Consider the following 144,179-nt stretch of genomic DNA (forward strand, 5'->3'; position numbering starts at 1 on the left):
TTCCTCTTGGTACATGGAGTATTTAATATCTTTTTCTTGAAAGTGTAGTCCCAATGTTTGTGATGATACTGCAGCCATCAATTTTAATTTTTAAAAGTTTCTATCCCATGAAACTTTTAATAAACATTTAAAAACTAAACTCCATGCAATCAGAGGAAAACAAACAAACAAAAACAAAAACAACCTAAACAATTTAAACAAAAACCCAGAGGTAATATTTCTTTTTTTTTTGTTTGTTTGTTTTTTTATCTTCACTTTTAAACTTTCTCCCAGATTCTGTACATTTGGAAAGGGATTCAAACATCAGCTTAAGATCCTGCTCACTGTAGACACCAGTTACCCACAGTAGCCCTTGCAGACAAAAGAAAGACAGGCATCTGCCAGGGATAAGGGACTGCCATACATTTGCTAAAATAGGAGTGAGCAGGTCTCCTTCACTTCTCATCAGCTATTTAGGGGGACTTTAGGGTTGACCCCTAAAGTTAGATGAGAATTCTTTCACTCCAAGTTCTAAACTAAGCTATGCATTGATTAACTAATATTAAAAAAGAGATCAAAGTTCAGAAATATTTGAATTCTTAGGGACATATTTAGTTCTATTAAATGTAGGGTACAAGGATACTCATGTAGGATATAAGCATTACAATATATCCCAATAAAACAAACCCAAATAATTAATCTTTGACACTAAATCAGGGCTATGAAATCAATATAATTTTCTCTTACTATAAAACCAAAATGATTTCAGGAAAAATGCTACATTATCTTTTCACCACCAGTGGTCCAAGGGTAGCTACAACAACCAAACCACAGAAAGGTTTAATTTCTTGTGCAGATTATCATATGGCAATAAACATCTCTGATATGTCAGCCTCAGAAACAACAAATTCCCTAAACTGAGATGACTGCCAAGAACCAAGTTCTGTGTAACGAGCTTGCCCGTTCTCTGATGTATCATATGTTCTTCTTTTTACTTCATATCAGGAGAAATCAGCATGACTTTAATACAGGCTTTTTAAAAAGTTATATGCTTTATGTTATGATTGTTTTTAAAGGAGATCAGTGCATAAAATATTTAATATCTCCAGTCACATTGTATTATACTAAGTTTTGTTTTTACAAACGAGGGAGTCATTTTACTGGAATAATTCTTTTCCACTAGGGTTTGCCGGTTCAGAGATAACTACTGTAAGGTTACCCAAGAAGATCTTAAATCCCTGTGGCTTGACACAAGTAACACAGTCAGAAAGTCTCACCCCTCACAGAGCTCTATTATTATACATGTTTGTAGTCCAGCAGGGAAGGATGACAGTGAGTCAGCCACAGCGAGTGCCCCAGGGAGATGATCCCTTCTTGATGTCAATCACAGTGAAGATTCTCTCCCTCTTTCACTTGCAGAAAGGCTGTGATGGCCAAGAGAGGGTTCAGGAATGCAGTTAGGAATTCAGGTTAGCACTGAGCCACAAGAGGTTCTGCTCAAACGTGCTCATTTAGGGCTTAAATGCTATTAGAATGATGCTACTGAGACAATGTATTACTAACCCAAACATTTCACTTAAAGGAAAATTTTACTAAGCTTTATAGAAGACCAAGGACAAGTAGGACAAGTAGATTCCCCTTCTGCTGCTACACAAAACATATTCTTTGAGTCTGTATTAGTGAAAGCAGCCTCTGCCTTTCCTAAACCCAAGACAGTTGGCTTCATTTTTTACTATGGTAGCTTAAACTAATTACATACACAAGAACAAAAAGGGTGGTTGGAGGAACATAAGAGGAAACATTGATGCCTTCAGCCATGGAATAACACAGATTTTCATCTGCAACATCTTCCCCAGAACTGTCAGGATTACTCAGTCTGAGGCCTTATTTTGAACTCTTCATAATGATGATGATTCTAATAGTAATAATGTGTTTGGAACAGGCAAATGCATCCAAAGAAGTAATGCTGGAGTCAAAATTAAACTTACTGTGTGTTCCTGACATTAGACCACAGCAGGATTACCAGGGATTGCTGGTACACTTTGGTTTCTCCAAAAATCTGCTCAGTAGGGGCATACAAAATGCTGCTCCCATAGGTATTTGTACCAGTAGAGCTTATTAACATCAGCTAAAAAGACAGGCACACAGCAAAGCATCTTACATGGCTTTTTCAGACCCATCCTTTGTTGAAGTTCCCCAATTTCACAAGGATTCAGGTGCATTAAAAACACATATATAAAACAGAGTATCATTCTTCATTTGTTCACTGAATACACTTGCTTTCCCAAGTTTTTGGTTAGTGAGACATCGTATTTTATTAAGATCCATTATTACTTTCATTGTCATTGCTGTTACCATTATCACTCATTAGTAAAATGAAGCACAGAAATTGGATGAGCAAAGAAAACACTCTGATCAGAGACAAAGTGCCAATTTTAAATATGCAGTTGCATTTACAGACTTACTTGATGTTACAAATGCACTTTGTTTCTATAAATTGAAAACTAATTTTAACCAGTGATGAAGTTATTTCTTCATCAAGGAAGTTAATATGCTTTTCAGAGAATTGTGGATTATATTGTGTGGACAATGAAGGGAAAAGAACTTACTGCTGTGAATTGTAAACTTGCTGGTGGTTCTGCTCTAACATTAATGCTCTGCAGGTATTGCTTACAAGGAGGTTTATGGTACAAAGAACATATATTGAAATATATAACATATATTGAAAACTTTGCTTTTAATGAAAAATTCATTTTTAACTAATTAAACTTACAGGAATACAGTAAGGCACCTGAAGCCATAAAAACATTTATGATCTCCTATAGAACTTAATAATGGACAAATTGATTTGTCTCCCAAAAATAACTGGACTGAGAAGTTACATGCCAGGTTTCCACTTTAAAAAAATAAATAGTGATTCCTGCTACTACAAAATATTGAAAATGAAGTTTCATAATGGAAATGCTGACCAACTATTTACTTCACCCATGCTAGCTAGACATATAAATGCTCTCAGACATTGTAAAAATCTGAAGCTTTCTTTGATAAAATTCTGCTTCCATAAGCAAAAATGTAAAACCACCTTTCCCAGCTTTTCAGATCAGTACAGATATAAGCACAGAAATTCCTATCTTGCAAGTTTCCTGACTTCCCAGAATACTCTGGAAGCAGGAATTACTGTAAGACATCAGTGAAGATGTATTATAAGAAGCACTACAAAAAACATTAATTACACCTTTTTTTTTCTTTTTGTTTTGTTTTGTTTTGTTTTGTTTGTTTGTTCAAGACACCATCCTATGAAGAGGTCACCAAAGCCAAAATATAACTGCAAAGTTAATATTCTCTTTTCAGGGCAAATTGAAGGAATTTGTTTCAGATTATCTGTCCCATAAAAGCTGGGGAAATAGCAATCTAATCAAATCAAGCATGGTTTCTATTACAGTTCAGCAAAAGACACTGTATCTGACACTTCCAGAAATGAATCAGATATCTGGGTACAGTAATTTCTGATCAGCAGTAGACCAAGGCCAAACATGAAATGAAACTCATCACTAATGTAAAATCCTTTAGCCTATGCTTCTCTTGAGTCTTTTTCACTAGATCCTTTCAACAGGAAATCAAACAGCTTATTTGTGATTCATGTTTTTGCCTTTTCTGGGAGCAGTTCCCAGTATAATAATCTTTGCCAACGGGACCAAATCACAGACTTCAGGAGCATGTTCCAGATTTAGCCCTGTGATTCAAGCGCCCACCTGCTTTTAAAGGGGAAAACCCTTCTCTGTGGAACTATTAACCTGACAGGTTCTCCAGTCTAGACTAATAATTATGTTAAGAATTGAGTGAGTCCATTATCCACATGGAATGGGTGGAGGTTTTGATAAACCAGTAATAATAGGCGTCAGACTAGTCACCAAGGATTGTTCTTACTTGCCTTCCTATAAAAGGGAACTTTAGGCTCATTCAAGAATTCTGCTTCCATTGGGACTGACAAACACTGTGTTTATTTCCATCAAAGGCAAGGGACTGCCCTGTAGTGCCTATAAAATGGGAAATGGAATATTGTTCAACAAAGGTTGACCTGCTCATGTAGATTTTTGTCAACATTGCTTTTGTTCAAAATGGGAAGCCGTGTTCCTCTAATTGTACCATTCCAATTCTTCCCATTGCACTATTCTAACGGATTAATTAATTTAATATATATGCTTTGGGGAGAAAAAAAAAATAGCACAAGCAAGTGTTGAGAATGGGAAAGAAACTGGTCATCCTCAGTATAAAAAAAAGTAATGTAGAGTTCACAGGGCGACAGTTGTGAAAAACGCAAGTTGCCCAGGCCCCATTTCAGCAGCGGGCCGGGCTGAGTTTTCACCAGGCAAAGCAGGGAAGGAGTTTCAGTTCTGGCAGGAATCGGCGGAGTGGGGGCGGCGCCCTCGGGTGCCCTCTACTGGCAACGGGAGCGCGCACTGCGGGTACCATCGTGCCGTCAGCAACGCGCGCAGCTTGCCCACTGCCCGATACCCACGAGCATCAGCGCAAATCCTTCTGCCAGCCTCCCTCAGTCTATCCGGAGCCCCTAAAATAGTTTTTCCAAATGAAGAGTGTTAACCAAAGTATCTAGCTATACAGAAAACTCTTTATCCCCTTTTGAAACAGGTTAGAAGCACTCTTCAAGACAAAGGAAAATAAACTACATAGAGGACTATTATAAAATATTTTGAATTATTTTCTTGCATTTTCCTTTCAAATATCTCAAAGATTTGCAAGGAGATTGAGACGCGTTGTTAAAAACAAATGAGGAAACTAAAATGCGGCTGTTTTATTTCTTACAAGCAATGCTGTACACTAAAAAGGTAAATAAAATATTTCAGGAATTCTCACTTCTACATGCTGTTTTTCATATCACTCTTAAAAATAGGGTATTTGAACTGATTGCTTTCATATTAATTCAGGAGTTTGACATTTTTAAATAGCTGCACACAAATGTCTAATGAAAGATAAATGTATGACCTCTTTGAAAAAATATTGCTGATATCTAGCTTTGCAGAGTTATGTCAGAAGTTAGAACAGTTACTTTCATTTAGAGTATAAATTCCTTTCATAAATGAGCACCACAGAATGAAGCACAGTCAGTTTCACACACAGACATATACAAAGGTCCCAGCATAATGACCACTCAACAACTATTAGTCTTCAGCTATCATGGTAGTTTCAGGTTTGGCTTTCTTTCAATAAAAAAATATATATTTAACATAAAGCTTCAGCCTACTTTAAAAAAAAAATATATATATATGATTAGAAACAGAAATTTGCATGGTATGTTTCAACCAATCAGGAAAGAAGATCTAGCCACAGGGCTTTGTTTTCCTGCAGATGAGAAGCAGTGTGCTACAGTCCCTATAGAAGTGCAGTTATTGGTGTGTTGGGAACATCCAACCCATCCATTCTCCAGCCCAGAGAACTCAGTATTTGTTACACAATCTAACCCTTCCCAGCAGCATTAGCCTGGACTCTTCTGGAGTAGTGCCTCTCAGTCACTTCCAGCATTGCACTGAGGTTTGAGAAAGGGATACTTGCCATAGCACGTTTTTTTTAATGTAAGCTCTGGTGATCGAGGAACAAACCTTCCCACAAATCACTGCTCATAAAGATAAGATCACTGAGAATGCAGAACAACTGCTTGCAGCTGACAGAGCTAAACTAGATGGTGTCATTCAGCGAGGTTACCTCTGAGGAAGGGCAGAGTAAGAGCTGTAGCCACATTGTCAGGCAGGCTGGGAACATGACCAGAGCACTGCACAGCCTCCTTTTGTCAAGCTCATCATACACCTATCTGTTAACAAATAACAATGGCTGTTACGATTTGGCTTTAACAGGCTTTGCCAGTTTTAACTTCAAATGAAATTGCATTCCTTTTAAACAGAGTCTTGCTGCAATGCAAACAGACATTTCATTATTAACGTATTTTTCAAGGCTATATGGATCTCCTATTGAAATTGCTGAAGTGATGATTTGAGGATTTTTTTAAATTTTCATTTTCAATAGCATGCTTTGTTCATTTAGTTTCTGGTAGGTAAACCTGACTGCTCAAGAAAAACCATTTTGCTTGCCCTCCCAGTACAAATATTCTACTACTGATTCTGTCACCTCAGAAAGTGAGCAAAGAAAGCTACTGGCCTGTGATTTGCAAAGGCCCTTGCCTGCCATGGGCTGTGCAGCTGCAAGCACTGCTCTCCTGCAGGCTCTGTCGCTCATTTGTGAAGCAGAGATAATAGCTACTCCTTGCTTGCTGCACAATAGCTATGAGAAGTCAAACACAATAAAGCCTCGGGAACACTGTGGTCATAAGAGTAAAGCAGCAAAAGTGAAAAGTCAGGACATATTTATTCTCCTGGCAGAGGACTGCTCTCAGAACAGTAAGGCAAACAGGCAAACGACCCTGGTATAAAAACAGGTAGGGTTGGTTGCAAGTAAGATGCATTTGGCCTGTTGCTTTTAACTGGTATTGTTTCTGTTGCTAGCATTGTAGAACACTGTGATCAAATAATTATTGCTTCCTTGGTTGCCAACTATTTTTCTTTTATTAGTAATACCAACCTTTGTTTATTCTTCTTCCTCCCATGGGAAATTTCAACACATCTCCAGAAGGGATGTCGTATGACTCTCAGTTATAATGGGATCCCTCCCTTTCTTCCCAGGCAAGGCTCTCTATTTTTTTCCCCCTCTATATTTGTAGAGAGGAACACCAAGTCAAATCTCTAATGTGTTCACATTCATCTGATCTGAACAAGATGAACAGATCAGCAGTTCTCACACATTTGCCTAGGAGACGTACAGCTGAAGAGAATTCATCTCAGACATCATTCCATTTGAACTGTTTAACATTTATTCTGACATTAGCAACAGACCATAAAGAAAATTAGTGTACATATATGTATGCAGTATATATACATTTTTGTGGGTTTGTTTTCTTCCCTCAATGAGGTAAGTGTTTTCAGGGATTCTGCATCCTTCATTTCTTGCCTCTTTTGTTCTTAATTTCCTATTTGTTCTCCCACCACGTTCTTTCCTGGCTCACCAATGCATGCATTTTACTATCTGTCCCCAATATTGCTTGCTCACAGCCTATATCTTGGTGTTGCTTTGTCTGCTTTAGTTACCCCTCCACCCCCTACCTGATCATCTTCTACGTGGTTGATTTTGCCTTCTTATCATGAACTACTACCCTTTGTCCTAGAAAATTCTTTTCTTTCACTAGGTCATCATGTACTTCTGTCATTCTCATTTGTAGCCCCCAGCTCCACTACTGGCAGCTCCTGCTGATGACAGATGTCTCACAATCAGCTGCAAGCCTGCTCTTGGCTCCAAGCCTGAGGGAAGCTCCAGACTTTTGCTCACAATTTCTCTTTGCAGCAGCACTTTTATACAGATGCAGCAAAGTCACCTTTTCCTGAAGTACAGCTTCTTAGAGAATTCCAGGTCTCTCTGCACCACCAAGACTGAATACCCGTAGAAACAATCTGAGAAAAATTGCAGACAATGCTATCCAGCAGGGTGAGTAAGCATGGATGGCATTTTGCCCTGGAAGTCCTGTTTTGAGCAGTCAGAGCATGTCGGTGCATTATTTCATTGCCTAATATACACAGCAGGACCTCCAGAACTGAGTGTGCAGATGAACCTGCATCATACCAACCCTAGGCTGCATACATCCTCCCCCACCATCTAGTGCAATACTTTCATCTCTTCCCATGACTCCTGTGCCATTCAACCTCAGTATTATTTTCCTCTACTCATTTCTTCTACTTACCTTTGGCAAGCCATAAAGAATACATGATTATCCAACAGGGAGCTAAATGAAGAGAGTCTAGGATGTGCTAAGTCATCAAACAACTAGGAGGAAAGTCTATACACTCAGATTAACTAGATATTCCAATGCTATACACATTTAGATTGGCTTGGTGCCTATCTATCAGGTGCTGGCAGCCAAGTACCACAGTCTTGTAGCCTGTAAAAAAATGTCTTAAGGGGCTACATCTGTACAGATCCAATATATAAAGTAATTGTATCAACTTTTGGCCTTTTTGCCCTATGTGCTCCAAAGCAAAGAAACCAACACCAAAGGACTTGCTAACTCAGCTATACGTGATGTTACCACATTGGCAAGTAGCACTTTGCAATAAAAAGTCTGTGAACTAAGACAGTGGCTGCTGAGAACTGGATGCCCATGTGACCTGCTTTTGGCAAGAGGTTTACTTTCCACTAGTTCCAGACTAGTCCTGCAGACTGCAGCCCCAATAGCAGAGACAGTTCTAGAACACATCATCAGATTTCACAGAAATAGCGGCTGAAAGGGATCTTTGGAGGTCAGCTTGTCCAATCTGCCCTGTTCAAGCAGGGCCACCTAGAGCAGGTTGCCCAGCACCATGCCCAGAATATCTCCAAGTATGAATACTCTAAAACCTTCCATGATAACCTGTGCTGAGTCATCCTCACAGAAAAAAAAGTGTTTATGTTCAAACAGAACATACCATGTTTCAGTTGTTATTTTAGATTTAGTCTTATCCAAAAATAACCCAGTTCACCCAGTTTGAGACCACTCCAAATGAAATTAAATTGATGTGTGAGAGATTTGCTTCAACAGAAAAACTAAGATTTTATTCTAGCTGAAATGTCATTGTATATTTTTTCACTGTTTCATCTATACAACCATGTTCTGCCACTCTTATTCATAACCAGCAGTACCTGCCTTTAAAAAGTGGTGTTTAACACAGTATTTCTTCAAATGTTTTAACATTGTATGGCCAACTTTTTCTTCTTCCCTTAGATGCTTCCTCGTCTCCAAAAAAAGGACACAAAGCAAAATACAGAGACCTGTCCAAATGCAAATATACCACCACACTACACATTGCAATGATTTCAACAATAGAAGCATATGTTTCATCCATTCAAATGTTGGTAATAATGCAGGTAAGAAATACAGAAGAGATGTGCTTTCCATTCCACATTTACTTTGTTTCCCACATTACCAAGATTATATCCTGAGACTTCTTAAAGCCACAATTAGCATCTGTGATAAAAATGTGAAAACAACTTTACCAAACTTGTATGTCAACACAAAACACTGTCAATGACCAGAAACCACACAGACATTGATGCCAGGTATATCTCTGGAATAGTACATCTAGGCAGTAGATACTCCATGCATTTAGAAGCTGGTTTTGTTCTAACACTGCCATCTTAGACCCAAATCAATCAAACCTGTTGTGAAATCAGTGCCCAGCTGGGCTGACAGCTGATGAAAGAGACTGTGCAGAGACACTACAGAGTGTGTAGCTGTGTGCAGTGTGGCAGCACACTATGTAAGCAGTGGGCTGGATGCTACATATGCTGAGGGTGCCCAGTGTTCGGAGCTTTGAAAATCAAGACAGCCCTGTTCCAGTACTGTTGAGGTCACGGTTACGGTTACAGCTCTGTGGCACATCATCAGCAGGGACAAGTCATCCATATCACTCATGAAAAATATTTTTCAGTTTGACCTGCAGAATTGCTATCATTGCAGTTTAAAAATTATCCAATAATCTGCAAACAACTACTAATGATAGAATTTAGGAATAAAACATAAGGAAGAATACTAGAGGAAAATAACACATGCCACAGTATTTTGGTCTTCCAAAAAGAGTGAAGAGACACACAGATGAAAACTCCCAGAAGAGCAGACTTCAAAATTTCTATCTCCTCCTTAGTATTTTATTACTCTTCAGATCATTAAGAAAGACTTCTACAAGTACAAGGTCTCAGCTTTTGTCATTCTAGTGAGATTTTTCTCAAAGAGTTTCAAAAGTAAAATTTCTGTTAAAACAAAACTGTACAATAAAATTGCATAATATCCCAAAACTTTATTCCTTCAACCTTTAACCTAACAAGTCAGGGAAATTAATTAACAAATCAACTTGCAAAACAAAGCACTACTTTCATGAATACAGGAGGCAGAAACTGGCACTCAGAAGACTTCCTGCTAGACTGGCTTGCTCATGTCTTATATTTTTTAACTAAGCAGAACTGTTATTTTCTGCCCACTCTAATATGTACAAGTTTTAAAGTTCATCAATTTGCATGGTGAGTAGAAAAAAAAAAAAAAGGTTTCATCTGACCTTTTTTTGATAAAATTTTAACAGAATAGCCGTAAACATTAAATAATGCTTCAGGGTCAATTCTCATTAATTGTGGTAACACTGATTTAATTTTGAAGTGTAGGTAGGATGCTTTTCCCAAATCTGCAACCCTATTTTTATCATAATATCATAAACAAGTTGCTTCTTGACTACTTAGAGAAAAAAAAAAAAAGTAATCACTCTCAGTCATTTTCATACAAAGAAGTGGTACTACTAGAGATATTAGTGTGTTTAAAGAAATAAGCAGGAAAAAAAAAACCCAGGAAAAATCATAGTTGCAGATAAAATATGCAAAACATTCTGGATATAACATTTCCACAGCCAGTATTTAATCCAAATACTTTTTTCAGAATTAAACATAATTTAGGAACTCATCAAATACACATGCTAACTCGGAGACACAAAGCCAAGAGGAAGTGCTGTACAAGGAGGCGTGGCTGTCGCCGTGTCAAAGCTGAAGTGTCTGAGTCAGCACCACAAAGGTGGCATCTTCATCTATTCAGGAGCCAAAAACTGGGAGTCCTCTCCTTAGGGCAGTGCCTACGGTAGCCTTTGAAGAACAGAACACGCTCAGTCCTTTTGAAACGCAGCTGCCGTGGGAGGGGAAATGTTATACAACACCCGAGCAGTCACAGCACCTGCCAAGTTTTGTGATCCAGCTCTCAGGGTTAGCCCTGTCTCTTTTCTCATGATTATGGAACAAAATTTAAAACTAGTCTGTTGAATAGACTTAAATCCAGAGCAACTCGCTCCCCCACTTCCAGAGTGCCACTGACATTAGGTTACAACATGTTGCCTCTTGCCTCTGAACATTAATTTTCTGTTTTGTGAAATCTGTGAGGACACGGAGGGGAACTTTGCCCCCAGCTCCCTTCTCACCTTCCTCCAGCCTAGACATTGGCCTGGTGATTAACATACGGTCATGGGAAGGAAGAGACATTGATATGAATGAGGACACACCTGAATCCCATTTTCCTGCTTGTCCAACAAGTCTAACCACTATGTTAACCACTGAATCATCAGCAACCTGGTTTTGAATAACAGTGTTCGTTGCTACTCTGGTTTGATTTGTTCATGGTTTTTGGGGTTTTTTTAAAGGCATTATTCCAGTATTCACATTGGATCAGTCCCTCATGAGGCTTAGATGACACCTCAACTCATTGCTGATTGGCTTAAATCCCTAGTCACACATACCAGAACTATAATTGCTATTAAATCCTTCAGATAAAAAAGAGCATGCCTACAGAGTTAAAGTAGCTCTATGATTGTGCAGCTGCTCAGGAAGGTTGGTTGAACTTCTTTTATTGCCAAACTTTGATGGACCAAGTCATAGGTCCATATATAAATAATTATATGTGACCTTAAATGTGCATACTTCACATGGTATCAATGATATTGAAAAAAAATTCTGAGAAAACGGTGCATGACTATGATTTGCAGATCAGTGTCTCAAGTTGAGATCAGAACTTATGTTCACCACTTCCAATAGCATTCAAGAGCTTTTGTTTAGGACATAAATAGACCAGGCACTGCAAACAAAGCATGCAAATGAACATGCCTTTCCCTTTTACCATGTAGACAGAATAAAAGCAGTCCAAATGTTAAAAAAGTGGTTAGTGGGCTTACATAAAGCAAAAAAAATTAAATGCCCTCTAACATTGATAATTAATGTAATTTTAAATTCCCACATTGATAATTAATTTTTAAATTCCCACATTGATCTACATTTGGCAATTTTATTTTTTTTCTAAAACTAAATCCACACAGGAAAGAAACCAGATATTGTTTTAAATTAATTTGAATCTCGTATATACACACACTAGTCCTGATTACTCAAGCTGTGCCTTTTTGCATATTCAAATTACAAAACACTTTCAACAGCATTCTGTACAGTATTGCTCATTTCCAAGGACATGATTATCATCTGAACATATGGAAAAGAGGAAAATAGTTATTTTACCTAATAACTATACTTATGTATACAATCTGCTCAACTTTCCTTTATAGGTACCATGTGAAAATTCTTTCAACTTATTTAATTTCTCATTGTACAGCATTTCCTCTACATTCTTTCTGTTAAAGTGATTTTCCCCTTTCTCACAGTCCCTTGAAGCAGAGTTTTGGTGACTTGTACTCTCAAGTTTTAGAAAGAATATTTCTCTTTCTGCCAACTGTTCCATGCTTCTGCCATGCCTTCCTCACAGCTGTTCTGCCAGTCTCCCGGGTGCTTCATCTCCCTACCTCTGCAGCTTAGCAGCTCAGAACTCCATAGAGCTGCTCAAAGAGAAACAAAGCACCTGACAGAAAATGCATAAGCACAAGCAACTCCAGCATTAGGTATAAAAAAATCATTATAAACTGACTAAGTGATACAACTTCTACTCCTGTACAGCTTCTGTGATCTACATGACATGAATCCCAGTGCTGACTCACGTAAAATAAAAAATAAAAATTAAAACCCCTAACCTGTATTCACAGTTTCTGACCTTGTAATAAACTCTGGCTTGAAACAGCTACTTTGAAAGAACCAATACACATTTAAACCACCTTTTCTTCCTTAGCTCTTCTGTGCTACTTCTGCCTACTATTGTGAGGCAGACTATACCAGATGACAGCAAATTACATACCAAACACCTTATCCTATTATGCTCTTACTTTCTTCCCCTGCTTGCCCTCTAGAGTTCTTCTATTTTAGACCTATTGCAAAGATCTCACATCCAGCTGTGCCACACTAGCACAACCCAAAATAATCCACCTTTAATCTCCCAAGATCCCTCTTGACCCAGCTAATGACAGAAGTGGTGGTGCAAGCAGGAGCAGGTACAATTTGGAGATTATGAGAACACAGTATCACCATGGAGCTACCCCCAAATGCCTATGGGTTGAGAGATTTCATGTGATGACAGTAGCCAAGGTAAAGAAGGGTGAGGTGCTTTAATTATGCCACCATTTGGCTGTCAAATAAGGTATTTTCCAACTCCAAGGCAACCATTTTAAGAAGCAAATTATGCATTTTAATATACTGAGATACATTAAAATGGAAAAAAAATGCAAAAACACAAGAGTGCGTGGAAATTCAGTATGTCTTGCAAACTGGGAATAAAACATGCACTTACATGGGATTAAAAACTTCAAAATTCTAATATTATTTAATAAAAAGAAATTGAATTACTTTAATCAAATATTGAAAATTTTGAATGGAAACTGACAAGGGAAATTACCATCTTTTTTAATTAATTGAAAAGAAGAAATTAAACTATGTAATTAAAGCTTTTATATTAAGTATTTACTAAAAAATTCCTTTTGGTACTGTAATTCCATATCAATTGTAATTATATCCAGAAAAAAAACACCTAAATATTTATATTTTACTAATATTAAATATTTTACTACTAGTAGGCTAGGAAAAATAAGGTGATATAATTAAAAAAAAAAAGGCAGCAATCAAACAACTACCAAACTAAAGAAAAAAGAACTCATAGATAGAAATGTTCTTCTACTAATTTTTCATCTATTAGGAATATTAGGAATCTATTTTTAAGAGGACAAGCAGCTTTTTCCAGAAGAGCTAGAATTTAGTCCTCATAAATAACAAAGTAAATAGACTAATGACCTTAAACTATTACAGGTATTAAAAATCTTGTGTTCTTATTAATCTGGAAACTTTAAAAAAATGAGATGGAACAATGCAATAATGGATTGGAGAAAATTATTGCATTAATCTATATAATTCCTTAATTCTACACAATAGATCATAATGAATTGTTCTCACAAAATATTGCATATTACATTTTCTAGTTCTGATGAGTCAATATCACTAAATAGGAATAAAATAACAATAAATACAGGTCCAGGTTATAGTGACTTACCAAGGAGAAAACTCGGTTTATGAGAAATATTTTTTAAACACATTTATAGTTAGTTATAAGTGACTATAAAACAATTAATTCTGCCCCTTCCTCCCTGCTACATTTCAGGTCAAGTTTAGTACATCCACTATGACATGTAGTACTAAAAACATTATGATCCATTTTACATCCAGAACCTGATGCACTGTGTGAATTTAAAAGCTCCAGTACACGCTTGCAGACAAGTTGCTGCAGGAAAGGTGCCAGCTACAAACTCACCTACCTGGTCAGGGGCTAAAAGGTCTGATTATCAACTTCCTTAGTTACCTGTTGCATAAGCTTCCCCCTGGCTAGGGACAAACAAGAGTGCCCAGGGCCTGTGGCACTGGAATTCCTGCCGTGCAGGTTTCACCGTGTCCATTACTCCGCTGTTACTTGCACAGTGACCCGTCAGAAAGATGCTTCCATTTGATTCATTTCTGGTACTAGATAGACTGACTTTCAAAATAAGAAAGTCTTCCTTCGAGAAAAAGAAGGCAAGGCAATCAAATGATTAGAAGAAAAGACCTTTTAGTGAGACTGGATTATGTCCAGTGGCTACAGGAATGTTTTGCGAGCTTAGTAAAAGTACTTAGAAAAAATGCAGACCTATTAAAAAAAAAAAAAAAGGCATGCAAGTTGTGAAAGATATCAAGGAGCTAAAAGTAAAGAATGAGGTTAACTATCTATAGATTGTACCAGTTTACTGAAATAAAGAATAACACCAGTTCCAAATTTTGTCATCACAGAAACAGCTAACAATTACATGGGAGAACTGGGATAAAAACATCCTACACAGATGCCTATAGAACCTCTGAGCTCATACTCTCTGCCTGACCTGGATACCACTGAGTTCATATTCCCCTATGCCTACACACCTGTAGTTAACAATGGACAATAATGTTTACAGGTAAATACATTTAAATGCGACCAAGACAGCCCTTCCCTGCGCCACACTGAAACCACCATGACACAGACCCCTGGCACCCTGGGCATCTCATCGGCCAGACGGACACAGCTGGACTGACATCCCCTCAGCTGGGTCGATGCTGGAACCAGGACTGACTAACGACCTCTTTTTCATCTTTCTTTCTTTAATTCATTTTCCCCTCTTTAATTCTTCTCTTCTCTTTCACCCTGCTCCTTTATCCAAAACCCACTGCCGTGTGCTTCTACTGTAGGTCAAGGACTAACATACTAATTTTTGTCAAGTGTGTAATTCACTGATAAAACTTTCTGGTTGTTTGCAACCCCTCGGACTTTTGTCGTTCTTTTCTACTAATGACCATTTACGAATCTCAGGCGTGTCTTTCCCTTTAAGGGTGGATTTTCACAGTGGTGCAACCGAGAAGTCAAAAACTCATTTTCACAATTTAGTGGGGGTTCTAAGTGTTTTTCGCAACTTCCTTCACCTGCAGTTATAATTCTCTCTGTTCCCCGTATCAAAACAAAATAAAAAGAAGATAATCAATGTTTGAGAGACCTTCCAAAGGAAACACAGCAACTCTCTCTGAGGCGACTCCTCGGCCGGCGTGCTCTCCGCCACGGCTGCCGAGGGGCCCGCTCTGAGCGGCACTCGCCATTGGCTGCCGAATATTGCCGAGTGCTCTCGTGCTCCTCCGGCGCGGCGCCGGAGGCGGCGGGGAGGGGAGCGAAGGGCTCGAGCACGGCGCGGTGCATTGTGGGGCGGGAGAGGAGAGTCACTGCTCAGCCAGGGCCGCCATCTTGGCTGCGTCCGGACTCGCTCCCGCTCCCGGGGCCTGTTCCTTTTCCTCGCAGCGCAAAGCGGTGGAAAGGGAGAAGACGAAGGGCCCGCCAGGGCGGTGCTGATGCGCGCAGAGCCTCCTCGCACCTCTCCCAGGCGCCGCTAGCAAAGGGGGCGGGGGTGGTCGAGCGGTGACCGGCGCGGCCTCTTCTCTCCTCTGCCGGGATGGGTCGGTCCCGCAGCCGGAGCTCGTCCCGCTCCAAGCACACCAAGAGCTCCAAGCACAACAAGAAGAACCGGAGCCGATCGCGGTCCCGATCCCGAGAAAAGGAGCGGGCAAGGAAGCGCTCCAAGTCCCGGGAGAGCAAGCGGAACCGGCGCCGGGAGTCCCGCTCCCGCTCGCGCTCTAATACGGCCCCTTCCTCTCGGCGCGACCGGGACCGGGACCGCGACCGCGCCTCCTCCCCCCCCGACCGTATCGACATCTTCGGGCGCACGGTGAGCAAGCGCAGCAGCCTGGATGAGAAACAGAAGCGGGAGGAGGAGGAGAAAAAAGCAGAGTTCGAGCGGCAGCGGAAAATGTGAGCCCCGGGCCTGCGCTGGGGACGAGGGGGTGGTGAGGGGATGGGGGAGGAAGGGAAGCGCTCGGTGCCTCTCTCTCCGCGCCTTGTCTCTGTGAGCTAGGGCCGCCTGCGGCTGGCTGCCGTCGTTTGGGCCTCGCTGAGGCCGGAGCAATGCCTGTTTTCCCGCCATCCGCCCCTCTCTCAAAGCCCGGCTCCCTCAGGTGCGTTAGGAGCCGCCCACTCGGGTGCGAGCCCCCCGCACGCCTCCTCCCTGGGGCCGGCTCTGCCCGCTTCCCGTCCGCTGGCGCTGGTCGCTCCTTGCTGCACTGCTCTTAAACTTCCCTGTGCGGCGGAGGCCTCGGCGCCCCTGAGGCTTTGTGCTGCACTGCCGCACGCCCGCCCCTCCCCTTCGTGGCGTGGAGCTTGTTACGCGTCGAGCGGAGGCATCTGGAGGTGCTTGAGTGAGGGTTTCAAGAAACTCTGCAGCTGCTGTATTAGCACTGTGGGATTACTTTCTTGCCAAATGGGACAGTGAGATCCGGTGACTTGTTTCATTTGAAACCTTGCCCTTTTTTCAGTTTATGTTATGTTTATGGGGAGTGTGGTTATTTATTAAGTCTGCAGATGTAAATACTATTTTAATAAACGATGGGGATGCATTAATATGTTTAGCAGCATATAAAGTTATAAAACAGACCTTTATGCAGCAGAGAGAAGAATGGTTTCTAATCAGGTGATTCCGTTTTTTTGAATACTACCCTTGCTCATTGGACCACCTTATCCAGAAAAAGCACTTATTTGTACATATGAAGCCAAGTGGTGCTGTTAATTCTCAGGTGGAGCTTTACTTAACCCATATCGTTCTCAGGAAATACTAGTTGGGCTTGGTGAGCCCAAGCTGTCACTTTCATTTTCCTTTGAAGATAATCACCTTTGCAAACTTCAGAGTTTTGACAATCAAAAACTTCCACAGTAACACAAACATGTGAAAACTGACATATTTTGACATACTGATCCTAGTTTTGTGGTTTAGAATTTCATTCAGTACCCAAATTAAGAAAAACACTGTGTGCATATCTACAGTGAAGAACTGGAATGTGCTTAAAAATTTGAGACTAGAATGAGTAGTTTATTCTAGTACATAGGAGCTGGTTTAGTTCATGTGTAAGTAAATTTTTAACGTAAGTTAGCTTTGAAATAATAAAAAGCTCATAAAGTCTCTATAGATAGCATATGATATTTCAGCAGTATTTGCTACAGAATAGTAGACATTTGAGGAAGAACCAGTATTGGGAAAGATTGGGTATGGATCGAATTTTGATACTTCTACAACACATAAAACTAAACTAAAAAAAAAAAAAACCTAAAAAAAACCCAAAAAACAATAAAACTTAGAGTAGAAAAGTATGGTATTTTAGTAAGCCATCTGTAAATTGTGTTAGGTATGTTAGTATAGATTCATGTTAGATAAGGAAAGAAGTACTTCCTGTCTGACTGAATCCATTAGCGGACATTTCATACATTGGAACTGAGTTTCTTCTTCTCATGTCTTGTTCAAATCTCACTCAGTACACAGCCTAACTTCAGCCCTTTCCTATAGTGCTCATTTCCTTGCCTTGCAAGTACGACTTTTTTCCCCTCAGAAATTTGGTAAAATGTAAGTTGTTTCTTTTCTGCAGATTTCATAGAGTGAGTATTTGAGAAGTAAATGGATCATACGAAAAATAGTTTTTACATTAGTGACTTATCTGTTGCTCTGGTATCATAACTCAGTAGGCCAGGATGATAAAATGATAAAATACTGTAAGTTCGTGTGATTAAAAAAAAAAAAAATAGTTGGTATGCTACAGAATAAATCACTAAGACTTATATCTGTGTTTATAATTTTATTTTCTTAATAAGGTCTAAGCCATTGTAATATCATTGCCTATAAGTCTAAAAATACATTTGATTCATTTAATTAAATTTGAATGGAGTTGGTTGGAGTGAGAAGAATGGAACGTGTGCAGGCACAGTGTTTAATTTTGAGTGCATCATCAATTGCTGAGGATATTTGAAAATCTATTTCAGATATGAATGCAATGGTATTTGTGTAACTATGCACTCTTTATTCAATTAGCTAACTTTTTTCCTAGATTTCCTGATGTTAAATGTAAAGCTATGATAGTTTAATAAAACATGAGAATATGAACTTCATGACAATTTATTTCTCTGGAACTCTAGCCTCCAATGTATACTAAGCAGTATTGGTTCAGATGGTGAGAGTACTCGCTGCTGAATAAGAGGGAAGGGAAACCTTTTAAAATAAAATCATATTTATTTGAGTGGGGTTGATGCATTTTTCTGGTACTGGTCTATGTTTTCTGTTTGCCTTACATTGCTTTGGGGTTTTTTCTGAAAAAAAAAATCACTTCAAGATATTTTGTGTCCATTTTGGAAAAAATTAATGCTGGTCTAATGTGCCCCCAGCTAAATTTGCTATCTCTTGAGGATTGTAAGACTAAAATTGGTGTTCTCTGGCTGAATTATTGAGTTGGGGATTCCAAAACTTTCTACTGAAGGAGATCCACTTAGTTCAGTAAGTGTAGTAGGTCGATGTAGCTCAGTAGTTTAGAAATGATGACACATGACTAGGGGAAACTGGGAGCCTGTCACCTTTATATTTCCCATGGTTATCTAGATAAGTAATCCATACTTCACATCTCTTATTGCATATTTGCAAGTTGTGCCGTGAGTCATCTAAAAGTTGGTAAATTATGTAACTTTTTTTTTAAATTAGTTGTTTTTCAAATAAGATCGCTTAGGAAAGATTTTCCAAATGAGATAAGAAAATGCAGTCATTCTGAAAATGACAGGATATTAAGATACTACAACAGTAGTTGTTCTTCTAAATCTTGGATTTGTGTTGCTGGCAGGCCAGAACAGAAGAAAAGTTTCATAAGATTGTTCTGTACTTAATGGAATATTTGAAATGGAAGTTCAATATCAAGTTTAAAACCAAGAGTCTTCTCCCCAAAACCCATAATAACTCCAGATGAATTGTGCTACATGAAATATAGAGAGTATTCACTGCTGTTCATCCTTGGATATCTAATTGCCATGTTGCACTTGTGATTACTACCTGGAGTTTTTTCTGTGTGGTAATTAACCTGCAAATTTACCTGATTTTTGTATAATTTTTAATGAAAAATTAAAACAGTGATCAGGCTGAGTGATAACACTGCTTCTCAACTGAAATAAAGACAAGACATTTGAAAATATTTCCAAAATTCTGAACATAGAAAGATGCAGTTTGCAAGGATTTATTTAGTGCTTCGTATTGATATAATTTGGTTTTGATAATTATGGTAGAAACAGAGTCCTGCAATTAAAAAAAAAAGTTAAGATCTGAAGTTATTGAAATTTGTTAAGATAAATGATTGGATAACTAGATTACAGGTATAGCACTTGGAATACTAGGTAAAATCATAAATTTGAAATCACAAATTTTATTGCTTCTGTCTTCTGTTTTAAGATACTGGATATAGTTTGGTGCCTTTCAGGTGGTGGCTTTAAGGCAAGATTTTACAGGATATTATTGCTATATGTGGCTTAAAATGGAGACCATATAAACTCCTGAAGGATGAATGATGGTCAAAGTTGGGTGGGGTTTGGATTTTTTGGAGGAGGGCATGGTGTTGTAGTTGTTGGTTTTGGTTGGGTTTTTTCTCCTCCCTCCCCAGCTGTGATGAAGAAATAGTATGAAAAGTTGTCCTCAATTTAGTCTGTTGTTATATAGAAAGATACTAAATATGGAATGGTCTGAGTGGATTCCCTGTTATAGGAACACTTTCTGAATATTCATTTTCTTTAAATGTAGGGCAAAATATTCTTTAAATATATAATCTATGTGTAAAACTTATTCAGTAGCATAGCTGATGCTGCGTGTTGAAGGAGTTTGTTTCAGTGCCAACGTTATTGATTAAAAATGGAATCCTCATGTTTGCATTTTGCAGTCGTCAACAAGAAATTGAAGAGAAACTCATAGAGGAAGAAACTGCTCGAAGGGTGGAAGAACTTGTAGCTAAACGCGTAGAAGAAGAGTTGGAGAAAAGAAAGGATGAGATTGAGCGAGAGGTTCTGCGCAGGGTGGAGGAGGCTAAGCGCATCATGGAAAAACAGTTGCTCGAAGAACTCGAGCGACAGCGACAAGCTGAACTTGCAGCACAAAAAGCCAGAGAGGTAACGCTCGGTCGTTTGGAAAGTAGAGACAGTCCATGGCAAAACTTTCAGTGTCGGTTTGTGCCTCCTGTTCGGTTCACAAAGAGATGGAATACAGCAAATCTAATTCCCTTCTCATATAAACTTGCATTGCTGCGAAACTTAATTTCTAGCCTATTCAGAGGAGCTCACTGATATTTAAACAGTTACTCTCCTAAAACCTGAACAAGGATACTTGATTCTTAATGGAACTGACCTACATATATTTCAGAATTGTTTGAAACTTTTGCCATGGCTGCAGGATTTATCAGCAGTCCTTTCATTTTGGGGAAGGGTATTAAAAAATATGTAATTATGTATCCTTCATTTGTTTCATTTTGTTTACCTAGACTGTAAGAGGCTTTTGCCTTCAGCCAGGCAAAAAGCAGGGTCCAGCAGTGAGCTGCAGTACCTGTCTTTAACAAATAGGTTTCTTATTCTTCATTTAAAATGAACATTTTCCTTGAGCATACATTGGACTAATTCTGGGACTTCAAGCATAAGCCCATCCACGTCTTCACGAAGGATCTCTGTCCAAATCATTATATCCATTTTTAATAACTACTAACAACTCCTTTTTTTCTCCCTAGAAGTTATAAAAGAGCAGGTTGCCCTTGTCTGAAGTCAAGCTGAACGTGTGACTTGGGTTTTTGGGGCCTTTTTTTGTTGTTTTGTTTTGTTTTTTAATCAGCAGCTGGAGCAGAAGCTGAAAATGTCTTTCTGTGAGACAGTAATTTGCTACTAAAGGCTTTGATGCCTGCCTGCACCAATCATTCCAGGATCCAGAAATTTCAAGACAAACTTCAAACCATAGAGGAAATTTGTGCTAAATAGTCATAAGTGTTAAATGCTTTTTTCACTCTGTACATCCTACACAGTTTATTTTAAATTAATATTTTGATTGGCTTGCGAAAGGAGAGACAGTAGCATTGCAGCTTTCCCCTTCATACTAGATGTGACTTGTCAGTCACATAGTATCAAATTAAATGGAAACAAATGGAATGCTGAGTAACCATAAATACTAAAAAGAACGAATTATACTTTTCTTGCAAATTCAGACTTTAATATCAGAGTTTAAGTTGAATTTACATGTTTGTAGTCAGCAAATTCTTCATATGTAGAGGTTTTCATTTGATCAGATGGATGACTTGTTTTTTTAAAAAAAGTATTTTTGGTATTGTCCTCATGTTGAGAAGTCCCACCAGTTCCTTGTAATGCAGAATGAACCTCCATGCCTGGAGTGAAGTGTGCTAGCTAGTAGCTGGTTACTAGTCATAGTAAGAAGTTTTCATATGCTTGCTTTGTTCGTATTAACTTTTTTTTCTTACACAGACACAAACCTCTGGCTAACTTTAAATCCTCCAAATATAAAAATAATTTGGATATATATTATGTGAACTGAAACACTTCAAAATTTTTCACGCAGTCTTCATATTTGAGTTGCATAACAGAGTTCCATAAAATTCACCAAGAAAACAACAATTACAAGGCTTTATTTCCTGATCTTGCCTTCCCTGGACTCCTGAATTCCAAGTTCATACTGCAGACAGTTTCAGCTGTCTTAAAATTGTCAAAATACTGAATGTTAAGTCCATTCTCCCCATGAAAGAAGCCCATAGCTCCATGAAGTATGGATTACCATTTGTATTTTTCACTAACAGTAAATGTATTTTTCTTATTAACTGTTTGCCTTAGGAATGATTTACATATTTTTGTTCCTTCTTACCATAAACATCTGCATTCCTCAGCTCAGCCTTCCTTGTATGTTGTTTCTTTATAAATGGTTGAGCTGCTGATGCAGGTATTGCCAAGCTAACAGTACAAATCATTTTAAAGAGGAAGCTGGCGCGTATGGCAGCCGAGGAGCACACTCTGCAGGACACTGGACAAGACAGTAAATATTCAACTTTTAATGCTGATTAAAGGAGTATAGGTAAAGAATACGTAGGTATACTTAATTGGTGAGACAAACTATTCACTTTATTTATATTTTCTATATTACTTTTTAATTTGGTAAATACTATCCAGTTTTTGTAGTTGTCCTTGTTGATTTGTGTGATATTAAAATTCTAGTAATAAGTTGTCAGGATTCTATGATTAGGGAGGGTTTAGTTGGTTGCTGTTTGGACTGGGCGGGATGATTTAAATTGAGTGCTAGAAACCAGTTTTAGTGGCTGCACAGTTTACCGTTGTGAGGCAAAATAGGTGGCTGTAAAGCTGCCACTTTAAGTCAGTTCACAAAAGAATTCTGAGAAAGATTAGTGAACGTGCAGAAATGAGTATTTTACTTTACTAACATCTTGCCCTGTCCTCCCCTTTAGGAAGAAGAGCGTGCAAAGCGTGAGGAACTAGAGCGAATACTAGAAGAGAATAATCGAAAAATTGCAGAAGCACAAGCTAAACTGGTATGTGAAGGTGTAGTTAACTGTTCTGTAGGGAAATACACGTGTCTCTGCCAGATTTGCAACACAATTAAAATAAACAAATCAACCTTTTCTAGAGTTTAACTTGCCTATTGCTGGTTCCATCAGTAACATTGCTCTCCTTCCCCTGAGCATGAAAGACCAGATCCTTAGCAGTAACACGAGGCTGGTAAAATATTTTGGATACACTTAGAGGGGAAATCGCTGCCTTCAGAATTTAAAAAGTATGTTTTAACTATATCTCATGAGGAGGGTTGAAGTAAGTTTGCCAACATGTTCAGCTTTGTGTGACTGATTCTGTTTTGTTGAGCAGGACAAGTACAAACTAGATTTGATTCTAGTATAATGTTGATGTAGAAGTGCTGAAAGGGACTTTCAGCATAAGCTTAAGATGTGTAAGTTAGAAAAGTCTAACTTACCTTGGTCTTCTTAAGCCCTTTTAAATCAGGTGCTTGCCACATGAAAACATTCAACATGATTTAGCTGATTCTAATCAATTGATGATAAGACAAACTAAGCTGCTTCTAAATCCTGATTGGACTCTGTCAGTTTCAATTGCCCAAGTAATTGCACCTCTTTCATATAAAAATGAGGCTTCTTAAATCTTTTTGCTTGAACTACATCTGCTTTAGATTTCTTTCTGTTTTACCCTTTTTGAAACCTCTAATGGTAGAAACAGGACAAATGGGAAATTTAAAGTATTGACTGATGTAATGAACTAAATAAGCATCTTTAGAAGACCACTGGGAAAGCTGTAAGAACCATAGGCCAATGTAAGGATCGAGTAGTTGCAAATCAAGTGAAGATGGTTTTGGATTAGGAGGGGTTTTTAGATGGGTTTTGGAGCAGGGAGACCTCGGCCTGAAGATATGTGACTTCATTATGTATGTTACTTCAGCTTACATGTGACAAGTGTTTGGGCCAATTTCACGATGTGTCTAATGTCTTCCTTAATTAAAATGTGTTGTTTGCAAAGCAATGCTGAAAAGCTTGGCATTTAAGCACTCCAGATTTCGATACACTAGCCATAGAAAGTTCTCAGTGTTTCTTTTAAACTCAATTCAAATAACTATTTTATAAATGGTTTCACTGAAACCAACTATGGCACCCAGCTCAGGCAGAACTGCTTACATACTTATGCAGGATTCGACCTGTTTGGAAGTTAATATGGACTTGTAAATTGCTTTCATGACTACAAAATATGCTGGCCTAAATTTTACCTTTTTCCTATATAGGCTGAAGAACAATTGAAAATTGTTGAAGAACAAAGAAAGATTCATGAGGAGAGGATGAAACTAGAACAAGAGAGACAGCGTCAGCAAAAGGAAGAGCAAAAAATTATCCTGGGCAAAGGAAAGTCTAGGCCAAAACTGTCCTTCTCCCTAAAAAGCCAGGATTAAATTTCAACTCTGAACTCTTAAAAGAAAAAAAAGAAACAAACAAAAAACAACAAAAAAAGGAAAACAAACAAAAACTTTGTATGGTAGCTTCATGTTGAAGTGTTTTTTGTTTTTTTTTCTTTCTCTCAAATTTTTTTGTCTTTTTTGAAAGTTGGAAAGTTAGCTTGTTCTAATAGGGGCTGTGCTCTGCAATTCTTATTTTTTTTAAACTTCCATTAAGTTAAACCCTTATCAGATCATCGTTGCCTTTTAGAGGATAATCTGTTTTCATCAATTTTGTTTCTGTATTGGTGGTCTGAAGCAACTCATGTCACTTTATGGACTGTGGATGATCTGATAAGGTTTTACTGACCTACTCATCAGAGTTTGACTCTGATAATTGACAGAACTTTTTACTAGGTATTGCTGACTTTTAATGTTTTTATTTTAAAGTCAGTAAATACATGAGTAAATTGCCATAGTATTACTGGACCTCTGTGGTTTATTGTTAAATCAGTGTCCTATGATACTGTCCCGTTGTTGCGCTTGATGTTCCTGATACAGGTAAGGAAATAGTTTGTCATTTCTGCTATGAATACATAGAGAGAGTTCAGTATTGTCTCTGTTAGATTTGTTTTTATTACATTGACAGCATTCAACCAGCGTTCCCCATTGTGTAAATAAACCAATTTGCTGAATAAAGTGAAAGTCTTAAATTCATATGTTTAAGCAAATTTTTTTAGTACACTTCTATAAACAGCTATAAGAATGACAATTCACATTATTAAATTCAAGACTATAGTAATATTTTTTTAAATTTTGCTTTTAACTATTGTGGCTTCTACTTATAATGCAAAATCACACACAGTAAAAAATCCCTGCAGTTGTGAATGTTATTGATGGCTGCTGCTGTTTTTTTGAATGTTGGTTTTTGTTCTGACAGAGACTTCTTTCAGCTGTAGTATCATGTTTAAACGGCTGTTTGGCTTACTGCACCCAGACCGATACTTCCAATATCTAAACCCCTTCAGTTCACCTCATAATATAATATATTGTATAAGTTAAGGTCATTAGTATATAATGAATCTGATGGATCCTAAAGGATTTAAAAATGGAAGTTTCTTCTCCCAAAGGACTGGACTGGCTAGTATATTTGAACTGAAAAACAAAAAGTGAGATTCTGTCTAAGTACATTGCTTTAGCCAGAAAGCAACTGTTATACAGATCTTGAATATTATCCATTTATATATACAGGTTTTATTTTGAAAAATGAAACTACAGATTGAAAACTATATATATAAAGTCCCCGTTTTTTGTATGTAATTCCTCTACCAAAATCTAGATTACTATAGCTTGTCCAGTTCTAAAACTCTTTTTCCTGTCAGCGTGCAACATCTGTAGTAACCATAAAATGACAGTAACCATAAAATTACCAGTAGTTGGCCTGAGCATTTGAATGTCACTGGACAAAGTTGGAAGTAATTCCTGATATTCCCAAAGGGTCTGTTTCTGTAGATTTAGCAAATTAAATGTGGGAGCAAGTTGAATGTGCCACTGAAAGCAGTATTCAACAAGCTTTGTCTGAAACTGGGGCTTGGGGATAGACTGATGTGTATCACTTTATCCAGTATGTCAAAATGTGAAGATGGTGAAATACCTACACTATTACTGTACTTAAATTTGTCTATATATTGTATGACAGAAGAAGGTTGAAAGTTGCTTAATGCATAAAAACAAAAGCTGAAGCCAAATAAATCATGTACATGACCTGTTGGCAGGAGCAGGCTGTATTTAAAGATCAACTGATAACTGTATTTCTAAAGCAGAAAACATCCCCTGTTCCCTTATGAGAAACAAGCTATTAAAAGTCAATACTCAAAACAGACCTATGCAGTTTTGTTTCCTCTTCTAAAAGCAAAAAACTAAGTAATCATACATACAGCTGTGGTATCAAGCATTTTGTTCTGCATCACGTAATTTGCTGCTAAAGAGCAACATTTGTTCTCTGCATGTAACATTGTGTAGGCTTAGATGTTGCCAGGTTATTTTCAGTCCCACCTCTAGGATTATTTTAGGGACAAAATGCCCATCCCTAATGAGATTGCCCTGCTTACCATACCACATTTCACTACCTGTTTCTCTTTCCCCTGCCCTCAAAAAAAAAAAAAAAAAAAAAAAAAAAAGGAAAAGCAGTGAGGTCTTTGCTTTGCTTTGGTTTGATTTCCTCTGTTGGGGTAGAAGTTCAGTTGGTGGAATCTGCTGTCTCTTTGCTAAGGCATTCTCTGTGTCTTAGATCTTTGTAGACCTGGTTTTCTTTTTAAAATTATTTTAGGACTTCAGAGATACTGTTGATTTCTAGGAAAAATATGGATGCATATAGTTTGGAAAGGGGGCAAGTTGACATTTGATGGTAAGAACTCAGCATATTCTTGTATTCCCGTAGGACTTCACACGCTTTTAACACAAAGTATGCAGGAACATAGACTGCATACTTTGTTTAAACCGTGAGCTCCCTGCATGTGTCTGCATAGAGAAAATGCTGTTGGTGATTGTATTCAGTGTTTTATTTTATTACAGTTTGAAGTTTATACTTCAAATTTTGGTTAGACAAGTTCTGGATTGTTCTGGGATTTTGTGTGTCGTTGACCACCCCAGGGAGGCAGGTAGACATTTTTGTTGCCACCTACCTTGAGCAGTATTCATTTCCCTTATATGGTAACAGAAGAGATCTTAGTTTTCCCAAACTTGTTCATAAATGTCCTGGATAATTATTTTAATATGAAACAGTGCATCTGTCTGGCAAAGGTAGGAGCGTGGAAGGCCTTAGAACAGCACGTTAAACATGTGCTCTTACTTTGGTGATTTGCTAAACTGCCCTTTGAACTTTGCATGTTCATTTATCATCATTTTTCCAAGCCCAAGTGGAAAGCTGACTCCTGAGAAATGTATTGGAGGGATGGCATCCGTGCAGCTTAGCAAAGCAGAGACAATTACATTAGTGAGATGTCTAAACTGCCAAGCAACTGCATTCGTATGTATAATCTCACTAAAGTATCAGCAGTTCATCCATTCCTATCTTGTCTTGAAAAAGAAGGACTCACCTTTGATGTCTCCTTTTCTCTTGAGCTACGTGCCACCTCATACACCTCACTCTATTGTCCTTCCTGACCTGAAGCTGATATCTCCCTCTTTGTGATGCTATTAACATATCGGGAAAATGCTCTCAGGATCGTGTTTCTGCTGTTTTTTGCACGTACACCAAATGTGGAGATGTTGGTTATTATTCACTTTTAACTGCATGCAGTATTTCATTAAACATTTTCAGAGCATTTGGGATCTTAGCTCTGTCATTACAAGGTCTCAACTTGGTGCAAGTGCAGGTGAAATTCAAGTCAATAAACACCTTCCAGGTTGTGTTAGAGGGGGAATTTATTTCAGAAGAGAGCTGTGGAGCTGTCTGTGTGCCTAAGGCTCATTGCAAGACAGGAGGATATGGTTGAAGTGCCCAGGGTGGTATGGTTTCAGGCTGACAGGCCAGTCTAGCAGGAGCTGAACAATGACTTCCATGCACCTCTGTTTCATTCTCATGCTGGTATTGCCACATGTGCATTTCAGGGTTATTCCACTCATTCCATCCCACCCTTCTGTTAGCCTGCAGAAGGGTGCTGAGTTTCTGTTGACACTTCCATACTATACAGCCTCATGCGTACAATCATCTTCCATGGACTGACACTTAGAATCAAGGGTTATGCTAGCTCAGCATCAGCTCTGCTTGAAAGGACATAGATCCCCTTTGACAATAAAAGGTCTGTTCTGTAGCAGAAGCTTGATCCCAGGTCATTTTTCCTACCCTTCATATCACAGACCATAGAATAATGTAAATATTTTTGTTTTCAGGGAGTGGTACAGAGAACCAGCATAAGTCAAGTCAAACGCAATTAAAAGACATGGTTTGGATGTATGAATGTCTTCTCTGATTTTTATTACAAGGCTGCTTGAATTCTATTCTGCATCTAGGAGAAGCTAAACTCATTTTCTAAGAAGCTATGTTGACCAAAACTACAGTTCTAAAACAGACCTGGTGAAGACAAATTAACATCTAGACGTGTACTTACTCTACCATAAGTGCAGAAAATGCACTGTTGCAATGTGAATTGTGTATTAAGAACTGTTGCAGGTATCTGGCACACTTGGCCTTTTGTACAAACGATAAACAATCCATTTACGTGAATAAGCATCAGTCATGATCATTTCTCTTTATTGAATTTAGCAGTAATTGTATCCGTTGAGTTATATCTTTTTGACTTTCAAAACTGGTATATTTTCATATAATGATGAATTATGATGAGCTTTTCCACTTCAAAAATTTCATGTTTAGGCTGATGTTTAAAAGAGAATCAGGGATTGTGGGCCCAATCTTGTATCCATTCAGATTATCTGCCCTTCATTGTAGATTTTGTAGGACCATAGCCCGTATTTACCTAATTATTGCTGTCATCACTGTTGGAAAGAATGTGAAAGAGGTTATTCAGTGATGAACAGAATTTTCTTTTTTTTTAAGCTAGTGTGAGGTACAGGAATAAAGGTTTAAGCGGCACAAACAGCAAAGTCCCAGTTTTTCAGTGAAGGCAAGGGATAGGCAGGTCTCACCTGCTCGCTGGCAGCGCTCATCCACCATCCGTCCATTTGTGCGTCCATCCCCGTCCGCCGAGCCGGGCCGCCCGGGCGCCGTGGGACGGCGGCAGGATTTCCCCCCGAAGCCTGTTCCCTGTGCGCTCGTCTGTCAGGAAACCGCGCTCCTTGCGAAACCCGAAATGTCTGCCGGGACCTCCTCCTGAAATAGCCCCCAGAGTAGCGGCGGCTGAAGCCGATTTCTAACTTCCGAGCACTCGTCGGCTTTTCTGCTTTGAAACCCCAGTCCCCAGCCTTTACTCTCACGTTTCTCCCGTGTCCGAGGCGCTTCTCGGAGGCGGGAAGGCTGGAGGCCGATGCAGCGGGCGCAGGGGTCGGGACCGGGGAAGGATTGCGGTCGCAGCGCGGCTGCCCAGGGGCTCCGCGCCGCCGCAGCCCCTCCGAGCGCCGCCTGCCCCCGCCCGGCCCCCTCTTAGCTCGGCCCGGCCCGGCCCTGCCCTGCTCGGAGCCGTCAGTAACTCCGCGGCTCTGGAAGGGCCCTGCGGCCCGACCCAACCGCAGGGACCGGTTCCTCGGCCAAAAAAGGGTGACCTGAGCAGAGTAGCCACTGAGCCCGCGTTTCTGTGGATATCTTAATCTTTGTTGATTAGGTTATCTCGGAAGCAAGCGCCCAGTTTTGTCTTAGTTTTTACTGAAAAAATATTTTATTAACTTGGATTTTTATACTCTTACAGTGTGCATAGGTAGGATGCTGGACAGTAGAGTAAAACAGCTGTATTTGCGTAAAAATGATTAGGCACTGGACAATAGGAGCCGTGTGATATATTTAGCTACAAGAGGATATTTTCAGACAATACCAGGGCTCTTCATTTCCTCTGGTTTACTTTAAGCAAGGATACGAAGAGTTAGAGGTCACAGTTTACTCACCACTTCTACAAAACACCGCTCATAACCTTTTGCTTCTAAACAAACAGAAGCAGCAGCATCACAAAATTGAGGTAGACCTATTTTACACGTCTGTGTTGCTGGAAGCATTTGTCAGGCTCCGTGTTTACATTGCCTCACGACCGGCTAAACACCACACATTTGTTTAAAAGTTTAATAATTAAGTACTTTCCTCCCCTCACTGGTGAAGTTCTCCTTTGATGCCCCTCGGTGTGCGTAGATACCTAAGCTCCCACTTGAGTGCTAAGTTTCCGTCCCGGGAATCAGATCCTTTTCCACCAAATTGCGTCGCCGGATCTGCAATTCCTTCCTCACTGCAAATTAAATTTAATTAAGCAGTTTACTTAAAGCGTATTCGATGTTTTGTGTGAAAAGCAAACTGATTTCCTTGTTTTCTTGAGTGGTAGATTTCATTAGAGAACTAGCGAACACAATTAACACAAAATCTATGGGGCTTCGAGCGCGCTTCCAATTTCTTTCCTCTCCGCTGCGAGCGGGAGGAGCGGGCTCTGCCAGGCTGAAACACCCGTTTAGTTCCAAAGGGGTCGAAAAAGAACACTGGGTTCCAAAATTTATCCTGGAAATAAATTACAGTGCCAGTTTTTTCCTTATAAGAGCTTCTTGGCGCTCGTCTAAAAGTCGGACGAGTACCATCACGAAACCGATTTTTAAGCGAATATACATATTTCTTTAGGAATAAAATTATGCGAAATTGGCTCTTTATTAGGGTTTTTGGTAGGATGTTCTTTGCATGCTTCGACTAATAGGTAGGGAAATGGCAGAAAAGAGCGCGGTAATTTACTGGGATTTAACTTTTAATCCTTTCTGCAGATACTATTTTGGCAGGAAATCCCTACTGGAAGAAATTCGGTAACCCCCTTAATTTCACAGGAGCGACTATGCCATTTACACCATCCCTGTTTAGCCTCGGTACAGCTCTTGTCGCAGACCCCTCGCGTGTGCCGTCTCCCCAGCCCGGTACCACCTCCCGGAGCAGCGGTACCGCCGCCCCGCTTGGCTTTTGCGGTGGAACGGCGTGGGCGCCGGAGCGGCGGAGGGGAGAGCCGCGGGGGAGCGCTCCCCCGGCGGAGGGCAGCCGCTGGCCGCTAGTGGGAGCTGTGGCCCCGTGGAAGTGCCGCGGCTGCCGCGGCGTGTCGGGCTCCGAGCGCGGCGTCGGGAGCGCCCGCGACCCCCCAGCGCCCTCCGCACCTCCCGGGGGACCTGCGAGGCCGCGGGGAAAGCATCTCCAGTGCTGCCCGCAGGTAGCTCCCTCTGGCCAGAAATTAATGATAGAATGAAATAAAACGGCAAGGTGCCGTGACATTGGGATATGCGGCGTCTGGAAACGAATTGTGTCCGAACCCTTTGCCCACGAAAATCTAGAGGGGAAGAAAGAGTCTCTGAGCAATCGCCAGAGAAAGGCGAGGGAATCCGCGGCCAGCCCCGGAGCCCCGCATTGTCCGCCGTTCTGCATCCCTCTGAAGGGCTCCGCATGTCCGACTCTAATTCAGACAGCCCATGGCTAATTGTCGCGCAACCAGAAAAACTTAGAAAACTCACAGAAGCCGTGGGAAGGGCCAGTGGGAAGCTAGCGCGGAAGCACCCCCGAGCCTCCTTCCCAGCAAGGAACCCGCAGAAAGTTGTGCACGGAGCTCCGCGCCAGCGGGAACACGGCCCGGCCCTCTCCCGCACCGCGGCGCGGAGGTGGCCGCTGCCGCGCAGCGCCTGCAGCCGCGCTGCCCGGGGTGCTGCGCTCGCAGCGGCGGGCAGGGTGAGAGGGAGCCCCGCGCCTCCCGGCCCTACTGCTGCTCCCCGCACTTTGAACGGCAGCGTACTTGGGAAACAGTTTTAGCAAAGGCTGGGCTTTAGTGCTTATTCCTTTTTTTGTTCCCTCTGATCTCACTCCATCTGGGCCCGCCGCACTCCCCGCACAGCCCCGCTGTGAGTCAGAACGAGTGGACTCGCCCCGCACGCCGGGCAGCGGCCGCCCGCGGCGCGGTGGGGCCGGGGGGTGTTACCTGCCGGCCCGCTCGGCCGGGCTCGGCGCGGCCCCGCCCGCCGCTCGGCGGTAAGTGACAGGCACGGCGCCCAACCAGCGCGGCGGCCCGCCGGCGGCCCTATGAGCGGCGGCGGCGGGGCAGCGGGGCCGCGCTTATATGGCTACGGCAGCGCGCTGCCGCTGGCCGCGCTCCTGCGCCGGGGACTCGCAGCGGCGGCATCGGAGGTTGGAAGCGCCGCGCTGGGAACGACAGTGGCTGGCGCCGCTTCTCTTCCCTCGCTCTATTCCTTCTCCTCCGCGGTGGGTTGCGCGTCGGCGCAAGTCCCGCGCCCGTCGTGCCTCCTTCTCAGTCAGTCGCCGCGGCGCGCACTGCAGGTCGCTCAACGGGAGAGGGACGATTTGACGCTGCGACCCCCCCGCCCCCCCCGTTTTGGTTTATTTTATTTTTTACTTTTGTAATCATTATTGTCCGCCCCTGTTTCTTTCCTTGCTCCGCTCCGTGGTCTTTGCCGGCGACAAGGACAGCAGTGCCCCTCGGGAAGCCGGAGCCCTGCGGATGCGCCTCCCCGGGACTGGGGGAGCTGACTCGGAGTGGATTTATTGACTCGCGGTTGCTTCCGAGCTGCCCGAAACAGCCCGAGCTGGTGCCTGTGCGGATTGCGAACTGCGGGGAGCAGTGAGAGACATACAGGAGGAGCCGCCTGCTGAAGCTGTGTCCTTTTCCCCCCGACCCTTTTATTTCTCCCGGCACCCTTTATTTTACCTCTTTTTAATTTATTTTTTGTTTTACTCCTTTTCACGCGGGCCTTAGACACTGTGAACGCGTATGGCGCTCTGGATCCAAATGGGAGTTGGCAGTTTGAGTGGCATCTTCCAAGGCAGCCGGGAGACCCCCACTAAGAGGAAGGACTAAGGCGTTTGTTTTTTGTTTTTTGTTTTGTTTTTTTTTGCTGTTGCTGTTACTTCGGAGGTAGCTTGGATCTGACCTCACAGGAGATATTCCTACATGCGAGTGGCATACATGACTCAGTAGATCTGCTTGCAGCTCTCGCCAAGTGCATCGTCGATTCTTACTGATTTTTTTAAATTTTTTTTAATTATTTTTTTTCCTATCAATCATCCCGGCTGTTGGGATACCGGGCACCTACCCTGCTGTTGCCGCTCAGGTGCGTGGGAAGGCGCACGGCGGAGTTGGCGAGGCTCCGGGGAGGGACTCGGTGCCGCCTGCGACCATGGCAGCGCGGAGGCGAGATGCCTCCGCCTGGAAGTACTGCTGGGGAGCCGTGATGGTTTTATGCAGAACTGCACTGGCGCGGTCCATCGTTTTAGACCCCATATATTGGAATTCCTCTAACCCCAAGTAAGTTTCATCCCGCTCCCGCCCGCTGTCTCCCCGCGGACCGGCGCTGTCCTCCGTGCGCGGGGGAGGGACGGGACGGTGCCGCAGGTCGGCCGCGGCCGCCGGCAGCCACGGGGACGGGGCGGAGTGCACTAGCGGTGAGCGGCGGGGGCTCCGGGCCTGGCCGGCAGCGGGATCCGGCTCTTCCCGGGGCGGCTGTTTCGTGTGACGGCGGAGCTGCCCCGTCGCCCCCTGCCCCTGGCGGGAGGGTCTCGGGAGGGAGGAGGGAGGACCGGGGCGGCGGACCGGTAGCGGGCTGGGGAGTGGTGCGGCGGTAGCAGGATAAAATCTGCGGGCAAAGTCCGGGCTCGCCCGGGCTGGAGCAGCGGAGGAACCGGGCTGCGCTGAGCTGCCAGGAAAGGGTGATACTCTCCAACTTCTCCGTCTGCAGATGCAAACTCATCCCATTGACTCCAGCGAAGTTACATCTGCTTATAACAGGGCTAAATTTGGTTGTGGAGTTGATGGTATCAAGGCACATGTCAGTGAGTAATGAACTAAGCATTACCCATCACACAACCATATAGTGTCATTCTTCATTAACAAACCAAAGCGAAAATGTACATGCGTTCCCAGGACCTCACTTTTAAAAGCTCACTCTTTCAAAAGAGATGAGTTATCTTAAAAAAAGAAACAAACCTCTTTATTTAAACTTACAAAATTATTGCTGTTAGAAAGAGGAACTTTTTGAAAAGTGGGCTGTTCTAAAGAAAAGTCTGAGACGGTGATGTAAAGCTACTTACACTTCTCTTTTGTCTCCTTGGATTTTTGACATAAAAAATGGAAGTTGGCTTTGTTCACTTGTGAGAGCCTCTGAACTTCTGTGATTAGAATCACTAGTTTAGAGAACAAAAATCACGATAGGAAGAAGTAGAACTCTAATGAGTTAAGGGAATTTTAAAGCAGAAGTGGGTTAAAATAATATTTATATGCATGCTCCATCTTCAGTTATATATGTTTAAAATGAAATAATATGCAATATGTTAATTGAATTTAGCGTTTCCCATTAACTCCAGTAAGTACATGTTTTGTTTTCCCGGGGGAGTTTGTAAAGGAAATGTTAGGTGGTGATGAGACAAGTATGAATGGAGTATTTCCTGGATCAGGGATTAATCCTGCACAGGTGGCAGAATCTCTAGGAGTTTGGTGAAGATTTCAAAGTTTGAATTAGGAGTAGCATCTCAAGTTTACCAAGTTATCTTGCCTTACAGTCATCATCTACTGTTGCTTTCACTAAATGAAAAAAATCAGTATAGATTTCTGCCTGCATTATTTTTTAATACTTGCTCTGTTTCTCTTTACCGAGAAGTTTCCTAATCTTTCTTAAAGAAAAAGAACTAAAAATAAAAGAAACTGGCAGGAGAGCGCTGGACTGCTCAGTTCAGAGTCTTTATTTGTAATATTGATTGACAAATACTTATTTTGTATATGCATCAGGTGGGAAGCCTGTTAAAATTTACCTCCAGTCCCTGGCTCAGCGCTTGCATGATGTTGCACAGCTGAAGCCTTTCTTTGGCTTAAGAAAGGCACGGCGTCACTTGGGAGGATGAAGCGGCCTGGCCGGTTATAAAGCGGGCTTTATAAGGCTGTTTAGGCTCTCGAAAGGCAAAGGCTGAGAGCCGGGGTTGCATTGCAGGAGTGGGCCTGCTGTGCTGGTGGAAAACAGCCTTGGCTCGGCCTAGGAGGAAGGGGAATGCTTTTGCATCCCAGGCCTCGCTGGGTTTGTGCCTACAGAGGTCACTCTTCCAAAGCAGAAGAGCCGGCTGCTCGGGGCTCTCCTCTGCCAGCCCCAACCTGCTTTCGCTTCTTTTTTAACTTACCTTGATCGCTTTTATTAGCCATCAGTGAAACGAAAGCATCCGAGCAGCTGAATTCAGCCCATCTCACGGAGCCTGGGGATATGCTTCTTTTGTCAAACACGATTTGTGTTTCCATTTAGTTAATTCTAAACTGTTTGATTACAAAAAAGGTTTGAATGTTGTTAATGGTAGATCTAATGATAATATCTAATTACTTTTTCAACTTAAATGCACGCTTAAAAATAGGTTGTGTTGCTGATGTAATTGAATTTTCTTGAGTGATTCATTGAGGCTTAATCACCACAGTGAAGAAGTACACTATTAAAATTAGTCTTTTCAATTGCTGGGGCTAGTGATTTATAGGCCTCTTGGAGGCCTGGAGTTTGAGGAGGCTTGCAAATGCATTCCTGACACTGCTGCTGGTGAGGCAGCTCTACTTCTCCAAGCAGAATTTCTTACTAATTCTTCTCACACTTGTTTGCCTGAAGGATCCTGAATAATTTCTCCTTAGAGAAGGTTGTCCTCACTCTGGATTCAAGCTGATTGTTAGCTTGGGAAGTAAAGCTGTTGAATAGATCTTGGCATGGTATAATAATAAAGCTCCTTTCTCGATTTGAAATAATAACTATCTTTGATGCTGGTTAATTTATTCAGGGAAGCTGTGCATTTAACTCTATTGAAAGTCTCAAGGTAAAAATCTGCTGAACAGGTAGGCAGTTAAAATGGGAGAAGTTGTTAGGTTAATATAAGGTATGAAATAATAAATTTTAGGTTAAGGGGATCGTATAAACTGAATTGGTTTTGCACTGAAGTCTAGGGGTTATAATTTCTAGCAGGTGGCTGGAATGGAGAGCATGCAGTAGCTATTGGAACACAGAGCTCCCCTCCCTGGTCCCCCCTTATCTCTTTAGAGATCTGCTTTATTGCCTTGACCAAATAATGAGATTGAAGTGACCTCCATAAAATAACTATACCTATGACTATATTGCTTGGGAGTTTAAACATCATTGTTTTAGATGGTCTTGGCATACTTTATAGACTTATCATCTGAAGAACTTTTAGATCACCTGATCTTAAAAACACAGAGGAAAAATTACTCTAGGTTTAACTCCTGTTGACACCTTTTAACAGGAGACTTTTTCTGCCTGTGTTGTTTCTGCCAAGACAAGCAATGTATGCAGATAGCATGGATTACCTCAGTTTCACCTCACAAGGGCTCTGCACTGCCTTTGACATGCAGGACCAGAGTAATGTTATGGGGCACCTTTCAGTGAAGCAGTAAAGAAATCTCATTCAAAAAAATGTCTTAAGCGTCACTATTTCCCTGCATGCTATAGGCCAGCGATCAAGGTGGGTCTCCTTAGTGACATGTGGAAGGTTATCCTCATAAGTGGTGCCTTTGACACTGATTAAGTTAGATTATATAGCTGTTTTTCTCTCCCTCTGATAACCAGTTATATATGGGATATTTCACAGCCTGCCTCTGAACAAATGCTAACATGTCAGAAACTGATAAAATAAACTACAATTGATGACCCTGCTAAATGTTCTATTCAGTAGCGTATAGACTAGTCTGCTTCTCATTGTATCTGAAATTCTTATTTTTGTAGGTAAACAAATGCACATTCACTACCGATTGAATAGCCCCTTGAACTATGGTCTGCAGTTTGCATTTGGGTTAATCTTGTCGGTTTTAATACAGAGGGAAAAAAAGGAGAAAGCACCAGGGGTGGAATTGTTAGTGCTTTCACATCCACATTCCTCACATTTTGTCAGGATGATAAACTGTAGGTAATGGACAGCCCTTGTTTCACAGGACAGGCAAGCCAGCCAGAGCACAAAGAGCTTGCTAAAACGATATCACACAACATGTTTGGGAGGCTCTCAGCTAGACAGGAATTTATTTGGGAGTCCTGTGCTGTGGGACTACACTTTCTAACCTATGCAATTACAGCTTCAAGCTGAAGAAACAGGAGTGGAAGGTTAAAATTGTTTAAACACATGCTCCTAAATTGCACCCAAAACATAGCTGTTGACACTTGGTGTGCTAATAGATAGAACAAGTGGTGGCTTCCAGTCAGTCCATTTGATAGTTCTGGCATTTGTAGCCAGGTCTCTGAAGCACAGGTGACTTAGCAAAATGATTTCAGAATAAACTGAAGGCCGATTTCTTGAGCTGGTTATTTTCCCCAGCCTTTTATAGGTAGAGTATAATTGCTATATTATTTATAGTAATTATGTTAAAGCATGTTATCTGTAAGCTGTGCTACGTTATTTCACTTGGTTTAATGAAGTAATTGCCTTTAGAAAGGCTGTGACTAAAATGTGACTAAAAGTCATAAAATCACTTAAGTTCTCCCTCTTCCCACACATGAGAATGCCTTCCTCTTGTTTTTTTTCTTCCCTTTTTTTTTTTTTCCCCCCCCCCCCTCTTACGTGTTTTCTTGTAAGATCACATTGCTTGAGGTGTGACACTCTGGATCCCCTCAAATTCGGCCAAGGTTCCTGGCATGGGAAATCAGGAGCTGAGGTGGCTGCTCTGGCACAGACAGGCCTTTCAGCCCTGCGCAGCAGCCACAGGCAGGCCTCCTTTGGGGACCTTTTTTCCTTTATGATCTGCTCTTCATGCATCGTGCAAACCTGCAGTACTTGAAATTGCTTGTTGCAAATGAGAAGAAAGTGTTCTTCTGAGAAAAAAATAGTGATTAAAATGTTATTCATGTGTGCCTAATGTCTGTCTGCCTTGGCTTCTGACATAAAGAAACCTGTTTTTCTGGTCATTTATCATACATCTACATGGATTTGCTTATGAGCTCATTCTTTGTGAGGCGTTGTGGAAACTTACATAGGAATGTTAAACTGCTTGAAATATTTTGATTAAAATACTGAGTGCCACAGTACGTAGACTTTTAACTGACACACTGTTGTCTTGAAGGAGGGGAAGTTTTTGTGGGGAGGGGTGGAGAAGGGAGCAGCAAGGGATAAGAGTTTTTGGGGGAGTTGCATGAAAAAGCAGAGGAAGGGAGGATGGCAAATGGACAGTGTTAGAAGGGCTTGGAAAAATCTCCCGTGGCTTCATTGTCTCCTTAAAGCCAGAGAGCACAAAGACAAATGCAGTTCAGCCTTTCTCCCATGATGGAAAATGTAAACCGTTGACACAGCTCCCATGTTTAACTTGTTTAATTCTCATTTTAAATTCAGTACTATACCAGCCGTGTGAACTCTGAAGATTTCTTTAGTAATCCATTTTGTAGTTCCGAATCAAAAACAAAGTGAAAAGGTCTGACACAATTTGCTTTTATTTTTAGGCAAATCAACCCTGGTCATAGTTAATAAGGGGATTACAACCCAGACTAGGTCTTTACAGATGTAATGTAAATCAAGGGCAGAGTATAAAGAAACTGATCCCTTTTGATTGAAGTATGGTAAAAAGGCATAGAGAAACTAGCAGCAGTAATCTGATTGTATGGCAATAAAACCACCATTTTCTGTCTTTCAGATAAAAATAATGTGGTAAATCCATGCAGTTCATAAGATGTAAAGGCAGATAAAGGGTGATGCCATGGCAACATATAGATTAGCTTGATGTTAGAAATGACACGTCTCTGAAAGGGGTGTTATAAACTAAGGGCCTTGCTCCGGGCTGTAAGGTATTATGTGAAAACCGCACAAAACTTGGGGGCCGGGATTAGGAACTATGAAAGGCCTACTTGTGGCTTGGGGTGGTTGGAGCGGTGAAGAAAAGCTGCTCAGTTCTTGCTCATTGGTGGTGTATAATATGGTAAAGATAGATTTCATTTACTGCTTTTTGCCGAGATGGGGGCCGATTAAAACTCGAGATGGCTGCAATTGTGAGGTGTGGAAGATTCTCATTTTTAACTCCTGCCCTAGCAGCAGCCTTTCTGAAGAATTGGCTGCACTTGGGATTTGTTGCCTTAATCTATTTGGGCTTTGGGCAGGAGCATGCTGGCAAGGCACAGAGAACAGAGGGGAGAGCTAGTATTGGGGTTATCTGGAAGGAAAACAGAGAGCTTTTGATTTCAGCTGTGTTTTACTTTGTGGTCTCCATCTCACACTCCATGGGAGCAGCAAAGATAAACATGCTGCATTGTCTGTGCCTAGGCCAGGTGATTCTTTAGCATCTCTTGTGTTTCCCATCCTGCAAAAATATAAAAGAAAAAAAAAACCTGAAAAACCAAAAACCGAACAACCACAAACAAACCAGCATCCATTCCTATTTACCAGTCAAGCTACAGATAACCAAATGTTTCTGGCTCAGTCTCTAGGTGGTGTTTATTTCCGAAAGGCTGGCTGAAATCTAGAAATGAATGAGATAAGCATCTGCCTCCCCCCCCCCTCCCCCCCAGCCAATTTACAATCACTGGGATGAGTTTGCCGTCAGGTCCTTGAGTTTAGCCGGCAGACAATATAGCTATTGTTTAATCATTTATTTTAAGTGATCTGCAGCTGTAAAGGTGGTGATATACCTCTCCTAGTGCAGGTTGGATGTGGTTTTTCTTGCTTTTTCTCTTAAAGAGCCTTTAAATAGTTAATACTTGCTTTTCTACCCAACTGACAAACCTTAACGCCCACAACTTAGAGTCAGCATTACATTGCAAATCAGGGGTACGATTCAAATGAGAAATATCTACTTTATTGCCTGTTCATTTGTCTGCGAAGGGGGGAGAAGAAAGCATTCTGCCTTTGTTAAGCACAGTCTAGACACAAGGGGAAAAAACACCGAAGCCTACAATAACAGTTGTGTCTTTCTTTACTGGGAAGGAGCCTGGGATGAGCTCGGCAAAATGGAATTCATGCTGTTTGTTTGGCAGTGGCTTGGACACTTCTAAAGTGGATTGGGTTGGGGGGTTTTTTGTTTGTTTGATTATTCCAGGGTTTTTTATATAAAGATGTTAATTACATGCTTGACTTTATCATTCTTACCCTATCCAATAGTATGCTGGAAATCTTCACGATTGTGACTGAAAAGGGGACTCCAGACCCCAAACTGTCAAGCTGCTGATGTGATTTAACAAATAAAAAATAAACAAGTGCATATAGGGAGCCGAACGGATTGGCAGAATTCACAGGACCTGAAGTGCTCAGATGGGTTTCCTGTGTTGAAACTTAACCTTCACAAATCTATAGCAAAAGATCCAATTCATTTGCTGAAATTCTCCAAAGCATAGGGGCAACCTCATCTAATTTACAGGCCGGTCACATTCAAGCACCTTGCATTCTGCATTTGACAATGATTGCTAATGGGCCATTCAACTAAAGTATTTGCTTGTTAACAGGGAACAGAGCATGATAAATGTCCAGCAAGCTTGCAGCCTCCTTCAGCTTTTCAAATGCAGACTGGTGCATATTTATGGCAGGCAAATGACAAAGGGGGAAGCTGAATTACTCTGGCCTTATGCTTTCTGTTCGAACAAGGGTTAAAGTAATTAAAGAAATAATGCAAAAACCGATGTCTTTTGTTTGCCCACCATTATCCTAAGTTTAGCTTTCGAACCTGCCTGTCATGTCACATTTCAGAAATGTCCCAGATAAGGCAGGACAGGTTTGGCAGGGCACAGAGAGAGATGGAGAATCATCCACGAAGAGCATCCTGGACAGCAGACCTCAGCTCTCCCTGCATCCAGAGTCTTTCCCCTCCAGGTTCCCCTCACTTTGAGGAGTTTTCACTGATAGAAGCTCGAAGGTGTATTTAAAACAGAGATTTTTCAATTTTCGATGCTGTTCCCTAAATGGGGCGAAAAAACCCCTAACACTGAAGTGTGGACAGGCTTTGAGAAAACATGTACATTGAGCTCAGTATGTTTCTGGAAGCCAGGTATGAAAACAAAATGGCAGAACAAAAACCAGTTTTGCATTGCTCCTCCACCCCCAGATAGACTTAAGACACAAAAAGGATAAAACATTCACACAGAAATTTTCTAAACTTGAAGTGTCTTCAGTGTAATTTTGAATTATCTGGATTGGGTTTTTTTTTGTTGTTATCATTTTTGTCCCTGTAAATTCAGGTTTAATCTTAGCATATCTAGTGGTCATTCGTGAAAATACCTCCAGGGATTTCAGTGAGTACTGCAAGGTCCTGCAAGCCTGAAAGGGCTTTACATTATAATTTTTTTTCATATAGGCAAAATTTAAATTTTCTTGTTAGGAAAAAATTCTATAATTTTACTCTAGGAAAGAGAATGTACAGATGATTTCTTTTCTGTTAGCTGTGATGCAGAGAACTTTCCTTTGATGTGATTATATACATGGTCAAAGACAGCAAATAAGGGCAGGACCTCTATCTTTTTTGGCAATCCTGGCCAGCCAACACCCAGTGTTTATTGAGGTATCAGCATGATAATTATAATGCAGCTGATTTAAACTTTGATGTAATAGTCTATGCTTTCTTCTGGTTTTAAACATAAGTTCCAAGCCAAAAAAGATAAAGGTTGGTAGAGGATTGTGTTGCTAGGTGAATCATTCCTGATGTATGACATATACATAACTATAAGATGGGTTTCCTACCTGTAGTGTTCTTTTAAAATGTCTCATGGGTGATGGCTAAAATAGGATTTACAAAACTTTATTTGGTAGGATAAGAGCTTTGTACGCTTTAAAGGAAAGTCAAGTTTTACATGTGTCAACGGAAAACATGAAATTATTTGGCTTGTTTTACACAGCAGGATAGGTTAGATGGTGCAATTATGTTAGGCTGAAAAATTTGTGATGCTGCAAATTGCTTCTCACTGTTTTCTTAGCTTCTGTTTGAATAGGGCTTTTATTTATATACCCAAACCAGAGAACAGCAGTGGGGAAGGTGAACACTGCACTGTAAAGAGAAATATGTTTTAAAGCTAATAAGGGTGATTTGAAATATTATTATTATTATTATTATTGTTAGTTAAAACCCAGTCTCACTTGAATGCTGTTTTGGATTGGGAGTTCTGCCAGACTCCAGCCTGTCAGAGCTAAGAAGACTCAAATCAAGTCCAGGCCTATTTCTGCAGCAAACAGGAATCCTGGCTCCTTGCCTGCAGATTCATTCAGGAAGACCCATCTGGCTTTTGATGTTCTCCAAGTTTGAAGCAGTTTGTTTAAGGAACCTATGCAGTGAGCACTGGTGGAAGCACACATAACTGCGCTTCTTCTGACTCCTCGTCAGTGGTGCATCGTTTCACAGTTTCATTTTTGCTTGGTGCTTGCCATCTGCTTACCTACTGCCTGAGCAGCAGTTGGTTTCTATACCTGACTAGATGAAAGTGTAAATTTGGAGTTGGGAACATCTTGACTCCTTTTGAGGATTTGCAGTCCCATAGCATTCTCTGTCCACACTTCAGTTGCTTTCTTCATGTTTAATTAATTTCAGTTTAGTTCAGAAGCTGGCAGCTTAATCACTGCACAACACTTTACCTTCAGGTTTTTGGGGGAGTTTCTTTTTCCGGGATGTTTTTCTGAGCTGAACAGATTAGCTGAAGGGAAAGTCACATTGGCGTAGAGATTACTTCACTGCCTGAAAAAGATATTAAAAAGGTGTAATCATTCTTTGTATCAGACAGTTTTCAGGCACCTTTTGAAGAAAACCAAAAGCCACGTATTAGATTTGTAACGTATTGTAGTCTTCCATTCTGTGGATCAGTGTGTGGACACCAAGGCAAGCAAGATTGCACTGTGCTCCTACAGCCTGACTTGGGAAACTGTCCTTATTCAGAAAAGCTCATGTCGAACATGTGCTGAATGCTGAATATTTTTGCTGAAGCAGGACGAATTAAGCATGAGCTGTCTTGAACCAAGGCCAGTGTAAGAGGTTTTTGGGGTTGGACAAATACAGATCTCTCCAAAGCTTTGTTGCCTTTTTTTAAATCAGAAAATTATGTCAGAAACTACTTCCCTGTCTGCATTTGGAAAGAGATACATAGCTTGCCAGTAGTCAGTGTGTCCCTTGTGCCAGCTGGGAGCTCAAGCAGGTCTATCACCTGTGCCTCTGGAGTCTGGGTGCGCAGGTAGCCATGCTTCAACTGAACTTTCTGCGCGTTTTTTAGCTCACTGTTTGGTGTAATGCCAAACTGATCTCTGAGAGTGACCTGAGAGCCAAGGTTTCCCCCTACAAGAGAGGGCCTGGTTTGTGAGGGGTGCACTGGCTGAGCCTCCCTGCAGCGGAGGAAGGGCAGTGGGTTAAAACTGACTGGCTGGATCTCCTGTTAGCCCCAGCTTTCTGCTGAACCCCTCCAGTGGACTCTTCCATCTGGGGCCAGGGATGTTGTGTCAAATGCACATTTTTGATGTTTACAGAATTTTTTAAACTACTCTGTTGTCAGTTTAGCTTCATTTCAGAGGCTCAGATGTTGTAGTGGGCCAAAATCTTGTTTCTTCATAGGTCAGATAGTACTAGTGCCTTGAAGGTGGCTGTGGCCACCTGGTTTTATTCTGCTTCTGCACGTCGGTCAAACCTTGGAAAAGTTGGTACTTCATGTAAGAACATAGAATCTTTGTGCTTGCAAGTGGCTGAATCTTGGGTTTAATGTAAGAAGCAAGTGCAGATTGATTATAGGTCTCCCATTTGGATTTATGCTCAAGGCCATTTTCTCCTTGGCATAAAAATGATTTGCCAAAAAAGGTTTGTTTGTTATACAATTCTGCTACTGATTTGGCATAACTTTTCCCGAAAGTTGTGAGTTAACAATTTGTTCTACTTCCAGTGTTTACTTATTCAGGCAAATGGTATGCAATAATACATTTTCTAACAACTGCAAAGTAGATGAAATTCTGTCTTTGAATTGGAGATACAATCACCGATTATTAATGTCTCATCAACTAACAAGACAGTCCCCGCCCTCTTTTATAGACTTTGCTTGGAGCATGTCTTGAAACAAGACTGTACAGGTGTGAGCAAACTGTAGTTAAGAGAAGGAAGATTGCAAACTTTGGTTGGCATCCTTATATTGTGGCTGACATAAGAAGTTTGTTTTTCTAACAGGAATAGTAGAGAAGAGCACAGAATAGCACAGCAATAGAACAATCTGGTTTGCACTTTTCAAAAAGTAGTTCTTTGGCAAATGCCAGCTGCTCTCTGTTAGCTTTCTAAAGGCGAAGGCTTTAGTGACTTGTGTAAGAAACACACATGCTTTGGTTTGACTTTCTGTTCCATGCTAACTACTGCTCTGCATCTTTTCCATAAAGTGCCATCTCTTGGGTTTGGCACACCCCGCCTCTGTGAGCACAAGTCAAGTAGAGCAGTGGTTTTGTGTTGAGCTGAATTCATGGCACAGATTTTTTTTATTTTTTTTTTTTTTGGTTTTTCCCCAAAATTCAAACCATATAAACACCTGATTATCTTTGCCATAAGAGCAAAGAACTACTTTAATATTCCCAATAGCATATTTTGAACAACAGTTCTTTAATTAAAACAACATTGGTCTCTTCCTGTGTTTCATGGCTAGCAAATGAGAGAAAACACCAGTGTTAATATCAAAGGGAGTCAGTTTTCATTACAGTAATGGTTCAATTGTGCAATGCTGTAGGCACTGAAATTTAATATTATTGTGACTTGTATTGTAATTGTAGGATGACAGAGGAAAATGGATTAAGTTTAAATGTAAGTGTACACAGCAGCACATGGACTTTTTCAATTGGAAGCCGAGGGTTGGTACAGGATGGGTCCGGTCCCCCTCTGGCTCTGTCATAACGAATTAGTATTTTGTAAATAACTGGCCACTAGACCATAGATTTATTTCCTTTTGCAGATCTATGTGGACACACAGACGTACATCGATTCTGTAGTGACTGTAATTGCAGTGCAGAGTTGCAGAACGGGTTTATGCCTCTAGGCTTGCAGGGTATTTGAATGTCTAGGCTTCTTGTCTTCACCTTTCATGGAAATATTCTTGCCTGCCAGTTTGTGAAGTTTTGTTCTGAAGGATACACCCATCCTTTTAGTTCAGGCATTGCTAACATATGCATGGCCTCAGACTGGAAAGCCCTTTGTCATCCTGATGAATAAACTGAATTCAAGTTGCAGATGATCTTTGCTTTAGAAAATTATGCTAGAGACAACAAGTGTTAATGAGCAATATCCCCCTCTTTTCCAGTCACCCATAAACATTCAGATTGCAATGGAAGACAGCAATTTAAACCATCCATTACTGATCTCTCCCATGCAAGATTAAGGACAATGAAAGCTAAATGTTTCATTTGTTTGCAATGTAGGCAAGTGGAAGATGTCCCTAAAGCAATGCCTGAGAGTGTATTAGTGACTAAACATGATGCCCTGTAGTTTTACCCCATATCTTCACACTCTTCCTCATATGTATGCTCACACTGAAACCTGTTCTAATGTTAAAGTGCAAAAGGGGGCAGTAAAGTGCTATCCAAAAAAAAATGTTTATTTTTATGGGTACTTTTTGTGGCAAAAGTTGCATTTCTCAATAGGCTTATAATTGCCATATTAAAGTAATGATCACGAGAATATCTTCTGTTTGAAAGGCTTACAAACGTTGCCAAAATGTATCATTAAGTCTTGTGGAAGTAGTGTTTGTCCTGTGTATTTCCATGTACTTCTGTCCTTGAATAGAGCCCTGAAACATGCTACATATTTGGAAGGAATCAAAGGCAGGAAACTTTCTTCAGATATATTTAGACGTAGCTATATGAAGCGCTTCTGAAAGAATTCCAGCTTTGCTAATCATCTCTGATTCTCATGTTGTACATTACTTAGCACCACGTTTCTGGAAAAAGCAAAATGAAAAGAATGCTGAGGCTAGGGGTTTCTGCCTGAAGTACTAAAGTGTGTAGTGGTGGCATGGGTCAAGAGTTGGGCTCTCATCCAGACTCGCATGCATCATTTGTCAAGAGGTAACTAGAAAGAGCAACTAATTACAATGCACCTACTGAGTGTTTTTTCTTTCAGAAATTTCTCAGAGTAAGCCATTTATACAGACTGGCTGCTGCTTTCCACTGCAGCCAGTTGCAGTTTTTAAACTCTACACAGAAAGCACATTTCTGTTGAAATGAAATTAAATAGGAAGGAGAATGTGCCTGTGTGTTTCCTTGCTTTTGTATGAGAGCAAGTGAGCAATGATTCCATTTGCTGAAGCTGAATAAGTCCAGCACTGTTGTGAGGTTCATATTTCTGTAAATGCTGATGAAATATTAATATAATACACTCTTAAAATAGAAAAATAGAACATTGGTCATACTCATCCTTTTTTTTTTTTTTTTTTTGCTCCTTACTTAAAAGAGTGTCGTGAAGCACATTAGTGGTTCTTTTGTGGTAACAGGAATTGATTTAGTAAATGGATCAGAATTCTCTGGTGCTTTAAGTACTTTAAGCAGAGCAGTAATGGCTTTTTGCATATAATACAAAAAGTTAATTGCTATTAATAGTGCCTTATGTGGAGGTCATATATGAAAACGGAATATAAAATCTATAATTTTTTTTTTAAATCCTTAGATTTAGTAAAGGATTGGATTGTGTATCTTTGCAATATTTCAGGCCTTACCCTTGTGGCAAATGTTCTGAGCCAGGTTTCACATTCTTGTGCAAAAAGCCCATTGCACAGGAAAAGACAAATAAGTGTTTGTTCTCATAAGTTTTTTAAGGTAGGGAAAAACATGACTGACTTTTATGTGGGGAAACACAAGTATTCACTTTTGCACTCTGGATTTAGTGGGGATGGAGAGGTAAAACACAAGTTGGTTTGAAGGTTTTAGTTACTTACATAGGTTTTTTTGCTTTTTTCTGTGAGTGAGAGCCAAAGCAGAAAGGGAAAGGGCAGCTTTCCAGCAAAACTGAACCACCTCTCGCACACGGAGATTGACATCCCTTTGGAAAAGATACGCTTCCTAACAGCAAAACCCTTCTGGCAGCTGCACACCAGGTGGCTGAAGGCAGGATGCTGCCTTGGCTCCACGTGGTGGGCTGGGGAAAGGGGGCTCTCGGTGCCTCTGCGTTTGTGGTCACTCCAAGATGCCGTGGTCCCAGCCTGAGGTGACATGATTCCCTGGAGAGGGACTGCACAGTGACCTGCCTCTGCTGCAACCCAGGACTGGGGTAGCCTTGACGGGGAGTCTGCAGCGTTTGCTTTGGCTTGCTTACTTTGTATGAGGAACGAGATCACATCTGTAACCTTGTACATCACAGATTTTAAGGAAACAGATTTTCTCCTTGAGTGTCTCCAATAAGATGTGCTTGGTGCTGGGTTGCAGGTGACCTTCCATATACGTGAAGGGTGAAAGGGGAACACTTTTGCCAAATATCACCTCTTGGCTGCAGGGTTTGTGCTCTCTCAAGTGCAAGGCACCTTTAGACTTGGGACAATTCTAAGCTGAGTGGAATGAAAAAGTGTCTGTATTTCTGCAACAGCACTAGTCATAAGAGTTATTTGTTGAAGGAAGCTCATGACAGATCTAGGAGACCAGCTAGGGCATTTTCTGATGTGTTTGAAGACAAATGGTGTCTGTGGGTATCTCTGTACAGTAGAAGCTCTGTGCCTTTAGAACTGTGATGTGATGGTACAATTTGACTGTCAAATCCAGCAGGTCCATGCAAAAGAATATTTCTTTTGGAGAGAAGCATATGCACTTTAAGCCCATCCTTGGTTTACACGTATTAGAAATCCCTTGTATTTTAAATGCTTTCCTCTATTATTTTGCTAAAGGTAGTGCAATGAATGGATAAATGAAATAGCTAAAATTTCATACATGTTCCTAATTCCCTGTCCACTAAAAATTTTGAGAAAATATAATAATGCTACAGAATCATTCTTGTGTTGGTTATTAAGATTTCACTTGCAAACATACTGCTTCATTTTGCCCTACTGAAGTAAATGGAAGTCCTGAAACTGATGTCAGAATAGGTCCAGAAAAAGGCACCAAGACCAGTGCCCATTTGCATGGCTACTTGTGGCACGTGAAATGGTGGCACCACTGACATACCGTGTCCAGCGTTGTGATTAAACAACGTAAAACCTTTACCATTCCCTTTTTCAGTGCACTGCAAGCATTTGGCCCAGGTAGTCTGAAAAAAGATGGGCTCTTTTAGAGGTGAGGAAGAGTGAGGAGAATAAGGTACCCCGAATCCTGGAATGGAGATCAGCTGTGGTTTCAGGGAACTGTTTCAAGGCACTTGAGTTTACTGCGGGTTTATTTCAGGGGAGCCTGAACATAGGTTTTTCCCTTACAGTAGAAGTGAGAAATACAGGACTCACTGCTTTACCAACTAATGTTTTAATATTTTATAATTTGGCTCTGTATAATGTGGTGCTTGCCATTAAAGATCTTAAGGGATGAGTGTGAATATATTTGTTTATTTATTTGTTTGAATTCCTTTTAGTTTCTAGCCTGCAAGTCCCATTAATGCCAGCAGCTATTCCTTACATAAATTGTTTCATTAACTGTGTGGAAAAATGTTACATATAAATAAAGGTTAGCAGATTAAACTTCTTCAATTTTATTTATATTCAAAAACATCCCTGTTTAGCATATTGTGTAAAACTTTCCTGTAGTATTAAAATGATTTAATAAGACTGCACTGGTAAAGAAAAGTAGCTTCCAAAACTCACTTAAAAGAATTCTAATAATATGAAATGCTATGCTTTTTTTGCTCTCAAAGTTTCATTTGCTAGTCTGTGTATAAAGCCAGTCTGTCATCTTGCTGTGTCACACTATGGTTTTTTTCTTGCAGAGCTTTTGCAGAAGCATAGTGCCTTTTTTCCTCATAAAATTATGTACCCATTTTAAGACAGACTCCACATTAATCTTTTTTGATGAAGCTTGTTTTTCTGTCTGTCCACAGAAGTTACTGATCATGTTCTCATTGAATTCATGATCACTTAATCTATTTAAAGTTGAGAGAGATGAGTCCGATAAAATCACTGCTTATGCACAAAAAGCATTTACAGCCAGGTGTATACCTTATATGCACATGCATATTCTTGTGCATGGTATTGAATATGACAAAAACTAATGTGAAAGTTTTGTGTAGAGCTTTTGCAGAGAGCTCTGGTCTTTGTTTTTGGATTTTATGCAGTGCAGTGTTTTTGGGAAACAGGAAACTGTTTTTCTGCTACTTCACTGAAATCACTAGCTTTTTCCTGAAAATTCAATTTGCTTTGCATCAAGATGGTAGGACTTTTGCCTTGCTTAAATCTCTCTCCTGTGGACTAAGTGATATTTGAAATACCAATGTTGTTTTCTCAAAAGTCAGATGATTAATACATATACTAATTAAAAAAACATTCTTTTTAGACGGTAAGGACTCGATGTGGAATGTAATTCTGTATTCTGTTTCAGTTTGCAGTTTTATAAGTAACGGACTAACATACTGTGTTATTAATATTCATGATATTTCCTTAATAAACTTTTCAATGAATAACTTTAGAGTCAGGCTCGTAGTTAAAACTTCATAAAGTTAAGTGGGTAGGATTCCCCAATAGTAGGTTTCAGACTGCATTTTAAGAAGCGTCTTGATTGTTCACATTTTTAGGATTATTTTTGTGACATTAATTCAAAGCTAACTGCCTACACCAATTAGTTCGGGTAAGTTATTAAAGCACAGAAATTTGGCACTGCCTCTCCAGTTAAATATACAAGCCTTGCATCAAGTACTAACATGCTTTCTAAAATCATATTTATTTTATAATTACTAGAATATAGTTAAAGCTAAGTATGCATATATATTTATAGTATATGTACATATATGTATGTGTCTAGTTTCACAAGTTGGAAAAACCCTGACAAAATATAGGGTTCCATCACTCAATACTGATTAACAAAAACACTTAAGAATTTATTTCTCTAAGATTTTTTTTTCTGTAGATAATTTTACAATTTCAGAATTTTCTGCATACTAAGAAATTATAGAATATTCTCACTGAATGAGACTGTGGGCAGGTTAAGTTCTACCTTTTTTTGAGAGAGAGTTTGCTATTATGAGGTTAGGCAAGTTTGAGTGGTTATCATTAAGCAAAATTTCTTTGTAAATTAATATGGTTGAATGTGTAAGTTTGTTTCTCTAAACAATAAGTAGATTCTTAAGAAATTCTTTGGAAACTAATATAGTTTTTAAAAAAATGTCACAATCAAATTTAACTTCTTGAAGACTTTGACAAGTAAGGTTGCATTATTGCCAGGAGCGGCTGCTGAGACTCAAAATAAGCTGTGGTAAATAAAATCATTGAAGTGTTGGTGTGAGTCGGGAATTAACTACTCTGTTCCCAATTTCTGTTTGTAACTCTGTGACTTTTTGGTCAAGTACGACAATTATTTTAAAAAAGGTTTGGGAACTCTGCAAGGTGTTGTTATTTGATGAGCTGCATGACTAGTTGGACATGTGGGAGGGATTCACATCCATGGGCTTTTGCACAGATGTCAAATGTCGCCCACAATGCACCAGTTTTGGGCTGACAGTAAAAATGCCATCTGTATCTAAAAGTGCCAGACAGAAAGTGCATGAATTTCATCATACAGCTTATATGGTACTTAATATACTTTTCTCTGCTTTCTCACAGCAGGCACCAGGATTATTTATTGTGAGCAGAATTTTTCAAATGCTCCAAGAGTCTCTTTGTATCTGACTGCTGACAGAAATGAGTTGGGAAGCTTGCTAAGCTTTTCTCTTAAGTTTTTGTTGGGATCCAGGGGCCTGTGTTGGTATTTAAGTTTTGCAGTAAATCATACTTAGAGCTGAAATGCAGAAAGTTAGAAGGCTTTTTATAGAAAGCAATGGTTCCAGTGCTCTGGCTACCCTGACTACTTGGAGAGCATGTCACTGTCCCAAGCCACCATTGAAGTAACAGCCTCCACAGGATCAGTCCCAGGATTCTGGAAACACCTTGCTTCATCTTTATTATATCTCTGTTTTGATGTGAAAAAAAAAAGCTTTCTAATTAGTTGAAGGCACATTTTGATCAGACTTTTAAAGCCATTTTGTTAACTTAATTTTTAGAGACACCATCCTGCAAACATTTCGTCAGTCTTGATGCTACTTTGGAATACTTAAGTCAACATCAACACTTGCTGATGTTGAAGAAATGAAGACTCAGGATTAATCCTGATGCTTTTTAACCTCCACCAAGGCTGAATGTACATTGTCCTTTCTTTTTTCTTTTTTCTTTTTTTATCAGATAGAAGGTCTTCAAAAATTGGATCATAAAACAGTAGTCTTAATCCTCCTGACATTTCATAAATAGCTTCAGAAAATGCTTAGTACCCAGCAAATTATTTATTTAAAGTCTTTATAAAAAGTATAGTAGAAAAAGTACTACACAAATGCAGGGATAATAATCATGCCTACGACTCATCAGCCACTGTAAGTTTTGTGGTTGAACTGAAATGCATGAGGTGAAACTTTTTTATTAACTCCATCCATATTTGGGCTTTGTTGTTGTAAGAAAATAAGGAAAGTAAATTGGAAAAATATCTCTCCTAGCAAAGGTTATGATCAAAACTGCAAAGTGTGGAAAAATTTCAATACAATCAAATTCTCAGATTAATCCTTGCATTTTAAGCCTTTTTTCTTCCCTAATCCCATCAGCGTTAGATCCTACAAGTTCAGACACTCAAGTAGAAGGAGATTGAGATTTATTGAGTTTAGTTCTAAAACTGTACAGACTTCAGAGTCATAGCAAGAATACTCCCTGCCATAAAGTCTAACAAGTGCATTCATTTAAAGCTCTTGTAAAATGTAGTTTTGACTGTCTGTTGGGGACAGTTCTGTCCGCTCCCTTTTATGGGACAATTCCTGGCTGAAACTAAGGCTTACAAGTGTGCCCTCTTTCCTGTAGATGTTTCTGAGGATTGCCTGGCATACCATCTCTCAACCCATCCTGTTTGTGCTCAGAGTTTGCATGGAGAACATATACTGTGGCTGTTACATGTATATACACAAAGTCTAAAATTAGAATCAGTGTCTTTTGTTGCTCAGGACAGATTCTAGGTTTTATTATTGATAATGATGGACAGGTACATTTATCTAACCTTAAGAATTTCATATTTGTTATGTATGGGAATCTAACTTGATTAACTTACAAGCAAAGATTCAGTCCTTTGAAATCTCACGTTTCCTATTACACAGTTCTGTTATGTGAAGAAGAATTGCTGTCAAGAAGAAGTATTTGCAGCAATGGGATCACACAGTGACCGGCCTTTGTCCTGGCATGCAGATAGGGGAATAGGAGCGATTGTCATCTTCCTGATACAGCTGTGCTGCACAGGGGCAAAGTTAAAATGGGGCTGTGGTCAGACAAGGTGGAAAGTCAGTCACAGGTGACACAGGTTGGCTTGGAAACTCTGTCCCTTTGCTTTTGCCTGGTCAGAGTTGATCCCTCAGGAGAGCCAAAATCAGAGTGAGTACATGCTGCTCACTTGGGAATATTTGCTGGCTGGGATCCCCCTCAGTCATAGGATCATGGTATGGTTCAGGTTGGAATAGACCTGTAAGACCATCAAGTTGAGCTGTTAACCTAGCACTTCTGTGTACACCACTAAACCACATCTCTAGGTGCCATATCTACACACACTTCTGGTTGTCCTTCAGCAGGCTGGTAACTCCGAGGATGCATTCCCACCTTTCCATTTGTTTGACCATTTCAGCTTTCCGGAGGCGGTAGTTGCTGCATTCCTTTGGCATGTCTGAAAACTGGAGGAGGAGGCGCAGCTTTGCCCTGTCTCCACTTCAATCTCGGTTTGAGCAGCCGTGGCCAAGCCCAGTTTCTGCAGTCTGGAAATTACACTGCAGAGCACAAAAGAGCGCAGTGATTTATACATCAACAGTCGCTTTTCTTGCCATAACATTTCATTGTTCTAGTTCCCTAAATCTGTAATTACACGTCTTTGTCCTGCTATGTGCTGCTTCATAACAAATACAATTCTTACACTGGCTTTGTGAGTGAAAATAATCCTGCTTCAATTAGCACAGATCATAAACTTGAATTGTGTGGAGCAAGCAGTTGTAAATGATGGATTCGAAATTTGGGGCGTTGCATCATGCTTTAATTTAGTGGGTTCTCCCCCACCAGTACTTCATGCTGGTGGCTCCTTTTGCCAAGCCAGAGGTTGGAGGTCACTGACGCCTACAGCTTTGTTCTGCGTGGGCCTTGATACTCTAATTTAAAGTTTCCAGGAAGGCTGCCTGTGAATAAGCTAGATTTACTACGTGTGCTGTTTAAATATTAGCACTTGGAGAAGGGCGTTCATTAGACAGGAATTGTTTCACTTGGTTTTTCAGGCCGATTCTCCATTAAGGAAGATCTTTGGAAAATGCTGGCAGGCAGGAAAAAGAGGAAAGAAAGTCTTTTAGGTCTGTGCATTCGAGTACATTGGTTGTGTTTCTGGCTGTTGTTCTAAAACATGCACTTCTTGGCCTTAATTGAAACAAATATGTCTTAATGGAGAGAGAAACAAACAAACCTGCTGTGGCTTTTGTCCTTGTGAGAACACGACTCCTTATTTTGTGCATGAATCAATACTATAAGTAATTATTTGTATTTTTCTTCCATGAAGAAGTGGTCATGTTTGCCTGTTAATTAATATGAGTAGGAAAGACAAAATACTGTGTCTAACTGCAAATATTAAAGCTCCCTGCCAGTTTGTGTAAGAAGTCTTCCCATAATAAGAAAAAACACACACCTATCTTTAACTACTAGCACAAAAAAAAAAAAATCAAAAAAGAGCTGAAATAATGACAGTAATGGTGGAGTTTCTGAAGAGAAATCATTGTAGTGGAATGGTCACACTGTCCTGGATATAAGTATTTTTCCTAAAAACATGTGTGGTCCATGGATCAGGTAAATCTCTGTCCATCGCAGAGATCTGTAAACATGGTCCTGGTTGAGTGTCTTGATGTTCCTTTGTGTTACACTAGTAATATAACAATATTTATCAGCATGTTGATACATTGTTAAAGTCTTACATTTTTTCTTGTCCCACATGGCTGTTAAAGGGGGTTGAAAGATTATTTTTGTCATCCTTCTATATTCAAAATTAGCAAAATATGTGCAAGAATAGTAGAAACATGAGCAAAACAAAATCATAGCTCACCAGGTATTGTATTAGCCGCTCTGCATGGCTAAATGCAGTGCAAAAAACAGCAGTGCCTGCCAGAGAGAGATGTAAAATCTGCTAGTGTGCCCAAAACTGGGATAAGGACTAAAAGACTCAATCCATCTATAATTTCCAGGATCTAAATAAACATCCTGTTGATATTGAATCAAGCCCAAACTATTAAGATTTGGTTTGCTCAGTCTGTCATTTTGGTTTTGGAAACTGTTTATTCCTGTCTGTTCACTGCAGTTGCTACTTTTCTGCATGCAATTTTATTAAATACCTCAAATTTTATCTTTTCTTCTCTTCCCCCATCCCCCCTTTTTCTTTCCTTCCTTTTAGATTCCTTCCTGGACAAGGATTGGTACTATATCCACAAATTGGAGACAAACTGGATATTATATGCCCGAAGGTGGACTCTAAAACTATTGGCCAATATGAATATTATAAGGTCTACATGGTTGATAAAGACCAAGCAGATAGCTGTGCTATTAAAAAGGACAATACACCTCTACTTAACTGTGCCAAGCCAGATCAAGATGTTAAGTTTACCATCAAGTTTCAAGAGTTCAGTCCTAATCTCTGGGGCCTGGAATTTCAGAAGAACAAAGATTATTACGTCATATGTAAGTTCAAACTTTCAGTTGTTCATTCTTTAAATATAATTGTTCCTTATTTTGCATGCTGTTTTATGTATTATAAGCAAGCTAAGAGGAATATGAACGGGTTTATGTATTTTTATCTGAAAATGATTTCTTGCCAGCGTATTTTCAATATTGTTTATGATTTTCTAAGGGTCTCTGTCTCTTTTTCCTTGGTTTGTATAAACCACGATTGATTGTACTTCTATGCCTGTAAAAGGCTTTTTTTCCTTCTTCTTCTTCTTTTTTTTTTTTTTTTTTGTGCACAGTGTTGTGTCCTGTATTTGCATTAGAAGTTGTGTGCAACTAAACTGTGATGTGTTTCCCGCTCACAGCCCTAGTAATATGCTGTGCTGTTGGCCTTGTCCTTGGCTTCTCTTATGCCAGGAGCAGGAGTACAGTGACCCAGCTGTTCTCAGATGAGGCATCCTGTGTGACAGGGCTAGCCATTGCTCCAGGTGCTCTGGGGACTCTCACAGGAAGCATCTTTTGGCCACTTCAGTGCCAATTTTGTCAGTACAAGGGTTACTGGTAAGGGCCTGTAATTGAACATGCCTTTCCTCAAAACGTACCTACTATGTCCATAAGTAGCTAGGATAGTTCTTGGGTTAAACCTAGACTAGCATGGTCTTGAATTTTATCCTTTTTCATGGTCCTGGCTTGCTAAACAAATACGCATGGCACAGGCCTCTGTGCAGCCATACAAACTTTGTGTGAGTTTCTGATCAGGGATTTATGGCTGAAAGCAAGTCTGGAGGTAGCCACTGTGTTCAGTGATTCAAATTACTTATGATGTGTGAAGTTAATGATGTGAATCAGGAGTTAGCATAAGCTGAGACCGCAGCAGTATAACAACAATTTACATTAGTTTAGGTTTATCATTGTAATATTATGTCCTGTGGATCTCATTTAGCCCCATGGGCACTTTTGAAGTCTTGAACAAGTATCTGCAGTTATTAGGTGATGGAACAAATTCTTCAAATACCTGGCTTTTCTGCAGTTACAAACAAGTTAGATACTTGTTTGTCTTATTTCACAGAATCATAGAATAATTTGGGTTGGAAGGGACCTTTAAAGCTCATCTAGTCCAAACCTCATTCAGTGTGCTGGGACATCTTCAACTAGATCAGGTTGCTCAGAGCTCTGTTCCCAGGTATGGAGCATCTACCACCCCTCTAGGCATCGTGTTCCTGTATTTTGCACACTCACTGTAAAACATTTATTCACCATACCTGTCTAAATCTACCCTCTCTCTGTTAGTTTAAGACCATTAACCCATGTCCTGTCACAACAGGTCCTGCTAAAAGATTAGTCCCTGAACATGTTTCTGCCACCTCTGTGAAAACTGGAGGATTGATAATTATTTTGTGTAATGTCTGCCAGTGTAATTATTTCTCAATTTCTGATTTAAAAATATTGGCACTTTTAAAAAAGTGCTCTGATCAAGTACTTTTGAAATGGAAATGGAAATTAATTCAGTATAAATTAATGCTCACTTCCCTGGTATATCCATAATGGTACATGGTAATGTATAAAACAAGGTTGTATGTCACAGCAGCTAAAGTAAGAATTCACTGCATTATTAATATTAATTACTAGTTTTAGAAATTATTAAGTAAGAGTTACAGGAGATACAAACCACCATTTTTTTTTGTTTTAAAGATTGCTAAATATGGGCACTTTCTCTGTTTAGCTGGGGAGTATATAAAAATGTGATCCCACTTAAACAATATTAACTTTGACAAACTTCCTACTGAAATACAGTGAGATATTTACCAGGGTGAAAGCAAGAAAATTACTTGTTGAGAGATAGTTAGTAGTATAGAGAGATAGTAACTCCTGTGAAAATGTGTGGCATAAAAATGACCATGCTCAAATATTTGGCTTAAATGAGGAAATGTGCTCATTATTTAGTGCTGCTTTTAAAAACATCCACAGAAGACCAACTGTAGTGGAACAAATGGCACTGTTACAATTATTACCTGAAAATTATGGGCACAAATGGAGCTTTCTGATGCACTGTCAGTTCTGTCATATCTATGTCATGGATTTACCCAGAGAATTATTAAGTACGTCTCATTTTCATTAGTTTGGTATAATTATTTCATTATAGCAATAAGACATAATAGACATTGCATTTCCTGGAAGATTACAGCATAACTTGGTTGAAAGAACTTACTCAGCCTTCAGTCTAATGCCTCAAAAATCACACTGGCCTAGCAGTAATACTGGAGTGCCTCAGGGTATTATTTTTCCTACTCATTGTGGCATAAACAAATGGCTAACTTATCACTCTAGCATACTGACTGAGCTTCAGCAAGGGTACCCATACATTTTAATAGGCTGGACAAAAAAGCACCCCACCCTTGAAAACCCAGCCATCCTGAAGCTAAAACCCTCACCTTCCTGTCATTCAAGGAGAAAACAAACTCAGTGATGCTGCTCTCAGAAGCACTAAGAGGCCTAGTAGAAAACTAGGCCAGTGCTCAGCTAGGACACCATTTTATAGAGTACTGGAGCTAGATAGGGTTTTATTAGTTTGTATTCAAAAGGTTATGACACAGCCTTGTCAGTGCAAGTTCTGGTAGTCGGGACAGTTGCTGTCATTTTTATAAGTAATAAAATGTATCTTAGTCATGTATGCAAATCAGGCTTTAAATTGTTTGCATACATTCCTATTCACAGACCTGTAATTCTTTCTTTTCCTTCCTTCCTTCCTTCCTTCCTTCCTTCCTTCCTTCCTTCCTTCCTTCCTTCCTTCCTTCCGTCCGTCCGTCCGTCCGTCCGTCCGTCCATCCGTCCCTCTGTTTTGCCTTGCTTGTTTTGTTGGGTTTTTTCGAGAGGTGGAAAAGCTGTGAAATGAAGGCAATGATACATTTTATGTGCCAGCTTTTGATTTTAAAGTATTTTAGGATCTTGCATTCCCTCAACTAAGTGGCATCAAACAAACCTAACACAAGAGCTCACTGAGCTCAGCATCTTTGCAGCGCCTGCTGTGGCTGCGCCTACAGCCTAATCTCACGCTGTTTATGCTGGCAGGCTGTTGTCAGCCCCTTTAAATGTTTTGTGCGTCGTCATGCACCTTTATTATCTTGCCATTATTTGAAAACAGAGTTTATTTTTCTAAGGTAATAGTATGTGGTTTGTGGAGCTGTATTAAAAATCAAATCGCTATTCATATTAGGGGGTTAGTCATTTTGGGATGAGGAATTGCAACACAGGATGAAGCAGCTTCCTGAGCCCTTTAGAGACATATGATTGCACAGGAGTTTTTCAAGCCATAATTTTTATATCATCCAGATGTATTCATGAAAAGTATAGCAGGAGGAGATCTTTTCTGTTCAGTGCTTCCCTAAACCTAAGCATATAAAATCTTCTCATTTCACAATTCCCAATTTTTTAAAAGTAAAAGTGTGGGTAAGTTTCTCATATCTGTTTTCACATTTAGTGGTACTTTATTAAATAAAAAAAAAAAGGTAACCCATTTCTTGGCGAGATATTCCTCAATATGACTATCAGTGTCCAAAGAGTTAATTCTATGAACAGAAGTAATTGGAAAGATGATACTAAATGGTATTGTGAAAGTGAATAAATGATGTAACAGAGTGTCCTTGCTTTTCTCTTCTTTGCTATCATCAATTTTTCGTTCCTGGGAAATGAATAGATTCATTTTCCTACAGTTACCTGATTTCTTTTCAGCAGAACTGGAGAAGGTCAAATGTACTTGAGATCTCAGAAGTATTAATGTTTGATTGTCCTAAAATATGTCACCATTTAGCTAACATATCATAAGTCTCTAAGGAAGTCCTTTATCACATGCACGAAGGAAGAAGATACATCATGCCCAACAACATAAATATCTACACGAAGGGCAAATTTGAGCAGAAGGGTGTGAAGATTGCAACTCTGATGTTTGCATTAAAAGTCATTTTATGTCTTTGCATGGTTAGGGAATAATTTTCTACTGTTACAAATTGCTCAGAAAAAGCAGTTGAGTATATTCTCACTGCTGAGGGAGATACTCAGTTCTTGATCTGCAAGTGCTTGGGTCATGATGTCACTGCTTCAGTACCCCTCTCAGATGCAGATTCTTCTTGTTTGTGAGAGAGACATATTAGCATAGTTCAAGCGCACTTCATATACCAAAGATGTTTACTCTTGGTGTACAGGAGTCATCCTGAACCCTTCCCAGTAAACTTGGTCTTTAGTCAGAGGGCCTAGAGCACCTGGTGATACCCTGGGTTTGTGCTGAGGGAGCTCTGGGGGAAGGAAGCCTGTGGGAAGCTGTGCTGGAGGGAAGGGAGCAGTGCCGCCTGCCTCCAAGCCACCATCAAGCTCCTTAGGTAGTTTGGCCAAGTGAGCACATATTTCACGCCATCTCTTCTTTTGCATAAGTGAAGTTTATGGGCTGACATCATCAACATTAAAAAATAAGTCACCTGCAATGAAGGCTTCACCTGTTCCAAATTTGTAGTAGAGTGACTTGGGACTTGGGAAGGGGCTACAGAATGGCTCTCTGAAAGATTCCTCTATAAGGCTTGTTCTGCCTGGACCTCATTAGCTGAGCTTGCTGAGCTAATGATGCTCATTGGCTTTGACATTGGCAAAATTGAATATGCAGCTTTCCTTAAATGTTTTTTGTCAACTTTTTTTCAAATGACCCACTTACATAATTGGCTTCTGGCTTAAATTAAAAAACGTGTATTTATATATATTTGATCCCTGACTGATTTAAAGGTTTATACTGGCTAGTAGCACTATATTTTGGATAACTGCTTTAATAGTACTGTGGCTTTTAAAATCAAAACAGTCATTCTGAAACTTTAGCATTAGCTGTGTTTGAAAAAAATCACAAGGCTTTTTATGTTTCACTTTGTCATTCTGTTACAATTAAAGGGCAATAACTGTCTGAGGAAGAACATATTAAAGGACAATATAGATTGTGCCCTGAAATATGGCCCAGCTGGGAAGAATAAATCTCTTTGCATGGCCAAACAGATTTACATTAAAATGTTATTTTAGTATTCTGACCAGTTTAAGTGCTGGCTAATCTGTCTGGCTGGACATTCTGAAAAATTCTGAAATTCTGAGGCAGATTTCAGCCTGCAGCCCCCTGCAACCTCCAAATCACCTAGTGAAAGCTGCCCAAAAGGGTACAGTAAACAGGTTTTCCTTTGTTAATGCCAAACTAGCCAAAACAGGAACAAATACTGTTTCAGAAATTCAATCCCTTTATTTTTGCAGCAAAGACATTTTTCCTGGTTTCTGTTAAAGAATCTGTGGTCCAGAAATCTACTGTTTTTTTGTGGTGGTGGTGATGGTGTTAATGAAAGCCAGTGCAATAATAGTCACTCTGATTCCATTTGCACAAAGATCACTTTTTTCTTTCCTTTCTCCTTCCTCAGAAAATTAGATAAATAATTTCTCCTTGTGTAAAATGATATCCAGAGGTCAGTCTTTGACTTTGCTGAAGAGTCTTTTAAGGGATGTATCAGCAATACCACTTAGCTCTTGTTGAATGAAATATAAATACAGCTTATACAAATAATATTATTAGAGAGAAAAATCACTGTCTGTGCAGCTTCAGATTTCCAACAGAGTCTAAGACCTGCAGGATTAATGGAGTCGTGGTCCTTTGGGGTTTTGTCCCAGACCACACAGGTCTTGTAAGAGAATAAGGCTATTTTATATTGATGGACTTTGTTCATATTCGGTGCCATTACCTAGGCAATACCAATCGTTTATCTCTTTTAAAGTAGACAGAGATAGTTCAGCAGGAAATCTGTTATTATGTCTCTATTCCTAAGGGAGGGAAATGAAAGACAGGAATTCTCAGTTTTTTAATTGATGGCATGTTGTGAAAAAAATACAGTTATCTTCCCCCACACCCCCGCAAGTATTCTGAATAGATATGGAATCAGATGAAAATGAAGAATAATTGTTCAGACTGGAAGAAAAAATTATTCAGGAAATACTCATGAGTTGAACAGATTTTAAAATTTCATAAGAAGCTGTTTAATAGTTTTAGTTGCTGTTTTTATATCTCGCTTTCATAGTTCCTCAGAAGCAGTTTATAAATACGGGAAATATAATAGATTCACAAAGAAGGATACAGTATTCTCCCTTAGAAGTCTTTATGTATGTAGCATTTGGAGTGCTTTGCAAAAAAAAAAAAAAAGCTTAAACTCTGATCTTCTCCAAAATGTGTATATTCTTAGATTTGCATAAACATCCTTAACAGACTACATGCAGAAGAAGAATGTGCTGAGTGTGTATTTTATCCTTTATATTCAGGATATGAGTAACTGTTTAAATCAGGGGGGTGTTGTGGATTGGAAAGATGTGCCACGCTATGAGGAAAGCATGAAGAAAATATCTGTCTAAACTGAAACTTGAGAGTGCACTGTCACACTGAAACACATTTAATTTCTATTTTGTATGTAAGTTTGATGATGATCATTTAGCTCATCAAATGGAATGATTATTTTTTGCTTTATAGAGTTGCTTGTATCATATGTGTTACATATGACAGTATTTGAAGTCCTAAAATTAAAGATGAGGAGCTGCATAAGGATTTATAAGGACTTTAATGAAACTAATTTTAAAGACTTGAAATTGTTTACCTCATTAAAGTCTTTACGTAGCTGGAATGGAGGGAAATGTACTTTTGTCTGAGAACTGCATTAGCTAAAACAAAAGTCTGGAATGGTTGAAAACCAGGGTTAAATGTAGTTTGGATTTTCTTTCCTGACTTCAGTCCATCCTGAAAACCTTGGATGAAGAATTTTTCAGGATTTATTTCTGATAAATCAGACTGAAAAACTAAGTCCTAATGGGCAGTCTTCCAGTATTTTTTTTTCAGTCCCAAGGAAATCATGCAAATTTTTCTGGAAGTAAAAGCAGGATTAAGCTTAAGGTAGTCTTAGCTGTTCTTGGAGAAGACTCCGTATTAAGCTGATAATGTTTGGATCTTTGTTAGCATGATTTATCTGTTTTCTGTTCGGTAGATGAAGACAGCAAAAATCACTAAACTGCAGCAGCAGAGTAGTCCTTATGTGCTCACTGGGCTGCTGTGAGAGAAACAGAGCTATGAATCCAGATCCTGGCAGGAAAACTTAAAATTATCTGTTTTTCAAGTATTTCATCTTAGCACATGAATGCATTAGACCACAACAGCCCAGCTGTTTGTGGAATCCCAGAATGGATTGGTTTGGATGGCATTCTGAAGCTCATCTAATCCCCTGCTCAAACCTTTGCTCAAGCAGGCCCACCTGCAGGCAGTTGCCCAGAACTGTGTCCAGCTGAGTTTTGAGTATCCCCGAGGATGCAGCCCCTCCTTCTATGCAGGTGCTCCATTCCTTCAGCATCTCCATGAGCATTTACTTCACTTGCTCCTGTGAGTCCACATCTGTCTTGTCTTGAGGAGCCTGTGACTGCACCCATCTCTGCAGGTGTGGCCTCACCAGTTCAGAGTGGGGTGGAAGGACCACCTCCCCAAACCGACTGCCACTTACAGATCGAGCCCAAGAGCTGTTTGCTTCCTTTGCCACGAGGGCACGTTGCTGCCTCATGGTCAACTTGGTGTCCACCAGGACCCTCAAGGCTTTTTTGCAGAGTTGCTTTCCATGTCTTTGGTCCCAGCTTTTGCTGAAAGTTGATTCCACATGCCATCCAGAGGCTGCTACAGCAACTTTGGTAGCAGTCAAGACATTAGCAAAATAATTTTCATATTGCAACAGGAAAAAAACCAAACAACTAATAATGTTATACTGCTAAAACCCCAGTGAACATTTAAAAACTATGAACATAAGTATTAAAAGTATCAGTTTGCCAGTCTAGTTGTGACTTTTCAAAATTCCAAACACTGGCAGAATTTGCATATCCCACTGGAATTCGTTAAAATGAACCAAGATGTGCCTATGTGATAATTTCTAAAGAAGCTAAACCTCTTAATTTCTTAATGGCAAGTATTTGAACAGGAGATCCTGGAGAACCGTGGAAATTCAGATTGCTTAATTTCTGCAGTGTTCCCTCATTAAGGTTTACTTTGAGGGTATTTTACAGCTCTAAACACAAACATAAGCATACTGCAGTCAAAACAGTGCTTAACTTCTGATCATCTTTGCCAAGTGTACAGTCATCCAATAGTATCATAATTGATCTCAGTACTAAGGTGCCAAACTCTGTGTTGCTGAAGGATAGTTAGATGATGTAAATAGCTTTTTGTGTTTTGCAATAAAGCACACTTTTGTTGTGCTACATGTAAAAGCAGGAGATGAAGGTATTCTTTTATTGAAGCAAACATGTGGAAAATTGCTCTAGATTGTTATAGTACAGAGCATCTCCCCTGAAAGGAATGAGGTTCATCTACAGGGCAAAGTCTGACTGTGGTACTTTATTGGGGTTACTCCTAGACTCTGTGTGGTCAAAGCAAATAACATCATGTCCATCTAAACTGTTATAACCGTGAGACTGGCACATTTTCTCATCTGTAGTGTTATATTCTAAACTGTCACTAGGCATTAACTCAGTCACTGGTGAAGTCCTACCACCTAGAGATGAACTCTGCCTCAAAATGATGTTTTCCACTTCAGTGCTACTCGTACAGCAATTACTGGGTCATTAATATCATTGCATGCAATTAGTGACAGTAGACTGAGCAAGAGGTTTGTTATTTATTTAATATGAACTTTCACTATAACCCTTTCTTATCCAAGTGCCACAGACAAAAAAAAGAGATTTTCAAGGCAGGTGAACATGCTTGTAGAGTGAGGTTGAATTTGTATGACACAGAAAGTAGGTCCTCATTTAATGTTGAAGCTTCTGCTTTTGTTTCCATCAAGCCCTCTTGTCATTAGCAACAATCAGTGTAACTTGAATGCTAACTAATTCTATTAGTTCTGTTCAGCTGAACTGTAAAGCAAAGCTTGCTGTGGTGGTGGGAGACACTTCTCTCCATCCATGAAAAGCTTTTCTCAGTAGCATGCTGGGAGAGAGGATAAATTTGTGTAATACCTGTCTGTGAATGGTGAAGTCAACTAACTAGTAATCTGTTTTAGATGCATACTTTTGGGTATACACTAAATACATCATAATTAGTGGGCTTACATCTGCCACAGTTACTTCAGCACTCACAAATATATAATTTGTTTATGTAAACTAGAAGCAACCATGTGTGCAGTGGATCATTATCTGACAACATTTCTCAGAGTATGTGAAATATAAAACTGAAATTCTTTTAGAAATGCTTAACTGTAATGAAAGACTCGTCGTTCATAGGGATACAGTATTGAGATGGGTTGGTTTTATATATCTCTAAATCATTCCCAGGGAGTTTTGGAACAGGGTGCACTGCACTTGACAGCAGTAAAGCAATGAGGATTTTGTTGTGGGTGGGTGGAACCTGTGACCTTCAGTAATGGATAATAATTCAGCAAATAGTTTACTGTTCACTACACTTCAGCTGTGGTATTCCTTAACTCAGTGAGAAAGTGGTGGTGTTTTTAAAATGATAGGCAGCAGCAACCAGTCAGAATTCACAGCTTTTATTTATATTTTCCAGCTCTCTCACTGTCTCTTTTTCCCTTTATGGAAAGACTTTGTTGACAGAAGCAGCTTTTTTTTTTTTTACTGCGTATATTTTTCTTGCTTGGTGCCATGCCTCCCTGGAATTAATAAAATAATCCTGATAGGAATTATTTTATTAAAGTTATATAAAGTTTCTGTAGGAAACTTTACAACTCTGTCCCTGTTTTGTGCTGTTGGATGACATGAGATGTGGGAAGGAGAGTCTGTGGATTTCCAGAGATGTCCCTGGAATCATACAGCTGGTATATACCAAAGTATATTACAGTAAAAAACTGATTGGCTCTGTCTTGATTGTGTCCTCCACATTGCACCCTCAAAACAACATTGAAACAGGAATAGAATCTGTTCCTCTCTTAACATATGAATACGAGTGGAGACTTTAATGGGGAATTATATAAATACCCTTGTATCATGAGTCCCATCTAAGTACCTCAGGTCGCGCTATTCACAGTTGGACAAAACACATTTCAGAGCAGTGGTTAGAAAAGTGACTTACAAAGTTTTGCTGCAGAGGCTTTGCTTCTTCCTGGCAAAAAGAGGCTTGTTCTTTATTTTGCTTTATTTTGTTCTGGTTTTAGCTTGACTGGGGAGGGCATTGTTGCTTACTTGCTGTAGAAAATATAATTTGTGGATCCTCTTTATATATAAATCCTGAGACACGCAGCATAGGACTTAATTTAAAAAGCAAGAATGCAAAGTGAAGAAGTAGAGAATTCTTGTCCTTTCCCTCTCATTGAAGCTCTGCCTCACATGTGGATAGACAGGAAAAAAGGCTGGCATCAGGAGTATTTGTAAACACTTCATGAGCCCTAGTTTAAGGGAAAAAATCTATTTGAAACAATTCATGGAGTAAGGTAGAATGAGAGGTTTTTTAATGGTTTTTAGGCTGAGAAACTCCTCAAAATTCTGCCACCTTGCCTTTGCAAATAAAAACCAGACGTTAAGAAAAAGCAATATTATTGGTAAGCTGCTTTTATACATTTTTCATTACAGTCTTGGAGTCCTAAATTATATTGGGCAAATTCAGTAGGTTTTTTATTTGTTGGGCCTTTTGGTTGTTTATTTTTAGGATCATTTCTTTGTCTCTAGAAGATCAGTAGAAAGTTTTGATTTTATTGTCTGCTGATAAAAAACAGTCAACACATAACAGCACTCCATTCAAATGTTCATAATGCATTTACATTTTAGTACTTACGGTCCAGGTTTGGGACTGCTGACAGTTAAATTTCAGAAGACCGTTTAATTTTTAAAAAAAAGTGAAGGTTTCAGTGTCAATCTTTTCATCACTACAAGAGAAGGGAAAGCATTAGTTGCTAGTATTTGAAACTAGTGTATTTCTCTTCTCTCTAAATATTTTTCAGCTCACCCAGAGTAATGTGTGCCAAGTTTACCTGTTCTTTGGTGAGAGGCCTGAACAAATTTTTTTTTGTTGTTTCAGATGACCATGCAGATCTGGCATTGTTACTGGGGGGGCAGAATTAAATTTCATTTAATTAAAACACTTTCTATTCTCTCAGCTATCTTGTTCTTTCATCCATGGGTAGTTTCAAAACAACTTCCCTGTTGTGATCAGTGATTTGTGGTTTTGCAGTGTGTGATTTCTGGTGTTCTTAAACCTCTCCCATAAATTATCTAAATTTATGGAAAAGAAGAATTATTTATTCAGTGCTTTACTAAGAGGATCATTAAAAGGACCAAAAGCAGATGAAAGCAGAGCACAAACAATGATGCCTGGCCAAAATAGTGTTCTATTACTTGATAAAATAAAAAACTCTCAAAAACTTTTCATGTATTAGTAATCCTGAGAGTGCATGTGAGATGGAGTGCAACTTTGCTTTAAGAATAACTTCTTACTGCTGTTGGATCTAAAGCTTGTGTGGATTTTTGTTGTTTTTTTCATTCTTTTTCTAAGCACAGCAGGGGAAAAGTAGAAATGGGTAGTATTAATTGATTTGATTTTATTCTGATTTTGAGAAATTTATTTTCTGATGCAGTATTCAAGCAGTATTTAATGAACAAAAACTGTGAAAATCACTACTACTGGATACTACTCATCTGCCCCTAAAAAACTTGTAATTCTCAATTTGCTATTAAAAGATCCACATCAGCAGTAATTAATTCTTCACGACCTCATCAGAGATGTGTCTTTATTATATTGCCAAATGACTTTTTTTGACCAGCACACTAAGGAGGGACAAAATCAATTTTGCCCTTGCCCATCAGTTGACATCACTCATTTGTTCCTATAGTCTGTGGTTTAAGGTCCATTTAGTTTTCACAGGAAAATTAAATACGATGATCATTTCTCTCATCAGCTATGTAGTCCATTTCATGTTCAAGCTCTAGAAATAGATGTGTTTTAAAGTTGTGTTGGTTCAAAGCATATGTCATTTAATTTGCAAATAGGTAATGTTTTTCATAATCCTAAAACATGAAACTGTGGATAATAAGTGCAGCAGAATTAAAAGACTGAGATTTTTGTCTGCTGCTGTTTTAAGTAATTGTGATAGCATTTTTTCATTTTTTAACTAATGTGTGTTTTTAGGAGTGAAGGAAGTTGAATTTTTGTGACTATGCCTTCATTGCTAATCTCTTTGTGAATGAAAAGCTATATGCAGGCACAAATCCAGCAGCTTAATTCTCTGTCTGATTAGAGCAATGTTACCAACCTGGTAGGTTGAAAACAGCCATGATCCATGCAGTGGCGTGGCCTCCTGGGAGGCAGAGTAATAACAATCAAATGAAGACATATTAAAATGTAATATTACTTCCTCTCCATGGGGACAGTATAAGAATCATAGCCAGGAACTGTTCTTGTCAGCTGACTCTGCTATGCTCACTGACTCCCTTCCTCTGCATTTATGACTAATGCACTTTGTACAATAAACAGCACTTGTGGAGTTTTAAAAGCTAATAAATGTAAAACATTATACATTGATTTACATGAGTTCCAGCCTTTTTTGTTTATTTGTTTGTTTTGTTGGGGGTTTTGTTTGTTTTTATACAATTCATGTATTTCAAAGAGGGGGAGGCAGATCAGAATGAGGTTTTTTGGTCTGAATAATTTAATTTCTCCCGTGTGTATGGAGGAGGAGATGTTAAAGTAGTGTGTTATGAACCTGCAAATGTATACTAGCTTCTCTAAAGTAGGTATGTATCAGCAAGACTCTTAAACCATAATTTCATAACAGATAAGTGTTTTCTGAATGTTGAAAAGCTAAACTTGCATTCCTTATAAAATGGCAGGTGATGTTGTATTGAAGCAATACAGACAAACAGTGTCTGATAAACTGCTGTAAAAATGGCCTATAAGTTATTACAATTTTTGTTAGAAAGTCTTAAAATTAGTAGAGATTTTAGCACAAATACATATGGGTTTTTTTAGGTATAGACAAACTGTTGAATAATTTAATGTGGTTTTGGCTGTAATTATTAGTTTTGCAGTTGACACCAGTGGAGCAGGACAGGTCTCAGAAAATCAGAGGTATTTAACCATCAAAAGATTTAAAAATATTTTGCTACCTGTTTAGCAACATTTTACTTGCTTCTATGTTCATTTGTATTGCTGTATTAATAGAAAGTGAAGTGTGGGATCCTGAGAACATACTAATACTAATGAGAAACTTCATATTAATAATTAGTTATGCTTATTAATGTTAATATTTAAGTATTTAGTCTTCTTAGCAGAGGGCTTTGTATGGTAACTCATCTAAGTAATTGACTTTAAAATATATCCATATTTAGACCAAAATGTAAAAAAACCTTGTTCTTTTACACAGATAGATAGATAGATAGATAGATAGATAGATAGATAGATAGATAGATAGATAGATAGATGCATATAAGAATAAATTGGATAGAAAGTTTAAAATCTGATTATATAAACACACTGGAGGATAACATTTCCATTTTGGTACCAAAACTTGTGTTACATTTGTGTTTAAATCCAAAACTCCTATCGGGGGCACTTTTTTTTTTTTTTGGATATCCTTTCAGTGTGAGCAGAGCTGCAAGTTCTGGGTCACTTTCCCACAGAGGTGTGGATGCAGTGGAGGAGCTAAAATGACAGTGGGTGTAATTTTCATTTGGAAATCAATATAGAAAGGCCGCAGCAAGTGTTTGAGGAATATTTCATACTCACTCCCTTGTTTGACTTCTGCACACTGCACTGTCAAGGGGCATTAGCAGTATGAAACTGTGTTTTCTCTGCTGTCCCAGATTACTTCTTTTTCTCAGTGAAGCTTGTCAAAGCTTAAAACGATGTGTTTAAAGCTACCCACTTTCTTCCTGGTACACTAGGGATACGCAAGGTTGTATTTCGGTAGTCTTAATGAATTTCGAAAAATAATTTCCTCCAGTGGCCTTGGGTAATTGTCAGTTTAATTACAGGAAAAGCTGAGAAGGAGACTTGCTTTGTCACTGAAATGCTTCTCTTTGAAAATTCCCTGTTCCTCAGGACGTAGCAGTCTGTACTCTGAGCTACAACGTAGGCTTTCCTAAAATCCCTTGAAGAACTGTGGAAAAAGTGAATACTTCTGCAAATTCATTCATCTGACATCAAAGCTCTGAAAGCATTCTTTTAGCAAGCAAGCGAGGCGGATTGCGCTGGCGTAGGCACACAACCAGACTCATTGTACATCTGGGTCTTCCCATTTGGAGACTGTATTTGAAGTAATTTTTGCATTCTTTTTTTTCATCTTACTTTCTTATTCTGTTCTGAGGTCAGACTGCATCCTCTGCATCCTGGTGAGGTCTCCTGCTCCATGGGTTAAGTGGATAGGCCTTTAAAGAATAAAAAGGCATTGGTGTTCAGAAGAAGCAGCATTCTAGTCAATTAAAATCAAGTAGAAGGTGTTTAAGGAGATGTGATTCCCTTCGGCTCTATTAAAAAAAGAATCAAATAACAAAACCACAAGACAAAGTCAGTGTTTATTATTTGTACGTTCAGTTGGTGCTCAGCTTTGGTATTTCTATTTACTGCATTTTTTCTCTGTGTCCTTGTGCTGGTACATTGGCAAATAGATCATAAAAAACACTTTCAGCAAAGACACGTTTGATTTATGTCCAGGATGGGTTCTTGGTATTGATTTTTTTTTTCCCCTCTGGAAAAAAAAAAACAAAAGAAAACAAAACTATATGTCTCCATTATTTTCCAAGCCTGGCAATGCAGTGACACATTTCAGATCAGCTTTTATCTTAAATTACTCAATGTGCTCTTTTGTATTTTGAAAAGTCTTTTTGCCATACAGCTATTGTCATGTTTTTACAGGGGGGAGGGAGCAAGAGGAGGAACTGGGAGGGACCACGAATTAGGAGAGGGGAGTTTTAGGAAAAAAAAGCACAGTTTGGGAAGTTTGTATGGTGGCTGTAATTCGAGTTGGTCACAAAAGAGTCAGAAGTGGAACAAAAACAAGACTCAGATCAAAGGCTAGGAAGCAGGGTTCAGCAGTATGGGGTTTATATCTTTACGGCTAGAGAGAAGATTAGAGCAAGAAAAATACTGCCATGGGGGTAGGAAGACATTGTGAAGGAAAAAGGAAATATACATAGACTGCATTTGAAAGAAAATCCCCAAGGAAGGTGAAAGAGAAGGAGCGAGACTTAAAAACAAAGACCTGAAGAGTGTAAAGCCCACAGGCTGAAAGGAGAGGGGCAGAGGGAGGCATGTGCTGCTTAAGCAGTTCACCACCACCACCACCACGCCAAGCCAAGCAGCGAGCTCCCTGACATCCCATTTTCCATTTGTTTTCTCCAGTTGGCGGCCCAGTGTGCCCTCTCATAAGTTTATTTTGGGCCTCAGATAAACAACTCCAAGAAATGACAGTGAAATTTCCATCCCCAGGACAACCAGGGCAGGAAACCCCCGGTGCATTCCCTGCGTAGTGAATCCAGAGCCCACCGTTTGCAGCTGTGCCCCGCTCATGGTGGCTGGAGGCCCAGTGCAGTGCAGTGGCTGCAATACCAACTGCTGAGGAGCTGCTGAATCCTTTGCCAGCAGCTGTTTTGCAACCAGCAGCTGGCTGGGGCGGCAGCGGCGCACCCATGCGCCGTGATTCAGCCTTGTGGGTTCTCCAAGGGAGTGGAGCATGGCACGGCAGTGTCAGCCTGCACCCGGATCGCGTGGCTCCGGCTGGCACCTAGATAAGCCAGAACAATGCGGACACAGGGGAAAGCAGCCCGTTGTTTGTGGGAGCTGAAAGGTTTCCCTGAGAGTAGAGCGTACTCCCCTTTGCCACCCGCCCCCACAGAGGCTCCTCAGTGCTGAGAAAAGTGAGATTGTGCTTTAAAATATTAAATGGTTTTCCAATCAGTTCAGAATCTTAGCTTTCACCTGGGTCTTTTGTATGCGTTCACTTATTCCAGCAGGAGATTTGTAATAGAGGAAGCAGGTGTAACGTGGTGATTATAAAGATATTGTTGGGAGGGGGAAAAAAAGAGTGATTTTTTTCAGTGCTTTTCTCCTCTGAGCCTGCCAGAGCTTCCTTTTCAACTGACTCCATCACCTTTTAGCAAGATGGTGTGTTTTTGTCCAAGTCAGTCAGTCAGTCAATTGTGCATAGGAAAATAAAAGGCTGCTGGGTAAATTTGAAACCTTGATAACACATTCCTCCATTTGTATATATTGTACAGCTTACCAGTGTATTCATTCCTTTGGCTTTCAACATTTCACAACTTTCCATAGGTCAGCCCGAGCAACCAAAACAGGTCCTGGTAGATTGAAAGATCCCTGCTTTCAGACACTCATATTCACATCACTTTGCCTGTTGATTTCCTGATTTTTATTTATTTTTATTTTTATTTATTTTTCTTTTATTTTTAATCAGCAACATCAAATGGGTCTTTGGAGGGCCTGGATAACCAGGAGGGAGGGGTGTGCCAGACAAAAACCATGAAGATCCTCATGAAAGTTGGACAAGGTAAAGACCATCTGCTGTTTCATGAAATCACTTTGATCGGTCTCAATGTCCTTTTTAGTTTTCAGGCTTCTTTAGGCAGCGTAGAGCAGAGAGGCAGTCAAGCCTAGTGTGGTCATTCCTCCCTTATAGTCTGAAAGCACAGCCTATTTTCTCTTCCTCGGCTACTGACAGATTTCTACAGAAGGAGGGTTAGTGTAATAAGATCTCTTCATTGGAGAGATCCCTAGAAGGAAAGGTCACCTGGGAGTAGTGTGTTTCAGTCATTTTTATTTTTATTTTAAAAACAAAAGCCACAACTCTGCTGCTCAGAATTATTTAAAATACATGAAAAGAGGGAAGCTAATATTTCTATAGTTTGCTTGTTATGAATTCTGATTACAGAGAGGTTTTTGTTCATTGTCTCTTTTCACATATAGATAACCTATTGTGCAGGAAGAAAGCATTATTCTTCTAAGTAGAAGTTGGTTTAGTAGTCAATCAACTTCCTCAGTTAAACTGAAATGTCATCTGCTAAGCTTTTCTTGCCAATTACAGGAGACCCTATAGTTTCTGCAGATGGCCTCACAATTTAAACCTGAAATAACTAATATAACCATTTTGCTTTAAAAGGGAAATTACGTTCTTATATCTCCCAGTCCTTTGCATAAAGGTTCTTCTGTTTAAACCATTTGTGTCTCACGAGGTACCTAGAGCCAGCTTGTGAGGCTCCATACCATCAAGTGCCAAAGCTGCATGAGTCCTCTTTCTCTCCCCAGATCCCAACTCAGCAGGGCAGCCCCGGTACACGGATCCCACCAAGCGCCCCGAGCAGGAAGCTGGCACCAACGGGAAGAGTTCCACCACCAGCCCCTTTGTGAAGGACCACTCAGGTAGGTGTGGTGGGACTTTGCCCTGGAGCATCTTCTCCTCCTTTGTCCCCAAATGTTTTATTTTACTATTAACATCCTAGAAAAGCAAATGTTTTCATCGTGAGATGAAGCAAAAGCCAGTTCTGATTGCCCCGGTGGATAGTGTGTGGGAGCTGCAAGTTATGGCAACAGCTGCTCTCTCCCCTCTTCCACTCTGCTGTAGAAGTTAATTACATCTTGTCACAGTGTCTCTCATTTACAGGAAAATTTCTGGATAGGGCATTTGCTAAGCAGCTTTACAGTGGTCAGTGCTGCCTTACATTTAGTACTCTGGCAGATGATCGAGTCTCTTTCTCTTCCCGCATAATACATTATCAAGTGGTTCTTGACAGCCATTTATAAAGTATATTTCAGGGCATCTATAATTAATGTCCTGATGTTTTAGCTGACCATATGAAGTCTAGACATGTATGGCTGGTCTTCTACTAAATGTAAAGTTTTGGGGTTTTGTTTTATTTTTTTTCAATAATTATCTAAGCAAAATAAATAGATTATTCAAAAAAAATATCTTCAGGATGTATTTCACTCATAGGGTGAACAAGAGAAAGCCTAACTCTTAAGACTCAAACTGTCCAGAATAAAATTCAGTAATTAGTAATGCTACAAAGCAAAACTTTGCTGACAGGTGATTCTGGGTTTCCCAAAAAAGGCCACAAGATTTTCTTGCCAGCTGGGTCTTTAATTACTGCGCTAGTGAATCTTTGATACAGTAAGTGGCTTCAGCTGATCCCTGCAGAGGCTTTGGTGGGAAGAGTTAACAATTATGTGAATATAGTATCTGCATCATTTTTCCGTTGTGAGTGAACATCAAGAGAGGGAAATATGTTAAAACTTAAAAGTGAAAAAGTGTCAATGAGCATTCATGTAATTTTTGTGACAAATAATATGATGGTGTGATAAGCAGCAAATATTCAACAGGCTGTTCAGCACGTAAGCTTTTCCTGACTACCAAATGAGTGGTGTTGTTTTCTTTTAAGTAAATGTAAGCTAATACTAACAGACATGCCATAAGCATTCTGCCTGTCTCCCATGCTGCCTCAAGCTCCTTAGTTTCATTTCCAAGCAAGAGGAGTCCCTGTAAAGAGGCACTAAGGATGGTTTAACTTAAATCAATATGTGAAAGATAAAATAGCAGAGGGAACAGCGTGGCTCTGAACAGTACCAGTTGTTCTGAGAATTGTAATTTCCCTGTGTTATTTTCCCTTCCAGTCCTATCCCACCCCTCTCTTGTGCCTGGGGCTGGCCTGCATCTGTTAAAAGATGCTGTGTGCATCAAAGGCTGCCTTGTCAGTGACAGTTCTCGCCGCTGATGGATGATGATGTATGAAACAGGGTGGTTTGGGAGCAACACAAAAGTGAGACCAACAGGCACAAAGTCTTGCTTTATATCGATTGCTGACTTTGGCTGTTTGCATTTAGCTATCTAACAGGGTAATTGGTTTGTCAAAGTTTAGCTGTCAGTTAATTCTTCCAGTCTTGCTTACTCTACACATTTTTAAGCAACGTAAATGGGTCACAGGATGGCAATAACTTTTGTCTATTGTATTTCCGTTCTTTCCAGGATCTAGCACAGATGGCAGTAAGGCTGGGCATTCCAGTATACTGGGTTCAGAGGTGGCCTTATTTGCAGGGATTGCATCAGGGTGCATCATTTTCATCGTCATCATCATCACTTTGGTGGTTCTTTTGTTGAAGTACCGGAGAAGACACAGGAAGCATTCCCCGCAACACACGACAACTCTATCACTTAGTACATTAGCCACCCCAAAACGCAGTGGCAACAACAATGGTTCTGAGCCCAGTGACATTATCATTCCTCTAAGGACTGCAGACAGTGTCTTTTGCCCCCACTATGAAAAGGTCAGCGGCGACTATGGACATCCGGTGTACATAGTTCAAGAGATGCCTCCTCAGAGTCCAGCAAACATTTATTACAAGGTCTGAGGAACACACAACCAGCTCTGTGGTACAGTTGAGTCATAGAGGAAACTCACTGGTCAAATGCTTTCTGTTGGGGTTTGTGATGACGCCTTGTGCGCTAGCATTGACTTAAGCACAGGGGGGAGAAGGCAACAGCTCTTTCTCCAGGAACCGACGCGAGCTGGACAGCTTACCTAGTCTGTAGAATCCCTATCTCGGTGAATAAGTATTCACTAAAAGCTGGAAGACTTTTCTGTAGAAGATGCCCATTCTGATTGCTGTACTCTTGTTACATTCATCATCCTCAAAGCCATGTGCTGTGGGCATTCAGGCATGTACAAAAGCCAAGGGAAGATGGAGCAATCCGTGGATGTTAATAGCTCTAGGCATCCTGGGAAGGTGCTCTAGGATATATCAAGCTTGAAATGCAATCTTCTGACTTTTGTGTGTCTCTCTCAGTGCGTATTGGATTTGTCACACAGACCTTGGTGTCTAAGTAAGACTTGTTAAAGTTCTCTTGCTTTTAGTCCGTCACTGTTCCATTTGTTTCTGTTAACCGGGGCTCTGCCATCCTTCACATAAGATTTCCTTTCACTCCACCTCCTGAATCACTAATGGAACATTAATGTTTGGAGATCCGCACTCCATCCATCTGCTACAGCAGCCTCACTCGAATGGGTAATGCATTTATAAAAATTGTGTTTGATAGTAAGGAGCCTTCCAGCCAAAAAGTTAGGCTGTCAACAAAGTCAAGAGCAGGACTGGGTGGTGGAGGGAAGGGCTGATTGAGGTTGCAATTGAATATTGCTGCCTCAGAAATAGAAGCTGGGAAGAAAAAAAAATGCATTTAGGTAGCACAGCACTTTGGTATGCTAAGTTTTAAGAGGCAAGCAGGAAACACAATAACATGTGCAGTGGATTAAGGCTGCATTTGAAGGAATTCACGGTTATCAAATACCACTGTGCAGAAAAAAATAGTACCTTCAATACAGTAGAACAAAGGGGTATTGTTAGTAAGTCAACAAGCCTGGAGAAGACAAGACAATAGCAGGCCACTGAGGATGTATTAGGGCAGGGCTGTTGTGGTACTGGCAATAAAATGCACAGCTTTGAAGCTGTAGCAAAAACATAGTCTGCCTTGGATGACTTTTAAGCAGACTCAGCTGCTATACGATCACATTATACTAAACACAGGGAAAGCATTTAAGAAAACAACTGAGAGCCAAGTGCCTAAGATGATTATAAGCCAGTGGGTCAAAAGAGCTGTAATTCTATCACTGATAAAGTTGTAGGGAAAACAACAAAACAACAAACCACAAAACCTTGCTCATCTCTAAAAGTAAGGCAGAATTTCTTTGTGACCGACCCTTTTGGCACTTTGGCTTATTGTAGTGCTGTCCCTGCACAGTGAGTGTAGGTACTGACTGACACAGCAGTTCATTGGTGCTCTGTTGCAAAGTTAAAGCACATATGGCAAACCTCTGGCAGTCCATAAGGGTAAAATAAATTATGACACTGAGATGGAGAAGGAAAATATGTCTTATTTATAATAGGTGTATAGAACACAAGGGATATAAAGTGAGAGTTTTTCTTTTGTTCATTCTTTCTTACCTTTGGTTTGGATTTTTTTACTAATATATATTTTGAGATTGCACAGAATCTACACCAGAAGATGTGAAATTCATTTGCGGCAATTGCATAGTCTTAACTTGTCATCATTTTCCATATATGTGTGTGTGTGTGTCTATGTATATACACACATATATAAGTATATATGCATACGTATGTATATATATGTATGCATATGCGCACATTTTTTTTAAAAATAAACTACTTCTGGAAAAAAAAAAAAAAACAGCTATCCTAAACCACCAGTGGGAGCATAGTTTAAAAAAAAATTCCAAAGCATCTTGTAAGAAGAAAGTAGAAAATATAAGGTCCAAAATATCAGGAATTCAGTGTTACTGCATCACGTATTTAACAGCAACAAGATGTGCCGGCATTTATTTTATGTGTTGTGTTTTCCCTTGCCTTACAGGCTGATGTGTTCTGTAGATTTTGTTGAGGTTCGTAGAGGGGGGTTTCAGGTTAAAGTTTTCTCTTTAGCGTGGCTATTCCCCTAAAGCTCCCACCCTAGGGAGGAAATAAAAAAAAAAAAACCTCTACTTTTATATGTGCTATGCAAATAGACATTTCTAACATAGTCATGTTACTATGGTAACACTTCGCTTTCTGATTTGGAAAGAAAATGTAGCAACAGCATTTTAGGGTTCTCAGACCTCTGGTGAGCACCTGCAAGAAAAAAAAAAGAAAAAAAAGAGAAAGAAAAGAAAAATATCTGTCATAGAAATGATCACTCTCTTTGTTTTCTGAACCTGAAGATAATGTTGGGATGTTGGCCCAAAAGAGAGAAACAAAAAACAAAAAAAATTCCAACCCATGGTTCTGTGGAAGGTTACCATGGTGACTAACTACAGTACATATGTAATTCTTTTCAACAACCCTTCTTTTCTATGAATCCATCCATACAAGGTTCTCTTGTAAGTCATTAAGATTTTATTTTGGGGGAGGGGAAGGGAAAAGATGGGCTTACTGATCCTTATTTTTATTAAATCATATCTATGCTTCATCAGTTGGCTACATTCTAGTTATATACTAAACTGTGAAAAAAAATCAGACTAATTGCTCAAGAGCAACCTGCAACCAATGGAAAAAAAAAAAGTACTGTGCGTCTGTTTTGTGTCTGGTGCAGAATTATGACAATCTACCAACTGTTCCTTTCTTTGACGTTGGTCCAGCTTTGAAAAGTTACTGTAAATGCCTTGCTTGTATGATCATCCCTAGTCACCCAAATTGGAATTTGCACCATCATGTCTAAGTGAAGATGCTGTAAATAGGTTCAGATTTACTGTATATGGATTTGGGGTGTTACAGTAGCCTTATTCACATTTTTAAATAATTTAAAAACCCACATTAAAACAAGATAAAAAAGGCTTTTCTTAACCAGATTGTGTATATAGAGCAATGTTGGTTTTTTATAAAGTCTGAGCAAGATGTTTTGTATAAAATTTGAATTTTGCAATGTATTTAGCTACAGCTTGTTTAAAGGCAGTGTCATTCCCCTTTGCACTGTATTGAGGAAAAAATTATATAAAAGGTTGCCAAATTGCCGCATATTTGTGCTGAAATTGTGTACCATGAATATTTATTTAAGAATTTCTTTGTCCAGTTTGTAAGTAACACAGTATTATGCTTGAGTTATAAATAATTTCTTCTTTCTTTTTCTTTTTTTTTTTTTTTAATTTTATTTTTTGGTTTCGTTTGTTTGTTTGTTTCATTCTGTATTAAAACTAGCCGGTCATAAGTTTGAAATCTGCTTTAGTTCCACATTGCAATTAGTTCCCAGAAAATGAAAATTATGAAAATCACATTCCACATCTGTTTCAAACTGAATTTGTTCTTAAAAAAATAAAATATTTTTTTCCTATGGAAACCTTGCCTTCTAAGTATTTTCTTCTTTAGTTTTGCAATTTTTTTCTTTTTTAAAGGATGAAATAAATAAGAAAGTCACCAAGCTTGCCTGCCTGCCTCCCCCCGTCTCTCTCTTCCTTCTCTCCCCCCTCTCTCCAACCTGATTGCTAGTGGTTTATAGGAAATCTCCTTAGAGTACACTGACTTCTGTTAGCCTACTTCTTTCAAATTCTCTCTTCCATATATCAGCAGATTTTAGGAATCACCTTGGCATCTTATGCCCTTGGAAGGCAGTGAACTGCAGTTAGATGCAGTAGCCAGGTTTCTTGGATGATCTTGGAGTTGAGAGTACAACCACATAAATAATTCACAGACATTATGTGGTAGATGTACTCTGTGGGAAGAATCAGAGGAAAAAAAAAAAACACCTGAAGCTTTCTCCTGAGGAGGGCCAATGGTGAGCCTGGGGTGACAGGGCTGAGCAAGAAGGGACAGGAGATGAAAGACATTGGGAGGATAAGAAAGGATTGGAAGTGCTGCAAAGTCAAGACATCTCTTCATGGTTCTTTTACTGCAGCCTGGGGGAGATGGGGGCCAACGTGCAGGTAGCATGAGCCTTAATACAACTCCTGTGATTCTGCTGCCCTAATTTTCACTAGGGTAACAAATTCACTTATAAAATAATACCTTCATTTTCTGACAAAGCCCAGTCACCCTGAAAGTGAAGCACCTTTCCGTTTGTTAGCAGCACATAAATGGTATGATGGTCCATGGAGTAACAGGTGGGAAGGTCTACAGAGGGCAAATATGCATTTGTCACTTTAACAATAGATGCCAATTAGCCATAGAAATTTCACAGTTAGCTATTTGTAGTATGGGTCATGCAATTCCCATTTGTCAAACTATTTATTTTTTTCTGAATAATCAGAGAAAAATGACAGTATAGCTAGCACACTTGGCATGTCACAATGACGCAAGTACTCTGAAATGGGATGTACAGAAACCCCTGGACTGGAAGATGGTTGAACTAGTATGACTTCTTGCAGTTGGAGCTCCTTTTGGAGATCCAGGTCACAGAATCTGTGCTGGAAGTTGACCTTAAAGGGAAAGTAACAGTGACACTTTGGTTCACCTCCTGGCTCTGGTACAGATGACCTTGGAGATTTGGTCCAGCAGAAGGTATAAGTGAAATATGTGAGCATCCTCTGGCATCTCAGTAAATCTTGGGCCTAATCCTCTATTTAGGTCTGTAAGCCACTTCAAAGGAGGTAGCCGTGTGTTCTCTGAGCACACAGCTACTCAGCTGGATTGTGGTTTCACTCCCTGCTCCATGGCTGCACACGGCAATTCCCCTTGCTGGTCTCGGTGGGTTGTCGTGAGGGCTCCCACGTCGTCATCTGCTGTGAGGTGCTCAGGTCTGGTCTGTGCTGAGAGCCTGTCTGGCACAGCCATCTGTTAGAGCTGTGGCTCTAGCTTAGTTAAGGCCAAGGCTATTGTTTGTATTTTAATCCTTGTTAAATACTGGAAGCTGTTGATAAACAAATACTTCAATAGTGTCAAGTTTACACGGCATTTCCATTACTGTGCCTCTTTTTTCCAAGTATATTATAATATATATTTATAACTAGCATGTATACTGACACCCATGGACACCTATTTTTGCCACTGCCTTAGCAACAAGGGAAAATTGCTGTTGCTAAAAAACTGTGTCTCCACTGGGAGGGAAAAATCCTTACCAGTGTAATAACTATCTGTATATTTATGCCTGGGGCCAAGGATGCTTGGTTAACAGGAGTGCCTTGCACGCATACCTTCCCAAACAGAGCAGAACCTCCACTGAGTTGCTGAACTCATTTTAGTAAAAGATGCCTTAGACACTCAGCATAAAGTCATTGTCTTACAACCCATCTTCTATAACTTGCAGAGGAAAAAAATACTTTCATTTTTTCCTGCTGCTGACATCTCACTATTAATTATCAAACAAGCACAAAATCAGAATTTACTGCCTTTATTACAAAACTGGTTCTCTGGCAAGAGCTAGTCCAAATCAATAGGCTCCACTAAGTGGAAAATAAAATTATAATTCACAGTAGTTATCCACCTAGAGTGGAATTAGGATCTGTTATATAAAATAGTGCCTCACAAAGTAAGCATAACAATGTTACTGCCTTGGTTTAAAACCTTGTACCTCTTGTTCAGCCTGTCTCTTTAGCTTTGCTGTGATGCATTGATCAAATGCTCACTCAGTCAGCAGCACTCGTGTTTTGATTCTATGGGCACCATAAATTTTCTTTTTGCAGAAAAGCTTAAAATTTTGTAGTGGTTAGCAAAATAAAGGACAATGAAAATGCAGTCTTTCTAACTGCTGCTCTCCATCTTCACAGCCACAATACAAATTTTGGTGGGGAAAATACCCAAGGTTTGAAAACACCAAACAAACTCCTTATACAATTGGTATGTCATTACATGAAGCATCAGACCAGAAATCAAGTAATATTTGTTTTGGAAAAAAAAATGGATGTTGGAGCGTATAGCACAGTGTATTAATGGTTGTGCTATTCATAATCCAAATGGTGCTGGATTCAGCTGACTGAGCTATCGTCTATGAAACAAAATAATAACACTCGTCTTTCACATGAGTCATGCAAATACTTTGATGCGTAATAAAGGCATAATGCAATCCATAGGAAACTCTCTTGAGAAGGAGGGGCAAGAGCCTGCCCATACACAGTGAGGATGAGGAGGTGGAGCTGCTGGTGGCTGCTTCTGGAGGAAGGACTGTGGAACTGTGGGATGAGGCAAGAGAGGGAAAGTGTGTGAGAGGGCAGTGACTTTCTGAGCAGTGACTTCTTTCAGGGAGATCTGCAATGACAAAATCCAGGCAGAAATCAGAGCAAGGTGGCAGCTGTGGAGGTAGAGAAACAGGGTCTTCACAGCTCTGGGAAAGGCTTTGGTGGAAAACACGTGCAGAAGAAAGTGTTGACAGATGAAAAGCAAGTGTAGTGTTTGATAAGTATTGGTTGTTGTTTCAGGTAGGTGAGGAGATCAGGCCAGGTTGTTCTATTAGACACTGAGAGGAGACTGAGCCTAAATAAGGAGAACCCAGGCCAAAACTCAGTGCTTTCTGCAACCTCGGATCCTGTGAAAAAGAAATCAAGGATCTGCAAGAACTGTAGGACAAGTCAAACTCCAGAAAGCAGAGAACCTTGTGCAGAGCTGTCATAGACAGCTGGAATACAACTTGTGTTTTCATAAGTGCATTGAAAAACCCTCATGTGCTTAGACTGCTGAAGAAGTGCAATTATTAAATTAATAATATGGGGAATTCTTGGAGGGTGGGAGGATAGTTGCTTCTAGATCAGACCTTCAGTGGCTATAAATTAGCATAGTTCAGTTTGATATCTGATCCTACGTATCACAGTTCAGAGTTGCACATGCATAAGCAATACTCATACAGATTTTACTATAGCCCTCAACTATGAGGAAATGCTTTATAAGAGTGTTGTTCTGAATATTATGAAGATCATACTCAAAAACATACCAACAGTGACTTGCTTTTATAAAATACTGCTATCAATGCCATAAAAATTGTATTTTGTATTTTACTGAACATTGTCAGCAATTTGCTGTATCTGTTCATTAAAAGTAGGTTGGATTACTAGCAAATGTGTAATAAAAATTGTTCATGTTTTAATGAGTCTTTTTGGCCTCTCTTTAATATTTAAACTCATTCCTTCCTACTCCTGCATTCAATTCTATTTCTTATGCTTAACAGGCAGGTCAGCTGTGCAGTGTTATTACATTATCTGTTCATGCCCACATGCTATGTTTCTAGTCTTTCCAAATCTCTTAATTTGTTCAACATACCTAATTCTGACTGTCTTTAAACTCAGCTGTTGGACGTGTATGACCACATGAATAATTTAGTAATCATTCGGAATCAATAGCACTTCAGCTTTCATTGCCATGAGAAATATGGGAGGATGAGAGGCCAGGAGGCCAGAAGAGCCCTTTGTTTGTCACACTAAAAGATCCTGAGATTTGGGGAAATCCAAATGATGATGAAAGAGTTAAAAATCATGCATGTGCTGCCTTTGCTTCACACTTTCCCTTCATTATGTGTTATGTTTTCTTTATATACATAACCAACAAAGCATATCTGAATTTTCCAGGTCTCAAAACAGGGTCCAAGCTGTAGAGATGCATATGGCTGGGTCTGTAGGTCTTTTCTCAAATTCCCACTGTTGAGTAAATGCTGGCTGCTTTCCTTCAGCCTGTTTATTGCACACCCAGATGCCTTGCCCTGATCACCTGCTCATCACACCAGCCCTGCCCATCACACCAGCCCTCGCTGGGGCTTCATATGTTCCCAAATGAGGTTTAATTTCTGCACAAAGCTTTTGTTACTCACCCTGAAACTTTCTTTTCAAATATTGCCCTAGGCTTTCCTCCCTTTATATGCCTGTCTCTGGATTTCAGCTGGTGATGACATTTCCTGAAAAAAAATAAGGTTCTGATGGAACACAGGAACCGTCCCTGTACCAAGAGTGTGTTTTCTTATAAGCCCCTTATTTTTCAATCAGCTTTAGTTTGAATTTTTATATGGCTTTATCTCTTCCTTTTGTATTTATGCAGTTGCATCTGAAGGAAAATAGAATGCTGTAAAATCCTAAATACAATTTAAATATAGCTTGTTTCAATCCACTTGGTTTTACATTTCCATTTATCAATACATTACGCTAAAAATATCTCAGATTGCTTTGTCCTGCTTCTTGTAATTTAAGAAAAGTTATTGAATACGTTATAATTTCTTCTCAGAAAAGTGTAAGCAGTTCACTTTGGAAAGCATCATTTGAGCAGAATTAAGAAGAAGTTATCAATGTGCAGCACAAAACTGAGTGAGCATATTTGAAAAAGACAGAATGACTTTTGGCAATAACCAATACTTGGTTTTGGTTTGTTTCCTTAAGCCAGCTCAAAACTGGAGAGGAGAAAGTGCTGTTGGTTTTACTGCCAGTGCCCCAGTCTGGTGGCAGCCAGCTTCTTTATGTAGCTTTGTCCTTTCAGTCTCTTATGACAAGCTTAGTGATAAAACTGAATTCTGGATGCTTTGGCCACCGAAAGGTGTAACCTATGTGATTACACACAATACAAGGGATTTATACTAGGACATTGTTCCTGCAGAAGAGACATAAATCCCTTTTGCCAGCTTCCCTCCACTCCCTTCTAGTGCTGCATTTCAAACCAGCAGACGTTTTTACTTTGGATTTTTTACTCAGCCTAAATATTTCAAAGATAGCATCAGAACTATATTTATCAAGTTATACAACTGTGTAGCTGGCTGCTTGCAATGTTTCCACAGCATCCTCTTCACACAAGACACCATTAATAGACTGGTGCCTACAAGCATCCAGATGAGACTTGGGAGACTCATTTTTGCACCAGCTTTTTGAGACATCTTACCACTGCACTTTAGCTGTGTCACGCTACTGATGGATTGAAAAACCAACACACTTTGCTGCAGAAAGGCCCCATCAGTGCTGACCAAAGTCAGACAGACCGCTTTTATTTTCTCTTTCGGCCGCAATCAGGGAGGGATTTGCAGTCGAGGCTCTCGCAGGGAGGCGGAGAGGAGGTGGCGAGGTCCCACTGCCCAGCACTTTGATAAATCCCGCTCGAAGGGCAGAGCTGCTCCGTGGTGCACAAGGCAGGAGTTTGACCCAGCTCTGGCCGGGCTCCGAGCGCGGCAGACGCAGGGCTGGAGCTGCCAGCCATGAGGTTGGGCCATTCAGCTCTCTGTGCACGGCCGGCAGAGAAAGCGCTTGGAATCCCAAAGATCCCTTGGCAGTGGGCTGAGCCTGTGAGGGAGGCACGTGGGGGCCGAGCCCGGGCTCTTGGTGTGCCTTAGCTCAGCTGCTGCACCGCTCTGCCAGACGCGCTTTGCAAGGAACAATGAGGAGGATCCGCCTTAATTAAACCCTTGGAAGCTTCCCGGGCGGTGAGAATCACGGATGCAGGGACGAGCAGCTGTGACTGCCGCAGCAGCATCTTCTGCAGACCCGGAGGTCGGCACCTCTCTGGAGAGGCTGTTTGTGGGCCGCGGGCGGAGATCTGGGAAGGTTTACACTTCCCGCTTATTCTTTGATGGCTCCACTTAACATTACTGCCGGCTCCTGGAACAGCGGCTGACCCAAACGTGATTTCTTAAGCCTAAAGTGAAGTTTCTCGTTGGTGCAGCCGATTGATTTCGGTGCCCTGAAGAATTTGGCCCCTGATTACCAACGAGCTGACAGACATTAATCAGGTGGCAATTAAATCCCTATAAAATATAAGGCCCATTCAGTAACGTTTCCAAGTCCCCTAGAAATACTGGCTCTTGGAAATATCCTACCCATTGCCAGCTGTTCTAAGATAAACATAATTGTTAAGTGTACTGAGGGTTTTTTTTTTTCTTTAGGGGAGGTGAAAAATTAGAACTCTAAGCACTTTTAATGCATGTTGAAATTATGATTTTTTTTTTAAAATCTCCCTGAATTCCAGGCCTATGTGGCTTTTTGTGGAGGTGAGTTTTACAGTTCAGTCACACATTCATATGAAAGAGTGTTTTCTTTGATCAATTTTTAGCTTTCCACTTTTGAATCTCTCTATTCCTTTCTTCTGAGACAGGAAAATCAACTTCTAAATTCTATCACTTGTTAGCATATTTCTACCTTAAAGAAAAGTTAAAATTCATTCATCTCATTCTCTTTCTTGTGGTATCCATGCTTCCCTGTCTATTTCCATTTAGTGAATTTTCCATGCTCCAAACACTTTTTTTTCCTGTACTTTGAACTTCCCTTAGTTCTGCTTTGTCCCTTAAAAGAAAGAGTGAGGAGTCCCTAGTTTACTAGTCAAAATTGCATGGCTCTTTCTTAATGTATAACCTTAGTAAAGCTGAGGAGGAACTGCATTAGAAACAGCTTGGATGCCATCCTGGCCAGTTATTGTGTCCCCAGCATTTTAGGAAACTACTCCTGTAAAACATCCTGGATGGTGATAAAGCACTTTAAGCTTGCATTAATAGTAGCAGGATTTGAAACTGCTCAGCACCTCTTAGCTATCCTATCCAGAAAGAAAGGATTATATTTTTGGCTGCAGTTGCAAAGCTTAAGAGGTTTCTACCTCTGTTTCTCTATGGCAAAATCAGGATATTTCCTTTATAATATATTAACAGGAAATATTTCTCTGAATACTCTGTTGTTGTATCTTCCAACCAGATGCATAAAACTCCTTTCTCAAATAGCCCTCTTAATCCATTCTTTTCCTCACAAACCACATGAATCACCCATGTACTAACAAATTGCCTCATTTCTCAATCCATCTTTTTTAGACAGACCACACCCTGAGCTAAGTCTGGGTCCTTTCCCACGTCCTAAAAGTCCCTGCTAGCAACCAGACTGTGACCATCTCCATGACCTCTGAAAACATGCAGTTTAGGTCATTCACCAGGGATGTAGGAGTCCTGGGTTGAAACACACAGCTAGCATGATTCAGAACAGAGCTATGATTTCAGGTTAGTACCCTGTCAGTTATTTTCTGTTGCAGTTTTATCACTTTTGGTAGGTGAAACAGCTGTTGCTCAGAAAAGCCTCTAAAAGTCATGAACCAGCAGCCTAGGGCTGCAATTCTGCTCACCAGTCACTTGCAGAGGCATTATCCTGTTGTTGCTCAGTGAGAAAGGTGGATCAAGGTTATCCCCAAACCTGACATTTAGGGAGTTCCCCTTTAACATGGAGGGCATGGTTCACATCTCAGAGAAGACTGCAAGCCCACTTGCACAGCCTAAATCTTGTTTGATTTGACCCTCACATTGTCCCAATTTGCCACATCCTAAAGGCAGAGATTGGGTCTTACTGGCAATGCACTCTCCTCTGAGCTTTTGTCTTGGGCTGAGATGCCAAACACTTCCCTAAAGGTGGACGGTAGACTCCTTCAGGAGGTTTCTTTTTTCAGAAATCAAGGGGCCAATGTCAGGGAGAGGTGTCAGCAGCAGCAATCAGAGAGATTCAGATGAGAAAATGCAGAACAAAGAGCCTGACTGCTTCTGAAGATCCAAAAAAAGATGAATCTGTCAATTTTTGCTCTAAACGGGAAGCTGAACTTTAAGTCGTGGCTTAAGCAAAGGGCAGCATATGGCAGCACTACAGCTGTTTGAAATCCGCATGCACTTCACACTGGCACTTTGACAAACGCTATTGTGTTACAAACACTGGATGACACAGTGAGTCTGGCGCTGCATTCAGCTCTGCCCTACGCAGCCATAATTCCCACTGACTTTGTACACCATAATTCCCACTGATTTTGTCTATACCAAAAAATGTATGGAAGTGCGTAGGACCGAAACAAATACCCAGTGCTTGTAAGGAATCCTTCTGGCAGACTGAGCAACATTTGATATGGTTAGACCCCTGTAGCAGGAAGCGTGAATGCTATAATATGGAACTGGAGGAAAAATTAGGGAATCCATGAGGTCTAGAAGACGCCTGGTGATTTTAAAGACAAAACTTGAATTTCTGCGCTGGAGCCACAGACATGCTGGCTGGTCATTATAAGGGGAGCAGGGCTCCTCCTGCTGAGATCCATTTACTGTCTTTCATACTCTGCTTTTTGTCTCTCTGCCAGTTTCTACAGGGAAAGAAAGAATTCAGAGGGTTGTTGGTTTTTTTTTTTTCTGGAGTGAAAGCCTACAGGAGGCCTAAAAAGAGCTCTACACAAATATATCAGAGAGGAGATCATGTTGCAGGGAAGCTGTGGCTGCCAATGATGAGATGTTCAGTTTCTTAGCCACTTTAGGTCAGAAACCAGGTGTTGTGTTGTTGATCCCATGGCTGCTTGCCATCCCCTGCCTCCTCCTGTAACAAACAGTCTCAGACGAACAGCTTTCACAGCTCCAGATGTTTAAAAATACACTTTTAGGGTACTTGAACAAGAAAGTGCTCTTTGCAAAGTGCTGCTTTCTATGCTCAGTGGCAGAGCCGGTGCTGACTCCTCTACACTGATTTTTAGATGGCATTTTAAAAGCTTCAACAAGTCTGGACACATATTTTCTTTGCTTAAAACATGCTTAACTCTTTCAGCACTGTGATTTTAGATCCCCCTGATGTTCATACAACTACAAAGGGCTTAAAATCCAAACAGTGGAAAATAAATGGGAAATCAATGGTCTTTTTTTTCAGAAAGAGTAAAGGCAGAAAGGAACAATGTTATAAACATATCTATGAAATCAACTTTCTTGTGCATTTTTTAACACTTAGGGAGAGAACAAGCAGGCTTATGCCAAATGGTCAGGCAGCAGGGACAATTTTTGCAAAGGGTACAATACTTGCAGAAAATACCATCCCACTGGAGCATTTGGGGCGCTTTATAACAGTCACAGTTCCAAATTTATTAAGCCAAATGACATTAACAACTGTGGGAAAAACAGAGCAAGAGTTAAAAATCATTTAAAATTTAGGTAAAAATCTATCCTCATGTTAAAGACAAGTACTTTATGCTAAAAGAGGCAGAGCTGGTGCTGGCATCAAAGACAAGGATGTCAGCAGGAAGTGCCAAGGAAACAGCTGAGGCCTTGCACTTCAAAAAGCTTAACTCTGGGTGAGGGATGTTCCCACCAACAGTCAAGATTCACAGATGACATTTTCAGATGTCTTCGGTTTTTTGCATCCAGGCAGTCACATGATGGATCCTATGCCATATGTCTTTTCTATGGGCTTCAGTTTCTTAGGTGTGTACAACTGCTTTCAGTTCTCCACTATAAGGTGGAAAAGAAAGCCTGGCTGGTTTGCCTTGTTATTTTAGAATTAGTTCCGTGAGATTTGGACGGATTCCTATTTCTCTTCCATTAGCAGAGACAATTTTTAGCTGCTAAATGCAGTGTTAACCAGTTTCTCTGACAAGGACATGGCTGACCCCTCAGATCTTTGACAAATGATTGATTCAATCTAGAAATGTCTATTTATAAACTAATGAAAAAAAAAAAGTTAAGGATGAATAAACTAATTAATAAGCAGTGTATTCCTGTTGGCAACATGAATAAAATTACTGCTAGGTCAACAGAGAATTCAACATTGCTCCATATGCTTCTTTTAGTGATGTTCAAACAGCACAGGTGTAAACTTTGAGTGACCTTATTTATTTCATGTTTAAGTGGGTCATTAAAGGAAACTGTTACATATTAAACAAATTTTGATTCCTTCCTTCTACTATGAAGAGGAATAGTAAGCTTCTTATCTTGTTGATACATCTAGAGTTCTTATCAAATTTTCCTGCTTTTGGAAAAACTCTGTATCCTCAGAAATGAAGCTGAATTTCCCTTAAAATCAGAGGCACAATCTTAAACATTTATAATCTGAATGAGGGAAAGAGACACTCTGACTTTATGTGTTTAATACCCTTAATTCATTTATTTGCTGAGGTAGGGTGGGAAACCTCAGTCTGAAGGGGTGGGGAAAGGACAAGCAGCCTCAGGCAGAGCTGAGTTACATCTCTGTGCCCCAGATGCAGAAAGACTTGTGGGCATTGCAATGCTCAAACTTAAATTTTAGGTGTCTGACTTCTGTTGTGGAGTCCAAGACCCAAATGGTGCATGAATTCTCCACTGGATGCCTAGGGAGAAGAATTAGGTGAATCATAGCCTATCCAGCTAAATTCATCTATTATGCACAAGCTCTGAAGCCAGTAGTGTTAAATTAAAAATTACATGGGAAACACTTAGCCTGTGGTTTACTTGAAAGAAAAAAAAAAAAGACAAAACGAGTGAAAGTGTGTATTTCTTTAAATTTTCTGCTGACAGACCAGAGATAATTAGCCTACAGCTGCAGACTGGGGCAAACAGCTCTTTTTTCTGCCTAGAAGCAGCAGGTGAAAACCCTGAGAGAGAAGCTGGGTGCCACTGACTTAATTTAGTTGCTTAGATTGAAGGCAGCACACAACAAGAGAAAGAAACAGGGAGGTGGCAAATCTTGAAGCCCAGGATTTCTAAAGAGTGGCAGTTAATAAACAGAAACGGGAGTAGGACTGGAAAGAAGAAAGGATTAAAAATATGTACTTGTGACACCCCTGTAGTATCACAGATGCTTTTGAGATGTGTCAGCTAGACACAAGCCCAGACTCAAACACTGCACTCTGATGAGAGATGTCATACGGCAATGGAGAATTGTAAACAATAGAAGATGGAGGAGTGTTACAAAAAAACATCATGAACCTATACACTGCTAGACACATATCTTATGCAAAAATAACCTTTCCCAGTTGTCTGATGTGCTCCTCCCACACATGGTTCTGCACTTTACCAAGGTCTGCTGTTTTGCACTCCTTGTGACCCCCAGATACGCACTTCTGTAGTGAGCCAAAACACAATCATGCATTGCTTGCAACGTTTCTTGTATTGTGAGTACCTTTATTTTAGAAATGTATTAACATGAAGATTATTTAATTTTTGTGAAGGGGAAATTGCTTATCTGTTTTAATAAGCAACAGTTTAGTAATAATAAAAGGCAATAATAAAAATGACAACAAATTAACATAACTATCTCCCCACATAAATTGTTATGATACCTGTTCTATTGGGCATTTGTTTGAAGAGGCTTTTTTTTATCTGCGTGAGATTATAAAATGTATAGAGATAAAATTGCTCCATTTTTTTTCCTGGAAGGATCTTCAAAGTAGACTGATCACTGTATGCTGGCATTTTAATAACATCAATGGGATGTCTTGTGGAGTAAGCCTAAGTAAGTGTGGCAAAGTAAAGTACATTATATAAATATATTAAAATGAAAGGGTAAAAGTTGTCTTCTACCACTTTCAACACTTTCATTTGAAGGTAAGAAAGAGCAGTGTCAAAGAATATTGTGCTGCTTTGAGAATCAGGAGATAAAGAATACTGGCCACTGACAACCACCAGTCTCTCTTTCTTCCCATGTGCTGTGGACACACATAGTCAGGAAGTCTAAGGAATTGAGAGAAATCCTTGTTTTGGGCTCTTAGTAGGTACAGTGACTACAGCCGTGATGTAAAGCCAGGTATGACTCCACAAAAGAACCGTAGCTCTAGCCGTACTTAATAGATTAGGCAAGGTGTTGCACAAATACTTGGAGTAATTGTCCAGAAACAACAAAGTCACATTTGAACAGCCTTTACCCAAGAATAATATTCTGGCTATGAGAGGGCTCTCTAGGTAAGGCACATAAACAGGTGGAAAAAAAGCCACAAGTACCCCTTAGTGGCCTAAGTTTTCTCTCTGTACCCACATTCTGCTCTACCTGAGCAAACAACCAGAGCAGCAGGTAACCAGGAGTAGGTGCAGAGACAGTACCATGAAGGTCAAATCAGGAAACAATTACTCCTGTTTGTTTTGTTTATTATTTCCCCATTTTTAAATTTCTCGTTATGTCAAGTTATAGAGGATTTGTTTCTTGACATGCCATAATGAAGTATGTACGTCATCCAGTGCAATGTATGTTGTTGGTTTTCTTTAAAGCCTACTCTAGCAGCCATTGTATTTGATATATCATCACATCAGCAAATTTATATGCTTTTGATTAAACTTTTTTTTGGTTTAGAATGGCACCTCTTACTAACACATAAGAGCAGAGCCAAGTAGAATAGCAAACAGAAGGAGGAAGAATGCTGGAGGAAAAAACCTGCAGTTCTTGGATAGCTGCTTACAGATTTTGTATAAAAACCTGTGAAGATCTCTTGTCACTGAGCAAAAAAAAAATGTTTTAGAGGTTTACAGAAAGTGTTAACAACTGCATACTAGGCATTATTTTCCTCTTGTTAAGCAAAATAAATAATTAAAGTATCAAGGCTTTTCAAAGATTCTACCAAGAGGCAAGTGCCAGCTCTTTGTTTATTTATTTACGTTTATAAATTAGTGATATATTGGATGCAAAATCATTTGAAGGGTTGCATATTTATCCAGTGTGAATAAATCTCAAGGCCTGTGTTAAATTTATGGCAGCACAGTGAAACTCAGCCATGCCCACGCACCTGCATGAAGTGGGTGTTTTTGTTCCTTGGATCATGTGGATCATCTCCACTGTAAACTATGCATTAATAAAGAGCAGAGCAGGCATTTACCATATTCCCTTTTGGAACTAAGAAATAAAAGGTAACTTGCATACTTGGCTGCCTTTGAGGAGGCTTCTAGAAAAAAATGTTCAGAAGGTAAATGAGAGGAATATAATGACTAACAAAATAAGGAAAAATACTGTGCCATTTTAAGTGTAAATGTATCTTGGAAACACCACCCCAAAGTGCTACTGAATAGCTATGTCTATGCAAAGTGTCTTTTGCTGGCCATTTGAAAAAATAAACACAATCACCAAACCTGAAAAACCTCTTTTGTAGAGACATCAAATATAAACTATAACTTTCTGGTAATCTTACACCTGTCAACCAGTTTGATTTTTTCCAGCCATTCTGGCCTCAGAAAAGGAAACAATTCAGAGAACCGGTCCCCCACCTGACACCTATCTCATCATCAGTTTTCACAGCAGAGTGTGCTGGCAAGAAACACTTTCATCAGGAGATCAGAAGTTTGAAGAGCTGCTTGTCCAGAGGGCAGGTATTCCTCAAGAAGGACAGGAAGCAAGATTGGGGTGGTTTTAGCAAGTGAGGTCAATAATGTACAGGTCCAGCAAGAAAAATGCAGGAGGGAATGCTGGTAGGCAGGGAGCAATGCTCTGCAGAAATCCACAGCATCTCCACTCAGTTCCCTATTCCCTGTATGGGCAGCTTGAAATCAGCATGGCTGTTCACAGAGTGTGGTAAAAAAGATATTAAAAACTAGTCTCAACTAATCAGAAATATCCTGAAGATTTTTAATGCATTTTCCATACCTCTTTTTTTTTTTTTTTTTTTTTTTTTTACCAAAAGTGTCACAGTAGTCTATATTAGTGCCACCTTGTTTCAAGGAAACATATTTACATTGCCACAAGAATAATCACATGATTCAAAAGCCCTTCAGTGCTTTGTGGCTGTAGGCTTACATTGCATCTTGCAGGAGGATTGTGATTGTTGGGGTCTTTTTGTACAACTTCTCTCAATTTTCTTAAGGCAAAAGAAAACTTCTGTGGATAGATGTGGCACTATCTTCCTTTTGTCTCTTCATTTTTAGGTGTGCTCACAATATAAAATACTGTGCAATTTCAGAAGGATATAAATGAAAGAATTAATTGAAAAATAAGTACCTTCATCTATGTCTCTTTTTAAACTTCCTGCATAGCCAAAAATTAGATAGTGGAATATGTTTTTTTCCTCTTTAGATTTTTATTTGAACATTTGTGTTAAAAAATCAAATTCAAACAAATCAAGTCCACAGCTTTGTGCATATACCTTTTCCCTGAGGCAGAATTATTAGATTGTTGTACTATTGATTTGGGGGGGGGGGGGGGGGGAGGCACCAAAAAAAAAAAAAAAGAAAACACAACTTTTTTTTCAGTTTTTTTTTGCAGATGGGTCAGGATAAATACCATCTCTTCTTATGTGTTTGACTGCTCAGTCTTATCTGATTTAGTTCAATGAGCTTTCATGCCAATTTACTCATGGGCCAACTTTGCTTGCAAAGTGCTAATTGAGAGAAGGCACCATTGCTCAGGGCTATCTGCTTTCTGGCTAGGACAGCTGATTTTACTGACGACATTACAGCCAATGTTTCCAACCCAGATGATGAAAATGGGAAGATTTGAACTGGGTCATCATTTTGATACAATTAAAATGAAAATGTTTGTGGCATTGCCAGGGTTTAAGTAATCTGCAAGTGGACACTGAAGTTTTAGCATGGAGCATATCTGTGTCAGATTCAATTCAGGTAATCACAGGTAAGTTTAAACACCACAATTTCAATGTTTTTATCTCTTTGTAGTAGACCTCATTTAGGCACTCATTTGGGCTTTATTGACACCAGGCTCTTGTGCAAGAATTAAGGCAGAAGAGGCTCCTGGAGTACTTCATAACTGTGAAGGCCTTGGTCAGATTTAAAAGAACGGTTTACAAAAGCTCCTCGGAGTGAAAGTCTGGAGGTATCCTAACCCCACACAGTGAGGGTGCCAGTCAGTCATTGGGGTGGGTCACAGAGGTTACTGGAGATAAAGGAATTTTGCAAACCCTGCACAGATACTTCATGATTCAACGCACCAAGAGGGCAATGTGCTCACTCCACTGAGCAATTTAATGTCCTGGAGTAATGAAACGATAAGTCTGTTCCACACAATGGGCTGTCAAAAAAACCATAATAATAACGATGATGTGATTCCTGTAGAAGAACTCCAGAAAGTTTTACTTCAAAGACTTAAAATTGTTTGTTTTTTTTTGTTTTGTTTTGGTTTTGTTTTCTTGTTTTGTTTGTTTTTTTAATGCAAAATCATAATTAACTCAAATAAGCTCCCATAGCGCAGGGTGAAATAAAGATAATCACTAACATTGAGAAATACTGATTCAGCCATTTTCATCCATTACACGTGGCTGACATAGTTAATTCCTGTTGTCCCTGTGAAACATTGTAGATTGCTGGACAGGAAAACGTAGCTTGGTCCAGAAAGTGTGTACTTAATTTTACCCTAACTTATGTTTCATTTATTTATTGGTTTAGCCTCAAATTAGATGGAACTTAGAACCCTCAAATTAGACCTTGTCTTTTACTTGCAGATGTACTGAGCCTCTCCTAAAAGTAATGTGTACACATGGATGTGCCACAGTATGTGCTTTCATGTCCACACTCCTGTAATCTTCAGATGCTTGTATTTAATTAATACTTATTAAATTAATACTTGGGGGGGGGGAAAGGTGGTTAATATGTAACAACTGCTCTTTCTCAGAACAAAAGCCATTTATAAAAAGTATGCAGAATATTTGAAACTAGTAAACCCAAGTGGCCTATTATATATTCTTCGTATTATACATTCACACTCTACAAGAAGGTCTGTATACCCAGACTTTGACAGGTTGCACTATTTTTTTTCTCTAGTTACAGTTCATTTTTACAAGCTTTGCTCAGGTAGAACAAGATGAAGGATGACTCTGCTTCTATCTAATGAGCACAGGTACAGTTAAGCCCTCAATATACTGGTTTAAATTTAAACAGTAAAATGGAGCCTCTGTAAATGTGAATAAAGGCATTTTATTATCACTACTGATAGCATATAAGCTTTAGATAACTAATTATCTCCATTTTTTTCTTGCATCATGCACCAAGTTTTGCTTTGTTTAACCACAAATTTAGGGTAAGCTTGTCACTACCACAGCAAATACATTAATAATAGCCATTTCATTTTCAGCAGTAACTGGGCTGTATTATATTCAGTAATGTACACTACAGAATGACTTGGAATGGAGCCATTTCTAGAATACAGCTTTCAAACTTTTTTCAGAAATCATGCATAATGGGGGAATGAAATATGGTTGCAATACAGGAATAATGTTTGGACAGTTATATTGTAATTGTATGCTGTATTTCCTGAAGTGAAATCCATACTTGAGTACTTGCAAATGTGAACCTAAGTTCCAAAACTTGCTGATTTTCTACCAAGAATCCTTGTCTGCTTTCTATGGTACTTGGTTCTAGTCTTATGTCAGAAAATTTAATGTCACTGTAAAACAAAAGGAAGGTAATTCACAAGCATATATATTACCTTGTTAAGCTGAATTGCATTTCCTACTGAACAATGAAGTTTTAGAGAAAATGCTCAATGTTTCTCAGTTTCATAAAGGATTTTGCAAGCAATGTTACATCTGTCCTGACACTTATGGATAAAGTGTCTTTGTCATCTGACTTAGCAAAAGAATCGGTCAATTACTTGATTATTTTTCTCTCTGTATAAAACCCTTAACCTTTTACTATGAAATACTCATTTCTAAGTGCAGTGCCAGCTTGTGGAAGGCTTGATAACAGCTCATAGGCCCAGATGAATATGATAATTCATTTAACTTTTATTTCAAATCCACTTATTTGTTACAGGCATCAATCACATCTAAAAGCTTGAAGATGAGTGTACAAGCTGCACTTAGATGTGTAGTTTGTGTGGTCAGGAGCCTAAAGAGATGAAGCACAGATGTAGTGCAAGCTGAAGCTGGCAGCACAGACAAGGTGTGAAATAGCAGCCTTGCAGATCAAATACCAGGTCAATGAAACATTTTTAAGCTACTTTAAGGTATCTGCTACTAGCTTTTTGCTGTTTGCATTAAATATTTGTTGTTTTGATAGTTACTAATGTTTAGCTCATACAACTCAACATTTTTAGCTTTCTTCAGCTATAGACCTGGAGGGTTTTGTGTTCTATATCACAGAGATTCCATGTCATACTATAGTCTTCTAATCCTATTAGAGCTGCATCTGTTATGATATTAATTGTTGGAAAATGGTATTTAATAGTTATCCTATTATACAGTCTTTTCCTTTATCACTGATTTGTTTCATATCTCTAGAGCTCAGATTTTCTTCTGGCTTTAGTTCAGTATGTTTGAAAAATTAGAGCCCCAACAAAGGCATGAATGGAAGCATGATATCCTCACTCCCTCTTCTTGGCTAACACAAAGAAAGTGTAGTATATCTCTCCTTTGTTTCTAGGTAAGGATTTAGAATGGCTTTTAAAATATCTCACATTACTTTTCTCACATTGTTTATCCAATATGACCAATCATAGCAGGCTCTCTTCCAATCCTCTTGTTTAACTTATCAGCTTGTTAGTTCTGTGGAATCTTTCTCATACATTTTTTTCCCTTCACACAACACTCACCACAGGTGAAATTCATTCCTGTTTCTGTAACCAATTCAAGGATCACATGATAAATTATTGCTTAAATTTATAGCAATATTCTGAAGACATAAATTAATTTTTAAGGACCTGGTATGGTCCTCTGAACAGGTGTGAGTTTAAACTAATAAGATAGAGTTCTTTTCCACTGGAAAACTTGCAGCTTTGCTGCTACTTTCAAACCATTTAAACTTTCAGTCTCCTTGACTATAAATGCAGTTTGCAGTGAGTGAAGCCCATGGTAATGTGATGCTTAAGCCTCATTTGTATGGAAGGCAAACAATGGCTGTTACAGAGTTTCTGAATGGTGTGGGGGACCAAATTATCCAGTAGCTTCAGTATGAGCGATTCAATGAAAATATTTTAAAATTTCAGAAAAAAGAACTGACACCTGCATGCTTGGTATTATCTACAGCTGAATTAACTGGGAGAAGCAGCTATGAAGAAAGTGATTATCATAATGATAAGAAAAAGAATGAACTAATTTCAGTGCTTGACTAATTTCTGTAGATTAATAATTAATACTACATTTGGTGTAAGAAAGATCAAGAAAATAGGATTTTTTTTCACTCTAGAGAGAAAGGAAAAAAAGACAAACTTACATAGGTCTAACAGGGTTTTTTTGCTATTTTCAACCAACAAACAAATTTTCTGTCAGAAAACTAAACATTCTCATAGCACATTCTCTGTTCTATATCTCAGTCAAAAATTCAAGAAGATTAATTAATGCACAATACGATAAGTTTGATTTAATTCTATATACAGGGCCATGGTTTCTGATACATTTAATATAAAGTATTATGTAAAGTCCTCTACATAATATAAAGTTGAGATCTGTGCTGGAGACCTTAAGCTGTATATAGACCTTTTCTTGTGGACCTGCAATGCAAAACCTAGCATATTTAAAATATCATATTGTGTTTTATTTTTGGAAGTTCAATAAGAGTGTTTATAAATAAAGGGAAAAAAAAAACCTCAGTGCAGCTTTCACACCTCATGTTTTGAGCAAATCTGTATTTTGCAAATACAAACGGAGTGTATCTTCTTCATGTGAAAAGAACTTCCCCTAGAATAGTCGCTGCATGGCTGTGGCTTTGTGGACCAGGCATTCTTCCATGATGTGTCTTTTACTTATTCCTCTTGAGTACCTTTCTTCCACTTTCGGTGACATGAATCTGCCATGAAGGTGTGCCACATGTCCTGGTATGTTGACTGGCATTGTTTGTCACACAGTGGAATGTCTGCCTGCTTTACCCAGACTTGTCATTTGCTGAGGTTGTGCAGTTCTACCAACCTACAGGAGGAGAATACCTGAGGGGTAGATTTGGCACTGAGCATGCCTGCTAACAGAGGTAGTCTTTATGAAATGCTTCCCAGCAACAATGTGCCTGTGAAACAAAGGCAGCTATTAACTAAACATGACTTTGTAATAATATTAATACTCCTCCAATACAATATAAATAAAATTCAGAAATAAGCAGCACCTACTGCTGACTGAGACAAAAAAGTAGAGATAAACTTTAATTAAAGGGAAAAAATCACAATGTTTTTGCTTCAATATTTTTTCTGCTTTGAAAGGTCGCTCTCTTTCTCAGTGTTCCTTTCTATAATTTCCTTTTTCCTCTAGTGAAAAATATTTTAGCCTGCATTTAATTCTTTTGTCCATCCTTTTCTTACTTATTTTTGCATGTTGTATTAAAGCTTGTGATTCACTATGATATCCAATAGTTGATATATTAGACCCTGTTACTGCAGTCACTGTTCTTGCCATGCTTCCTTCCTCTCTTAATATCTGTCTTCACAATTACTCAATCATTATCTTTGTTATTATCCTGTTTCTCTTGTGCCTTATCTCTGTTTCACTCATCCTTTCCATCCCTGCAGCTGGTCTCCCTCTCCTGTCACCTCTTTGGAGTCTAAAACTAGGCGTGTGTCATCAAAGAAATATTTCATATGCATTGATTTTTCCCTAAGTGCATCTGGTTGTCTCTTTAGTTTTACTACTTGATATTTCAGTACCACAAATGATAATATTTTTAAATGTTCTGTTTTGGTTTACCATTTCATTCCTTCACAGGGAAAAAAAAAGTTTTATTGCATACCTGAAAAACTGACACCACTTGAAAAATCCCCAGTAGATTACACAAATGTTCATGATGATTTACTGTATCCACATTAAAAGCTGACTTCAAGAAGAGGTTGTACACCATGTCTATGGAAACTAGCAATTTCTTATTCTGTGACTATCTCCTCTAAAGTTAGAGCAATTTGCTCTGTTGAGGAAAAGAAATTAACTCGGACTACTTGCACTGCAGTGGTAATGATGTCTGAGCTAACTATGTTAAGATAGTCGAGATAGCTCTGTGCTTCAGGGAACTCACTTCTGAGCAGCCATATCCCAGGAATAGTGAGATAATTAGGAAGCAGTTTCAGATAACTGATGGCAGTGCTTCACATTGTAGAAGTATTGCTATATATGCTAGAAAAAAGAGATTTTTGGATTAGTGGTTTCACATGCTACAACTCCATCCTCTAAAAATCAAGCCCTTTAAAGCCAGGATGGTTATGTGAAGTGAGAGCAATCAAAGTCACACAACATTGTTAAACAGAGTGCTACTATGAATGTTCTAAAGGGCATGTTTGGAATTACATTACCTCCTGATTAGCAGTGGCTTTTCTGTCTTCCTTCGTTGTGAGGATGACAAAAAATTTCTGTCTTGAATGTGTGCAAAAAATCCCTTGGGCGGCCAAACCTTAATAGTACCTCCATTTTCAACTTCTGGTTGTGAGATTCTTTTCTGTAGTGTTTCAGAGGGTGGGAAGATTTTTTTTTTTTCTTTCTTTTCATCTCAGAAAGCCTAATGGTGTGTCCAAGAAATCCCTAGAGAAATAAATCTAGACCTTCAGGATCTCTTCCTTTTCTCTCTTCCAGACCCCTGTTGAATATCTGGAACAATGATCAGTGAATGCTTAAAGTGAATGATTAGTGTATCAGTCTCTACCATATTAATCAATGATGTTTCTTTAAATGCTGTTTCACAGCTATTAAACAATGAGTTCTTATGAAACGGGATTTTCATAAACAGCATATGGAGCTGACTGCAAACCAGATTTGCTTCTTACTTCGCTCAAAAAAGAGTCAAGCTGATTCTGCCAATATTAGGCAAAGTCGGTCATCTCCATGAGATCTTTCTGGAACAAACAATAAGATATTTTTATGAATTTTTTCCCCTTTTTTCCCCTCCCTCACAGCAGTATTTTTCTCCTTAAATGTTATATTTATGGCTGTATTTTAGCCTTAATTTAAAATGAACAAAAATAATTGGGGATGACCTACCTAGACTGTTTTGAAAGGTTTCCATGTCTATACCTCACATATTTGAGGGTTTTCATGTGTATCCTGCCATTAAATGAATAGCAGAGAATAAATAAAATATACTGTATTTTTTCCACCTGAAATCAGCACAGAGTTGAGTAAAGGCTACACTGTGTGTGTGTGAAGTGCTTCCTTATTCCTGTTTCAGGGTGCTATACCTAAAGTAAGACCATGCAAATGCAGAACAAAGAAACCTGGAAGAACAGAAAACCAGTTACCTCAGGTGGGAACAGTGACTTGTCCTCTTCTGCCCTGCCCGGTCATGAAAACGTCTTGAAGAAGGGCAGAGTTCTTATGGATATAAAGGAGCAAGCAAGAGAAATGAAAAGCATAAGAATTTACCTCTTCCTCCACATAGTTTTTATTATTATTTTAATCTCCTTTTCCTCTTAAGGGGAGGTACTATACAATCCATCAGATTGTAATGTGAAACATTTGTGCACATATTAAATCTTGCGATTGCTACTTGCCCAGCTCTATTGAGTAACGATGTGAATGATGGCTATCTGCATATTCTATACCCTAAAATTATAATAAAACCTCTGAATATTGCATTTTGCTGTCATTCTCCCCTCTATCTGAGTAAATATATATTGAAATGAGGTAGAGTTCAAAAACATTACACTGGACTATGATTAAACCAAGATGTAAGGACATCTGTCAGAAACAACCTCACGGCTAATATTTTCACAGTAAAATTTCTCTTTATTTTTATATAGAGTGAGAAAATGATTCTCAAATATGATTTCCCCTTGTCTCAACTACAGGCTTTTCCTGAGGAAAGGCAGTTGGCTCAGATTTTGACCCTTTGTCCCCTTTCGTTGTTTTCTTTGGCTACTTGTATAGCAAAAATTATTATTTTTTAAATTAGAGTCAATTATGTTACTGGCTGCACATGTCTGACAGACCATCAAAATTTAATTGCCACAAAAATTGCTTTCAAAAAATCAAAGTTACCTACATAGTCTGAAAGATAAAGACTTACTCTGATTCTGCAAGCCTATTTGATAACAATAGGTCGCAAAATAGGGAAAATCCAAGGAAACTAGAGGTGATAATTTCTTATTATTGGTGCAGCAGCACCAGCATTCTTGTAAATCCTCCCTCAAAGATTAATGCAAGAATGTCAGCTGTAAATATTTTAGTTTAATAGAAATCTGATTTATTTATGATTTGTTCTTCCCACAACCAATACATACAAAACTAAGCTATATATAAACCTATGAAACTAAAGGGATGCAAAACAAGATTAGTATCTCTTTGTGCCAGAAAAGTATTCAATATTAAGTATTTTGTTATCCCACTTTATTGACAAGTGCTTTATACATTTGACAATCTTGTTGAATGAATAACATTTTAGATAACTCAATGTGTTTTCTCCTCCAATCAACATTGTCAGAATCAGAATAGTGTCATGGGGATTGGCTAAAAAATAAAATTAATGATAAACATGAAATTATTTAGTCATAAGAATATTTTTCAGCTGATAAAATAATTGAGCCTGGAAAGTAGATAAAACAATCAAATAATATATTCTCCCCCTACTTCACATATGTGAAGAATTAAAAGTCCACAATTAAAAATACATTAAATATACCTACAGGAGTATCTTTTTAACACAATGTTGGCAAGAGTCAATTTGTCATTTTACAGATAAATTGCTTTTGTTATTATTTTACTCTTGCAAAAAAAAGATTAGTGCTTGGTTGAAGTGGAATTCTGACACCTGTGAAGCCCATTTTGTTTTTTTAGCTGAAGTAGGTCATGGCTTCAACCTTAAACTTTGTGGGTGGGGATTCTGTTCTTTATAGCTCTAACCTGCCTCGACTCAAACAGTCTTTGATGTGTTGGATGGACATTAATAGAAAGAAGGAGAAATGCCATTCAAAACAAGAGGATACAATGTGGCTGCCTTACATGAACCTGTTTAGGTTTGGATCCAACACCCTCTGTGCTTAATGGCAAAGTTGCTCCTGATGCCAGTGGAGCAGGAAATATGAGGAGAATAGACATAACAATTAGTTTTGCTTGCTTTTCACACAGAATAGGACTCATGACAGGGAAGGGAACCTCTGTGAAAATAGAGAAACTTGTATAGATGAAAAATCATCTGTAAAGTAAACCATAGCCCCTGAAAATAGTTAAACCCTCGTGGGACATTTTGTGATTAATTTTATTTAAGGTAAAGAAAATGAAGCTTATGAATTACTGATTGCAGACTCTATGAATCAGTAGCAAGAAGCAATAGATCAGACTCTGACCTGCATTGGGAAGGAGCAGAGGTGGATTGTACTACATAATTTAGGTGTTCTCTCTGGCTTTCCAGAATGAGAGTCTGTGGGACCTACTGCACATGTGCCTGTATGTGTGCCTGCATCCAGGGGTGTGAGGAAGCAAAATGGATGAGTAATTCCCATCCGACTGGAAGGAAATCTGAACTATGGGGAGATAATTGAAATAAATGGCAGATGGCTTGAGCTTGTACAATAGAAATCCCAATCTTATATGCTATGTAGGGAAATTAAGACTGTTTGTGACTGTCTCAGATCATTTCAAGAAAGCTAAATAAATGCTTTTTTGAACTGGAAGTTCATACTAAAAAAAGATCTAGGCAAGTATTCGTATCTATATTTTAGCTGGAGCTGTTGTCTTTGAAGAAAACTGAGACACATGAGCAGGGAAGGTCCTGACACAAATGCCAATAAGTCCCTCCAGTCTGGGTGGCTAGGGGCCTCTCTTTATGAGGTGTACCACAGATAGTGACAGTCCTGTGGTCAGGGGTTGGTAGTCACCTGAAATTAGTGATCACACTTCCAGTCACACCTGCCCCACAGGCCAGAACAGCCCTTATCAACTGCTGGGAACATCAGCATTTCCTTCAGTGAGGTCCTTTGTAAATGGGATGCAGGATTCACTCACTGTCTTTTCTGCAGCAGAAGGGGATGCTCAAAAATTACTGTTAAACACTCCTTCCTCTATCTAAGCCTAAAAGAAACCTTGATTTTCCAACATAATTTCAGTTTAATACATTTTTTTACCTGACTTAAATGGGTCCAGACCCTATAGAAATGAAAATGAAGCATCAAAGTGAAGGAAGCTAAGGGAGTTTCTACTTTAACTCTGAAACTGACCTCACTGAAAAAAGTATTGTTGTAATTACAGCTAATGGAATTGGAAAATTCTTTTTTTTTTTTTTTTTTTTTTTTGGCAGGGGGATTTGTGGGGGTTTTGGCAGGGGGGTATTGGGGAGATTTTTTTGTGTTTTTTTTTCTTTTTTGTGGTTTTGTTTTGTTTTGTTTGTTTGTTTTCTGTGAACATCTCCCACATTTTCCTAGTGCAAATAATTGTATAATTCACTAGGGAAACCAAAGCTATGAACATCTTACCTTTGTTAAAAAAAAAAAGGCACAAATATATAAAAATATATATATACATATACATATATAAAAATATTATATGTATATGTACATAAATACATATATTCAATTGTATTATGGCTGCCTCAGAGTCTGCAGCCAGATTTCACAAGCACTTTAAATCTTAAGTCAGAATTATCATTTCAGCCATAAAATCAAATTATTTTGCTGACCTGTTTTAATTAGTTTACAAAGATAATCTGTGTTTACAATAAACCTTCCATGGCAGTTAACTATAGGAAAGATAGAGCTGGTTGATAAGTATTGATTTCTTTTTAAATAAAATACTGTGGTTTTTAGCTTTTAGTTGAAACCCAAAGTAATACGTTGTTTTGTTTTCAGAAGCCATAAATATGAATGTTAGTCTATAAAAAGCAAAACTCCTTCTATAAGTGCAGGATCAATTTTCATGTGTTTAGTGAAAAAGTGAGCAATTTTAGATTTTTTTTTTGTGGGTAACATAGCAGCCTTAAGAAAAGAAGAAAACAGCCACAAAAGAAATTGAAAAATAACCTTTTTGTTTCTGTGTTCTTCTGCATGAGTATTTAAAGAGCATCTATCAACTCATACAATTTTATCTAATAACAGGACCACCGTTGTTTGTGATTTGTACGATTGTCTCTTTGAACTTTCTCTGTCAATAAGTCATCTTTAAAGATGCAGATGCTACAAAGGTTAATATATTTGACCAACATGCTTTTACAATCTCCTATAGAGGCAGAATGTCTGCAGCATATTATGTGCAGTAGAGCATCACAGGCGATTAATATACAGGCAGAACTTTCAGAGAAAGGCACTCCTCATTGACTAGCTATACTAACAAAAGAGAATCAAATTACAGGAGCCATCAAACCTCCTGCTTGGGGAAATAGGTAGATAACCATCTGTACTCTGGCAGAAATTTAGCTTTATCATACAGAAATCTAGGGCTGTATACAGTGTAAGGAGTTTACAGCGTCTTCTGAAATATCCAGGTTTGACTATTGTAAAACACACGGAAAAACTGTTTGAAATTGATTGGTGTAAGAACTTCTGTGATCCTTCAAAAAAAAAATTCCTGCGTTATGCTGTGTAGCTGCTGAGCCTATTATAATATGTATAGCACAATCCATCCATTCAGTGAGATGGACTTAAGCTTACTGCAAAGTTATATTAATTAACAAATGTTTTGAGGGCTGAGAAGCAAGAACTTTTTTCCTAGTGAATAGGACTTTTGTTCTCAGATTTTGTTTTGTTGCACTCTTGATAAAAGTCTTTTAAAACCTGCTGATAATTCAGATTCAGTGGTGTTATATTTTATAGCTTTTAAAAATATATCTATGGTTAAAAGTTATAACATGCTATTATGTTTTTTTTTTTCTGAAACATATTGTGTTCAAAAATACTGGTTCTTTGTCAGAAAGTATAATTTAGTGTTTCCAGCTTGTCTGTTGTATATGTGAACATTCATGTAAATTACATGCTGGCTGGATGGGTCTACACTATGCCAAGGACAAATCGGCTTGTAGACAAGGCAAAATGAAACTCTGTATACAATATCCTGATTCATACCGCACTGGTTACAGTTTTATCTTCTTAATTTCATTGAGGAATAACTGTATGGGATTAGATCAAGTGTACCTGATTGCCTACTAGACACAGATGAGAGGAAACAAGATAACAAAAACATTAGTAAAGATGCACATGATTTGTGGATAATTGTCTTAAGCACCAAACATTTCACCAGAACACTAAAGTGTCCTGTAAGATCAGCTTGCCTTCTATTGTTCTTTCCATTCATTCCATCGTACTCTGTTCATTTAGGATTGACCCAATATGATTCCTGTGCAATGTATCAATGCTTTAATAAATCTGATTTAGGAAGTTATTTGCAATTTTGCATCTCATAGAAGTATGACATCGGATTTCACGGTCTTATCCTATTTTACCACACGTTCCTGGGTTGCTGTAGCAACGCTGTTGCTATGGATTACACAATGGGAGTCAGTAGGGTCAGCAAAGATCAGAGCCCCGCCATTCTTCATTCAAAGGCAATTGTCCCTGAAAAATGTGACTTACTTCAATATTTAAGGCCTGGGTAGTGATATTAAACCAGAATGATACTTCTGTTAAAAACCCATAATTAACCTTGTCTTCAACTCTAGGTCACACATTAATAGCAATTTCATAAAGTGGACATTCCTCTGTCTTTCATTCTCAAAAGCCGAGACAGGTTTTAAATAATATGTCTCTTGGAAAAATACATGGGTAATCGTTGCAATTTATTTTATGTCATTATCTAAGCCCTTGAGACCTCACATTCCCAGCTCCTCTCCCTGAGGTAATTGCATACATCTTGGGAATGTGTGAAATGGTGTTAATATTCAGTGCACCATGCCTCTTCAGAGGACCTGCAGCCTACAATGGCACACTGTCTAGATGTTTCTCTGCAGGAACTATGTTTGGGCAAGCATAATACGCAGCAGTTCTTCACAAAATGGAGTCCTGGAATATTTTATGATTCCCTGGATCCCAACAAAGTTCTTAGCAATTTCTATTGTAAAGGTATCCTGTGCAATTTGGTGGTGCAACTGACACCAACTGATACATTCCATCAATAATTTTTTCTTTCATCAAAGAAGAGTCAGCAGTATCATTTCTATCTGTAAATCATTCTGTGTGTTTAATAATATTTATGCCCTCTATGAATATTCTGTGAGAAAGAATTGCTCATAGAGGGACTTTTTCAGAGTCAAAGCTTTAGGATGCAATAACTGAACTCCACTGTTGTGTCTTGTATTGTCATTACCTTGCACAAACTGCATGTAAAACAGTACCACCATTCAAGGGCAAGGTAATGAACAGTCAAGTCCTGGGTCTAAAAAACATTAGAATTTACTTTATTTTATGTGGAATTTAACTTGAAAATAGTATGTGACCTAATTTCTTACTTTCTTCACAGTATCAGTTACAACTACATAAGATACAGCAGCTTCTTGAGAAAGGCAGAACAAACTTTGTCTTCTCAGTATTTTTATTTGTTGTTTCTTGATTACAGTCTTTGATAAATAATACACTCCCATGTCTCAAACACACAGCAGCTAATAGCATTTCTTTCTAAAGTAGTTAATTAGCTAATAAACTTTTAAAATTAGCCATGAACAGCCCAGAGAACCTCAAGGTACACACATTTAGCAGAGAAAGCAGCTGTTGCATACCACAGATGCAATTTTAAAAAAAGCATAATTTACATTTCTAATAGCCAAATACATTGTCTGCACAAGAGAAGCAGTACTTTCACACATTTGTTCAATCAAGTTGAAGCTTTGCCTGTGGTTTTCAAACCCCACATAAGCCAGTTATTAAAAACTAACACATTCTCTTATTCTTTATAGATCCTGAGCAGCTAACTGAATGTTGGTGACTTGCTGCAAAACCCCCCCAAAAGAGCTCAGAGCACTCAGAATTCATCTCACCCATTGGCTGTGCAGAAATGAGGAGTCTGGTTTAAGTTTGTTATCTAAAATTTCTGTAGAGTAGTGGAGTGAGATATGCCATTTATTCTGTTCCAGCAAGGTTTTCAGGATGGATAGATTTTGGAGAGGAACTCACAGCCCTATTGCCCACCTGTACTCAAAAGTGCTATGTAGTTTGCAGAGGAAGTAGATTTTATTCAGCATATGTTCCTTCTGTAATCCAATCTCCATAGGCTGAAATCCAGCTGTAGGTTTCAGAGGAGATCTCTTTTTGACTCGGTATTCTCCTTTTTCCCTTGCATTTACCTTTCCTGCTTATTTTTGGGTATCTTAAATGTTAACCTATGAGTGTTCCAATTGCAGCAATACCTTCTTATTACCGTTGAAAAGACAAAGCTTGCTTTCCTCTGAAAAGGTAAGGATTGTACTTGATAGTAAATTCTGTGAATCTTAATCAGAGGTGTGGTTTCTGTGAGGTGTGGAGGGCTATTCAAACAATATTTGCCTATCACGAGTTAAAGAAAGCACAGTACTCTGTTGACATTAGTTATGCAGATGAAACATGAAAAATAATTACTTTCTCCAGCTACCATTTTTGCCTCTAATTCAATTCAAAAGGGGTATCAGTGACGTGACACGCTCAATCCAGAAATCATATGAAGAATATGACTGATGCTGAAAAATTAAGTGATTCAACACTTGTTTGGTTATTAGATACATCGACTTCTAAACAGTCAATTACTTTCCTGGGTAATTCATACTCAGAAACTCAAATGTAATTTTGAAAAATGTAAATTATTCCAACATCACACAGTTAAATGAAAGTTGTTATAACTGAGGGACTTGTTAATGTCATAACATCACACAAACTATTGCACATGGGAAAACAAATTGTTACACATTTTCTTTGGCTCTGAACTTGGATCCAAACTTCAGTCATACGTCAACTCATCTTTTCCAATTAGCAACACTGTTTGGAATGACTTTCCTTTTTTTTATGCAATCATTTTTAATGAACCTTCTGATCAAATACACCTCATTATCTTTCATGAAGAACCGAGACAGGCAAGCTGATTATTTAAAACAGTTAAAACTGCTTTACATTCATTTAGCTTTGATGGGGTAAAAATATATGAAGGAAAATAGAAATATTTACTTTGTCAAATTCTTAAAGACCTTTATGCCTGTTCAAGTCAGATTATCTTTTGGACTATAAGTAGCAGAATATAAATAATAGTTTTTATCTTCAGTTTGTAGAAGGTGATGCACTTAAATATAGTACTTTTTATTCCAATCTATTTTTTTTGTAACATCCAAACAGGATAGAAATGTATAAGAAAATCAGAAGCCAAAGGCAAAGTCTATCCCTATTTGATACACCAGTGTTATTATGTCCAAATTCTCTATTTCTTTTTCAGCAAACACTTCTTTTTCTTTGGTTTGGTTGTCTTGGTTTTGTAGCAGTCAGCTAGGGTAATTACTGATCTTTCTATCTGGTGAACGTCACCTGTAACTCCAAATTAAAATACACCATTGTAATTAGATTTTAAATACATTTCTGCTAAAAGGGTGAAATGACCAGTTCTTACTAGCTAAATTATCATAATGCTGTTATAATCAGTTTAACCTTTCCTGCACCCTTGTGATTTCTGTAGAAGAATATTTTACAAGTAGACCAATTCAGTTCAAAATAAGCAGGCATAGCAGAATTTAGCTCTATGAAAAGTGTGTTATAAATAGGATCTAATTTCTTGTGTGTGTCTCTCCCTCTTTCCCCTCCTCTTCCCATTTTCCCATCTCTTTTGTAATTATCTGAATTTAATTAGAAATAATATAAAATTGAGTCACAGCTTTCTTTTCACCACACAGGTCACTTAATATTGTCCTCTCTTTTTGTGTGTCAAGGGAAGCTGAATGGTATTTCCTGAATGACATTTCAATAGAAACCTACAAATACAGTTTAACAAAGAGATCAAGGGATACTGTAAGGACTAGGCAGATTCTTTTTCTTTTTTGAAGGTGTGAAGAGTCCCACTAATTACACACCTACATACTCATGCACAGTTTTTTCCTCACTGTCCGTGCCTGCTCTTCCATCCTTCCCTCACCTCTGTACCGAGGGGGGTTCACAGCCCACGCAGGCACCAGGAAGGTATTCTGTTTATTCTCCCTGTAAACAAAGCGTGGGGCTCGTCCTCTGCCAGCTCACTGTTGAGTGAGATAAGCAGACCTCCTATTGCTGAATTATGATCTTTCTTTCAGGCATATGCCCCCAGGATCTATAGCAATCCTTCTAACAGCTTGAAAAATGGAAGCGTTTTCAAAGACAAGCTTGCTGGTACTGAGAGTGACAGACTATGAAACCTTGTTGTTATTCACACTCTGAGAAAAGACCATTCGTTGGCTTTCAGCTCGTCTTTTCATCCAATTGTTTCCCTAGCAGTTATTTAAGTGGTGATAACATTTTTTTAATTGCAGGTTTAATTACAGGAAAAGTCAATTATCTCATAGGTACAGCATTATACATAACGAAGGAGCCAATTTTAAAACATCAACAACAGCAACTCAGTTATGGCTCTCTCAAACATTTCGTTATTGAAATTTTATAGTGTGATTTTTTTCAAATAATCTTTGATGTGGACATTAGAAATTGTTTATTCTATTTAAGATGTTCAGGAGTTGATGATAAAAGTTGCAGCAGCAACTTTTCAGAAAAAAATAAATAAATTATTTCTTGATATATTTACTGATCTCTGCTTCTGGATCAAATCTCCCACTGATGTAAACCAAGCCAGCTTCCAGAAGGGCTGTGAAGTCATCTTTATTTCAAAATGACATTTGGTCAATTTTGTCAGGCATATTTCTCAGGTTGAGTAAAATTTGTGAACAATAGGTAGCAGTACAGAAATATTTGTTCAAACAAAAGTCGCATTGACCTCCTCACATAAAAAATATAGTGCTTCACTGAAGTTTTTCTTAAATACAGGTTGAGCCCAAATTTTATGCAATATTGGACCATAAGTATATTTAGTTACAGCTTTTGATGTTGGTCTCACAGGGAAAATCCCAGTCATTTTTCAAAATTTTTTCCAGATCACTGCTACAATAGCTGTCTGTTTTTCAATACAGTAAATATTTATAAGGAAAACTGCCTGTTCAAAATAATATAGCAGCTGTCTGCTCCAACATCCCCCTAGTGATTCCCTCCATTACTGTACTGTTGTTGCAGTCAATCATCCTGGTCTCTTGAAACAGCAAAGTCCTCAAAGTCTCTCATTCACACAGCCAGATATGGAGAAACCTGTTAACAGAGGATCCACTCCTAAGAGAAAAGGAGGAAAGAATGATCTCCAAAGAAGTTTAATGCTAACAAAATGGAAAAATGCCTTTAAAAGCATTATCGGCACAAGCGCTGTGTGAAGTGCTGCTGGTGGGGATGCAGGGCAGATTCAGCAAATATGTTCAAGGTGCATCTACCCAAACAGGAGAATGAAGGGGCCTTGTTCTCCCGTGGAAATCCAAACATTCAGCTTCAGTCTTGCTATGGCTTTGCTGGTGGTAATCCCTGATAGTACATCATGTGATGGGTCTGATGCTCTGCTGTGACTGCTACCACTGCCCAGGGCTGATGCAGTGGGTGCCCTTCTCATTCCTACCACAGTCCATCATAAGCTATGTGAAAAGCTGGGAAAGTATGCACAGAGAATGGCCACAGAAAATGCCTTTGCAGTGATCTCAGTATTTGACTCGGATACCTACGCAAGTCCAGCCTCTGGAGCAGCCTAAGGCAAAGCAGAGCAGACTGGAAGCAGTGTGCTCAGGCATGACTGGGCATGCTCATGGAGCCTTTCCCAGCCTCAGCATAAAGCGGTTGAATATTGATTTTTTTGTGAGATCACGGGTGGAAGGTTGTAGTTTGCCTTTGCATCCCCTCAGGGGGAAACTCTCAGTGCCCTTTCAAAAGAGACGTACAGTGGTGCTTTCTAATAGAAAGTAAGGTGGAGGATTTTTGTTAAATTAGGGTTCAGAGGTTCAGATTTAATATCAGTCTTTCAGTAATAACTTTCTTCTTTCAAAAAGAGGTATAAGTGCTGTGCTTAACCTAAGGTACTAGAGAAAGGACCCCAGACATGGAGTATCTCCCAGTGCTCCTGATTTCTGACCACAGCTGTTTAGAAGGAGACTGGGTGCATTTCAGGGCTTATCACCTGGAATGCAGGTGATGTACTTCACTGCCTATTTAGCCACCTGTTTAACACCAGGTTTTCATAATAGCCCTTAGGTTTCTTATTATATGGTCTACCCAGACAACCCCAAAAATGAAAGTCAGATGGAGTCTGAAAGGTCTCAACTATAAAGACTGAAAGCAAAAATGTTTAATTTTTTTACATGCTTTTTTTTACAGGGCAGATATGCACCTTCCAGCCATGATTAAGCAACGTGTCTAATAATTATTACTTGTTTTCTTTCTCTCTCTCAGGAATTAATGTAGTCAATGCTATGGGCCAAGAATTGTACCGATTATGTGTCATTTTTTGTTGTACAGTGAAAACTGCAATGTTGGTCACTCTTGACTTTTGATTAAAAAAATTTAAACCACTGATTTTTTACCAGTTTTCCTCCTAGTATTATTGGCTTGGAGCATCGGGGGGTAGGACTGTCGGGACGGACGGAGACGAGAGGTCTCTGAAGCCAGGTCGTGGAACTTGGGGTTTATTGCAAAGGGTCTGGGTGCAGGGGCCCTGCTGGGAGCTGCCAGCCACAGCTCGGAGCAGGCCCGAGAGAAGAGAGGGGTAGAGAGAGGATGAGAGGGTAAGAGAGTAAGAGGGTAAGAGCGTAAGGGAGTAAAAAAGATAAGAGCGTAAAAGGGTAAGAGAGAGAAGCTCTCGTTACAATACAATAAATCTTTTGTGTTGAATATTCTAATTCTCACTAACCAATCTAGTACAATATACAAATCTTATAGCATTTACATACAGTCTATAAGAATCACTACATTACCATACTGTGTTACATTTTAAACCCTAAAAACTACTCTTTGGACCCCTTCTGCCAAGCTGGCAGGGTATGCTCGGACTCTTGGACTTGCCTGCAAGCAGAGGGTCTTGTTTCATCAAAAGGGGATTACCTTCAGTCCAGCCACACCATTGTTTTCCAGTTGTTCAGTAGCTAAGGTATCTCAAAGCTTGCTTTCATTTCAATCTCGCTTACAGTTTCTATTTGCCAGACAATCATATTTATAAGGCTTTCCTGTTTCATCTTCCCCAACAGTATTGACCATGAAGAAAATGTAGGGCTCTTATCTTAAGCTATGTGGTATTCAGAGGAGTAATTATGCCACTGATGTATTTTATGAATGTCAAGTTGAGACCTGAAAACAGAGATGATACTAGTTACAGACATTACAGCAGCCACAGAAATGAGATTTTAGAAGTTTACCTTTCCAGTTGTCATTTGGTTAGCATGTTTAGTAGGGTTGCCAAAATTTGAATTTCTAGACAAGAAAGATGTCATTTTGCCTGCTCAAGATTTCAGGGCACAATGGATATCTTCTTCTGAAGGTTCTTTTTATTTTCTTTTTTAAAATTAGTTTAGAGCTTCTAATAGTCTCTAAGTTATTTCTGTGAAGAAATGAGCCTAAAGAAGTCCTTTAGCCTATTTATACCGTATGGATTCGGACAAAATGCTGAAAATGCCCTATAGTATAACATTCTTTCCTTCAGAGGATGTCTGAAACTCTGTAGCAATCTTTGGCTGCCCTCATAGTTCTGCCATAAATGGTGGGAAAACATGGGTAATATAGAAAAATAGACTATAATTACAACTGTAACTAAAATTAACTAATTTTCTCTAAATGCAATCTCTGAAAACAATTACCATCTACATAATTGTGTGTGTGTGTGTTAATTCATTGCCTGTGGAAATTCACACAAGAATTTGACTCAAACTAATATTCTAATAAATTCTTCGCTAAGAAGTATGCATGGTACATAGTGTTGTCTTTCCTGGGACTTAAGAAGTCAAGTGTAAAGAATTTTACAAATCTTTCAAAAGCTTTCCCTGATCCATTGAACTTAAAATAGATTAGTCTCAAGGGAAAGGCAACTTTCCAGACACTGCAATTATAGTGAATGATAGCAAGCCAGAGACATCTGTTTAATGGAAACCTACAGACCAGTACAGCTAACTACATAATTCACTTTTTCTTCCTCCTTGCAACAGGGATTCTGTCACGTGCTGCTGATCTACTCAATACCAACATCTCTGCCCAGGCCAAAAGAAAAAAAAAAAAGTAATAAGAGATATATTTGACATGCAGTGGGAAAATGAAAAATTACAGGTGATTGAAATTAGCTCTTCACTCACCAGAGGGACTTGCAACAGAACACCACGAAGAGACATTTTACTCTGCTCCTGGAGGTAATCACCCAGATATTAATAAAACTGCTATGCAGTGCCTCGAGGATTCAACATCATAACTTTCACCAGGCAACTTGCTGAAGAGAATAATTATATACAAAGCATGTATTCCTCTCTACAGCCTTTGAAGCAGTGGGATTAGTTCTTCTAAGCACAAGAAAGCTCCAAATAGAAGCAATTTCAGGGGATAAACCTAATGCTAAGAATTCCAAACCCCACCTATGCAATGACTAAGGCTCTGCAGACATACTATGTTGTGCTGTACTCCTTCAGTTGTCAAAAAAACTGCCATGGTTAGGTTCTGCATCTCAAGGAGCATGACTGCTACTTGGAAGAGATCTTAAAATAGGCCAGAAAACACTTATAGGGTAGGAAGCACTAGCAAGTTCAGTGAGCCATTGCCTGTGTTAGGGAAACTTCCCCATGCAGGAGCCCCTCTGGCAGTCACACCCACCCACCTGAGCTGGGACCAAGCCCCCTTCCCAGCTACACACCCCACACCCACTCAGTCACACCAGGTTTCCTCACTGGCTCAACCCCAGGTTTCCCTGGGGTATAGCTTGGTCACAGTTAGAACATGTAATTCAGATTGCTGAAGTGTGCAGAGAAAGACATCACAGCTGTACTTGGCTTAACACTCGGTTTTAAATGGGCATAGAAAATGGCTTCCCTGAGTAGTTCCAAACATGGCTCATTTTTGGGCTTTCTGTGCAGTACTGTTCTAATGTTATGTCATGGTGATTTTTTTTCTTTCTTTACCGTCCTGTAGGGATGGTGCAGAATTTAGCATGATCCAAGGATGAAACAGTAGCAACTGATGAATAACTCTCAAAAAAACCCCATTCTTAGGTTCACTTCATTTATTAGAAGAGTATATCCTGAAATGATCTGAAGCAACTGTAAATTCATAAAGTAAATAATAGAAGAAAAAGGATTCCGGGTAATTTTTTTTTGCAGCTATATATCACAAGAAAAACTGCATAACCAAGAGGCTTCCATTGGAAAACTCTTGAGCAAACTTATGATGTAGAACTACTGCTTCTGGAATATAAATTCTCACCTATAGCAGCTGCTAGTACATAAATTTTGTTATGTCACTGGCTGCTCATAAACCCTCATCATGATTTAGCCTACTCTCTCCTTTATGCAGTAGCCCTTTCCCACTGAATCCTTTTTAAAAATACTGAGATAAGCAATTTGCTGGGAAGTATTAAGAACTCTCCATATTAATATACGGTCCAGAGAACTTCTAACCATAAAAAATATTAGGAATTAAGAATTGTATTTTCCAGCATGCGAGTTTGTTGGCTTCTCCAGAGACCCATCTCATTTCATGGCCATTTCATGCATAAACTAAAATCATCAGCCATATCTTGGCTCTTCAAGGTGCCCACCTTTCTTCACTCTGTTTCTGGACTACTGGTTTTCAAAAGAAGATGCTAATCTGAACTCAGGTAGCAAATAAAGGGAATCAGAAATAATATTCCTGGGCTTGTCTGTTGATTTTCAGGACTTGTGATTCTACTAAGTTTTTGAGCTTAATGTGCTGCCTTAATTTTTACAATTTTGAGCAAGATGTTTGTAGTCAGGAAGGAATATAGTTATCATTAATCCTTCGCAGCCCTTAAAAAATCAAGTTGGGGTGATCTGGCTGCCCAGATTCAACACAGGAGTTTTGGTGTTAATAGGGGAATGTGCTACAGACCCTATGGTGCCTCCTTAAATCAACCCATGATTTTAGATCTTTCAGAAACACATCTATTTAACCAGTGTTTAAATTTAGATATTTAAGTTGTTTGTGTAAGAGGCTGATGTTTGAATTCCAACTGAACTATTTTATCTTCCTTAAAATAATTTAAAGTAAAATCTTTAAATTATCCATTTTCACTGTGCCCCTTAAAGTATGCATTTAATGACAGATTTGTAACGCCACATAACAATCTATTCTATAACTTATATCTAACACATTTTCTTTTTCCTCAGACCATCTAAATATGCTTTCTAAATATTTCAAACCTATTTTCTTCCCTGACCTATATCTTATCAATCTTTGATCCATAACAATTTCTCACACCTGTGTGGCTTAATCAGAATCTGTCTGGATGAGGCGGTAACGTTGCTCCAAAGCTTTTTAATCTTTGCATAGAATTAATACAATTACATGCCTGATGCATGAGAAATATCACCTCTGGTCTCCATATTTGCAGCTCCTTTTGAACCTTTTGCAGGCTTTTCTCCCCCTTATTGTGGAGGCAGGGTTTCCAGACTCCACAGGCTTATCTGTTAATGTTACCAAACAGAGCAGTGCATACAGAGATGTTTGCAGTAGAAAGAAGGAAGAGAAAGAATAAATAGCACGCTAGCAAATAAAATAAGTGTTGCTTTATTTTCTGAACTAAATAGAGTCACTATATGTATAATTGAAATGGGTTATGTATTCAAGAAAGAACTTTCACAGTTTCAATACCGCGCTCTCAAGGTTTGAGATCCAAGTGCTTAGTTATACATTTAAATTGCATAAAGGAATTGTTCCTTGCAATAATGAAACAGTGGGATCCCTGCATTTCAAAGGGCAAAGGCTCCAAGGGAGTTAAAGGTAACTCAGAAAGAAATAATCACAAGAATAAGAATTTAATATAAATCTACAAAGAAATACCTTCCTTTCGTAAGCAAAGTGGATTCTGATAAGACACAGGTCTGTGTTTTTCAGTGTCACTTCTGGCTGCAGGATGTAGTACTACTTTTCAGTAAATTCTCAGCAGAGCTGGATCAATAAAACCTTAATGGTATCAGTGAAATAACAATAACAATTTTTGTTATCTGAAGATCTGTCCTTCATATTTAATGCTTAACCTATTCAATTTTGTCCTCAATTTTTAATGGTTGCTATTCCCAAAGAGAATTTCACAATCCAATATTGCTTTAACTTATTTTAAATCAAAATGCACGAAATCCTGGCAGATATCTCTATAGGAAAAAAAAAAATCAACCCTGTCACTCCTAGAGCAGTACTGACAAATGAATTGGCAAGGTCTAATTAGAAATGCAATGCTGATACAAACCAGATGCAGAATGATATGGGCACTCTATCAATAGGGGTTTAGCTGATGTCCTGTTGTAAAGCTGATTGCCTGCTGTTTCACAAACTTCATCAGAACTACTCATTTTTTCCCCGTGTATTAAAAAAAATATTTATTCTAAATTTAGTTCTGTATAGCTAGGTAAAACTCAGATTAAACCTATTGTTGCTATAATACATGGTTGGGGTTTAGTTTTAATGAAAAATGTTTTTTCAGTTAATGACATCAGTAATAAACAACAATTTAGCTTTGGCTGTTTTCTGTAGGTTTTGGTAAGGATGACCTTTTAGTATTATGAGGGGATTTAATTAGGAACATTCAACAAGTTGTTTTTAAATATATGATATTTACAATTGGAGGCTTTCAATTAGAAGCTGTTCCTTATTTTTTTGTTCCAGCTGTTTGGCGTAAGATGTGAGAGGGAGGATTTAGGAAACCACAGAAATATGTGAAGAAGATGAAAAGACACATGTCTGGTGGACAGTGAAGAGCATTGTGATCAGGATATTGCAAGGATGCAAATGGAGCATGAGGGAACTGAGATCACTGGAGGAGGTAGGAGTAGAAGAGGTCACAGCAAATGGGAGACATCCACAGGGTCAGAGAGACAGAAGGTGTGAGTGCATACAGTGATTAGGGAGATGGAGAACTGAGGTAACAGGAAGAAAAAAGAAATGAAAAAATGTTAATTTCCCTCATGTATTCTTACCATATCCTTTAAAGGCTTAACTCCCACACTCAGAAAGGTCCTTTTGCATGGTTACCATCCTCAGTGCATGATCTCTGGTTGGGTCAGGTTTGTATAAAATATGCTGGGGTTTAACCTTTCTCCAGCAGACTTTATGATTAGCCCAGTTTAAACTGGTGTTCATTAAAACAAATCATAAGCAGAAACTGCTGCCAATAGGGAGTTAATGTTGAAAGTATGCGTCAGTGGAGTCCAGCCAACAAAATACCCTTTTCCACGCAGAAAATCATCACCTTTTGAAAACCCAAATGTTAGGGAGTCTGGTAATGAATGGTTCAAGAGATGCAGCCAGTTCACAACTGAAATTTAATCTTTCCTTACTCACTGCTACCCTACTCAGCATATGCCCACCCATCCCAACTTAAATGGTCCCAGAGTAAAGCTTGCAAAAAATGTATGCAAAGGTCAGAATAGCAAATTGCTATAAAAGGTCCACTGTGGGAATCAAGTATGACAGGTGATCAGTGTTAAGGAAACAAAGAATGTACTGTAAAGGCATTGCTCTCTCTCCCTGCCCCAAATGGCCTTGAAATGCTCTAGCTCAATAAGAAAATCTAATACTGTTCTGCCTTATTAATAAACACACCATTTTTATATTGCAATAGATTTCATTAGGAGACTAGATTTGGCTTTTCCAATGTTAGTACAGGCTGCATATCAAATTGTTTCATAGTTTTTGCCCATCTTGCAATGAAAAAGCAATATTCATGCTATTATAATAAGGGCAGGAGGATGACTCAATTATCTTTTCATGCTACACATGCAGGTATAAGGACCCTTTCCAAATCTGTTCTCTTTTTAGGGAGGATCTTACAGATCTCCTAAGATTGAACATGCTTTATGTTGTTCTCCTCTGGACAGAAATCAGACAAATCAGAACAGACCTTTTTTTTTTTTCCTAAGTAAAAAGCAAATACTTCTGGCCAGCAGTAATTGCATTTGCAGCTCTGAAGTTGCCTCTGGGTCTGTCATGCATCTAACTAAATATCCTTTTTCTCAGTGAATCACAGGGTTTCTTTGTTTTCAGCTAGTTACAAATGTCTTGTGCAATGCCTGTCCTGCAAAGCTATGAAAAATACTTCATACATCGTGAATAAAGATGGCAAATTTAAAGCTCATACAGCCAGGTGCAGACTGCCCACTTTATGCACCTCATTTAGGAAATGCGATCCATTTTTCTATTAATTGTTGCCAGGTGACTCTCTGTTTAGTCTGTACAGTCAATGGAGAGAAGGAGACACCTCATTTACACATCTTGACTTGCTCTTAACAGTGGACTCTACTCAAACCAGCTGGTTTTGGAGGCCATACTTAGATTCTGGATTCTTTTCCTGGAGTCATGAATCACAATATTACAGAAAACCTTTCCTATTTCAGTCCCAGTTCTAACTTTAAATACACAAGGAGACAGGATCTTATAGTGATCCTGGCTGAAGCCTCCTGGGAGTTTCTCCTACCCTTGTAGTAGAGGTTGTTTTTTCCAAGAGGGGAGAGGGGACCACACAACAGCTGTCTGGCTTCAACAAAAATCAAGTGATCTCATTGTGCTTGTAATGCTCTGCTGGGACACTTCAAAAATGAGTGATAGCTGCCCCAGGTTTTGATTTTGTGGGCCTCTAAATTCCAAAAAGGAGAGGCAGAAATGATTCTGCACCTCTGAAGGAAAAATATTTCCTAGAATGTGTGACTCATGCTCATGGCTATGGTCATCCCTTTCAAACAAAGCAAAGGAGCAAAGCAGCCTCATAGTGCTGAAAAACAGCAGTAAGCTTCATTTTAAAAATAAATTAATTCACAAAAAATGAATATCTGGAAAACTCTGAGGGTCTGGCCTTCTCAAAATGTTCAGTCTTTTAGGTAGATAAAACCATTCCCTAAATGCTATCCACATAGTGTCAGCCAGTAGCACGCCATCGTCTTCTGTGTGGAGAGTGATTTACAGCAGTAATTGCATACAGTTGTCAGGAGAGAGAAAATTTAAGACTGTTGATATGAATTTAACCCATTTTCTCATTTGATAAAAAAGTCATCTCTGCTGACTAGAATTCAGTCTTCAACACAAACAAACAGTTTTCATTTTGTATAAAAAAGATACTTAACGATACAGCGCTACACTTCTTAGAATTCAAGATAGAGCATTTGTCAACTGCTTGATATAAATGACAGATGTTTATATGTAATAGAGCAGTGGAACAAATTTTGTTAAGAAGGGTATGAACCAGATGTTCACAATATTGGCTTTTTAAGAGGAAAATGTCTTTTTACATTGTCTATGAGTCATGAGCCAAAAGAAAATGTGTTTATCATAGGAACTCACACTTGAGACTTTATCCTTTCAGCAGCAACATAAAAATGATAAAGCATTGGACATAAGAAAGTATCTAAACAGCTCCTACATTTTATACATACTTGTAGGACCATGATACGAAATTTTTCACACTTTCTTTGTCTGCATTATATCAGATTTAAATCTAAGCACAAGGGGTTTAAAAGCACTACTGCCTGTAACATCTGCTCAATTATTTTTAATCAATCATAATGAAATCTGAAGGATTTTGAGGAGCAAACATGACACAGTCCTTTGTTTTTTCTTCAGCTTTATTATTCTGTACAAAGAAATCAAAGCATTTTAAATTGTCTGTGTTCCTTCTAAGTGATACCTGCTCACTATGGTGAAAAAGGGTTAAAAGACTTAATTTTCCTTAGTCCTTGTGGTACTTCTGGCAAAGTTTTCCTCCTCTGTTAATCGAAATGTGAATAGTAATCCAGAAACTGCAGATTTTGCCCCAATTAACACTCAGAGTAGCTTGAAAAACAACCAAGACCACTTTAATTTCAACTTGCAGAATGTTGGATTTAATCCCCTGTTTTAGAGATTGAATTGGGGCCATAGAATAGGGAGAGGGTCCCTCGTTAAAATAGATTAATTCTTTGAAAGTATGCAAGAGGTGGATGGAATGGAAGAGAGTCCCCTTTGATAAACATTCAGCATTCAGTTCCTCATTAGTCTGCTAAGGTTATGCGTTTTGAGAGTCAAATGAATGTTGTTGGGCTTGAGAGACTTATTAACAGATGTCCATGACAACCTTGAGACAGCATATTAGTCCAAGACCAGCAGTGTATCTAAAATCTTTCAGAAAATTGGCTGCATTTTGCGATCTTTTCACAATATTCTTTATGTCTTTTCTAACCCCTGTGTTGCTTATGGTCACATTCCACACCAAAAATAGGATTTTAAAACCTCTGAGACCACCTTATTTTGGCAAAAAATGGTTATATGAAAGCTGAATTTGTCTTCCAATACACTTGACATAAATGGAGAACATTTTTCTTTGCACTTAGGGCAGCTTTCACAGGTGTTTAAAGGAATCTTAATCCCAAATAGTGGCGAAATAAATTCAAACTTTCTGATTATTGTGTGCAAGGTTTAATATGATAGATGAAAAAAAAAAAAAAAGAAAGAGAGAGGAATGTCTTGTTAATTGCAAGATTATCTTTTTTATATATGACTAAGTAAATCCTTCCTAGGACATATGATTATTTTAGTAATTTGATGCTACCCTGTAATGCTTAGGGAAAAATCAATGATGTAGATGCCAAGACAGAGTACAGGCTCCTTGAAAGGTTCTTTCCAATCTGCAGGAAACAAAAATGAATTATCAGTGATAGTGATAGCCCATGTGATGAAAAACAATAAAAGAACAAGTTATAGCTGAACACAGTTCATTTAAACATTTAAGGTCCTTATGAAAGTATAAGAAATGGGAAGAACATATGATTTTCTTAGATCACTTTCACTGCATGGGGCATTGGCACTGCACTTCACTGGAGTGCAAAAATGCCAGCAAAGCTATAAGTCAGGTATTTGTAGTTTATTTTATTAGTGCTACGCAGAACCGCAAAATAGATAAAACAGTTTTATGGCTTACATCTGGTTGAATAATAAAACATATGGCTCTGGAGTAAAGCATGTGCAGCTGTAATTTACTGTAAATATCCAACTCAAGATAGCTATGGAGATAAAAAACTTACGGCATGCACTCAGGGTTTATCCCACTATCAATCACTGCTTGAATATTTATGATACTCCAACATTTGTGGTTTATATGTTAATTAACTATGTTTTAGGAGTTTTCTTTAGGACTTTTTCTCCCAATATACTGATTTAGCACATCCTTCATTATAGAGTGATCATAATAATAGAGCTACTATTGATATTAAATGACATTTTCCAATGTAGACTAAAATGTGACATATTTCTACTGTTTTATTTTAAAAATCCTTCCTTAATCATATTTTCTGTGAGCATGGACAAAAGTTTTCAACTTCTTTTAGGTAGTACTGACAGTAACAAGAGATTAAATTAATCAGGCTTTATTGATTTGAGGGCAACTAAAATTTGAATTTTTTTAATTTTTATTTTTTTATATTTTGCATTCACAAATTAAGAACACTGAACCTTTTTGGTCCCTTTTATACAATACTCTGGGACTGGATGGATAGATAGTGTTTTGAGTCAAAGTTTGGATTTCTTTAATCTTTGGATTGATTAGATGAGTTGTGTCTGAATTATTCCATCCAGCTTTAGTTCTAGCCAGACTGCAGTTCTGAATTTGGCATCTTAGCTTCAGAGTTTATTTCTGTCTTTGGACAGGAACCTATGTCAAATCCAGGCTACAAAGGACTTTATTCCTGGTTTGCATCTAGATGTGGACAAAAGGGATTACACACCAGTGATACTACAATCACTGTGTCTGTATCATGGTGCAATGTGGCATCAGATTTTGAAAGTTGTATTGATATTGATGCAGCATTGATGCTAAAAGCTAGATTGAGCCTCTGTTAGTGCTAGACGTAGAAGACAGCTTTATTATTCCACTATCCCCTCCCAAGGACCTCTGGCAGACCTTTACTGTGCACCTAAACCTCCTTTCCAGTTCCTGAATGGTCTTAATGGACTTCTCTTAGCATCTAATATCTCCTGCAGGCATGTGTCATACCTGTGGATAAAGGAATTCCATAGACATATAGATGGACCTCCTTTCTTCCTCTTTCCTCTATAGAAAATAGTTATCCTCATTTTCAATACCCTTGCAGAATATTGACTTGAGTTTGACAGTTTCCACCTTTCCAGACACAGGAGTGAGTGGTGAGATTATCTCCAGGTTTCCTTAGTGTAAAAGATATTTGTTTGAGAATACAGTTCTGCTTATGGAAACGGAGCTTGCTGATCCATTAGTCAGTGTCAGAAGGAATATCAGTGACTGAAGTAGTGAAAGTAATTGCAAGAGAAGTCTGGAACAAGTGAAAGATGAAACCCTGTATTTATCCAAAAAAGATTCCTGTAGTCAACACGAAACAGGGAGGCAACTGTCATCTCTTAGTTGTCTGTAAAAAGGTTCATGGGTATGTTTCTGCTCCTGCAGAGAAAAAAAAAAAAAGAAAAAAAAAGAAAAAGAGAAATCAGAAGTCTCTATGAGACCCAGAGACACTGGTTCTGTTTTTGCAATTTATTTTCCTTTCCTCCTCTGAAAAATGCTTGTTCCAAGACTTTACTCCAATCAAAACTCCATACCTGGGGATAATTAATTATATAGTGCCGTCTTTTGGAGTTGTCTCTGAAACGAGTTGCAGTTTTGAGAAAAGCAAAATGGAGTAGGGATCCTTTATGTCCTTTAGGTGAATGGTAATAAGCAATACGTACTTCCATAGGAATTCCATATGTGTAAGCAAGGACTTTCTGTTTTGTGGGACATTTAATGATACTTTCTATGAAATCTAATCAGTTAGTGTCAATGCTATTTCATGCACCAGTTCTTCTCTTCTGTTACTCTAAGGGATTTGCAACACCCTGTGTTTTAGATGGACCATGAGCTAGCCAAGGATACGCTCATGTGTGGCTCCAGTGAGTTGCAAACTGTGTAAAAACTGTTTGGTTTAACTTTAGATTCTTCTATGGAGTGATGTATTATTATGGGTTAGCCATGGGGTTGAAGTTGTTGCTACCCAGGATTTTTTTTTGTGTTTTCTGTATGTCTAAGTCCTGATGCAAATATTTTTCTCTTTCAAAAGAGATGGGCTTTAATTCAGTGATGTGTCTGGCCAGAGAAGTGCCAGGCACGTTTCAGAGTTGATGTTGTTGAATTACTGCTGCAATTTTTCTTCAACAGCTGGGGGGAGCAGCAGAGCCAGATTCTCTACCTGGCCCCATATTAGAATTCTCACCCCAATCATTTGCTATAAAGGAAAATAAGGAAATCAAGAGGATGAAAATTAATCAAACAAAGAAGAAAGCCCTAACCCCCCAAAAAAGGCTTGAAAGCTTATCTTAAAGCAATTTCGCAAGAAAATAAGATCAAAACCAAATCAAATTGCATGCAACATGCGAACTCAGAAAAGCAACAATTACACAAGAGACTACACAAAGGACTATGCCCTATCATTAACTCTTCTTACTCAGCTTTGCTCTCAGTCAGTAATTATGAACAGAAATCATGAACAGAAAATAGATTGATCACTGCAGAATCTCTTGGAAGACGAAGGAGAAAAAAAACAACACATAAACCCAAAACAAAATGATAAGAAAATTCCTTATCAATAAAATTTCTGCCAGGCTTCAGAAACAAATGAAATGCAAATTTAACAAATTAACCATGTGATTAACACACAGTGGGATCACTTCAGGCATTTTGCTCTGCTTCTCGCCAGAATGTAATCCTACTGAGAGTTATTGCTGCATCAATATTTCCACAGTGGTATTATAAAAAGAATTCAGTGACATTATAGGAACTGCAGCCCCCTACTTTCAAAACTGTAGTTTGAAACAAATTCGTGTTTTAAACATTAAGGCACTTTAATACTACTTATTATATACCTTAAAGGACAGAAGAAAAAAAAAAACCCAGCAGTCTTCTGGAGCCAATTGTGGGCTTGAATTTGACATCACTTTCATTCTGTTCCTTTTGAAAGCTGTCTTTGAGCCTGTGTTAGGCTCAAACTCTTTAGAATGATAAAAGCCTCCCATCAGTATTGACTGGTCTGTAGGTTGGGATGCTAAAGCTTAAATGAAACGTATATAACCAAGTGTACACAGAATTCAGAATAAAACCGAAAAATCCCTTTCTGATGCATGCAGTTGTGGCCAGTGTTAAATAATCCAATTCTTGTGAAGATTTGTGGGAAGAAGGAGAGTATTCTCTGTGCACCTAGTATTTTAGGAATCAGAAGTTCATCTCCCTCCTCTGTGAAAGCAGATCTTTAAAAAGGGTTGAACAGCAAGCTATATTTAAATCAATGTCACCAATGCCATTTAATCACATGCAAGCTTAATAATTAAAAGCAATATTTGAAAATAATTTTCAAACTAAAAATGGACAGAGGATTTTATTAATAATAGGCTCTCACACTAATTTTTTTTTCTTATTTCAGTCAGATGCAGGTTTGTGTCCTAAAAGTTTTTGCATGCAGATGTAAGGAAAATGTAGTGCTTACTCAAGCCAGTGGGGGATGATGTCTTAGACATTTTTGTGGCTGGTGTCAGGATTGCAAAACATCTGTAGTGCCACTTCACAGGATACTTCATTTCTTTTTTCAGACTTTCCCTATATAAAGTCCAATTATCAGATTTTATGTGAGTGAAGCGATTTTCACTCTGAATGCATATTAAAGAGAACACATGTTTTCATTTTATGGACCTGTAACACTGTATCTTTGCTAAAAGAGAATAAAATACTTATGAAAGGTTGTTACAGAGAGTGCACAGAAAAAGCAGTCTGGGTCTTATTTGCCAACTCCTTTGAGCAGTTACATTCCTCCTCCTATGTATCAATACACATGAATTTTCACTTTTCATAGTTGCTCTAAAAATTGCTGCTACACTGGTAATCAGTAGAATCAATAGAGCCTTAACATAGATGGAAAGAGGAATAAAGACCACACTCTCAGCCACAGGGAAATGCTGAGGAGTATGATGGTTTGAGAGGGGGTTCTTATACATGAATCTGAGAAAGGCTGCTGCCAACACAGACATAATTCAGCACAAAGCCATGGTTCCCATGCACTGTACTAGCTGGTGCTGACCGTTTTGGCTTTTTCTGCAGTAGCAAATTAAACATGTCTAGGACTGTTCTCTGGCCAGCTGACAGGGAACAGCTAATGCCAGTGCTATTAAATTCTTCTTTCTCTCCTGCTAGGAATTGTCTCTGGCCAAGGCTAACTTCTGAGCTATGCCCAGGCACAGACCAAAAACGCGTCACTGGATGCTGTGATCCTGCTACTCACTTAACAGCATTTATAGTTAATTTTCAGTGCCTAGATATGTCTCTGGGGGCAATTGATTTTATTAGCTGGGACATAACCTAAACACTAAACAAAAGAACTGGGTCTGTCTTGATGTTTAACCTTGAGTTTATTAGGTGAAAATCCCTTATGTTTGTTTCTTATCTATGAAATGAACAAAAGCATTTCTTTACTTCACAGGCTACCAGGAGAATAAACATAGTAAAGACTAGGAATGGTATGATAGTGAGGCCTCTGATTTCTGTGATCAGAATAACTACATCCCTTCCTGTCCCATGCTGTTTGTTCCATTCCAGAAGCTGAAAGGAATGAAGCAGATTAAAGCAGGATAACGAGTTGCCAGCTCAGAGAATTCCTTTGCCATCTGGGGAAATGCGTCAATTTTTCAGCTCTGCTTTCTCTACCAGATTGTGGTTACTGTTTTGGACCAATATGTGTAATACAAAGAAACAAACCCTGCCTTTCCCCCATACTGAAAAGTAAACATTTTATTAATAGTATAATTCTTTTAGTACAATTTGTAAAGGAAAATTCTCTTCTTTTTAATAATCAGCCAGCCTAAATTCCAGTTTGGAATGTGCTCTTGTAGCCAAGGCATAAGTATAAAACCAGTGAAAAGGAGGGAAGAGATTTACAATGGAAATTCTGACAATCACTTTGCAATAATAAGGCTTGGAGAGACCTGCTTTAATCAAGGTGGTGTGAATATTTAAAGTGGTCTATTTCTTGATTTTCAGTTCAGCTGATGAAATCATAATTTCCAGTGAAATAATTTTTTTCTTAGGGATGCATGAGGAAAAAGAAAGTGAAAGATCCTAATTTGCTATTCACTTGGTAGAAATAGATTATTGCTTCTTTAACCCTCTTGATTCCAGGGCTGGCAGATGGAGCTGAAGGAATTGCTTTCATTTTAGAAGTGATTTTTTTTGAGTGATAGTGCAGTGCAGATACAAGGCTAATTTGGGGTGACAGTAACTCATGTAGTATTACCACAGCATGGTTTCTCTCTAATGTGGGAATGATTTGTTAAACTTTCTTTGAATTTGGTAGCCACTATTGTGCTGTAAATAACTCAAATAATTAGGGCTTCTGAAGAAAGACAATTGTTCATTGGGGAGGCTGACTCATACCTCTTTGGGATTTATTTCCATCAGTAGTGGAGTGGTGCTGCTGATTTCAGGTGCTGTATACTGATTCTTGCCATGATGAATGAAGATATGATACTAAGGATAATATATCCAAAAGAATCCATAATGACAGGTGTACCTTTTGTCATGGTATAACTCCAGCTGGGCAGCTCAGCCCCACTCAGCTGCTCACTCACTGCTCCTGGTGGGATAGGGGAGAGAATTGAGAGATTAAAAGGGAGAAGACTCATGGTTTGAGAGAAAGAAAGTTTAAAGGGAAAGTTGTGCATACACACAAAGCAAAACAAGGAATTAATTCACTGCTTCCCATGGGCAAGCAAGTGTTCAGCCATCTCCAGGAAAGTTGGACTCCTCACATGTAGTGGTGACTTGACAAACATTGTCAGTGTTCCCCCCCCAGCTTCTTCCTTCTTCCCCCAGCTTTACATGCTGAGCATGACAGGGTATGAAACATCCCTCTGTTCACTTGGGGTCAGCTGTCCCAGCTCTGTCCCCTCTCAGCCCCTTGTGCATTCTCAGCCTGCTCATGTGTGAGGAGGGTGAAAGGCAGGAAAGGCCTTGACACTGAACCAGTGCTGCTCAGCAATAGCAAAAGGCATCTACATGTAATCAACACTGGTTTCATTACAACTCTAAAACTCAGCCCCATACCAGTTACTCTGAAGAAAATTAATTCTACCTCAGCCAAAACCAGCACACCTTTTCAAACACTGAGTTATATCTCCATGCTGGATAGCTTAAGAAGGTCCACAAACTTCCAGAGTGCTGTGCCATTTAGTTTACCAAGGATTTGTTTCAGCACTGCAAAATAGTCAGCTTATTTTGAGAATTGCTCTGAAAAGACATATGACTGAAAAATCTATGTGAAGATTCACATGTGCCTTGCATCATTGTGAATTACATATCACATCCCATGAAGAAACTTGAGAAAAATGTATGACTGGGAAGAAGTATCATGAAGTCAAAATAAGGTGCCATAAAGAGTTAGTGTTATGAAATGTACCAACACTATCAATATTATAGGATATATACCATAATCATAATTATTATGTCAAAAGATTAGAAGGCTAAGAGTATAAAGCAAAGGAAACACTGCTTTACCTGTCTTGGTGGTTTAATTTTTTTCCAGTACTACCCTGTTTTAGTGCTGTGTTACATTCTTCATTTTTCTAGTAAACAAATAAATAAATATGGTAAGACTCACCAATGTCCGCATTTCAAGTTCATCTAAGCTTTAATATAAATTACAATGTTATAATATTTAGCCAAGTGTCTTTTTAGCTGGTTTTCCCCAGTTCATTCCCTGCTTCTCTGGCTTGTGTCTATTATTTAGATAATAATATAAAGTTCCAAGAAATAACATGCAATCTCTACTGGATGGAAAAATAATTACTTTTTGACTATGGCCTAATTGTGCTGTTCAGTTCTGCCCTGCTTTATTTGATCTGATTTGACCTTCTTATTCTGTGACCATAGAAACAACTTGAAACATGTGAAGCACGGCAGTTAAGGATGTCTTTCTCTAATTCCCTTTGCTGCTTTCTTGCTATTATTTCTTGCTATCATTTTATTTCACTAGATTTTCCTCCTGTTCAGATCTTCTAGTTTCTCACCAAGGTTTAAAGTTCTCTTTCTCTTTCATCTTTCCTCATGCTTTTCCTTGCTTGGTGGCTGTTGACTCTTTAATTGGCATAAACATAGTTCTTCCAAACATCTGTGGTCAACCAACATTACCTTTTCTTTGGTGCCCCAAACTGTCATACTAAACACTTTTGTCTGCTTTGTTATCTGCAAATAATACTTGTTATGCAAGTAAACAATAGTGACTTGTCTATCCTGGACTTGGCTCAGCTTCATGGTTTAATTAAGAACTTGGATTTAAGAGGAAATGTAGTAGTGTCATAAACTGAAAAATGTGCAAACTCTTTGGAGGACAGTAGTAGCGTTCAAGATGGTCATGATAAACTGTGAAAAGCAATTTGCAAACTAAAGCCAATATAAATAAACATAGTTTTTTATCTCTAGGAAGAGGGAAAAAAATGAAATAAAAAGAGGAAAAGGGATTAAATAGCTGGTGATTAATATACAAAAAAAAAGGTGTAAGTCTACCTTGGATCATATATATTGTACCTTAATAAGACTTAATGACATTTATGTCAGCAGAAATTCCATGAATTCTGGTATACATGCCTGACACTGGCAAATCCACATTAGGATGGGATCCACATGCACTCAAGCTTCTACCTAGCAGGACTCCTGGCCCTATAAATAGATATGTGTCTGTGCTACACTGAGCTCTTTGAAGAATGATGATGGTGGGACGCTGCAAAATCCTACAGCAAGCACTCATCAAATACAAAATCTTTCAGCAAGATTTGTGCAACTACAGCAAAAGAAAAAAGGAATCCTGTTCAGGAATATACTGATTGGAGCATTGTGCCCATGAAAGGGCAGGTAATTATTTATTTCCCATTAGTATTTAAGTTTCATCAGCCCAAGTTTCATCTTCCTATGCAGCTGTCACGCTTCAAGAAAAACTGTCAAGAATCCATAAAACAGTATCAAGAAGAAAAAGAGGTTAGATAGCTGTCCTGTGAGGATGGAATGGAGTTTGCTTAGCCTTAAATAGGAAAGACTAGAGAGGGATATGATGACACTGTTTTCTAATGTGAAAAAGATGCTACAAAATGGTGGTGATTAATTGTTTAAAATCACCCACTGATGGAAAGATGTGAAACATAGTCCTTCCCAATTTCTGAGGAAATAGAATGGCTGTAAGAACCAAAAGAGGCTGGAATAGGCCTCCTCGAGAGAGGGTGGTCTCTAGTATAGAGGGTTTAGGACAGCATACACCCATTGTGTAGGTCTTGACCTGCCACTGTAGGATGTACTAACAAAGTCTCTTCCAGCTCAATAAATGACAAAAGAGACAGCATGAGACAATACCACGATATTGTATTACTTGGCACTAGGATTGCATTATTTGTCTTCCAAGGAAGAAGACAACATGCTGTCACATGGAGCAGTGGTTTTATGGATGTTTCTGATCACAGGATTATGGAAAAGCAGTTATGAAAAGGACCTCAAAGTACCATTTGCTCCAGCCCTTTAAACTGGAGGAGATTCAAATACCTCTGCTGCTTCAGAACTGGTGCAGAGCAGTATGCTATTTGCAATTGTAGACTGATTCATTCCTAATGTTGAATGTGAACATTTTTATAAATTCCTTTTTCTGGTGTTTTGTTCTTCAGTCAAAAATCCCTTTATCAAACCTTGAGAGCAAGTTACACCTCTGAAGAAGCTACATTACTATGGTAAAAAACTAGCCTTGGGCCTGCACTTCTGATTCTTTTTCATAATTTCATTAAAAATGTATAAAAGTATATAATTTTGGTGTGTTTTTTTTTTTAATAATTTCCCCCAAAAAAGACCTCTTATTTAATTTTTTTTTCCAATTTATGAAATATTTTGGCCAAATATTCTACTGGTAGGAAAAAGCTTAAATAAGGCAATTCTACTAAATAGACAGTAAAATCTCAGAGTTTTTTATTAAAATTATGTTCTTTTTTCTACTTCTCTGTTTTAATCTGTTTCTGCAATAATTTATGCTGTTGTAAATATTTTGTAATGATGTCCAAAGTTAGTGACTAGATTGTATCATCACAATGATTGAAAATCATGAAAACAACATCTTTTAAACTTATCAGAAGAAGGGTACTGTTGCCTCCAGGATCTGCTAGTAATTGAGTATGTAAAATGCATAAAAATTATGCATAAAAATTATGCATTTTACTTTATGAGGTTTTCTGTGAGATAATAAAGGATTTTAATTTACATCAAGTTACTCTAAGGAAACTGCCTTTTCCTGCATGCTTCCTCTAAGCAAAAGGAAAGTTGTTTTACTGCAATCATTATCAACAACTCTTATTTATCATGGCCTATGAATGTTTAGAGGGACTGTTTTAAGACTATTCTTGCCCCAAAACTGATATAAATGCACACTCTGGATTGTTTTACAATGAACTCTTTATGTAACCATGCTTTAAAAATAGCAGTTTGTCTATAGAGAACATCTCTGAATTAAACTGGTGGAGCAATAGCACAGTTTTTGATGCTATTGAGATTCCTTGGTGCTTTCTGCCATCAAAGTATAAAGTAGTGTTTCCTGGAGAAGCAGCCTGTATCTTTGTGTGTGTGTGGTGTAAGAGAGAGAGAAACATAGAAAAACTGAGAAATAGCAAGAAAGACAGGGAGAAGGTAAGAAAATGGGGGGAAAAAAATAAAAAAGAGAAAGAAGAAGGAAAAAATGAAGGAAAGAAAAAGAATGTAAGTTAAAAAAAAAATAGAAAGAATAATAAACCCTTGTGTTTATGAATGTTTTGCAGGTTTAGTTGTTCCAGCAGTGTTATTAGAACCCACACCAAGAGCTGTTTTGGGTCCCGGGGCGAATAGATTCTTCTCCCCCTCATTCCTCACCTGGAAAAGTACCTGGGTGGTCCTGCCATGACACTCCTCCCTCCCCAGTGCTCTCCTCCCCTCCTGCTTGCACTGTAGCACAGAAAGCTTACAGACGCGGGGGCAGTGACTGCCAAGGCATGAGCAGCTGAGCCAAGCAGAGGAGAGGGCGGCAGCCAGAGCAGTGGTGTCCTCCTGGCCCCAGTCCCTGTCAGGGGGAGTTGGCCCCTCCTTCAGTGCCACTCAGCCCCCACTGTGCCTTGTCTCAGCTGGCCCACCAAGCAATTCCTCCTCTAAGTGGTGTCAGCACATCCTCACTGGCATTTTCAGAGTTCATCGTTGAACATTCTCGCTGCACGTGCAGTGGGTCTGAGAATAAGGGCTTGGTTTAATTGCCATGTCCTCCTGGGCTGGAGCACAGCACATCTCCTCAGCTTAGCCAGCACCACTGTGTGGGAGCCACCAGGGAGCCCAGGGAAGTGCCTGGACAAATAACAACACCTTTGTGTGACCTCCCCACTTTCTCTTTTTGGTAAGGGACTAAGTGGTATGCATCCTGACTTATACAAATTTTCCAGAATAGAACACCTTCTCTCCTGGAGACTGTGTTCTTGAACTCAGAATTAAATTTTTAAATCTGCAGAAAATCTGTCAGACTGGAAGAGGTTTCATACCATCACTTTCTAGCATATTGCAAATAATGATTTACACAACTGAAAAAAAAACCATTTTATTCAACAACTTTTCACTATGCTGTAAAAACAGTGATCACAATGGTGCCATTAGCCTAGTTACACTGGAAAAGCTTGAGAATAATGCCTGTGAGGGAGAAGACTGAAAACATCCTCTTCTTTTTCCTAAAGAATGAAGGGTATATTGGTTCAGTTTTTCTAAAATAAAACTGCCAAATTTTACAAAACATAAGCTTCTCCACCAAGACGCTAATCTGTATCTAATACATGTATAAGGTTAAATATGGTGTGAGAGGCAATAGAGGTTACTGCAGATCTCTGGTTCACTGCTTTAAGGGAGAGAAACCTAGCACAAATCTAATTTTAAAAGGAAATTGCTGAAAGAATGGATGTAATAGAATGGATATAATTGAACAAGGTATTTAAAAATTCTATGCTTAGATGGATAATAAGCACTTCAAAATTATATCTGGCCACTGAGAAATGTGCACTTACTCCAGAGCAACTACTGCTCTTTAATAGTTACTAGCCAGAGCACTTAATATCTGACAATTTGATTTTTAGTATTAAGGTGACTTTGGTTTGAATATATCTAATGCCACATGATCTAACAGAATTTTTTATAATAAAACTGTGTATTTCTGTCTTGAAAGAAGTCAAATACTAGACTTTTCCTGAGCTGTATTAGAATAATCAGCTTTTGAGGATGGTGAAGGAAATACCTTAATACCCAAACAGTATGGCTGAAAAGCAAATATTGATACTTTCTGGAAAACAGGATACAAAATGAAAGACAAAATAGATTTCCATTGCACCGTGTCTCAAATATTTTTACAAGCCTGACAGGGCTGATTTGCTGTTAAAAGCACAAATGGAAAATCATCACAAAAAGCACAAAAACCAGTTCATTTACTTTGCTGAGAAGACCAGCATTCAACATAACATGAGAAGAAAAGATGTTAAATGGTTAAAAGAAATCCATGGTGCATTGGGTCCAGGTTAAGAAGCAAGCTTGTGTCTGTTGACCTGAACTGGTGCTTGAGGGTGACTCAGCCGGTGCTTGAGAGGTGACTAGATCAAACATGGTAGTATAAACCAAGATTTCAAAGAGACACAAAGAGCAGTGACCCCTCAGAGCTACTGCTGTTGGATTCAGTGGCAAAACTCCCGCTGACAGAAGGATTGGCATTTGCAGGACAAGTTGGTAACAAAAGGACCCACCTTTTGCATAATTAGGACAGACATTTGCTATGTAGGAGAAGTTTGACTTGCTAGTAAAATTGTTGCAGAGGGATTTGAATTCACTAGCTGAAAAAAAAAGATAAATGTATTAAGTTGTTTTGCATGCTGTGACAGATTAAGGGTAATCTTTTGAAAAGCTTCTACATCTTATTTCCAGGAGAGTCACCGAGGTGTTTAAAGGGGCTTTGGATCAGTGCCTCAGTTAACTGGTGTCTGATTTTCCCTGTCAGTTGCTCCAACAGAGTCGTATGGCAGCCTGCAAGCTGTCTTCCTGCTTCTTGAGGAATCACTTTCTGACTCACATCATAGCAGCTCTGCATAATAGGGGAGGATTGTAGTCTGCATTTGAGGGGCTAAGCTGTGGCATTTGTGCCACTAGTCTGTGCAACTGGCATTGAATCAGTGTGGTCTACAACAGCTCCTCTTGGGCCACTTGAGATAGCAGTGTTGGGAAGCACTGAAGCTGGAGCAGCTGCTTCTGAAGTGCTACAGCCCTACTCCATGAAATGCTGTGGATACTGTGCTAACAGTGAAGTCATTGCACTGCTCTTTCTCTGTTTTTTGTCATTCTTACAGTTCCTCTCTTGTTGACGTGTTCAGGCATCTTAGAGAAATGCAAAGATTTTCTACAAGGATAACTTATGCCACAAAAAGAGCAGCTCATTGCAGTTAAAGCAGTTGCTCACAGGAAAACACACAAAAAAAGATAGCTAAGAATCACTAAGTGTTAGGCTAAGCACTTACATGCTCATCAGCCTGATGAATGTGTCAGCCTAAGAGTTGCTACTGTCTGGACTAGTGTTTGCCATTCCCTAAAGCACCAGAGAGATGTCACTCTCTCCAGCGATAACACTCATGATGATACACTCAACCTGGGACTCCTGTCTGGTACTACACCACACTAATCCTATTCCTGTCTATATTTGTGTTTTCCCTGCTAAATCCTTGAGTTATAGATGATACCACCTAAGCAAGCTCAGCCTTGTCTATAATTTTGGCCTTTCTTATCTCTGCACAGTCATTCTCACAGCTTTTTCTCAGTAGAACAAAGCAGGGAGCAGGGGAAAGCTTGCTGTGGGACCTACAGAAATAGAGCATAAACCTTACAGCAGAGAAAATGAAGATTGTTACACTCAAATAATTGCGTTGAAAAATTGACATTTCTAATTTTTTTCCCCTTCTTCTACACTGTTTATGCATTGTACTGCATTATTGGGATCTATCTTTTTAGCGTTAGCCCTTATTTTGACAGTTGTCCTTCAGATGACAAATTCTTGTTTCTGTTACTTTGTAAAAGTATACCAAAGGTGTGTTTTCCAAACAGGGTTGAAATGAGCAGCCAGTAGCTTCCTTGCTCCATATTCTAAGCATTCTTTCCAATCTTATTCCTCCCTGAAACATTCTCCCAAGGTCATACCTACACTGTTTGCCTATAGCTTTCTGAGTCCTTATACTTCTGCCTCAGTCTGAGCATAATTCAAACAGCACCACCAATCCTATCTAAAAAATCCTTTCTTGGTCTAAAGTTCACCCCAATTTACTAGAGGCCAGCTGATTTGTGGTAACTCACATGGGTAGTGTGATGTGATTCATATTAGCACAGCTGCCAGTGAAAGAGGAGAAATCAACCTATAGCAGTGAAAAGTGGCTGGCCTAAGCCATATTTGCATTAGGGGTTAAAAATACATACCTGGACTGTTGCTGGAGATTCACCATTGCATTTAATTTTTTTAATCCAAACTAGATTTTTAATGTGCTTATGCTTTTAGCTGCTTATCAGCCTCTGTGTTGAATGGCACCATCCAAAGCTTCAGCTGTACTCTAGAAAAAGTCATAATTCCTTCCACAGCTTTCATGCATGAAGAGCAGCCACCTTCATCAACATTTTAGTCTATCTAAGCCTAACCTATCAGCCTTAGTTATCAGTACTAGTAGTACTTATGCAAATAGGGAGATTGACTCAAAGAGGTAATGGCTTATGAGATTTATATACAATTTACTGTAGGCAGAATCAGTAAAATCAGATCTGTATAAGCACATATTAATGTACTTGCTGTTAAGCACATTGTCAACATTTTTTCTTAAAGATAGATTTTCTGAAGTAGTCTTTGCATTGGGGATGAAAATGTGATAAGCAAGGCCTGCTAAAAAGAAGAGTACAAGGGTGTAAAAGAATTCCTTTCTATTTGTTGAAAGGAAAGGAATAAACTAAAATAAGAAGCATACCACTGATGCTTCTTATGACAGGCAATCAGCCAGAGAGGCTGAGTCCATCTGAAACTTGTAGGTGCCTCAGGAATTGAGCCAGTGCAATTCTCTACAGGTCAGCAGGGGATAATAAGAAAATCTGTCAAACTTGAGGGAAGAGTCAACTTTCTAGACCACAAATCTGATCTGAGCAGAGTTGAGAGACAAAGAGTTCAAAAGGTTAATGCTGCTATGCTTATTTAAGTGAACGTTAACAGTGTTGTGAGAAAACAGATGGAGAAGAACTGGGGGAATTATTTGACTGGTTAGGTTTGTAAAACAGAGAGCAGAACGACAGACATCTTAGGCACAGAAGCTTGTCACAGTGAAAGTGTAAGCTGAGGTCCTCTTTCTCTTTTGCTTCCAAGTAGTTTGGATTAATGGCCTTCCAATCATCACAATTATGTGCTCCTATTTAAGAAATCAGTGGGGAAACATCTGGGTTTTACATAACATTCACCATCATGTCTTTCATCAGATAAATTAACAGCTTTGTTTTGCAGTGGCTGTAGAAAGAGACAAAAACATTGGAGCACAATGGCACTTACCATTTTTCTGTCAAGATGGAGCCACTATTAGGGATGCTACTATCAGAGATGATCAATGTGAAGCAGACATATTTACTGGGAGTCTGTTCGAACACAATACAAGGCAACAAATAGCAAGGTGGGGCCATTTTGTGGATAGATTACAACCTATTGCTCATGACCTGCCTTTATTACATCCCTTTCTTTCCATCTGAAGAGAAACCCAAATAACAGCGGGTTCTGTTGCTCTGATGACAGCTTGAGAAAAAGTAATAAGGAATTCCTACAGCTATAAAAACAGAGTGAGGAAAGGGTGCCAAGTTACCCTTGGAGCTGTCACTCTTTGCAAGGCTCTTTTCTTTTCATTTACTTTTGTATAATACTTTATGGCTAAGCAGCTATTTTTAGCCAGATGAGGACATAACTCATCCTTTGAGGAGTCTTGGAGAACTGGCAAAGAATTTCTGGTAAAACTTCAGATGGCAAGCCTTATTTCTCATCTGCTTAGATACTGTAAGTCTTGATATTTCAGGCATCTGAAATTATGGATTACCTCATGTTTATTGGATCTGTTCTTTGGGCTTGAGCTATGTCCATTTTGAACAAACAGTGAATCCCAAAAACTATTTTTAGATTATTTTTTAAATAATAATTTGTCTTTCAAAAGTAAGGCAAAACCTGAATGCAGCTACATCAAAATATGTGAATTGGTTCTGAAAGCACTACCATTTCACATTCTTCATTCCTTTACATCCTATTTTAACTTTTTCTTTTCTTTTCCATAATGCAGAAAAAGCCAGAACTGGATGAATATTGAACAACAGTATTCATGAACATTCACAGGAATTTCAAATGGCTGTTTGATCTCTCCATATCAAGGCCCCTTGTTATCTGCTGCTCCTGCGGTTTCAGACAGAAAGTTTTTTGTTCCTGGGGAGGTTTGAGGAATGGCTGATTTGTGTGAATACCCGTATTTGCATGCGAACGAGGCTACTCCTTTACAAACAAGAGCGTTCATTATTCCTCTGTTTAAAAGGATACACTAACCCAATTAGTGAGCTGGAAGAATATCCCGTGACTTAGCTAACCAATAACATGCTCCAGCTAGGAGGCAGTGAATACTTAAACTGTGCAGTATCTGAACCCTCATGTTGGCATTTCCCAAACCTTTGAAAGTTGAACCCTCTCTTTAGGAAAAGAGGAACAATTGCACTCTTCACCCCTCCCATGGTGTTATTAAAAGCATACCGAAGAGAACAGAGGCTCAGAGAAATCTCTATGGATCTGTGTGTTCAGATGCTTCCCCTCCTTCCTAAACATGCTTTGAACAGTGTAGAAAGAAACTTAATGTTGATGCTTAAAACCAAATAAGTTAACTCTCTTGAAGCAGAGTGCCATCACACCTCCACAGCCCCAGGCTTTCTGCAGACTCAGACAGGTATCAGAAACACCCAAGTAACATTTACAGCACGGCCCATGAAAGAAAATGTGAAGGACTGAGACTGCTCACTCACAAATTTCCTCGTGTTCTGGTTGTAGTCAAATGTGGACCACCTGTAATGATGCTGACAAAGGCTAGAGTCTACTCACCTAACTTGTGCAAATTCTAATTTCAGACAGGAGGTACATTAAAAAAAAGGCTCAGAGGAATCAATGGGATCAAGAGGCATTTCACATTTTGGAGATCAGACATAAAGCCTATTCACAAAGGATTCTCAAAGAGAAAAAGGTTGTATTTGCCATCAGTATTACTGAGGATGAATAATCCACCCAGCTGTGCTAAGTAGCATCTGGAAAAAAAAAAAAAAAGAGTTCTTAAGTTATTTCTGGCTAAGTTACACTACATACAAAGAGGTTTATATGATTTAGGCAAGATCTGAAAAGTACCCAAACTTTTGAATTCAAGTTTCCACACCTCTGGGTTCAGGGTAAAAGGGAAGATTTACAGAGCCTGGCACAAAATTAAAAAAGCCTACCTAATAATCATCAGTACTCCCAGCCCTTTCCACAGCTGTTATTTACCTCCACCTCCTCTTATTTTCTCTCTTTTTTTTTTTTTTTTTTTTACTCTAGAGGTTTCTTTTCCTTTTTTCCCCCTCCTCCAGTCTAACCCCTAGGATATTTAATTAATTTTCTAAATTATCCTCTTTTTATCTCTGCTTCTTTAATAACTGTTACTTCTTTACCCCACACTGTTCACTTTATCTTATCATGTGGCTTCTTACACCTACTCTGCAGATGCATTTTCAGGGCTCTTTGCAGCTCTGCCCGAGCACCTCATCTTTCATCACCCACCTCTTTGTTCCTCTTTATAGTGTTCCCTCTTCATACATTGTTGCTGCAGCTGAAACTATGACATTTCCACACTGTTCCCCGGGCCTAGGAGAAAAGCAAATATAAACCAGCTGCATTCCAGGAGATGATGTTGGCATGAGAATGTATGCAGGCACTGTATTAAAGCACTGGTAAAACAAGACCCCCATGTTAGCTATAGAAATACAACACATAGGTCTCATTCAAGATAGGAATATATTCTGTCTCTGAAATTTGAACTTTTGATTTTTTGGGATTGAATTCTATTTTTGACCCGTATTTGTTCCAGGTTTAAATCAGAGAAACTTGATGTATCTTTTACTTAAATGACAAAATGTACTATCTTCACACAGTGAAAATTTCAATGGCTGTGCTAGAAAATTTTCCTTACTTTAGAAGCTACCTACCAAATCTTCAGGTGACTGAGGACTAGCTGTAAGGCAGGCACCACACAGCTCAGAGAAAGAGAAAATGTATCTCTGAAGTTGTTTAAGAGAAAAAAGAAAAAACAAGGAAGTTCCATATATGGTTTTCAGGGTGTTGTGTTGCTGGGATCTGTGATACTATCCCCAGAAGGCCATTCTGACTTGCTTTTTTCCCCAGCCCATGAAATGATGACTCAGCTGTCCTGAAATCCTTGACTGCTTGCAGTCACATGACTTAACTTGGAAGTTAAGCTTGGATACCCTTCTTAGGACAAACAGAGAAGTATTGCTATTAGGAAGCAAATAATCTGATCTTATTTCCTCTTCCTTGTGTTCTCTTATCTTCTCCCTTTTTTCTTTTCTAAAACTACGAAGAGCTTATAAGCACAATGTATTGGTTTTAAATAGCTTACACTGTTTGCATGTATTCCAGAATTCCTTCTTTGTTTACCTAGTTTCAGGTTCTCTGCTGAAATAACATACCTGCATAATTTTCAGGTCAAGCTTGTCTTTAGCTCCACAAAATGCCTTTCAAATGGCTTTGGTTAATAAACTCTAATGATAAGTAATGTAGTGCATGAAGTACTGAGATATCTAGCTTTTCATAGTATCCCTGTATTTTTCAGTCTTTTTAAATGAAGTGAGAGGTTTAAGATTTATAAGCTAACCACAACGAGTCATTCAGTTGTTAAAGAAAATCGTTTTCAGAGCTCCTGTGCTCTTCTAGCTTCATTCATTCAATTTGCTTTCTCCAAAGCACACGAAAGATTCTTCTTGTTGGATCATCCCATCTCTCTGAGTTAAAGTGGGATCAAGATGGGAGTGTTGGCCAATTTCTCTCTGGCCCTTTAAAGTCACCACACAAAAAGAAAAAGCTTGTTCTACATCACTTTCTGAACTTCGAAGAAAGGCTTAAAATCTCTCCTTCTCACTGTTGGTGAGAATGAGGTTGCTTGAGCCAGCCCAAACATTGTATTTAAGAACAAATTGCTTATACTTCTGTCTCCTTTCTCTCCAAGGTCTTCTGGAAGTTTTGGAAAAGTTAGCGTATCTTCTTTTGAAAGTCTGTCCCAGCATATTGGAAGACATTTGTACATGTCATTTATACCTGCCTTCTGTGAAGCCCCAGAATTGCAGGGCGAAAAAGCAGGAGGGGGTTGCCATGCTAAGACTGTTTCCCTCTTTTCTGTAAATGTTTATGTAAATTTCTTTGTGAGCTATTTCATCTATTGAATGGAGAAGGCTGTGTGTTGCCACTGTAAAATTCCATTACCAGCTAAGGAAAGGATTCTGAGATGCCTTTCCCCAACTTCCAGCCTTTTTGTATCTTGTCTGTGCTTCTGCCAGAGAAGAAGATGCACAAGAAACAGAATCATAGCTGCAATGAATTAAGAAGTTGTGCTATTTTCCTTTTTTTTAAAAAATGGTCAAGATAGCAACAATAATTCCCCAAATACTAGCTTAATTGAAATCTCCAGGTCAGCTTTAAATCAAGCAACCATCAGCTTACAGAGTTCAGAAATCCCCAACCACTTGTTCTGTTTATACAAACCTTGATGTTCCAATTCCTTCACTGGAAATACACTCAAAATTATTAGCTCCCAGCTCTCTCCTTTATAATCTTATGGAGATTGACAGTTGTCCTGGGTTTGGATGGGAGAGAGATGATTATTTTCCTCTTAATTGCTGGTAGAGCCCTGTGTTTTAGATTTAGGATGAGTATAATGTTGATAACACCAGGATGTTTTAGCTGTTGTTGAGCAGTGCTTGCATAGCATCAAGGCCTTTCCTGCCTCTCACTCTGTCACCAGTATATAGGCTGGAGGTGCATAAGGAGCTGGAAAGGGACACAACAGGGACAGCTGACCCCAATGGATCACAGGGAATCCCACACCTTTCATGATAAACAACAAAACTAGGTGGGACTGGCTGAGAGGCTGTGGCCCTGTGCTTGGATACTGGCTGGGCATTGGTCAGGGCATGGTGAGCAATTGCATTGTGCATCCCTTGTTCTACTTCTGTAATCATTACTGTTATTAATTTCCCTTCCTATTCTGTCCCATTAAGCTGTCTTTATCTCAACCCATGAGTTTTACTTTTTTTCTGATTCTCTTCCCCATCCCACTGGGCTTAGTGAGTGAACAGCTCTGTGTTTAGCTGCCTCCTGGGTTAAACCACAGCAGGTATATAAGAGCAAATCCTAGTATTTTTTTTTGAAACAGCCCTTTTCACTTCATTTCAGTTCACTTACAGCAGAACTGGGCGCTGCTCCTGACTGAAACCTTGGGGCATTTCCGAAACACTAATAAGTAACTTAACAACAATGAACATTCTCTGAAAATTCAGAACTGAAGCAGAATGCTAAATTCAATAAAAGAAATTAGATATTTTATTCCTATTGCACTCAATGAAACACTAGCTTTCCTGGTACTATATTAATAGCAAAACTACTGTTGATGTAAATGTAGACAGGACTTTACCCATATTTCTAATACAGCACGTTTTCAAATGTTAGTTTAATTTGGGCAAAAATAATCTGGAAGTTAGAGCTGTCATTAATAACTGGAAGGTGACCCAAATATGCGTGGAAGCTTTACTGAGGCGCTTGGAAAGTTGGTATTGATGACTTGGTCCAGGTTGATTACATTTTGATCCATGTCCTTAACCCCAAATAAGTACCTTTTGCACAACTGTAACAACAAGAGCTTAAAGCAATTTACAGCAACAGCAAAGGACTCCACTGGGGAACAGCATGATATCTAACTGCTTTCTGCCTCCATTCCCACAGGGCCAACTTGAAATGCCTTGGGGGAAGGACAAGCTATTCTGGCTATGCCAGCTGTTCTCTGCAGCATCATTATTCACTGACACAAATAAGAGTAGTTCTGAAAATGCTCTAACTTGCACAAGGAATTGATGTGTATGTTGGAGCTTTCAAGAGCAGAAAAGTGGGGGATTGAGGGGGACTGGTGGAAAAATTGTCATTCTAAGGGTCACTGAGTGCTTCTCTGACACAACAGGAGTCTAGTCTTTAATGTAGCACTGAAAATTAGATGAAGAATTTATTTCCACTCCCTTGTATCAATCATTCTTGTTTCCTGTGCAAACACAGACATTTTTGTCATTAGGCTAAAAATAAAACCTTTTGAGAACTCAAGCAACTGGTCTGTCTAGTTCTTTTCGTGCAATGTTTTTTTTCTGGTAGTAGCAACAACAGGATGTGCTGACCATTTCTTAGTGTAATAATCTGGTTTAGTCACTGATATAAACAACTTGCCCTTGGATCTTATTATTTATTCACAACAGGCCTAATCCAAGACATCTTAAGTAACAAAAATATTGATAAATAATTTGCAGTTATAGACACTCTCCTGTGTTAAGTGTAATAATATCACAAATAGTGTCCTGTGGAGAAAGTTGTCTTTCATAGAGCTGACTAAGGTAATATTGTTATCACTTTGTTGCCTTTCCAAATAAATTCCATTAAAAGCCTGAGCATGGTTATGGTGCTTACTCCAGCTCATGAGCCTAGGAGGCTAAAGTGTTGTGCAAAAGGCATGTCCACGTTTGGGTAACTAAATCCTTCCTTGCAAATTGTTTGTGCTATAACCATGATGTATGCATACAAAGCAGAATTAAAAGAGTTTGTATGAGGTGCAGGGTCCACTGTCATTTCCCTCATCCCTTCCTTATTTCCTCTTTATTCACTGAACTCTCATCAAGCCTTTCACTGCCCTCCTCCCCTGCTGATTCAAGGAAGTGTTTTTGAATGGTGCTCTCTGAGTTAATTTTAGGGTGTAGGTCTGAATGGTCCATGTTTCTATTTCCATCCTGATCAGGAAATACAAAGCCGCAGTTTGTATTCATCCTCAGGTTTGCAAAGAACTACTTCCCCAGCACTTATTTTAAAACTTGTTCTTCTGGGAGGAAAAAACCCTTTCAGTTTGAAATCAAGCCAAATTAGTTTCCTCTTCCTGACGTATTACTTGTGTTTCCATAATAAAAAAGTGCTGCAAGTCAGGAAAACATTAATCTATGTGCAGACCTATACAGGTGCTCATGTTTTTATGAGACAAATAAGGAGATTGGAAGAAAAGTTTCTGAATCTTATCTCATATACATTAGATTCACAAAGCAAATTTTAGTTCTTCTGGAAAGCTTTTCCCTGAATTATAGGAATATATGTTTAAAGTGACTCATTACTATAATGAGTTATAATAGAGAGTGTGGCTGTAAAGAACTGCCGCTTTACTCAGCTGCTCCAGCCATCCTGTGGGCTGAGTACTCACTGCATTTTTAAGGGTTGTGCCTTTTATATATTATACACAGGGAGTTATAGTTAGACTATTTAAAACAGAGACTGCTGTCTGTGGGGAGACTGGATATGAGACAATGTTTTATGCTGCACAAGCCAAAGCCTTGTTAAAAATTTCTTTTTCACACGCATTACTTCCGTGCTAATGCATTAACAAACTGTGGTGAAATATTCATCATTTATGAATAAACATTACAAATGGTCCCACAGAATATATAAGGAAAGACTGAAATTGCAGCTAGGGTTTGCCACTAGCCCAATGCAGATATGCGTTAAGAGGGATCTTGTCAAAGCTGCAGCCCTGGGAACCCATGTTGGGATGCACGAGTGAACATCTGTAAAGTGGCTGGCTGTTGCCAGAGCATGCTCATCTGATGCCTGTAATTTTAACATGCTGGGGGAAAAAACTCAGATACAGCTTCAGTCTGGGGGTGAAAGATGGTAGCTTTGATTCTTTGCACTCACATCAGCTCCATGACTGTTATTTTTTGGGATATGCTAACTTCAGGGGAGTTGTCTGAGCAGAATGCATGTGGAAAAAACAGGTCTGGTGCTCCCATGAGAGCTGGAATAGATGACTGACTTTCCATGCTTATACCTCTTGAGGGAACAATTTACAGAATATGGGATATGGGAGATTTATTTGAAAACCATATGGAAACATTGAGTTGTTTTCATGGGTCTAGGATTAATGTAACAAAATATGATACTCCATATTTGTTGGCAGGATGGTGTTGAAGTGGAGAGTTTGCCTTTCTATGGATTCATTCAAAAGTGTTTGGATTTTTTTCTTCCAAACATTTATAATATAAATGGACTCTCACAAAGCTCAGTTGAAAAGCCTGGTTTTCCGAAAAAAACCCAAACAACAAGTTAAAGATTGGCCTGGATACAGCATATAAAATGGCTTAATAATTTGGGTCAGTGCTGTCATGCCCTACTAAAGTAATTTTTCCAGGATCCAGTTGTAACTGGTAATCTGGTAACCAGGTGTCTTATGCCCATGCAGCCTTTTTCCTTTACAGTATTGGAACCACTAGATTGGTGTGACTTATGTCATACTAGGTCTGATTTTCTAATCTTGCTGTGACTGGTCAGTTTGAGGGGAGATTTAAGTAGAAGCTGGACTGCTGGAAGAATCCAAGAAAGAATTCGGTCTGGGTCTCACCCAGAGCCTCTGGAAGTGCACAGTGAAAAGCTAGCCCCCTTTGACATGAAAGTTTGCATCACACAGTTCTCTCTACTGGTTTCTGTGTACCATTCATGTTCCTGAGTGAAGGCTCACAGTAGCTTTGCCTGTAGGTAAGAGCAATGTTGGTTTTCCTCCTAGAGATTACAGCTGAGTTCACTGCAGAGATTTAATAAAGAATGATGATCTGCAAGGCTGCTTCTTTTCTTTGAGCACCTGTAAAAGATGATTAATTTTTCTCCCAACAAATATTTTTAAAAATGTTTTCTCACCTTCCTTTTTCCACCTGTCTCCTCTGAGACTAGATCTGAACTTAAAATTTGCCACAAAATGCAGGTGGTGGAAATATCTTACCTGCTGCCACACAATTGCATTATTTGGATGAGGAAAGTGGGAAGGAAGTTAGATAGCAAAGTAAAATGAGTACAGACCCATACAATTTTATCAGACATTCTCTGTCTAGATTCTTCTTTTATATTAAACATTACAGAAATTACTATAATCAGATAATATTCTCAAATTCTGTTAAGGAGCACAGGAGATAGACAGAAGGGCCTGTCGGGACAATGTTGCCAAAATTTCAGCTATACAGAGCCTAAAGACCATAGGGGCCTAATTTTTCCTGGAACAGAAAGAAAAGTTAATGTGATATTTGCTGAGAGTAGTTTACATGTTGATACATGCTAACCAGAAACCCTTTGGTGATAATGATATGAGTCTTCTGGGGAAGAGAGATTAGAAAGGGGCAGATTGTTGTTGCAGGGCCAGGTGGCACCAGGCCAATGAGGACTACAAAAGTAACATCCCCAGAGAACCCGTTCTTTGTACTTCAGCTTTCAAGTACTTGCCTTCTGCTGGAACAATGAATTCAGAGTAAAGAGGAGGATGCTAGAAGTAGTAAAAAACTCTCAGGGGAAGGAAGAGACCCTCAAGTAAAATGGAAAATGAGACTTATGACAGGATAGTGTTCCCTCAGTCTGGGTTACTTGGACATATCTGTGGTGAACAGCTGACACTTGTGTCTGAGTCTTTCCTTCTAGGGGACTTCGTGGAGCAAATCCAGGTCCTGCTGCTCTAGCCAAAAAAAGTAATAGCAGCTCCAAGATCCTAGAAAGCACTGAGTTGGTTGTGACTTGGCATAGTGACTCATAAGAGAGAAAGGTGCCAATGCTCAGACAGCATGTTGGGCATGTCAGCTGGTGAAGGAATTTGTTGGCATTGCACCCCAGCTGGTGTAGATACTTGGCCTTTTAAAATTTGATGGAGGTGCTGTAATACCTAATCTATGCTGCATCTCCAAAATTGCTTGGATCTGGCTTTTTTTTTTTTTCCTGCAAATAGCAGCACTTGCTCTCAAATTGAATAAAAAATTTCTCTTTTATGAAAGTATTTCCAATGCATTGCAATCCAGGTACAACTTAAAGGGTGTTATGCTTAGGGAAGGAG

At 39.0% G+C, this 144,179-nt stretch overlaps 2 protein-coding genes across 2 annotated transcripts; both read left to right on the forward strand.

Annotated features, from left to right (window-relative positions):
• The first annotated feature begins 15,737 nt into the window (after nucleotides 1-15,737).
• On the forward strand, nucleotides 15,738-26,226 carry ARGLU1 (arginine and glutamate rich 1). Its single transcript, XM_036383461.2, has 4 exons — nucleotides 15,738-16,318; nucleotides 20,296-20,521; nucleotides 22,861-22,944; nucleotides 24,198-26,226. Exons 1-4 carry the CDS (start codon nucleotides 15,963-15,965, stop codon nucleotides 24,360-24,362), a joined length of 831 nt encoding a protein of 276 aa, XP_036239354.1. The 5' UTR covers nucleotides 15,738-15,962; the 3' UTR covers nucleotides 24,363-26,226.
• A 5,907-nt stretch (nucleotides 26,227-32,133) lies between these two features.
• EFNB2 (ephrin B2) lies at nucleotides 32,134-81,289 on the forward strand. Its single transcript, XM_036386184.2, has 5 exons — nucleotides 32,134-33,277; nucleotides 54,493-54,776; nucleotides 71,204-71,296; nucleotides 72,052-72,165; nucleotides 73,766-81,289. The coding sequence occupies exons 1-5, from the start codon at nucleotides 33,150-33,152 to the stop codon at nucleotides 74,146-74,148; spliced, it is 1,002 nt and encodes a 333-aa protein (XP_036242077.1). The 5' UTR covers nucleotides 32,134-33,149; the 3' UTR covers nucleotides 74,149-81,289.
• The last annotated feature ends 62,890 nt before the right edge of the window (nucleotides 81,290-144,179 follow it).

The sequence above is a fragment of the Molothrus ater genome, chromosome 2, assembly GCF_012460135.2.
Source record: "Molothrus ater isolate BHLD 08-10-18 breed brown headed cowbird chromosome 2, BPBGC_Mater_1.1, whole genome shotgun sequence".
Classification (NCBI taxonomy): Eukaryota; Metazoa; Chordata; class Aves; order Passeriformes; family Icteridae; genus Molothrus; species Molothrus ater.

Bases quoted from the DNA above. Each gene is read 5' to 3' on its own strand.
- ARGLU1 (XM_036383461.2), top strand. From the start codon at position 15,963: ATGGGTCGGTCCCGCAGCCGGAGCTCGTCCCGCTCCAAGCACACCAAG. The intron at 16,319-20,295 runs GTGAGCCCCGGG...TGCATTTTGCAG, and splicing joins TTCGAGCGGCAGCGGAAAAT to TCGTCAACAAGAAATTGAAG. The intron at 20,522-22,860 runs GTAACGCTCGGT...CCTCCCCTTTAG, and splicing joins CAGCACAAAAAGCCAGAGAG to GAAGAAGAGCGTGCAAAGCG.
- EFNB2 (XM_036386184.2), top strand. From the start codon at position 33,150: ATGGCAGCGCGGAGGCGAGATGCCTCCGCCTGGAAGTACTGCTGGGGA. The intron at 33,278-54,492 runs GTAAGTTTCATC...CCTTCCTTTTAG, and splicing joins TGGAATTCCTCTAACCCCAA to ATTCCTTCCTGGACAAGGAT. The intron at 54,777-71,203 runs GTAAGTTCAAAC...ATTTTTAATCAG, and splicing joins CAAAGATTATTACGTCATAT to CAACATCAAATGGGTCTTTG.